This window comes from Mus caroli, unplaced genomic scaffold, assembly GCF_978045245.1.
Source record: "Mus caroli unplaced genomic scaffold, Mus_caroli_1 scaffold_5, whole genome shotgun sequence".
Lineage (NCBI taxonomy): Eukaryota > Metazoa > Chordata > Mammalia > Rodentia > Muridae > Mus > Mus caroli.
Window position 1 is genome coordinate 14,567,875 of NW_028227260.1, and position 125,244 is coordinate 14,693,118.

Here is a 125,244-nt window from a genome sequence, read left to right on the forward strand (position 1 = left end):
ACAACCACCTCTTACTCCCACTCAGAGGGGTCCAACACACTCCTCTGGTCCCTGTGGGCATCTGCACACACACACACACATACACACACACACAAATGAATCTTAAAAAAAAAATCCTTGGAAAGGATATCCTGATTTCAAAGCACTTTTTTACCAGTTTTAAGTAATGGTTAAATATAAAACTTGTTCAAATACATGGATTAATTTTCTCATCATTTAAATGATGAAAATCAAGTTGGGCAGTGGTGGCTACATGCCTTGAATCCCAGCATTCAGGGGGCAGAGGCAGGCAGATCTCGGTGAGTTTGAGGCCAACTTGGGTTACTAGTTCTACGACAGCAAGGGGTACACATTAAAAACCGTCTTGAAAACCCAAAAAGGGGGTGGAGGGTAACTCAGCACCCTTGCCTGCTGAGCCGTCTTGCCAACCTTAACTTGCCAGGTTAATTTATAGGCCTTAGGAACAGAGAAGGTAACATCTTTTCTTTCAGTTAACTGTCATGTCTGAAGCTCACTCTTAAATGATTCCCAAGCAAAGTCAATAAAGTCATTCTAACAAAACACTGAAGTTTGAACTTCAGTTGGAAGGTTGAGGTCATGCCTTTATACTTTTTCTGAAATTTTTAAAATATTTTCACACAAAAATGATTTTTGGGGGCTGGCAGGATGGCTCAGCGGTTGAGAACACTGACTGCTCTTCCGAAGGTCCTGGGTTCGGATCCCGGCAACTACATGGTAGCTCACAACCACCCGTGAGGAGATCTGATGCCCTCTTCTGGTGTGTCTGAAGACAATTACAGTGTAGTTATGTATAGTAATGAATAAACTTAAAAAAAATTATTTTTGACAAAGAACCAACTGTGATGGTCACAGTAGCTCACATCTGTGACTTTAGCTTTTGAGAAGCTGAAGCAGGAGGGGCATCTAAAATTCAAGGCTACCCTGGCTACAGAGGGAGATCCTGTCTGTCTCAAAACACTAAATTAATTTATAAACAGCTTCTTAAAACTATACTAACAATTATCTGTTTGGTGTTTTTTAGTTTTTACTTCTGTTCCCAGCATCAACATTTTTTCTTTTTTTCCACGTACATGTGTTCCGTGTGTGAATTACATGGCCCATGCATAGTCGGGGTCTAGAGGCCTATATTGACTTTCCTGTTCAATCATTTTCTTCATTATTTCCTTTAAATAAGGTGTCTCCCCAAATCTGGAACTAGATTGAAGGTCAGAAAGCCCTAGCATCTTCTGGTCTCCACCCCAGTTGGCTTTGGGGTTACAGGCCATGTAGCACCTGGCTTTTTATGTGAGTGCTAGCATGTTGTGTTTGGTTGGTTGGTTTTTTGGCTTTTCAAGGTTTTTCTGTGTAGCCCTGGCTGTCCTGGAACTCACTCTGTAGACCAGGCTGGCCTCCAACTCAGAGATCAACCTGCCTCTGCCTCTGCCTCTGCGTGCTGGGATTAAAGGTGTGCCGCCACACCCAGCTCAAGTGCTAGGGTTTTAACTTGGGTTCTCATGCTTGTCAGCAAGTGCTTTGGAGAATAGTACATAATTCCTATTGAATTGGATTATAGTTCATATTGGATTGGCATACAATTTTAATTTGGAATGGTTTGTAATTCTAAATATTAAGGTATAAAAAAGAGTAAGTAAAATGACATATTTTGAGTCCAAATGTTAGCTCTGTCATCCACGAGCATTCAAAACTTGAAGACTTTCTAGTTCCAGAAATCAGTAGGAGAACATTCAGGGAACTAGCTGTACAGATAGATGGTTGTGAGCCTTCATGTGGTTGTTGGAAATTGAATTTTTAGGACCTCGACTCGCTCCAGCAACCCTGCTCGCTCTGGTTGGCCCCGGTTGGCCCCGCTTCGCTCAGTCCCTGTTCCCTCTGTCCCAAAGTTTTATTTATTATTATACATAAGTACACTGTAACTGTCTTCAAATACAGATCTCATTCCGGGTGGTTGTGAGCCACCAGGTTGTGAGCCACCATGTGGTTGCTGAGAATTGAACGCAGGACCTTCGGAAGATCAGTCAGTGCTCTTACCCACTGAGCCATCTCTCCAGCCCGAACTTCTAGCACTCTTGTAATATTAGATTGGAGTTTTTGTTTGGTTGTGTTTTAGTTTGGTTTGGTTCTGTTTTACTTGGAGACTATCTCTTACATAGCCCAGCTTGTCTAGACTTAAGGTAGTCCTTCTGCCTCAGCCTCCCAGCTGCTGGGATTACAGGTATGTGCCATCAACAACCATTCCCATTTACAGTTACTTTTTAAGCTGTGAAACAGTCTTGCAAAATATGAATCAGCACACGGAAAAACCAGTCTTTCCCCCTCTTTTCTACAGTATATGCTTTCTGTGGCAAAAATGTAAAATCACAACTAGTCTATCTCTTTCCCTGCAATCCTGCAGGTAGGACTAGCCACGTAACCCATCTTGGCAAATGAGCTTCCGGGCAGCATTCTCCGTAGAGACTTCTAAAAGACATTTCTGTCTTGATTAAGTAAAACCTATTCCAGGCAGGGCTGGGGAGATGGCTCAGCAGGTAAAGTGCTTGCAGTGCAAGCATGAAAACCAGAGCTTGCATCTCCAGCATACAAGAATAGCTGGGAGTATGCAGTACAATTCACCACTAATCCCTGTACCCTACGGATGATAGAAAGAAGATACAGGGCAATCCCTGGAATCTTTGACCAGATAGTCTGGTGTCTGTAGTAACTAACAACTGTTTCTAACAATACAGTGTTGTCATCTAACCTCTACATTTGTACTGTGTCACATGTGTGTCTCTGCTCACACACATGAATGGATGTGTGCATGCATACACAGGAAGGAGGGGGGAGGGAGAGGTGAGAGAGAGAGAGGTGTCCAGGGAGTTGTGCAAAAGCAAACACTGTATCAATTGAGCCATGCCCAGCTCCTTTTCCTGGGAGGCATATTGCATCATTCAGGCAATCGACAAAAGCAATTGTTTAAGATGGCAACATGCAGAAATACAAAGAACCTGGGTGGCTGGTAACACTCTTTAGACTAAGACTATGGACTCCTAGTCTTTTCAGGTCGGACAACCAAACCTCATGTTGAATGTGCTGCTATTTCTGTCCTAATTGAACTAGAATGAAAGAGGAAGAGGTTTCATACTACCTTCTTACTGCTTTCCCTCAGATGTTTTTAAGCATAAGCATATAAGAAAATCCTGTAGTGAAAGGAATATGCTAAGTTAGATGTCACTCACCTTGCAGGGTTTCTCAAGTGTGGCAGAGTCAAAGAATTGTTGTCATGGTAGGAGGAAAGACATGGTCCAAGAGTGAAACTATAGAGTCTACAGAAATGGTTCAGTGGGGTTTATCACTTGTACTTGCAGAGGACCCACATCCAACTCCCATCACCCACATGGAGTCTCAAAACCATCCCTAACTCCAGTTCCAGAGAATCTGACACACTCTCCTGTCCTCCATGGGCACCAATCATGCACATGGTAAGCATATACACATGTAAGCAAAACAGTCATACACATGAATCATTCAAAAGGTGAAAATAGACAGATTAAGAATTATGTTGGGAGCAGGGTGTGATAGCACATGCCTTCAATCCTATCCCTCAGGAGGCAGAGGCAAGTGGATCTCTGTTTGAGCTAACCTGGTCTATACTGAGTTCTAGGCCAGCCAGAGTTACATAATGAGATCCTGTCTTAAAGAAAAGAACAGTAAAATTTTTTTTTGTCAAAACTTATTGCTAAAATTATTAGAAATAGTTTCCCCAAAATATATGGTGAAAAACAGAACCCATTACCCTTCCCCCAAACAAACCATAAATAGCTAAAGTTTTGCTCTAATTCTCACTGTTTTCCTGTGTTAAGAGTCATAAAGAAATGATCTGGAACTGGTTGGTGGTGGTGCACGCCTTTAATCCCAGCACTTGGGAGTCAGAGGCAGGCGGATTTCTGAATTTGAGGCCAGCCTGGTCTACAGAGTGAGTTCCAGGACAGCCAGGGCTACACAGAGAAACCCTGTCTCAAAAAAAAAAAAAAAAATGATCTAGGACTGGTGAGATGGCTCAGAGGGTAAGAGCACTGACTGCTCTTCTGAAGGTCCAAATCCCAGCAACCACATGGTGGCTCACAACCACCACCACAACCATGAGATCTGATACCGTCTTCTGGTGTGTCTGAAGACAGCTACAGTGTACTTACATATAACAATAAGTAAATCTTTGGTCTGAAGCGAGCAGGGCTGGAGTGAGTGAGCAGAGGTTCTAAGTTCAATTCCCAGCAACCACATGATGGTTCACAACCATCTGTACAGCTACACCGTACTCGTATACATAAAATAAATAAATCTTTAAAAGCAAAAGAAAAGAAAGAAATGATCTGCCCTATCTTGTTCGGTTGTACAGCAAACACTTCTGAGCCATTTCTATAACATCCCCTGCCCCTTTTGAGATGTTCTAAACACAAGGCCAGTGGGATGGCTCAGTGGATGAAAGTCCTTGACAGCACTTACAAACTCAATTCTGAAGAATGGATGGGTCACCCAATATCTTTGGATCTTCAATCAGAAAATTCTTGTGTCACATTTTGAAACTAGCTTAATTAATGTGTTGATGATTTCCTCTTAATATCCCATTTTGTTATGAGAGCATCATCCTTAATTTTTATGCTAGGCATGAAAGGGATTGTATAAGTCAGGATTCTCTAGTGTCACAAAACTTATTGATAGTCTCTATATAGTCAGGGAATTTGGCATGATGACTTACCATCTGTAGTCCAACTCTCCAACAATGGGCAGCTGTGAATGAGAAGTCCAAGAATCTAGTAGTTGCTCAGTCCCATGAGGCTAGTTGTTTCAGCTGGTCTTCTGTAGAAGTCAGTTCCAACAGATGTGTTGTCAAGTAAATGCAAGCCGTCAAAGAGCGAATCTTCCTTCTTCCAATGCCCCTATGTAGGCCTCCAGCAGAAGGTGTGGCCCAGATTGAAGGTGTGTATCACCATGCCTGGATCTTGGATTTGTTTTGTCCCAGGTTGACCTTGAACTCAGAGATTTTACCTTAGTCTCCTGGGATTAAAGGCATGTACTACCTTGCCTGAGCCTAAACTTTTCATAACCACTATGCCTCAAGATCTCCATGCAAAGATCCAGTATCCCCCAGCCTCAAGATCTGGGTTGCAGATGAGCCCTCCAATTCTGGATTGTAGTTCATTCCAGATAGAGTCAAGTTGACAACCAGGAATAGCTATTACAGTCCCCACTTGGAGGAACTGTTTTGGAAGGGTTAGAAGATGTGGCTTTTTTGGAGGAGTGTGTCACTGAGGGTGGGTTTGAGATTTCAAATGCCCATGACATTCCCAGTTAGCTCTCTCTGCCTCCAACTTGCAGATCAGATGTAAACTCTCAGCTAGTGCTTCCAGAATCATGTCTGCCTGCTTGCGTCCTTACTTCCTGCCATTATGGTCATGGACTCACCCTCTAAAACTGTAAGCAAGACCCCATTTAAGTGCTTTTGTTTATATGTCACCTTGGTGTCTCTTCACAGAAGTAGAAAAGTAAGTAAAACAAAACATGTTGTCAGCCATTTGTTACACACTGTGCTGGGATGTGAACACCAGTCCTCAGGATTTTGCAGCAAGAACCTCTGAGCCATTCCTCTAACATCCCCAGCCCCTTGTGCAGTAGCCAGGGAGGTGGCTCAGTGGATAAAGGTGTGTGTGGTTAACCCTGACAACCTGTCAGATCCCTTGGACTTGGAGTTCCTGGTGGCTATAAGGTGCCAGACAGTGGTGCCGGGGACCAAACTCTAGTCCTCTGCAAGAGCAAGTACTCTTAACTGCTGAGCCATTTCTATGACCCAAGCCTGATATACTATTTGTTCTATATAAGAAATCCCTTCTTTTGATGTTATTATTTATATTATTTTTAATGCAGAGATGGAACTTAGATAAAGCTTCCTTTTCTGCTGCCCCTTCTCAGAAATTATGTTGTATCTACTGTTTTAAGGTGAACTTTAACTTTACGAAAATTGGCAAAAGTCCTTCTCCAAAACCCAAGCTGTAGATGGGAATTCAGTATAAATTATATAACTAAAGGAAAGTCTCTTTTTTTTTAAAGATTTATTTATTTATTATATGTAAGTACACTGTAGCTGTCTTCAGACACTCCAGAAGAGGACGCCAGATCTTGTTACAGATGGTTGTGAGCCACCATGTGGTTGCTGGGATTTGAACTCTGGACCTTCGAAAGAGCAGTCGGGTGCTCTTACCCACTGAGCCATCTCACCAGCCCGGAAGGTCTCTTTATAAACTTGGATTTCAACAGCTAAAGAGATGGCTCTGTGGGTAAAGTGCTTGCTGCACTCTAGGGAATGAATGAATGAATTCCTGAGTAAGTGTGTGTGTTGACAGAGCCCCCAGAGCTTCAGATCTATGAAAGAATGATAGTTTTCCTCTGGTCTAAGTACGAATGTTGATAGTGTGAACCGAAAATGTACATCATAGCATTCTCTCCATGAATATTTACAACCTGAATACTGCTCCCCTACAGAGACTGCTCCTGCCTAGATTACCTTGTTTATCTCTATGTAATAACTCAGGCCTTCTTGTCCAAGTGTATATAATAACCCTCCTTTCTGTCGAGCTGAATATACTGAATATGCTGAAGTTCTGGGGTGCTTCAGTTCCTTAAGGCAAGAGCTCAGACTACCTGATCTTACTTTTATGACTGAATGTCTGTGTAGCTCTCCCATTTTCTTAAGTCCCTGGCTCCCATCCTAGTCAGATCCAAGTCCCTGAACATAACAGTGTATAAACTCTAGGACCTGAGTATGGATCCTCACCACCCACACAAAAACAAGGCATGATGGTAGCAAGTGTCTGTAACCCTAAAACTGCAGTTGTAGAAGAGATAGAGACAAGCAGATCCCCAGAGTTCACTGGCCAGCCAGGGCAATGGATCAGGATGCTCCAAGCTCAGTGAGAGACCCTGTCTTGAAAAATAAGGTGGTGAGCCACCAAACACCTGATGTCAATGTTTGGCCACTCCAAACATTTGGTCCTAAGTACATGGACCCACACGTACACACACTCATACATACACTACACACACACACACACACACACACACACAACTTATACCTCAGTGTTTTCCTATTCATAGAGTAGACATATCACTTATTTGTAAAAATAATATGAAAGCACTTCATGGAAAAAAATAAAGTCACCAACTAGACATAAGAATGTTGGCAAACGAGCCGGGCATGTTGGCGCATGCCTTTAATCTCAGCACTTGGGAGGCAGAGGCAGGGGGATTTCTGAGTTCGAGGCCAGCCTGGTCTACATAGTGAGTTTCAGGATAGCCAGGGCTACACAGAGAAACCCTGTCTCGAAAAACCAAAAAAAAAAAAAAAAAAGAATGTTGACAAAGAACACCAAGATAGCCCAGAGTGGTGGCACACACACACCTTTAGTCCCAGAGCTCAGGAGGCAAAGTCAGGTGAATCTCTTGAGTTCAAGGCCAGCCTGATCTACAGAGTAGTTCTAGGATGGCCAGGGCTACACAGAGAAACCCATCTCAAAAAAAAAAAAAAAGAAAGAAAGAAAGAAAAAGAAAGAAAGAAAGAAAGAAAAGAAAGAGAAAAGAAAAAAGAAAAAAAGAAAAAAGGGAGCAAACAAAAGAACACCAAGTTCCTGTTACCCTGCCTGAAATTTAAATTTTTTGTTTGTTTGTTTGTTTTTCTTTCTTTTTTTTTGTTTTTTTTTTGTTTGTTTGTTTTTTTGGTTTTTCGACACAGGGTTTCTCTCTGTAGACCTGGCTGTCCTGGAACTCACTTTGTAGACCAGGCTGGCCTCGAACTCAGAAATCTGCCTGCTTCTACCTCCCAAGTGCTTGGATTAAAGGCTTGCATGACCACCGCCCAGCTTTAAATGTTTTTTGAGTTGATAATCATTTATGCCTTTGACAATCTGATCTGGATCACAGAGAAGACATTCTGAGGAAATGTTTCCATTATCTTAGCCTGTAATTTGTCAAGGTAAACTATGACACATGGAACTGGAAAGGTAACTTCTTCACAGTTTTGAGAGCACTTCCTGATCTTTGGGAGGACTCAAGTTTGGTTCCCAGCAACCATATCATGTGCCTCACAGTGACAGATCCAGTGGCCACTTTTGACGTCCAAGAGCAACCATACAGAGACACAGAGAACATACATGTAAATAAAAGCAAAATAATTTAAATGACACATTACAATGTGGACTGACATTACTAACTGACGTGTAATTGGAAAACAATTTATCAATAGTTGTCAACCTAAAAAAAATCCCCATGCTTATTGAATGTAATTCTTTTGTGATAATGTATGCTAAAATAATTATGCTAAATTTAAGTAAAATTTTTATGAAGTGAGTAACTGGAAACCATCTGTCCAACTACCAAAATAGTAAGTAGTATGAAAGACTAAGTTGGTTAATTTAAACTAGCATTATGCTGGGCGTGGTGGCGCACGCCTTTAATCCCAGCACTTGGGAGGCAGAGGCAGGAGGATTTCTGAGTTCCAGGACAGCCTGGTCTACAGAGTGAGTTCCAGGACAGCCAGGGCTATACAGAGAAACCCTGTCTTGAGAAAAGAAAGAAAGAAAGAAAGAAAGAAAGAAAGAAAGAAAGAAAGAAAGAAAGAAAGAAAGAGAGAGAGAGAGAGAGAAAGAGAGAGAAAGAGAGAGAAAGAGAGAGAGAAAAGAAAAGAAAAGAAAAAAGAGAAGAGAAGAAAATAAAAGAAAAAAAGAACCCCCCCAAACCCAAAAACAAATAAACTACCATTATATTTACATAAAGACACTCTTATTAGATAACATATGCAGAAGTACTTTGAGTAAAAAGTACAAAAAAAGAGGGAGGTGGCTCAGTGATTCGAGTGCTTTGCTTGAGGCACGAGCATAAGGACCTGAGTTTAGATCCTCAGTACCCGTGTAAAACTACCATGCATGTTAATACAATTCTGTGAACCCAGCACTAGGCAGATTTTGGAGGCTCACTGGCCAGCCAAGCTAGGGATAGAAGTGAGTTCTGGCTGCACTCAGACATCCTGTATCAAAAAGATAGGTGGATACACCTTGGATGTAGGACACAGGGAAATCAAGGTAAAAGATTCCTGCCTAAAGGCTAACATTCACAGCACCGGAAGATGCTATGCAGTCTTCTGGAGAAAAAGTCATTAGCAGCCTTTCCCAGCTGTATACCCTGAGTATAGTATGACCTGGCAGGCAGGAGATGCCCACTAGTGTAATATAGCATGAATATTCGATGGCAAGAATATTTATGGTTCTCTAGAGTAACAAAACATATAGTATTAATCTCTAGGCATCAGCATTAGTGTCTGGGTTTGGTGTCTGCAGATGGGATGTATCCCTATGTAGGGGCAGTCTCTGAATGGCCTTTCCTTCAGTCTCTGCTCCACTCTTTGTCCCTGCATCTCCTTGCTGACAAGAGCCTGGTATACCTGTTCCCTAAGAGGCCTGCCAGTGCCTGACCAATACAGATGCAGATGCTCACAGCCATCCATTGGACTGAGCACAGGAACCCCAGTGGAAGAGTTAGGAGAAGGACCGAAGGAACTGAAGGGGATTGCAACCTATAGGAAGAAGAACAGTATCAACCAACCAGACCCCTCAGAGCTCCCAGGGACTAAACCACCAAAGAGTACACATGGAGGGACCCATGGCTCCAGCTGCATATGTAGCAAAAAAAGTTGCCTTATTTGGCATCAATGGGAGGGGAGGCCCTTGGTCCTGTGGAGGCTTGGTGCTCCAGTGTAGGGGGATGCTAGGGCAGTGAGGTGGGAGTGGGTGGGTACACGGGGGAACACTCTCATAGAGGCAGGGGGAGTGGGGATGGGATGGGGGTTGAAATGTAAATAAAATAACCAATAAAAAGGACTAATCTCTCTCTATAGAAAGGGATTTTAGTATAATGAGAAGTACTACATCACTTGGGATGAGCTTTGAGAACTCATTCATATCCTGGTCCTGTTTCCTGTTCATTCTCACTCTCTGCTTCCTTCTTGTGATCTTAGATGTGACACTGTTTCCTGCTCCTATCACTATGTCTGTTTTGTTTCCCTGTCATGATGGATTTTATCCCATTGGAATCATAAACTGAAATAAACTTTCTTTCTTAAATTGCCTTTGGTTATGGTGTTCTTATCCCAGCAATGCAAAAGTAATTAATATAATATGTAAATATCAATTTGAAAGGGTTTTCTCCTTCAAAGGGGTTGACTATCTCTGCATAATGGAATCATAGGAAGATTTTAGATTCATTTTGACTTTGCTTATTTATATTTTTAAATATTTTAAGAAAGTGAGTTACTTGTGACTTGAAACAAAAAATATGGGAGCTGGAGAAATGGCTCAGCTGTTAAGAGCACTGACTGCTCATCCAGAGGTTCTGAGTTCAGTTCCCAGCAAGCACATGATGGCTCACATCCATCTGTAATGGGATCCAATGCCCTCTTCTGGTGTGTGTCTGAAGACAGCTACAGTGTACTCAGATAAATGAATTTAAAAAAAAATTTAAAAAAAAACACAAAATACTTCAAGATGTGGGGGCTGGAGAGATAGCTCAGTGGTTAAGAGCACTGGCTGCTCTTCCAGAGGTCCTGAGTTCAATTCCCAGCAACCACATGGTGGCTCACAACCATCTGTAATGGGATCCGATGCCCTCTTCTGGTGTGTCTGAAGACAACTACAGTGTACTCAGATAAATAAAATGAATAAATCTTTAAAAAAAATACTTCAAAATGTTTCCAGTGCCCCAATGGATCCAATTTTCTTTTCTCTTTTTTTTTTAAAGATTTATTTATTTTTATTATATGTAAGTACACTGCAGCTGTCAGACACTCCAGAAGACACGCCAGATCTCGTTATGGATGGTTGTGAGCCACCATGTGGTTGCTGGGATTTGAACCTCGGACCTTCCGAAGACCAGTCCGGTGCTCTTACCCACTGAGCCATCTCACCAGCCCCGGATCCAATTTTCTTATGTTTTACTTCCTTCATGTTCCTAGTTGTGTTTCCTTCTTTTTTTTTTTTTTTTTTTTTTTTGGTTTTTCGAGACAGGGTTTCTCTGTGTAGCCCGGGCTGTCCTGGAACTCACTTTGTAGACCAGGCTGGCCTCGAACTCAGAAATCCGCCTGCCTCTGCCTCCCGAGTGCTGGGATTAAAGGCGTGCGCCACCATGCCGGGCTGTGTTTCCTTCTTTTACTTTAAAAGGAGAATGAGATTCCACCTCACACCAGTCAGAATGGCTACGATCAAAAATTCAGGTGACACCAGATGCTGGTGAGGATGTGGAGAAAGAGGAACACTCCTCCATTGTTGGTGGGGTTGCAAGCTTGTACAACCACTCTGGAAATCAGTCTGGCGGTTCCTCAGAAAATTGGACATAGTACTACCGGAGGATCCAGCAATACCTCTCCTGGGCATATATCCAGAAGATGTCCCAACCGGTAAGAAGGACACATGCTCCACTATGTTCATAGCATCCTTATTTATAATAGCCAGAAGCTGGAAAGAACCCAGATGCCCCTCAACAGAGGAATGGATACAGAAATTATGGTACATTTACACAATGGAGTACTATGCAGCTATTAAAAACAATGAATTTATGAAATTCCTAGGCAAATGGATGGAACTAGAAAATATCACCCTGAGTGAGGTAACCCAGTCATAAAAAAAAAAAAAACACACATTGTATGTACTCATTTATTAGTGGAAAAAGAAGCTCAGAATACCCATGATACAACTCACAGACCATATGAAACCCAAGAAAAAGGAAGACCGCACCCAAGTGTGGATGCTACAGTCCTACTCAGAAGGATGAAGAGAATAATCTAGGGAGGTAGAGGGAGAGAGGGATCTGGGAGAGAGAGGAGGGGGAGGGGAAAGGTGGTCTGGTTCAGATACAAGAGGAGATAGAAGTACAGAGGGTCAGGAATTTGAAAGGAGAGTAGCAGTGGGGGATGGGGAACTGGGGGTAGCCGCTAGAAAGTCCCAGATGCTGGGACCAAGAGGTTCCCAGGACCCAACAGGGATGACATCAGCTGAAATACCCCCACAAAGGAGAGGAAGAACCTGTAGAGACCATATCCAGAGGTTAGGCATGGCCCCCTGTTTGAGGGATGGGACCACCCATCCATCTCAAAGATAATAATCCAGAATTGCTCCTGTCTAAAGGAAATGCAGAGACAAAGAGTGGAGCAGAGACTGAAGGAAAGGCCATCCAGAGACTGCCCCACCTGGGGATCCACCCATATACAGTCACCAAACCCAGACACTATTGTTGAGGCCAAGAAGTGCTTGCTGACAGGAGCCTGATACAGCTGTCTCCTGAGAGGCTCTGCCAGAGCCTGACAATTACAGAGGCGGATGCCTGCAGCCAACCATCAGACTACAACCAATGGAGGAGTTACAGAAAGTACCCAAGGAGCTGAATGGGTTTGCAGCCCTATAGGAAGAACAACAATATTAACTAACCAGACCCCCCCCCCCCGCCCCAAAGCTCCCAGGGACTAAACCACCAACCAAAGAGTACACATGGAGGGACCCATGGCTCCAACTGGATATGTAGCAGAGGGTGGCCTTATCTGGCATCAATGGGAGGGGAGCCCATTGGTCCTATGGAGGCTCATTACCTCAGTGTAGGGGAATGCTAGGGCGCTGAGGCGGGGGGGGGGGTGCAGTGGGGGTGGGCAGGGGGGAGTACCCTCATAGTGGGAGGGAGAGGGGATAGGGGGTTTGTGGAGGGGAAACTGGGAAGGTATAACATTTGTTTTTGTTTTTTGTTTTGGGTTGGTTTTTTTGGTTGTTTTTGAGACAGGGTTTCTCTGTGTAGCCCTCGCTGTCCTGGAACTCACTCTGTAGACCAAGCTGGCCTGGAACTCTGAAATCTGCCTGCCTTTGCCTCCCAAGTGCTGGGATTAAAGGTGTGTGCCACCACTGCCTTGCAGGGGACAATATTTGAAATATAAATAAAATAACCAATAAAAAAAAAAAACAGAGCAAGAATGAGCTATTAAGAGAAAGCACCATCCAGCTGGTTTTCTCCCAGCACTGGAGAGGCAGAGGCAGAGGCAGGTCAGGCTGTGTTCTTTGAGTTCCAGGCCAGCCAAAGCTACATAGCAAGACCCTGTTTTAAGAGAGGGTGGAGGGAGGAAAGAGACGTGGGGAGGGGAGAGAGGGAGAGGCGGACAGACAGAGACAAAGAGAGAGACAGAAATAAACACAGTGACAGAGAGACACAAAGACAGACAGAAACAGAGAGTACCTCCTCATTTCAGTCACTTTATTCCTTTCAAACACCTGTCCTATATAGGCTAGACCAGACTGTGCTGCCACAATAGACAAGCCCAAACAACAAAGATGGATTTCTCTCTTGTATCCTTTGTCTGTCATAGAGTTCAGCTTTGAGCCCTGCCCGCCATAGTGATCTAGAAACTGAGTCTGTAGCTCAGCCACGATGCCAGACTTTGCCATCTGCCACACTAAACCCAGGAAAGCTGATAGCATCAATTAAATGCTCCCACCCAAAAATATACACTTATACTATGGCCACAATTAGTTACAGCATCAATATCAGGGAGCCAGAATGTGAGCAGAACACATTATATTTGTTGAATGACAACAAATGACATTCAGAATGCAGTAAGCGGCCGGGCGTGGTGGCGCACGCCTTTAATCCCAGCACTTGGGAGGCAGAGGCAGGCGGATTTCTGAGTTCGAGGCCAGCCTGGTCTACAAAGTGAGTTCCAGGACAGCCAGGGCTATACAGAGAAACCCTGTCTCGAAAAACCAAAAAAAAAAAAAAAAAAAAAAAAAAAAACAGAATGCAGTAAGCAAATATTGGAAGAACTATAAGTACCAAACCTAAAATCACAGTGCCCATATTCCTGGCACTTACTAGTCCAGTGTGTGGCCAGTTTTAATTGTGTAGATGCAAAGATTGTAGAAAACATATGGATGTGTCCAATGGAGATCAGGAGTCACAAACACACAAGAACTTGGATTTTTGTGGAATCAGAATCTAGCAATGCCTTTGCTGAGGCAGAAAGAGAATGGAGACACTTACACACACAGTGGACTGCACTTCTAATTTCCTCTGGCTGCACTCAGCTGCCTGAAGAAAATATAGCTTGCTTTCCCCTTTCCTTCTGTTCTGATTTTCTTATCGGCTTCTGCCCTCTATAGAGAAGAAGGAAGGAAATCCTTAATAACATAGAGTCCAATTTATTAACCTCAGTTGGATTCATGATTTAAAACCTCTTCATAGGTATATAGTGTAATTGGATGGCTTAGTTAAGTGCTCAACTCTAGGAGGAGTTCCATCAGGTAGGCCATAAAGGGGATTGGCTTCTATGACCTGGTAGCAAACTACACATGCTATTCTCCCTTCTTTCACACAAAAGAGCAGGATCCAGACATCCCCTCCTCCAGTCTTATGCTTCCTCAGCAATGCATTGCCCAAACTTGGAGCAAACCTTTGCAACTTTGTGTGTTTTTCTTTTTCCCACCCCTTATCTCCCCCACTTCACTCCCTATCACTAGATAGGAGAGAAACATGGAGGGAGGGAGGGAGTGAGGGAGGGAGGGAGGGAGGGAGGGAGGGAGGGAGGGAGGAAGGGAGGGAGGGGTGAGAGAGAAAGAGAGGGAGATCCCTGAATCTAATTTCTTTCCTTTTGTTTCTTCTTTGAGCATGACTACAAAAAAAAAAAATACAAAAAACAAAAAACAACAACAACAAAAAAATAACTACCACCACCCCAAAACCAACAACAACTCCTATTGGGGCCCTAGCATTTATGTACCCTCTGAAAAGTTCCCAGAATTTCTAATGCCACACACTCACAGAAACTATCTGTAGTTGGCAAAAACATGCCTCTGCAAGAGCACGAGACAAATCATAGTCAGCTGCTGCAGACAGTCCAAAGCAGGCCCATAGTTCCACACCTGGGATTAAAATGTAAATATTCTTCAGATGTTTCTGTATTTAAAAAAAAAAAAAACAAAAACAAAATCCCAAAATTTGTCACTACACATACTTCTTGCCATAGGATTTCAATGTGGAGCAGGGAGAATTGGGGCATTTGGAGTTTGGGACCTGTCTCCCAGACTGCAGTCTCTTTCTCTACAACTTTATGTCCCACAGCCCCCATTTCACCCCCTATTACTAGACTGGAGAGAAAGGGGGTAAGGAGTGTTTTTATCTACTTTACAATGGGGGGGCACCTCCTTTCTAACCTACCCACAAGACCTGCATACTACAAAGAAAACATTTAATCTAGAAATGCTTTAATTGAAAAAGGCTGGGGTTTATGTACAGCATCATGCTGAAAAGACATCAAGAAAATCAGCTTTGAATTTCAAAACCAGTGATTAAACTGTGTTTGAGGCAGCAGCTGTCTGTTCTTTATTTCCTGGGACAGTAAATTTGATGAAACTATCAGAATACTTCCAGAAAATGGGTCGGGAAATCTCATCTTATGCATTGGTTAAATTTTATTTGTTTATTTATTGGCCACCACCGTTCAGCCCTATTTTCATTTTTTATGTTTATAAGGTTTTTTTATTTTTTGCCTGAATATATGTCTTGTACTATGTGTGTGCCCGGTGTCCATGGATGCCAAAAGAGGCATCAGATTCCTTGGAACTGTAGTTACATATGGTTGTAGCAGCTATGTGGGTGCTGGTGACTGAACTTTTCTGGAAGAGCAACTCCTAGCTGCTGAGCCATCTCGTCAGCTCACATTGATTAAATTCGTACAGATGAGTTCCATAAAGAAGTGAAATGAGATTAACTCAAATCAAATTGCTTAGGAGATTTTGGTATATCTTGTATAATCAGTTTCCTTCATGCAGATACGTATAATTTTTATTTATTTATTTAATTTATTTGTATACTCCATATTCCATTCCCCACTCCCCATCCACCCTCCACTGCTCCACATCCCACACCTCCTCCTGACCCCCACCCCTGTCTCCACATGGATGCCCCTACCCCTCACCCCACCTGACCTCTAAACTCTCTGGGGCCTCCAGTCTCTAGAGGGTTAGGTACATCATCTCTGAATGAACACAGACCTGGATGTCCTCTACTGTATGTATGTTAGGGGCCTCATATCAGCTGATGTATGCTATCTGTTTGGTGGTCCAGTGTTTGAGAGATCTTGGGGGTCTAGATTAATTGAGACTGCTGGTCCTCCTACAGGATCATTCTTTTCCTCAGCTTTTCTCAGCAATCACAAGTCGGGAGGGAGGGAGGGAGGGACCTGGGAGGGAAAGTGGAGGGGGGACAGGGGAGTGGGGAGAAGAGGAGAACCTGATTTGGTATTGGGTGAGGGAAAAGGACTGAAGCCCTGAGGGCCAGCAGAAAGAACAGGCAACCTCAGGAAATAGGAAGTTGGGGGGGCAGAATGCACCAGAGACCTGGGGGGTAAGAGATTCTCAGGAATCAAAGGGAAGGACCTTAGATGAAATGCCTTACAGTAGGGAGAGGGAACTTATAGAGCCTATCTCCAGCAGGAAGACAGGACATCAAGTGAGGGATGAGGTTGCCATCCCACAGTCACATCTCAGATGATTCTGAACATTGGGAAATGGAAACAGAAAAATCAGGAGATCAATGCCATCCTTGACTACACAGCAAACTGAAATCTAGCCAGTGCTAAATGAGATCCCATCTCAAAAAACAAAACAACCGACCTATAGCTACATCTGTGTCTAGTGACATATGACTCAATATAGAATTACTACATGTTATAAGTATTGTGCCTTAATAAGGAAAACAACAATACAGTAAAAAATCTAGTTCAAAAGAATTCAAAAGGAACAGAATGCTGAAATAAGTTTGCTAAATGAAAGGCAAAAACTGTATAATAAAGTTGTTCCCTTTGGGGCTATCACTTCTGCTGCACAGATATCATTTCCATCTCTACTGAGCCAACTCCTCCAAGTGAATGTATCTTATAGCCTTAGGCAAGCAATAGCTCATTTCTGCAGAGACCTGAATAACCCTTGTACAGGCTTTGGAGAAAAGAACCATCAAATGGACCTTCCGTTTCAGAACTTTACTCTGAACTTATAGATGTTAAGGATATTTATGATAACTTTTCTTTAGACTTATTCAATAAAATAAACCAACTTAAGCTAACAGTCCCACGGCCAGAGCAGGTTCATCTGGTTAAACCACAAAGCACATGGTTGTTATTTTTCGATTGTGATTGAGGTTACCACAGCCCATGAAATGAATGCTAGCCTATTAGATTACCGAAACAGCAAACAAAACTGCACTGACAGCACATATTCAGTTGGCTTGTCTCCCAATAGTAGTTTTCAAAATAGATGTGAGCTTTAAAAACAAACACACACACACACAAACAAACAAACAAACAAAAAAAAACCCAAATCTCTTAACAGCTCCTTTGTAATGTCATCTTCTGTACTCAGAGTCTCCTCTTGGGCAGAAAGAAACAAAAGAAAACAAATATTATAATAGAACAAAGCATGCTCTGAATAGCAAGGTGCTCATTGTATTTTCTCAGTAGAAAGCAGGATCATCTGATTAAAAAGCTCAAATTCTCAGAAATTTTCTGTTAAAGGCCCTAGTGTGTAACTTGAGCATATTTCCATGTCAAGGTTATTCAGCTAAGGAAAACAAGGAGCACACTTCCATATCAAGGTTAAAGTTGTGTTCTTTTACTTTGTTTCTACAAGAAGGCATAGACAAACATTTGGGGAAGCAATGACAACTCAAAAGCATGGCCAAAGCTCAGAAATATAAGTAACCTGTGGCATAGCTACACGGGAACATATTCCGCTGCCTAATCCAAATAGATCATGCTCCTGACAGTGTGAAAGGCAGATTTGCCTGCTTTAATTTGGGGGGTGGGGTGGGGCTTGAGATGGGGGTGGGACTGGGACTTGAGACAGGGTTTTGTTGTGTAGCCCTGACTGTCCAGGAACTTCCTCTGTAGACTAAGCCGGCCTCAAACTCACAGAGATCTGCCTGCCTCTACCTCCTGAGTGCTAGGATTAAAGACCTGTGTGACCACTGCCCAGTTAGGTACCTTCTTTCTTAAGCCTTTCATTGAAGTCTATTGGAAGTGCCTGCCATTGGCTTCTCAAAACATACATTGTAAGACAGGCGTGGTGGCACATGCCTTTAATCCCAGCACTCGGGAGGCAGAGTCAGGCAGATTTCTGAGTTCAAGGCCAGCCTGGTCTACAAAGTGAGTTCCAGGGCACCCAGGGCTATACAGAGAAACCCTGTCTCGAAAAACCAAAAAAAAAAAAAAAAAAAAACAAAAACAAAAACAAAAACAAAAACAAAAACCCCATACATTGTGATATAGTATAGCCTCTGGCAAATTGCCTGTGCTCCAATACATGACCTCTCGCATGCTCATTTAAGCAACCCCTGTTGGACTCACTGGATCACCAAAAAAGGATCAATAAATAAATCCATAAGAGTAGAAGGAGGGCTATTGGAAAGAGACAGAAGATCAGTGTGAAGGGGATGGGGACCCAAGAGAGTGGGAGTGAGTATGATCAAAGTACATGATATGAATGTAGGAAAAAAAATTTTAATTGGATATTTTTATTTGTTTAAATTTCAAATGTTATCCCCTTTTCCGATTTTCCCTTTGCAAACCCCCTACCCTGTTCCCCCTTACCCTGCTTCTAGGAGGGTGCTCCCCCACCCACCTACCCACTCCTGTCTCACTGCCCTAGCATTCCTCTACACTGGGGCACCAAACCTTCACAGAACCGAGGGCCTCCCCTCCCATTGATGCCAGATAAGGCCCCTTCAGCTCCTTCAGTCCTTCCCCTAACTCCTCCTCCATTGGGGTCCCTGTGTTCAGTCTGATGGTTGGCTGCAAGCCTCCACATCTGTATTGCTCAAGATCTGGCAGAGCCTCTCAGGAGACAGCTGTATCAGGCTCCTGTCAGCAAGCACTTCTTGGCATCAGCAATAGTGTCTGGATTTGGTGTTTGCATGTGGGATTGATCCCCAGGTGGGGCAGTCTCTGGATGGCCTTTCCTTCAGTCTCTGTTCCAATCTTTGTCCCTGTATTTCCTTTAGAAAGGAGCAATTCTAGGTTAAAATTTTGGAGATGGGTGGGTGGCCCCATCCCTCAACTGAGGGGCCTTGTCTAACCTCTGGATATGGTCTCAACAGGTTCTCCCTCCCCTTTGTTGGGCATTTCAGCTAATCTCATCCCTGGTGGGTCCTGGGAGCCTCTTGCTTTCCTGGCATCTGAGACTTTCTGGTGGCTATCCCCAGTTCCCCATCCCCCATTGCTACACACATCTGTTCAATTTCCTGATCTTCTGTACATCTCCTCCATCTCCTCCCATACCTAATTCTGACCCTCTTTTTCCCCTCCCCCTCCTCTCTTGCTCCCAAGTCCCTCCTACCCTCTACTTTTCTTAATTATATTGGACCCCCTTCTAAGCAGGAATGAACCATCCACTCTTTGGTCTTCCTTCCTGTTCTGTGAGTTATATTGTGGGTATTCCACACTCTTTGCCTAATATCCACTTCCCAGTGAATACATATCATGTGTGTTCTTTTGTGACTGAGTTACCTCACTCAGGATGATATTTTCTAGATCCATCCATTTGCCTGTGAATTTCATGAAGTCATTGTTTTTAATAGCTGAGTAGTACTCCATTGTGTAAATGTACCACATTTTCTATATCCACTTCTCTGTTGAGGGACATCTGGGTTCTTTCCAGCTTCTGGATTTTAAAAATATGGCTGCTATGAACATAGTGAGCATATGTCCTTATTACATGTTGGAGCATCTTCTGGGTATATGCCCAGGAGTGGTATATCTGGGTCCTCAGGTAGTACTATGTCCAATTTTCTGAGGAACGGCCAGACTGATTTCCAGAGTGGTTGTACCAGTTTGCAAACCCACCAGCAGTGGAGGAGTATTCCTCCTTCTCTACATCCTCGCCAGCATCTGCAGTCACCTGAACTTTTGATCTTAGCCATTCTGACTGGTGTGAGGTGGAATCTTAGGATCGTTTTGATTTGTATTTCCCTGATGACTAAGGATGTTGAACATTTCTTTAGGTGCTTCTCAGCCACTCAAGTTTCCTCAGTTGAGAATTCTCTGTTTAGCTCTGTTCCCCATTTTTTGATAGGGTTATTTGGTTCTCTGGAGTCTATCTTCTTGAGTTCTTTGTATATATTGGATATTAGCCTTCTATTGAATGTAGGATTGGTAAAGATCTTTTCCCAATCTGTTGATTGCTGTTTTATCCTATTTCAGTATCCTTTGCTTTATAGAAGCTTTGCAATTTTAAGAGGTCCCATTTGTCGATCTTAGAGCATAAGCCATTGGTGTTCTGTTCAGGAAAATTTCCCCTGTGCTCATGTGTTGGAGGCTTTTCCCCACTATCTTTTCTATTAGATTCACTGTATCTGGTTTTATGTTGAAGTCTTTGATCCACTTGGACTTGAGGTTTATACAGGAAGATAAGAATGGATCAATTTTCATTCTTCTATATGCTGATCAGTTGAACCAGCACCATTTGTTGAAAATGCTCTTTTTTCCCCCCACTAAATGGTTTTAACTTCTTTGTCAAAGATCAAGTGACTATAGGTGTGTGATTTCATTTCTGGGTCTTCAATTCTATTCCATTGATCTACCTGTCTATCTCTGTACTAATACCATACAGTTTTTGGTTTGGTTTTTTTTTTTTTTTTTTTTTGTATCACTATTTCTCTGTAATGCTGTTTGAGGTCAGGGATGGTGATTCCCCCAGATGTTCTTTTATTGTTGAGAATAGTTTTCACTATCCTGGGTTTTTTATTATTCCAAATGAATTTGAGAATTGCTCTTTCTAACTCTATGAAGAATTGAGTTGAAATTTTGGTGGAGATTATATTGAATCTGTCGATTGCTTTCATCAGGATAGCCATTTTTACTATATTAATCCTGCCAATCCATGCGCATGGGAGATCTTTCCATCTTCTGAGATCTTCTTCAATTTCTTTCTTCAGAGACTTGAAGTTCTTATCGTACAGATCTTTCACTTGGATGATTAAAGTCACACCAAGATGTTTTATATTATTTGTGACTATTGTGAAGGGTGTTATTTCCCTAATTTCTTTCTCAGCCTGTTTATCATTTGTATAAAGGAAAGCTACTGATTTGTTTTTGATAACTTTTTAAAAAGATTTATTTGTTTATTTTATGTATATGAGTGCACTATTGCTTTCTTCAGACACATCAGAAGAAGGCATCAGATTCCATTACAGATGGCTATGAGCTACCATGTGGTTGCTGGGAATTGAACTCAGGACCTCTGGAAGAACAGTTGGTGCTCTTAACCTCTGAGCCATCTTTCCAGCTCTAGGAAACTGTTTTTTAAAGACAAAATTTTAAAACTTTTCAAGAAAAAAATAAAACAGCATATATATATATGTATATATATGTGTGTGTATATATATATATATGTGTGTGTGTGTGTGTGTGTGTGTATCCTTTTAAAACTGTATAAACTTTCTACCTGGTTATAGGAAGCTTCAGGCCATATCACTAATGATGTGGGTCTCAGCTAAGGTCACCTCCATTGATTCTTGGATGCCTCCCTTATCCTAGGTCTCCCTTATCCCAGGTCTCTCTTTTATCCTGGAGATGCCCCCACCTCCCTGTCAGTTGCAGATTTCCATTCATTCTCATGGCCATCTGGTCATCCCTTTTGTCCCTCCTCACACCTGATCCTGATTTCCCCCTCATTCCCCTTCCCATCCCCTCCCTCACAGTTCCCTCCCCCCATCTGCCTCATGACTATCTTATTCCCCTTCTAAGTGAGATTCAAGTATCCTTGCTTGGGCCTTCCTTCTTGTTTAGCTTCTTTGGGTCTGTGTGGTGTATCATGGGTATCCTGTATTTTATGGCTAATATCCACTTATAAGTGAATACATACCATGCATGTCCTTTTGGGACATGGTTACCTTACTCAGGATGATATTCTCAAGTCCCATCCATTTGCCTGCAAAATTCATGATGTCTTTGGTTTTTTTTTTTTTGTTGTTGTTGTTTTTGTTTGTTTGTTTGTTTGTTTTTTGTTTTGGTTCTTGGAGACAGGGTTTCTCTGTGTAGCCCTGGCTATTCTGGCACTCACTTTGTAGACCAGGCTGGCCTTGAACTCAGAAATTTGCCTGCCTCTGCCTCCCAAGTGCTGGGATTAAAGGCGTGTGCCACCACGCCCGGCTTTGTCTTTGTTTTAAATACCTGAATAGTATTCCATTGGGTAAATGAACTACATTTGTGTGTGTGTGTGTGTGTGTGTGTGTGTGTGTGTGTGCATTCTTCAGTTGAGGGACATCTGGGCAGTTTCCAAGTTTCTGGCTATTACAAATAAAGCTACTATGAACATAGTTGAGCAATGGAGCAATAGGGACACCAATCCACCCACAAAACCTTGCTCCTAAATTTATCTTGTCTACAAGAAATGTAGGGACAAAGATAGAACAGAGGCTTAGGGAATGACCAACCAACTTGAGACCCATTTCATGGGCAAATACAAATCCCTGACACTTTATTAATGATACTCTTGTTATTCTTGCAGACCGGAGTCGAGCATGGCTGTCCTCCAAGAGGCTCCACCCAACAGCTGACTCAGAAAGATGCAGACATCCACAGACAAACATGGGTGGAGCTTGGGGACTCTCATGGAAGAATAGGAGGAAGGATTGTGACCCCGAATGAGACAAGAACTCTACAGGAAGACCAACATAGTCAACTAACCTGGACCCTCGGGACTCTCAGAATCTGAACCACCTAAACCTCCCCACAGTGGAAGTGCAGCTTAGTCTTCATGTGGGTCCCCAACAACTGGAGCAGGAGCTATCCCAAAAGCTGTTGCCTGTACATGGGATATGTTCTTCTGCCTTATCTGGCCTCAGTGCGAGAGGATGCATCTAGCCTCAGAGAGACTTGAAGTGCCAGAGTGGGGAGATACCCAGGGAGGCCTCCACACACTCAGAAGAGAAGGGGAGGGGTGACTGGGAGGGGGCAGTGAGCAGGATGTAAAGTGAATAAGTACAATAAAATTTTTAAAATGTATAAACTTTATTCTTTTTTTAAAAAGACCTCTCGAGTAATTAAAAATATCACACAACAAAATTACCCATCTTTTTTTTTTTTTTTTAAAGATTCATTTATTGGTTCTGGGTGCAGGGCGGCCACTGGAGGAGAGCAGGCTGCTGCTCGCAAGTTTTGGAGGCAGAGCCGCTGCAATGTTCCGGATCGAGAGTCTCGCGCCTGAGTTGGACCCGGAGGAGATGAAGCAGAAGATGCACGAGGATGTGGTCTTCCTCATTCAGAAGTTCCTCATCTACGTGGCCCCGCTGCGAGTCACTCCATACATCTTAAAGAAGCTGGATAGCATATGAGGATTGGGAGTCATGTGAATGCATGGCACGAAAAACCTGGTGACCAAGGTTTCTCCTCCTGTCTGCAGCTGAATTAGCCCAGAAAGGTGTAAACAGACATATAAACTACTTGTGGAGAACAAGTAGTGCTTTGAGAACTGACCTCCATAGCTGAAATATGAAACTACTTGGGAAGTACAAAAAGCTGTCTTGTGTTCATGGTGCCCTTAGGCCCATGAAATCCACCCCTGTGAGTTTTGATGGGAGTGGTAAATAATGTCAGGCTCTAAGGGGAGTCATTTCTGTTTACCACTTCTGTTCAAAGTGTTATTTGTGAAGTATGTTTGGAAGTCAGCATACACCCACAATGACATTTAAGCACAATCTATATTTTTAATAAACATTCTGATAAAAAAAGATTTATTATTATATCTAAGTACACTGTAGCTGTCTTCAGACACACCAGAAGAGGCATCCCATTACAGGTGGTTGTGAGCCACCATGTGGTTGCTGGGATTTGAACTCAGTACCTTTGGAAGAACAGTCAGTGCTCTTAACTGCTGAGTCATCTCTACAGCCCCCACACCCAGATCTAAAATCTACACAAGTCACTGAATTTCTATATAATTAGAGTGGGCATTTAGAATGGAAGCTGTAGATTTTCACATTAGGTTTTAGACTTTCCGTATTGAATATATTTTATTGTACTCTGACTGAATGCAGGTAATGAATGTGAGTTATGAAAGAGGATGTAAAGCTAATTGGTTTGTTTGTTTGTTTGTTTGTTTGTTTTGGTTTTTGGTTTTTTGAGACAGGGTTTCTCTGCATAACCCTAGCTATCCTGGAACTAACTCTGTGGACCAGGCTGGTCTTTAACTCAGAAATCCATCTGCCTCTGCCTCCCAAGTGCTGGGATTAAAAGCATGCACCACCACTACCTGGCATACTCAACTTTCTTTTCTTTTCTTTTTAAAGAATTATTTATTATTATAAATAAGTACACTGGAGCTGACTTCAGAAGAGGGTGTCAGATCTCATTACAGGTGGTTGTGAGCCACCATTTGGTTGCTGGGAATTTAAACTCAGGACCTTCAGAAGAGCAGTCAGTGCTCTTACCTGCTAAGTCATCTCACCAGCCCACATACTCTCAAAGCTCACATTAAGTACAATTCGGTCAAATAGCTCCCCACAACCCCCTTTCTTATCTGCTTACATTCATTCTCACATCAGTATTTAATAAATAAAAGACAATGACTGGCTGATATAATACTAAGAACAGAATTCCTAAGAACATACTCAGAAGAAGGGCAGAAAATTTTAGAAGTGTAGAATTTTACTGCTGGCAATGGAACTAAATGTGCCTCTAGGTGGGGATCCCACACATTAAATGACTATCTCAGTGTCAAACAGCACATGTGTAAGGTAAGTATGATACAGCATTCCTGGTGCAACATATCATACACTTTTCTGCAAGTCCATTAGAAAATATATTTTGTTTTATTTTATTTTATTTTATTTTATTTTTGAGACAGGGTTTCTCTGTGTAGCCATGGCTGTCCTAGAACTCACTCTGTATACCAGGCTGGCCTCGAACTAACAGATACATATGCCTCTGCCTCCCAAGTGTTGGGATTAAAGACTATACTACCACTGCCTGTCCAGAAAATAATTTTTAAGATAAAAAATATGTTTGTGGGTATATGTCTGTCTGTGTGTGTGTGTGTGTGTGTGTGTGTGTGTGTGTGTGTGTGATAAATGCATGTGGGTGAAGTTGCCCTCAGAGACAACATCCCTGCAGCTAGGGTTGTTGGGAGTTGTGAGGCACCTGATGTGGATGCTAGGAATCCAATTTTAGACTTCCATTAGAACAGTAAGAGCTCCAGCTGTAGGAGATGCGATCTCAGGATCCATCTACGAGAGGCAAAGGCGACCTCTGAGGGCAACTCCACACACATGTGTGTACCCCATATAGACAAACTCACGCAATCAAAAGCAAAATAAGTGTTCCTGCAAGCTTTGAAGGTACCTTTGAAGGTGATTCAGGACAGAGAGTGGCAGCCCATCCACTATAAGTAGGCGTGCCATGCCAAGGACTATGTTTGCCACTGGCATCCAGACATTGCTTTTCTAGTATTAGAACATGATCAAATGGAATCATGATTTTAGGAGCTTGCTGATCGAGGATAGGGAATCCTGAATAGCCCTTATGCCACTCTTCCAGGCCAAAAAGGACAGTGAGGACTTGCAGATGCTTGGGAAGAACCTGGAGGAGGGCTGTGTCAAAAAGGACATGCTCAACTGGAAGGTGGGTGTGTTCTGTTCCTTGCACTGGGTGCTACTACAGCTGGCCAAACTGAACTGGCTGTGCCCCGACAAGGACATGCACAAGGCCAACTTTATCGACACCTCATAGCACCTGTCTTAGTCAGGGTTTCTATTCCTGCACAAACATCATGACCAAGAAACAAGTTGGGGAGGAAAGGGTTTATTCAGCTTACACTTCCATACTGTTGTTCATCACCAAAGGAAGTCAGGACTGTAACTCAAGCAGGTCAGAAAGCAGGAGCTGATGCAGAGGCCATGGAGGGATGTTCTTTACTGGCTTGCCTCCCCTGACTTGCTCAGCCTGCTTTCTTATAGAACCAAGACTACCAGCCTAGAGATAGTCCCACCCACAAAGGGCCAAAATGCCTTACAGTTGGATCTCGTGGAGGCATTTCCCCAACTGAAGCTCCTTTCTCTGTGATAGCCCCAGCCTGTGTCAAGTTGACACATAAAACCAGCCAGTACAATTGACCCCTTGTTGACCTGACACACAAACACATCACTAGTAAGCTTCAACCTTTAGTTCTTATTCATCCCCAAGATCTTAAATAACTTTAAAAGTTCCACAGTCAGCCAGGTGTGGTGGGACACACCTTTAATCCCAGCACTTGGGAGGCAGAGGCAGGCAGATTTCTGAGTTTGAGGTCAACCTGGTCTACAAAGTGAGTTCCAGGACAGCCAGGGCTCTACAGAGAGACCCTGTCTCGAAAAACCAAAAAAAAAAAAAAGTCCCACGGTCTTTACATATTAAAAGTTCAATCCTTTAAAAATAAAATCCAAAGTCTTTTTACAATTAAAAGTCTCTTAACTGTGGGATCCATTAAAATATTTTCTTCCTTTAAGAGGGAAAAATATCAGGGCACAGTCACAATCAAAAGCAAAAATTAAACTCCAACTGTCCAGTGTCTGGTATCCAATTCACAATATTCTGGGTTCCTCTAAGGGCTTGGGTCACTTCTCCAGCCATGCCCTTTGTAGCACACGCGTTGTCTTTTAGGCTCCAGATGCCTGTACTCTACTGCTGCTGCTGTTCTTGGTGGTCATCTCATGGTACTGGCATCTCCAAAATGCTGCTGTCTTCCACTGTAACTTGGCTTTAACAATAGCCTCTCATAGGCTCTCTTCATGGTGCTAAGCCTCAAATCCTTTGCATGACTCCTTCAGTCCTGGGCCGTCAATTCCGTCAATTGCAACTGAGGCTGCACCTTCACCAATGGCCTTCCATGGCCTCTGACAGTGCCGAGCCTCAGCTGCTCTGCATGACCGCTTCATGCCTTCAAAACCAGTACCACCTGGGTAACCCTTACACATTACCAAGTCCCACTGCAGCAGGAGGTACAACCTTGGCTATCTCTGGAACACAGCCTTTTTGTGCTTTCAGAAAACACTCCCAGAAGATGTCACCTCAATGATTCAGGTCTCTTCTTAATCACTGCTAATTTCTTAGCTCCAGCTAACCAGCATCAATAGTCCCAGTAAAGCAAAGTTTTTGCTTTAGTAGTTCTGGTATTTTGTTAATCACAGCTGATTCTTCAGTCCCAGCTAGCCAGAACTACAGAATCTTCACAATCAAAATAGCAATGGCCCTGAAAAGATTAATTTTCCCTCTGAAATTTCACAAGCCAGACCACCATCTTCTGCACTGTTCTCAACATTATCTTCCAAGCTCCTACATAACATCTGACAGAGCTCTTAACAACGAATGGATCTTCAAGCCCAAAGTTCCAAAGTCCTTCCACAGTCCTCCCCAGAACATGGTCAGTTTGTCACAGGAATACCCCACTATGCTGGTACCAATTTGTCTTAGTCAGGGTTTCTATTCCTGTACAAACATCATGACCAAGAAGCAAGTTGTGGAGGAAAAGGTTTACTCAGCTTACACTTCCATACTGCTGTTCATCACCAAGGAAGTCAGGACTGGAACTTGGGCAGGTCAGGAAGCAGGAGCTGATGCAGAGGCCATGGAGGGATGTTCCTTACTGGCTTGCTCAGCCTGCTCTCTTATAGAACCAAGACTACCAGCCCAGAGATTGTCCCACCCACAAGGGGCCTTTCCCCCTTGATCACTAATTGAGAAAATGCCTTACAGTTGGATCTCGTGGAGGCATTTCCCCAACTGAAGCTCCTTTCTCTGTGATAACCCCAGCCTGTGTCAAGTTGACATAAAACCAGCCAGTACAGCACCCAAATACACACAAAGTCAAATAAAAATAATGATAATTAGAAAACAAAATATATTTTTTTTCTTTTTTTATTAGATATTTTCTTTATTTACATTTCAAATGTTACCCTGAAAGTTCCCTATACACTCCCCCCGCCCGGCTCCCCTACCCACCCACTCCCACTTCTTGGCCCTGGCATTCCCCTGTACTGGGGCATATAAAGTTTGCAAGACCAAGGGGCCTCTCTTCCCAGTGATGGCCGACTAGGCCATCTTCTGCTACATATGCAGCTAGAGACACGAGCTCTGGGGGTACTGGTTAGTTCATATTGTTGTTCAACCTATAGGGTTGCAGAGCCCTTCAGCTCCTTGGGTACTTTCTCTAGCTCCTCCATTGGGGGCCCTGTGCTCCATCCTATAGATGACTGTGAGCATCCACTTCTATATTTGCCAGGCACTGGCATAGCCTCATAAGAGACAGCTATATCAGGGTCCTTTCAGCAAAATCTTGCTGGCACATGCAATAGTGTCTGAGTTTGGTGGCTGAATTCTCAACTGAGGAATGGCAAATGGCTGAGAAGCATCTGAAAAAGTGTTCAACATCCTTAATCATCAGGGAAATGCAAATCAAAACAACCCTGAGATTCCACCTTACTCCAATCAGAATGGTTAAGATCAAAAATTCAGGTGACAGCAGATGCTGGCGAGGATGTGGAGAAAGAGGAACATTCCTCCATTGCTGGTGGAATTGCAAGCTTGTACAACCACTCTGGAAATCAGTCTGGCGGTTCCTCAGAAAATTGGACATAATACTACTGGAGGATCCAGCAACACCTCTCCTGGGCATATATCCAGAAGATGTTCCAACCAGTAAGAAGGACACATGCTTCACTATATGTTCATAGTAGCCTTATTTATAATAGCTTGAAGCTGGAAAGAATCCAGATGTCCCTCAATAGAGGAATGGATACAAAAAATGTGATACATTTACACAATGGAGTACTACTGAGCTATTAAAAACAATGAATTTATGAAATTTTTGGGCAAATGGATATATCTGGAGGATATCATCCTTAGTGAGGTAACCCAATCACAAAAGAAGTCACTTGATATGCACTCACTGATAAGTGGATATTAGCCCAGAAACTTAGAATACCCAAGATACAATTTGCAAAACACAAGAAAATCAAGAAGATTGAAGACCAAAGTGTGGATACTTCATTTCTCCTTAGAATTGGGAACAAAACACCCATGGAAGGAGTTACAGAGACAGTTTGGAGCTAAGATGAAAGGATGGACCATCCAGAGACTACCCCAAAATATATCTTTTAAAATTATTATTATTTTTTAATTTTGTGTGCATGGCATTTGGCTTGCATGTATGTCTGTGTGAGGGTGTTGGATCTTCTGGAACTGGGGTTACAGGCGGAGTAATAAGCTGCCCTGGTGGTGCTGGGAATTGAACCCAGATCTTTGGGAAGAACAGCCAGTGCCCTTAATGGCTGAGCTGTTTTTCCAGCCCCAAATAAATCTTGTCTTTTAGAAAAAAAAATTTTTTTTTGAAAGTTGAAGGTTTGGATGGTTCAGCTTGCTAAAAAGGTTGCACTTCAAAGGAGCCATCAAAAGATTAAAATGTCAGTGTGACCTTGTCACTGATGATTATCTAGATCTGCTTCATCGTCTCAATTGAAGTTGTGTGCGTGAGGTCTGGGCATGGAGTTTAGTAGTAGAGCATAGGATGTGCAGGTTCCGGGTTCCATCTCTAACACTGAAAAACAAATTAGCATATACATCCATGTGGGCTGTATTAGTCAGGATTTTCTAGAGCCACAGAACTTATGGGATGTCTTTCTTTATTGAGGGAATGTATTATGATGACTTATAGTCTGTAGTCTAACTCCCCAACAATGGTCAGCTGTAAATGAGAAGTCCATGAATAGTTGCTCAGTTCCACAAAGCTAGTTGTTTCAGCTGGTCTTCTCTAGAAGTCGATTCCAACAGATATGCTGGCAAGTAAATGCAAGCAGTCAAAACAGAGAGAATATTCCTTCTTCCAATGCCGTTAGGTAGGTCTCCAGCAGAAGGTGTGGCCCAGATTGAAGGTGTGTATCACCATACCTGGATCTAGGACTTGTTTTTGTCCCAGGCTGACCTTGAACTCAAAGACTTCCTTGCCTCAATCTCCTGGGATGAAAGGCATGTACTACCTTGCCCGGGCCTAAGCTTTTCATAACCACTGTGTCTCAAGTTCTCCATGCCAAAATCCAGATCAGAAACTTGTGTCTTTCACCCTCAAGATCTGTTGAGCCCTTCAATTCTGGATTGTAGTTCATTCCAGATATAGTCAAGTTGACAACTAGGAATAGCCATTACATGGGCATAAAAATTATACACCATTTATAGGGTGGGCATGGTGATACATGCCTTTAATTCCAATACTTGGAATGCAGAAGCAGCACCTGTAGTGGCATCACTATAAAAGGGTTTTTCCAATACAGGAAGTAACCAGATATAATCTAACCTGACACCATCTTAATTGGTAGAGAGCACATAAAATTGGACCATATTCCTCCCCCATGCAAATTTACTCTGGAAAAGAAAGAACTTTGTATTTTTCCTACCTTAAGAGAAAACCTCAACCTAGTTATGGCACAACCACAATGAAAATCTGCACTTACTGGTCTAGAAAATGAATAATAATAGATCCCCTGTTAATGCATCCTTTATCAGCTAGAAGGCTACTTCAGGTGCTAGAATCATGAGTCATAGAAGGTATAAAACTTAAAGCATTCTCCTATAATAAAAGTTCAGTATAGTTTGGATAAAATCAACTAAATTCCAAACTAAACACACATTAATGGCAAGTCTTGACCCAGTTAGAAGTATAAACAATTTAATTATTATTTTCTCTTTCAGTTATGTCTGTCTGTATGTTTGTTTGTATGTATGTATGAATATTGTACATAGGTATGCAGCACCTTGTGTGGCCAGAAGACAATGACAGATCCCACGATGCTGGAGTTACACATAATTGAGGGTCAACCCACATGAGTGCCCAAAGCAGTAAGATGGGTATGCAGTAACTGCTGAGCCATCTTCCCAGCTCCTAAAATTGTTCATTTGAAAATGTTGCACTAGGGCTGCTCTTCCAAAGGTCCTGAGTTCAAATCCCAACAACCACATTGTGGCTCACAACCATCTGTAGTGAGATCAGACTCCTTCTTCTGGTTTGCCTGAAAACAGCTACAGTGTACTTACATATAACAAATAAATACATTTAAAAGAAAAAGAAAATGTTGCACTAAAATATGATAAATCTATGCTTAATGTTTCACAACAATCGGGCTGTTTTCCTTTCATTCTTTTTATTTTGAAGCTGTAAGTTGGATTTTGCTTAAGATTTGTATCTTCACCCTTGAGGGGAAATCCTTACTCTTATCACAATGATATATGGTCAGACTTGACAACCCCAGTTGTTAAACATTTGCATCAATTCATGGTTACATTTTTTAAATTATGTGGGTGTGTGTTTCACTTATTTTTCTATTGCTACAAAAAGATAATATGGTCAAATGAACTTATAAAAGATAACATTTGCTGGGCGTGGTGGCGCACGCGTTTAATCCCAGCACTCGGGAGGCAGAGGCAGGTGGATTTCTGAGTTTCGAGGCCAGCCTGGTCTACAGAGTGAGTTCCAGGACAGCCAGGTCTATACAGAGAAACCCTGTCTCAGAAAAACAAAAAACAAAAAACAAAAAAAAAAAAAAAAACATTTAATTAGTGGCTGGCTTAAAGTTTCAGGGGGTTAGTCCAACAGTTTCAGGTTAAGTCCATGGTTATCTGAGAAGCATGACAGTGAGCAAGCATGATGCTGGAGCAGTAGCTGAGAACCTATATCTGGTCCACAAGCATGGGGAGGTTGGGGTTGCTGAGACTGAGTCTGGCATGGGCTTTTGAAACCTCAAAGCCCTGCTCCCAGTGACACACCTTCCCCAATGAGGGCACACCTCCTAATCCTCCCTAAATCAGTTCTACCACCTAGGAACCAGGCATTCAAACATAAGATTATGAGAGCCATTCTTTTTTCTTTTTTCTTAGATATTTTCTTTATTTACATTTCAAATGCTATCTATCCCCTTTTCTAGTTTCCTCTCCAAAAATCTCCTATCCCCTCCCCCTCCCCCTGCTCCCCAACCTACCCACTCCCACTTCCTGGCCCCGTATGGGAGTCATTCTTATTAAAAATCCACATTCTACTCCCTGGCCCTCATAGGCTTGTAGCCACATCATAATGCAAAACTCATTTAATACAACTTCAAAAATCTCCATAGTCTTTCATAGTCTCAAGAGGATTTAAAAGTCCAAAGTTTCTTCTGACATTCAAGGCAATCTGTTAAGTGTAAAAGCAAAAGCAAAAAGCAAATTCAATACTTCCAATATACAGTGGCACCGAATATATATTGCCACTCCAGAAGAAGGGAAAGAGAGAATGATGAGGAAATACCAGACCAAATCAAGACGGAAACCAGCAAGGAAAATTCCTAATCCTGTAGTTCCATGTCTGATGTCAAACGGCTTACATAGATCTTGAGATCTCCCACTTCCTCCAGCTTTGCTGACTGTAACACACTTCTCTTGGGCTAACTCTTAGTAAGTATCCCAAAGCTCTGGCATCACAACATCTTGAAGTCTCTAACTTAATCAATGCTTCACTTTCACAGCTTCGTAAGATGGACTTTTCAGGGACTCCCTTGCCACACGCCTTGACTCGGTGGCTTTCTTGGAAGAAGAATTCACAACCCTTTTACTCCATATCCGTCTTTTCTCTAAAAACCATGTGGTTAATGCTGCCACGTTTGTCTGCTTGCTGGGGATGGAACTTGTCCCCCTTTTGATTTGTTGATATTTTATCTGGTTGTATATATGCGAGGGGCACATGCATGTCATGGTTTGCATGTGGATGTCAGAGGGGAGCTAGGAGGAGTCAGTTCTCTCCTTTCACTGTAGATTTCAGGAATTGAACTCTGGTCCTCAGGGGCCTTTACCTGCTAAGCCATCTTGTTTGTTCATATATATATATATATATATATATATATATATATATATCACTTCAAAAGAAGGGAAAGAGAATATATATATATATATGTATATATATATATATATATATATATATATATATATATATATCCCTGTAAACATTTACTTATCAATTCTAATAGGTACCCAACAAGTCATTACCCTACAAAAATGTGCATCACAAGAATCAAGAAATACCCTCATCTGTCAGCATATCAGCAACTCCTTAGGCACTATGCCATCACTGAGTTACATGTGTGTTTGAGTACACTGTCGCTGTCTTCAAACACACCAGAAGAGAACATTGGATCCCATTACAGATGGTTGTGAGCCACCATGTGGTTGAAGGAATTGAACTCAGGACCTCTGGAAGAGAAGTCAGTGCTCTTAACTGCTGAGCCATCTATCTCTTCAGCCCATCACTGAGTTTCATGAACAGTCACTTTTTTGCCTTCAACCTGAATGAAAGATGGAGTGATGTAAATATAATGTAGCATATTTTAAATGACTTCTTACAACAGGGCACAAATTAGATCAATATACTCTACAGACTGCCACAAAAATATCCGTCACTTAATTAGCTCTTTGTGTATCTTGCAAGCCTTTGGGTAAGATATGACTCTCTTGTATCTTGCAAGCCTTTGGGTAAGATATGACTCTCTTGTATCTTGCAAGCCTTTGGGTAAGATATGACTCTCTTGTATCTTGCAAGCCTTTGGGTAAGATATGACTCTCTTGTATCTTGCAAGACTTTGGGTAAGATATGACTCTCTTGGAACAAAGTTTTTTTTTTTTTTTTTTAAGATTTCTTTATTTTTATGTACATGAGTATACTGGCCAGGCGGTGGTGGCGCACACCTTTAATCCCAGCACTTCGGAGGCAGAGGCAGGCGGATTTCTGAGTTCGAGGCCAGCCTGATCTACAGAGTGAGTTCCAGGACAGCCAGGGCTACACAGAGAAACCCTGTCTTGAAAAACCAAACCAAAACAAAACAAAAACGAGTACACTGTAGCTGTACAGATGGTTGTGAGCCATCATGTGGTTTCTGGGAATTGAACTCAGTACCATTAGAAGAGCAGTCAGTGCTCTTAACCGCTGAGCCATCTCTCCAGCCCAGTACAAAGATTTCTGTCTTCAAACAAAACCACCAGGACCACTAAACAAGCCTCCTGAAGTGCACCAAGGGTTGTGCTTTGAAAGCTCAAGTTGATTTTTAAATCCTGTGTGGTTATCTTTCTCTCTCAAGAGAAGGTCTGATTTCTGGTGACTACGAATTTCTCCAAGTGCCTTGGAGCGATGAAATTTCTTTATTTCATCAGTAGAGGGTGGCCAGGTGTTGGCAGCGAGCTTTCACACCATTGAATTTAGAAGAAGTAGCTTTGGTTTGATTTAAGGTGCTGTCTACTAGATTTTTTCACACCAAACTAAAGTCTTGGGGCATTTCTCTGATGTACAGCAACTGCTACCTGGTAAAGAGTTACAGTCATCAAACAAGGGAAATATTTCTTTTCCCAGGAACCACCAACCCTTCATGCAGTGATATGAAAACCTTTTTCAATAACTATTGTGTATGTATTGATCAGATGATAACTTGTGTGAGGTGCTCTTCTTCTTCTACCATGTGGGAGTCTTTATGGGAATTAGTTTTCTCCTTCCACCTTCTGGGCATCTTTACTCTCCGAGCCATTTCCCTGGTCTGGTTTTTTTTTTTTTTTTTTTTATTGGTGACAAATTATAAACCATACTATGATGTAATGCTTGAAGTTTTTCTTTTGTGAAGGTATTCGTTCTATTAATAAATATAAATTTTTATATTTTACATTTTATTAATAAAAATACAATTGTACTTGGGATTTGAGGCCAGGAGGAAGAAGATTGGTGTCATGCTCTATCACTCCCCATCTTATTCCCTTGAGACAGGGTCTCTCGCCGGCTCTGAACTAGCTGGTGGCCAGCGACCAGAATAGGATATTGAATTTCCTAGAGGTGGAGTTGTGTGGATACTGGGAAGGGAATGTGGGTCTTCGGGAAGAGTCACATGTACTCTTACCCACCGAGTCAACTCTCCAATACACACCACGGATTTTTTTTTTTTATTCATTTGCTCTGGTTTTGATGCATAGCACTATATAAACTAGGAGAGGTAGTGCATACCTATAATCTCAGCACTCAGAAACTGGAGGCAGGAAAAGTAGGAGTTCACAGCCATTCTCACCTATACAGCGACTCTGAAGCTTGCCTAGACTACAGGAGACACTGTCTTAGAAAAAAGAAGAGTAGGGCTGGAGAGGTAGCTCTGCCAGCATGAGGACCTGAATTTAATCTGAGCAAGCTATACAACCAGTTAGACTTAGTGCTGCACACTCATAATTCCAATGCAGGGCCGTAGAGACAGAAGGATCCTAGAGATGTGCTGGCTGGTTTAGGCTAACCTAATCAGTGAATGCCAGGTCCCAGTGAAAGATCATGACTAGAGAAAAAAGACAGCACCTGAGGAAGCAAAGTCATGGGAACCACATGGGGGCACTACCATAAAATGGTTGTGCCATCTTAGATGTGCAATCCAGTCGACTCTTCAACTCTCTCCAGTCTAAGCTGCCATCATTATGGCACATGCCATGACAGGACCTGACCCTAAGCATAAGTGTTCAGTTGATCCCAGTCAACCCACAGAGCAGCAAGAGATAATAACAACTCAAAAACAATTCATTGACACAACGCCAGACCTAGGGAGAGGTTGTAAGAATAGAGAATACAATATCACAGCTATCTTCACTTCCCTGTTCATAATTTTAACTACTTTCTCTAAACTTGGGTCCTCTAATCAGCAATATATTTACTTATTTGCTCAAAACCAAGAGTGCATTAAAGTAGTTTAGAATTTGTCTTTGCAAAAAAAAAAAAAAAAACAAACAAAAAAAACCAAACAAAAACAAACAAAACAAAAAAAAAAAGTAAGTCCTGACCAGAGATCAATACTTATTTAGTATTCCTTTTCTCCTTGGATTAAGAGCATTGTAACTTTGATTTTTTTCAACACCTATTTTTAATGTTTTTTATTAAATACTTTAACCTCCCTTCTAGCCCAACACCCACCAGAGGTAGTGGAAATAAAGGATGTGGGGAGGGGGGAGGCGCAGGGAGGGGAGTGGACCTGTTTAGAAAGTTCTTTGGAGCAACTCCCATCTGTGTTGTCTGGAAATGGGCAGTTCAGTTCACAGGAGTCAGCAGTGGCAGCTTGATCTACTCATAAACACTTTATAACTGAGCAGTCCAGTTCAGTAGAGTTGGGACAACAAACACGAAACAGCCTTGGTGGCACTACCTAGCAGAGATAGCCAGGCCTCAGCCTCAGCACAAGTCAGCAGCAGGAGGGATCAGGGCCAAACAGGGACTTCAAGGAAGTTCTCCTCTGTGCCTCTCTCAACTGAGTGAAGGTCAGTGAAGGTGCAAGACCCACGAGCATTGCACAGCTAGCTCTATAAACAAACCTACCTCCACCTCCATCACTGTCTGGGGAGTTCTATTTATAACTCTCTCCAAATATCACATGTTCTTCACAGGTCTTGCCTTTTATCTGTGTCCACGTCAGGAAAACACTCTTTCAAGTGTTTGCTCCAGCAAAACACCATCCAACACAACTGACTTTCCAAGATTCCTTAAAATTTCCACTTTACATTGTGTCCAAAATCTTTGATGCCATCCCTCCAACGTAATTGGGCTATTTATTTGGAAAATATTTCAGCTCACTTGCTTCTTTCTGTGATCTGTTTTATGGTCTCCCCAATTACTATTTTAAGTTAGCAATTGATGGTACACACAGTACCGGACATCCTAGATGCCATCCTATCACACACAGGAACATATGAGGTCAGTTATTAGTCATGAATATTAGAGCAAGGTAAGACCTTGCACAGCAGAACTGTGCATTAAAATTCATTCATAAGCAATCTTATTTTGCTGTTTTGAGTTTTTGACACACAATCTCACTCAGGCCTGTCTGAAATTTCTTAGCTCCAGTGATCCTCCTGCCTCAGACTCCTGAGTAGCTAGGACTTATAGGTATATGTTACAGTGCCTAGCTCATCTTATTTAATTATTATTTTTGGATTTATACATTTTCATTTTATGTGCAGATGTTTTGCCTGCATGAATATATATGCACTGCTTACATACCCAGTGTCTCTGGAGGCCAGAAGGGGACACCAGATCTCCTAGAACTAGATTACTGTGAGTCACCATGTGGATGCTGAGAACCAAACCCAGGCAGGTCCTCTGCAAGAGCAGCAAGTACTCTTTACCTCTGAGCCTTCTCTCTAGATCGCTATTTCTTTTTTTTACTCCCCCCGCCCCCATATCAGTACAAACCCATCAGGACCATCACAGCTGAGGAACTCTATTTCAAGTTTATCTCTTCTCTGTGGAAATGCCTACCTGGATTTGATAGGAATGAAGAGAATCTATTTACTGATCATTCAGTGAGTGAACTTCACAGCTGGCAGAGAAGGTGGGAATCCAGCTGTGATGACATTACTTGATTCTAAGGAGTCTATGCTTAAAACGGAATGAAACAAATTGTATACATGTTTGTCAACTTGAGACTCTGATCTCAAGTTGCAAGATTTGGAGAAAGAAAAAAAAAGAGTGTAGTCTTACTTTCAGTTTTTCATGCTGCATTAGAATAGAATGGCTGCTGAGAATGTTTGCTTGACAAGGACACTGCTTCTAATTTTGTCAGTAATGTCATTCTTTAGACATCTTACCATGTAATATTTTTACAAGATAAAAGATGTGTAATTGAACCTTAAAATAATTTCCTAGAGAATATAAGACTAGAGAGTACCCTAGATAAACGAATTTAACATTTTAAAAATTTCCCATACAGGGACTGGAGAAATGGACCAGTATTTAAGAGCATTGACTGTTCTTCTAGAGGACTGTGTGCGGTTCAATTGCCAGCACCCACAAGGTGGCTCACAACTGTCTGTAACTCCAGTATCAGGGGGACCTGATGATTCTTCTGGCATGTGGGCACTGCATGCTACATGGCACAAATACACACAGACACAACACGTGTACAGCTAAAATAATAAATAAATGATATATTTTAAAAATTTGAATGCTTTTCTTCATCTATAGATGATTCATGTGATGTATGAGACCACTGAATTAATAATCTGGATATGTTTTGGCTCAAAAGAACTTCCCTATTCACAAAGAATGCCTACTCATAGCATTAAAATCCTAAAGCACAGACATTTTAAGGTCTTTTATGTCTGCCAAAGGCGACCTTCCATTAGATATAATGGAGGATGGGTGGAGTTTCAGATTAAGTTTTATTGTGGGTGGTATTTTTCTGGTGACTTCATATCAGTGAAAAATACATACTGAAAATATTTGGCTTCAGTTCCCCGAAGTTCTCTCTATGAAAAGCATCATGGACATCATTGTTAAAATTGTTCAGCATATGTGCAAATGATGTAACTCCTCATCAGTTTATGGAACTGTTGAAAGGAATAAACAATGAATTTAATCCTGTGCTCATTGCCAATGCTTGTTTGTTGAGCCATAAAGAGTTTTACAATGTTTTACTGGGCTATTAACTCCAATCCAAGATTTCCTTGAGACAAAAAGAATGTACACTATATAAATATTCAATAATCAAAGCAAATATAGCAACAGGATATGTGAGCAAGATAATTTGAAGCTCTAATGAAACTAAAAGTTTATTCCTGACCTAACTAGACAAGTCTAAGGATTTATGTGAATTTAAATATTTTTGACAATACAAATCAATACTGATAGGCTTGGGCATTTTTCTAGCAATAATAAAATATTCTGAAAGTTTTAAATATAATCACCATTCTCAAATTGTCTGCTAGAAGTAGGAAGAGAAAGTTGATAAATTTAGAATTGCTCTCCAATCATGACATATACCTTTGAATACCATGTGAAAATAGTGAACCAAAACAGATTAGTGAGTTGCTGAAGTTTTGAACAGATATGGATATAGACAGGTTCATGCTCAGAAACCACACCCCAAAGTGAAACCTCAGAACTAGCCTCACAGGCAAACTTATTTCTGATCTCCTTCCTCCTGCCTGTCTTATCCTTTATTTCCCCCTGGAGCAAGCCATAGAAACTATATTTTCTTTAGCCCAAGATATCTCACAGAAGCTAGAATGTTTTTTCCTCAAAGCCAGTCATAAAACAGTTTTTGTCTTACCTGCTCATACTTTTTATTTGAAGAGCTGGTCATAAAGAAATTCTCTGACTTTCTTTTTTTCTTTTTTCTTTTTGGCGATAGCCAATCATGATACCCAAATCTAAATGAGCTCTTGTCATATACCAAGGAGAAATATATGCTTTAACTAATAGGCCAGGAAGAATCTGAAGAAACAGGCTTTGGGGGGTTCTTCTGCCTCAGTCTATTTTCAGTTATATCTTTTATGTCAAAGCATATTCCTGCTATCCATAAAAATAAGTCAAGGTTGAAGTGAAAACTTAAGGGTTCTTTGGAAAGTCAGTTATGTTGGATGGTGTTTTGCTGGGGCAAACATGAGAAAGAATGTTTAGCTGAAGCAGACACAGGAGAAGGGATGTTCTGCTAAAGCAAGCCCATGAAAGGACACATGATGAAGGATTCTTTGCTAACAACACACATGTATTGGTCTGCCTTACATTGCATAGCTGAGCTCCATTTGTTGTTACTCCACACAGAGAAACATATCAAAAAATTTCTGGTGGTGTGCTGCAATTTCTTGCTGCTTCCTTGGACTTGGGCTGGTTGGCAGAGTGATGTCAGCTGAGACAGACACACGTTGCTGAGGCAAGGCATGTGCTCAGACAAGACTCGTGGAGGATTTGTGATGCTTGGAGGGAGTATAAATAGGACTCAGCAGTGACAGGAGCTGAGCTAGGCTTGTAGAGCTAGCTGAGAGAGGCACAGCTGAGAAGATCTGGTGTTCCTGTTGGCTCTGGTCTCTCCTGTTGACTCATGCTGAGGCAGAGACCTGGCTGAGGCCTGGCTGTTTCTGTTAGGTTGTGCCACCTCTGCTGCTATCCCAACACTACTGAACTGGACTGCTGGTGTATCCATGAAGTGTTTTCCAGTGGACTGAGCTGCTGCTGCTGCTGCTGCTGCTTCTGGCCTGTAACATGAACTGCTGATTTCCTGACAATGCAGATAGGATTGACTCCAAAGAACAATTTCTGAACAGGTCCACCTGTATCCTTTCTTCTACTACTTCTGGCGGATCATGGGCTAGAAGGGAGGTTAAAACATTCAAGAACCATCATTAAAAATAGGCTTTGAAAAGATTAAAGTTACAAAAGGCTGTCCTCAAGGTCATCAGACTGGGTGAGCGGGTCCTACCCCTCACCTACTGCAGCACTCAGGAGAGCAGGCCCTGGATCTCACCTGCTTAGCAGGGTAGAACTGGTCCTTGCAAGGGGATGGGGGTGGGCACGGAGTTGTTGGTGAGTTGGCTCCAAGGGTATGAGAACAGGAAAGCTGACCAGTTTAAATACCTCTCAGGCCCAGATGCAGGTCTTTCAATTGGCCCACCCCAACATCTACCCCATCAATGGACTGCTGGGGTGCATGGAGGAGCCAGTCCTACAGATCCAAAACTACAGGATCTCTATGACACAGGGCAACAATTGCATATCCCAGAAGAATCCCAGTGAGGTTTCAGTATGGATAAAGTAGTTTCTTAGTTTCCTATTACTTCTTTTGAACTCTTGACCTTAGTTGAGAAACTAAGAAGCAATTTTGCTTCTTTTCTTAAAGATTTTGTTTATTCTTCTCTCACATATTACATTCCAACAGAAGTTTCCTTTCCCTCCTTCCACTCCTTCTAGTTCCCCTCCCACCTCCCCTTTCAGGCAGATACACTCCTCCTCCATTTCCCTTCAAATAAAGAGCAGGATGGAGCCAGAGGCTGGACAGCGTAGAGAACCAGGAAAGGACCAAATATGACTGTCAAACAAAGTCAATGAAATGATCCCAATAATGCTATAGTCATAGATCAGTGCCTAGCCCAACTGTCATCAGAGAGGTGTCATCCAGCAGCTGATGGGAGGAGATGCAGAAACCCACAGCCAAACAGTAGGCTGGGCTTGGGGAATTCTTGGGAAGAAGAGGAAGAAGGATAACAGCAGCCAGAGAGGTCAAGGGTACCCACGAGAACATGACCCACAAAATCAACTAAGCAGGACTCATAGAGGCTCATAGAAACTGAAGTGAAAAATCACAGACCCTGCATGGGTCTGAGCTAGGTCCTCTGTGCATACATTATGATTGTGTAGTTGGTGTTCTTGTGGGACTCTGGTGTTGTGGAAACCTAGTGCAATGGAAACTTCCTGAGATCTATAAGGATGAACCTAGTGAAGACTCCTAGTAAAGGTGGATAAGGAGTGTAAACTGCCCGTCTTTGCTTAGTCAGCAACCCAGCTACAAAACCTTCAACCTACAATTTATCCTGCCTACAAGATGTGCTGAGGTAATGGTGGCACAGAAATTGTGGGAGTCCCAGACAATGACTGGTTCAAGAACTTGTGGGAGGATCCAAGCAATGATTGGTCCAAATTGAGGACCACAACATGAGAGGGATCCTACACCTGACACTTCCTGGGTGGTCAAGATATTTTAAAAATATTATGTGTATGAGTGTTTTGCCTGTATGTATGTGTATATGTATGCATGTGTAACATGTGTGTGCAGAGTCTGTAGAGGTCAGAAGAGGGCATCAGTTACCCTGTGACTTAGAGTTTCTATTGCTGTGATGAACCGCCATGGCCAAAAGCAACTTGGAAAGAAAAGGCGTTGTTTTGCTTATATTTCTTACATTGTCAAAGGCAGTCAGGATAGGAACTCAAGCAGGGCAGTTGGGCGGGGGCAGGAGGCAGGAGCTGATGCAGGGGCCACGGGGAAGCGCTGCTTACTGGTGTGTTTCTCATGGCTTGCTCAGCCTGCTTTCTTATAGAACCCAGGACTACCAGCCCAGGGATGGCACCACCCACAATGTCCTGCCCCCCCCCCCCATCAGTCACTAATTAAGAAAATGCCCTTATAGGCTTGCCTATAGCCCCATCAGTTGAAAGCATTTTCTTAGTAGTTTTCCTCCTCCTCGATGGCTCCAGCATGTGTGAAGCCAACAGAAAACTAATCAGCATACCCTGGCACTGGAGTTACAGATGGATGTGAATCACCATGTGAGTGCTGTGAATGGAATCCCAGTCCTTTGCAAAGGGAACAAGCGCTCCTACGTGCTGAGCCATCTCTCCAGCTCCTTTACTTATTTTGAATGTCTCCACTAGGAAAACTTAAATTGCATATATGGCTCTACTGGACCACACGGCTTTGCCTCAGACAATGCCATTTTACTTACATAACATTCCAAGGAGACAGGGAGAGGACATGGAATTACCTTTTTACTACTTACCAAGCAATCTTATTTCTAAATGTTGGGTGGTTTTTCTTTACATGATTAGCTCATAAAAGACCACACTGTGTCTGAGACTTGTCGTAACTAAGCAGCTTCAGAACCCTCTGTCTTCAGAGGAATAATATTAATTGAGTGAGGAAAGGCAGTCGAAAGCCAGACCACAAAAAGTCATTAAGCCATATATAGCAGTCAGTCTTTGTTCTGAAGGCAGTTGGCAGCCTTTGGGTTTTAGCAAGGGGGTTATTGCATCATTAGATGTGTATTCTGGAACTATTGAAACAGGTAGGTGGGCCCTGAATTACAGGGAGGCGATTATTACTGTACAGGCTAGAAATCATAAAGAAAATCCTGGATTCAGATTAATGAAAAGAAGTGATGGGGGGGGGGATAAAGTGGGTTTAAGGAAGATTTAATGACTGATAGAATGTGGGAAGTGAGAGGAAGGAGCTGAAAAGGAGTCCAAAGTATCTGGTTGTGGTTAGCAACAGAGGCAGTGGGGCAGATTCTGTTTTCATCCCCTATTTACAAACATGGAAATGTTCCAACTTTGAGATGACTGGATCTGGCCCTGTAGCTCATTGGTAGAACTTTTGCCTAGCATGTGCAAGTCCCCAACAACAACAACAACAACAACACACACACACACACACACACACACACACACACGATGAATAGGGGACTGAAGGGCCAAAGAGGGCCATGGCTCTCATATTCTTAGAGGCCCTTTCTGAGCTACCTTCTTCTCTTACTCCCCGTGTCTCTGTTCTATCACTGTATCGAGAATGACTGGAGTGAAGAAGACCAAGGAGCAGAGTTGGGCTGACGTGCACACTTCTTAAAGCTGCCCAGATTCTAGAGACAAGTATTGAGGCCATGCTTGTGTAAGCGACGTGAGTAAGCTGAAGGCATGAACTGCCCGAGGAAGGAAGTGCTGAGTTCTTCAATAAAATCAATGAACAATGCAGAGAGAATCCAAAGTTTCCTGGATTTGTTTGGTGGTTTTTGTTTTACATTCTCTAACAAGCAGAATGTTCTTCCTAAGTCTAGTTCCCTTAGAGATTTCATCTTAGGAACTGCTTTGTGGTATACACTTTAGGAGCATTACTTTTTTGTGATATTACTTAAAAAAAAAAAAAAAAAAAAAACCCAAGGTCTCACTGTGTAGCTCTGATTGTCCTAGAACTAGAGCATCTGGCTCTAGTTCTCTCACAGAGATCAGCCTACCTCTGCCTCCTTAGTGCTGGAATTAAAAGCACATGTCACCATACCCAGCTATGCTATCTTACATTACGTACAGACTTTATTATTTTATTTTTTATTTAGGTGTATCAGTCTGTGTCTCTGTGTATATGTCACATGTCTTCAGGTACCCATGGAGGGCAAAAAGCTTTGGATCTCCTGGACTGGGGTTGTGAACCACCACTGCCTGGAACTCAGCTTGTAGCCAAGGTTGACTTTGAACTCCGGATTCTGTCTGACCTCCCAAGTGCTGGGATTACAAGGTATGCCACCACTCCTGGCTATATAGCCTTTGATTTTCACCCACATAATTTTAAATACACGCACAAAAGAGATGTTAATATCTTATATACCCTCTACCTAGTTTCAACAAGTATGGACATTTTGCTTTATTCACCTTATTAATATTTCTCTAGATCAGTGGTCCTCAACCTTCCTAATGCTGTGACCCTTTAATACATGATCCTCATGTTTTGGTGACTCCAACCACAAAACTATTTCATTGCTACTTCACAACTGTAATTTTGCTACTGCTATGAATAGTGATGTAAATACCTGTGTTTTTTCATGGTTTTAGGGCAACTCCTGTGAAAGGGTCCTTCGACCTCCCAGGTTGAGAAGCACTGCTGCGCATTGTTATTTGTACATGCTCATATGGTTTCCACCCGCTGTGAGAGTGAATTAGTGACGTTATGTCCCTTTACCAAAACGGTTCGGTGTATAATTTCTAAACAAGAACATTTTCTTCTTTATATTTTTGGTTGTGAGCCTAGCCTTTAACGGCTGAGCCATCTCTCCAGCCCACATTTTCTTCTTTAATCAAAGTACAGAGATTAAAGCCCGGGAACCTCGCAGTGACACAAGCTGTTGTCTAATCCACATTCCTTGCCCCACTTTGCTCAGATGTCCTGATAAAAACTTTTATGGTTCTTTTGTTTGCTGGATCTAAGATGCAATTCTGAATCCCGTGCTGCAATTCATCTGTGATCTCTTTTTAATTTCTTCATCTGGAATGGTTTGTTGGCCTGTCTTTGTGCTTAATCATCATCATCATCTTCTTCTTCTTCTTCTTCTTTTTTTTTTTTTTTTGGTTTTTCGAGACAGGGTTTCTCTGTATAGCCCTGGCTGTCCTGGAACTCACTTTGGCCATGAACTCAGAAATCCGCCTGCCTCTGCCTCCCACGTGCTGGGATTAAAGGCGTGCGCCACCATGCCGGGCTGTCTTTGTGCTTCTTTTTTTTTTTTTTTTTTTTTTTTTTTTTTTGGTTTTTCGAGACAGGGTTTCTCTGTATAGCCCTGGCTGTCCTGGAACTCACTTTGTAGACCAGGCTGGCCTCGAACTCAGAAATCCGCCTGCCTCTGCCTCCCGAGTGCTGGGATTAAAGGCGTGTGCCACCACGCCCGGCTTTGTCTTTGTGCTTCTTGACCTTGACTTTTTTTTTTTGCAAGCGTATAGGCCATTCAATTTAGAGTTAAGTTGTACATTTAAAAATTATTTTACATTTACTTCTTTTTTTGCATGCAAGTACCACAGTGTGTGTCGGGAGATGGACGTACAGCTTACAGTCAGGTCTCTCTCTCGACCTTTTAGGGCTTCTGATCTGCTGGATCATCTCCATGGCCCAGGTTGTACCTTTTTTTGCCAAGAAGAGCACAGAAAGGAGGCTCGGTCCTTCTTAGTACATCACAGCAGAAAGTGTACAATGTCTATTGGTTAGACTGATGCTTTACTATAGCAGAGGGCTTTTCTGGATTGTTTTCTCCATTCAGCAGGTATTTTGCATTGCAGGGACATTTTTTTCCTAGCATAAGCACGACAACCTGAAGTTTCTAAATTATTATTGTAATTATTAAAGTTATTATTTTTTTTGAGACTGGATCTCTCTGTGCTGCCCAGATTGGCCTCAATCCCAGACTCAGGGAATTTAACTGCCTTGGCCTCCCAAGTAGCTGGTACTAAAAGGCCTGTGCCATCACATTTATATTCATTTTAATTTGTTACAAATAACTAAAGTGCATCATTTAGATTTTGAAAAATATGTATTGTATGTTATATGTGTGAGTTCCTGCATGCATGTATGTGGACCATGTATGTATTTGTTACTCAAAAGAGACAGAAGAGGTTCCTAGAACAGGACCTACACGTCAGTGTAAGCTGCCATCTAGGTGCTGAGAACTGAACCATGGTTCTCTACGATAGCAGCAAATGTGCTTAACCACTGGGCCATTTCTCCAACCCCACTTAGATTTTTTTAAGGAAGCAAATTTAATTAATTTGTTTATTTATTAGAAACAAGATCTGACTGGCCTGGAATTTGCTATGTAGACCAGGCTGCACTGGAATTCGTCCTGCCTCAGCCTACCCTACTGGAATTAAAGGATTTTGCCTAACTGAGAAGCAAGTTTAAAATAATACATATTTTTATTTGTAGAGGGCTAATGTCAACAGTTATCCTTTGAAATAAATGCTATTTTCAGATGAAAGTGAGGAAAGTATATATTTGTTTAAAAGTTTGAAAACTTGAGATTTTTAAAAACATATTAATGTTAACATAAAGCATGGCACTTGTATGATTAACACATTAAGATCTCAGGCAACACACCATATATTTCGAAGAAACTTGGGGCTCAGAGGAGAGTGGATTGTCCTTTGTGGAGTGAATCCTAGCAGTTCTGGCTGCATCAGGGTTTTAGACAGACCCTCAAGGGACTGACAGAGGCTGCTCATGCAACTGGTTGTGCCAAAAGGAAGAAGTTGAAAATGGAGCCAAGAAAGATTTTAAAATGAGGTTTGTGTCAACATGCATAAATTCCCTTGCTTTGAAGGAGCTGCAATGAGATCCAAGAACAGGAAGAGGAATATTTATTGTAATATTAAACGAAGCATTCAAAGCTTGGTTGTTTTTTTTTTTTTTTTTTCCCCTGCCTTCATTTCTAAGTCTGAGCAGCAGCAACAGGGCAGACTAGAAATTCTACTAACTTTGTAGTGCACTAAGCTCAGGTTTATTCATTCCACTGCTGCTGCTGTTCTTGGTGATCATTCCATGGTACTGGCATCTCCAATACACTGGGGTTTTCCGCTGCAACTAGGCTTCTCCAAAACCCATTCAGTCTCTCTTCATGGTGCCAAGCCTCAAATCCTTTTCATGACCCCTTCAGTCTTGGGCTGTCAACTGAAATTGAGGCTATTCCTTCACCAATGGTCTTCCATAGACTGTCACAGTGCCAAGCCTAAGCAGCAGTTCATGACTCCTTCATGCCTTCAAAACCAGTACCACCTGGGTGACTCTTACACATTACTAAGCACAGCTGAAGCACGAGGTACAACCTTGGCTATTTCTAGAACACAGCTTCTTTGTGCTCTCAGAAAACACTTCCCAGAAGATTTCATTTCAGTGATGCTGGTCTCTTCTTCTTCTTTTTTTTTTTTTTTTTTTTTTTTTTTTGGTTTTTCGAGACAGGGTTTCTCTGATAGCCCTGGCTGTCCTGGAACTCACTTTGTAGACCAGGCTGGCCTCGAACTCAGAAATCCACCTGCCTCTGCCTCCCCAGTGCTGGGATTAAAGGTGTGTGCCACCACGCCCAGCTTGATGCTGGTCTCTTCTTAATCACTGCTAATTTCATAGCTCCAGCTAACCAGCATCAATTGTCGCAGTAGTCCCTTCTATTCTGGACTCTAAAGCCAGAGTCATGTGGCCAAAGCAGACCAGTTCTGCTGCTTGCTGAGTCTGAAACATGCCCTCACCCTGTTCTATTGCATTATCACCAGTTTTCTGTTTTCCAACTCCTTCACTGCTCAAACTTGGTTCTCCTGGAACTTGCTCAGTAGATTGACCTTGAACTCAGAGATTGGCATGCCTGTTTCCTGGGATTAAAGGTGTGTACCACCATGCCTGGATTTTCTTCACCTAGAAATTGCTCTGTCCCAGGCTGGCCTTACAAATCTGATTGTCTTTGCCTCCTGAGATTAAAGGCTTATGTTTACCATGCCTGGATTTAAATTTAGCATATCATTAGTGAAGAATAGCCAGGAGGAGCAAAGCAAACCAGTGCTCAGTGCTTGTCTTCTACTGTCTGTGGGGTCATATTTATCCTCCTTCATCTCTAGTCCTTTCTCATGTTTGCTATGTCAAAACATCCTTTCAACTGTGACTGCTTCAGGAAAACATTCTTTCCTGTGTCTGCTCCAGCAAAACATCCTTTCACCTGTGTGTGCCCCAGAAACCATCATTTGACATAAATAACTTTCCAAAGAAAGTAGATGTTTCCATTTCACAGGACACCTCCCACACTTTTTTTTTTTTTTTTTTACAATCAAATAGTAAATGTCTCATTGCATGAATATACCACGTGTTTATGTATCTATGGGTGGACATTTTAATTGTTTCCACGTTGGGGGCATTGTGAATAATCCTTCCATAAACATTCATTCTCATGAACACCTGGTTTCAACTGTTTGGTGTATTTATACTCAGATTGGAGTATTTGAATCATATGATGATATTATCTCATCATCCTACCCCTCCTTTTTAAAGTGCTGGGGATGGAGCCCAGGATCTCAAGCATGCTAAGCAAGCAATCTACCATTGAGCAACAGTACTACAGCAACCTTTTTTTTTTTTTTTTTTTTTTTTTAAGGAGGATGGATACATCATGTTATATCCTCACCAGTAAAGCAGAAGAGTTTCAGTTTCCCTGAACTCCCACACTCCTTACTTTCCATCTTTTCACATTTGTTTATTCTGGCTATCTGTGTGGATGTGAACTGGAGTGACACCTATTGTGACATAACCTGCTTTAGGATTTGGCAGTGGGACTTTTGGCTTTCCATGGGACTCTTTGGGGTTTTGTCTATTTACTTTTAAATAATTCGAATGCAATGCCTAGGCCTCAGACCAATTCCAGCAACTGCTAGGCCTGGGGCCCAGGCAACAGCATGTGTTTCAAGTCCCAAGGTGATCCCAGTGTGCAGCTGAAATTGTGAATCAGCACATCAATGATCCAAACCCCTCTTCCAGTTACACAGTTTTTAATCAGTGTTTTAAATACTGTTGTGTTTCAATAGCTGGACGAGTCCCACGTTCATCTGGGAAAAGTAAGGGAGTGATCCAGATTTTTAACAGCCATTCTAAGCGTAATAGTGAATGCCAGATTGGAAGAAAGGAAGTGATTTCACCTCAGCTGCACATTGGAGGCAGGGATGTGTGTGTGTACAATGTCTCCAAGGGTCCTTTGCAAAATGGTAACAGAAATCCCAACAGTAAAATGGAAAGTTACTGCCCTTGGTATTTGGGGCAGTTTCTATTCTAAGGGCTGTCCCTTGCTCCCACTCCTTACCTACCACCCTTCATTAAGAAGGTTTAGGACAAGGACGGGATGGGTGAGTTTCCAGTGGCTCTTACTATAGCATTTGGATGTTTTCAGCTAATCACCTTAGTTCTTCTCTACTGTGACTATCACTACTATCAACATCACCACCATTACCACCACATTCTGCTTTTGAAAGGGGGGTACTTTTCTGCTTTTGACTTCCTTCTTCCTAGTAGTTGCTAAGTGTGCAGACTACAGCTCTTCCTCTGACTTTACAAAAACTCTGTTACTGAAATCCAACACGGCCGGGCATGGTGGCGCACGCCTTTAATCCCAGCACTTGGGAGGTAGAGGCAGGCGGATTTCTGAGTTCGAGGCCAGCCTGGTCTACAGAGCGAGTTCCAGGACAGCCAGGGCTACACAGAAAAAACCCTGTCTCGAAAAACCAAAAAAAAAAAAAAAAAAAAAAAAGAAATCCAACACAGCCCATTTTGAAAGTGACTTTTGGGTAGAACTAAGTCTAATGTTAAATAGCATTTTCCTAAACTGGTATCCTATGGCTTTATTTTTTACTCTTAAGCTATGATGTCATTCTTTTACCTACCTTCTTACTACTCTCCAGCAATACACTCTCAGGAATACCTCTGCAGTTCAACAAGCTGGTTTCATCTTGTTTCTGGGAGAACATACACCTTGGGGACACTAAGGGACACTTGGGGACATCTAAGCTAGAGAGTGAGAGAGATGCTGACTTAGGGGATTTGCATCAGGTGGCTTGGAAAACATTTCAGGCAATCAAGGTTGGATGCTACCAGGGCTATGTCTATGACTATCTTAGCAAATGTTTCTAGAGAGCCAGGATAAATCAGGGTTGGTAGAAAAGCAGCAGGCATCACTATTAGCAAGACTGGGGAATGTCTGGTCCTATTTGTGGTTTGGACAATGTCCACATTTTGCCCATGTGGAGACATGATTATGGAGTAGCTTTGTTTGTGCCTTGTCCTGTCTAGTTGCTCACTGGTTTACTGAATTTCAGTGTCTAGGGAATTGTTTCTTATAGTATACCTTTGTTCATGAGTGTATGACTAGTTCCTGGAAGGTAAGTCCTAGTTTCCTTTTTCATTCCTCCATTTTGGTCGAGGGCAGCAGAGGGTAGCCTGGTGTACATGAATAATCCATACTACCCACATTTTTGCCATTGGAAACATTTGTTAACCGGGAAGTTGTCTCAAAATGTAGGCTCTGGTTAATGGGTTAGCTTGTCATTGCTGTGACGCAGTACTTGACATAAACAACTCAAGAAAAGGGCGACAAGTTTCTTTTGGCTCATGCTTTCCATCATGGGTAGCTGGCTCCATTGCTTTTTGGGCCATGGGGTGGGTGAACATGATGGCATAAGGGTTTTAGGATCCACCATGAAACAGAGAAAAACAGCAAGAGGAACAAGATTCTGACACACCCACAGTGACCCACTTCCTTCAGCTAGGTAGGCTTTCTAAAGTTTCTATTACCTTTGGTGACAAAGAGTGTCACCAACTGAGGACCAGGCCTTTAATTTATGTGTGTGTGTGAGGGGGCATGCCATATTTGTCTTAGTTACGTTTCTATTGCTGTGCTAAGACACCAGGACTAAGGCAACACACAGTAGAAAGCATATTCTGGGCTTACAATTTCAGAGGGTGGGTCTATGACCATCATAGCAGGGAGGATGACAATAGGTAGACAGGCATGGACTGGAGAAGTAGCTGAGAGCTCACACCTTGATACACAAGCATGAGGTTGAGAGATCAAGGTGGGCATTGCTTGGCCATTTGAAACTTTAAAGTCTACTCCCCGTAAGACATCTCTAACAAGACCACAGCTCCTAATCCTTCTGAAACCGTTCTGCCAACTGGGGACCAAATATTCAAACATATGAGCCTTTGGGGGCCATTCTCATTCAAACCACCTCAAAGGTCAAAACATAACATAGGGATTTTTTTTTTTGCATCTTTTGTTGCAAGATGAGAGGTAGGGATCGTTGTTGTTCTAATAACTAGACAATTACACTTAATGGATCAACTATAATATAATTGCTAGGCACAACCTAAATGATTAATTTTGAAACAATCCTTGCAGATTGGGGCCTAGATTGCAAAAACTCAGGCAATGACAATATTTTCCAGAATCCAAATAGGTAGTCATAGCCCAGTTGGAGATGTTTATAGAAGCCTTTGCTTTCTTTCACTGAAGAGAGACCATGACCACAGCAAGTCTTATAAAGGAAAACATTTACTTGGGGCTGGCTTACAGTTTAGAGGTTTAGTCTCTAATCATCATGGCAGGAAACATGCTGGAGGAACCAAGAGTTCTACATCTTGATTCGCAGGCACCAGAAGGAGACTGTGTGCCACACTGGGCATAGCTTGAGCAAAGGAGACCTCAAAGCTTATCCCCCACGTTGACACACTTCCTCCAACAAGGCCACACCTCATAATAGTGTTGCTCCCTATGGCCATGTCTGCCTGCCTCTACCTCACAAGTGCTGAGATTAAAGATGTGTGCCACTAACATCAGGCTCCTGTTTCTTTCTTTCTTTTTTTTTTTTTAAAGATTTATTTATTTATTTATTTATTTATTTATTTATTTAATGTAAGTACACTGTAGCTGTCTTCAGACACTCCAGAAGAGGGAGTCAGATCTCGTTACGGATGGTTGTGAGCCACCATGTGGTTGCTGGGATTTGAACTCCAGACCTTAGGAAGAGCAGTCAGGTGCTCTTACCCACTGAGCCATCTCACCAGCCCCCAGGCTCCTGTTTCTTATCTTTAATAGTCTTGCCAGGATTATGCAGATTAGTGAGAAGTCCCTTGCAGTAAACTGCTAACATCATCCTGACAATACTGATCCTATATTGAGCATCCTCTTCTCTTCAGGGCTCTCTTTTGACATCACTTCATTAAAGTATCTCAAGGTTTTTCATTTTGCCCTTTGCAAGGTGAAGTACAAATTCTAGGGCGGATATGTTTCAGCTGGGAGCCCATGGTGGTCTGCAATGCTCTCCACAATCTACGGAGCAAGCCCAGCTGCATACTTATCAGCCAAACCTCAGATACCTTCTGCTCTGAAATTTTCAAGGAATTCAAGGGGGTGACAGCAGATAGTGAAGCTAAGGGAAGGCAGGTGGCTTACCCCAATGCTGGCAGGGCATGAAGCACATGTCCTGCACGGGAAGCTTCACTACCCTTAAACACACAGGAGGACAGCTATGTTCCAGTGACTTGACTCCAGAAGAAAGGAAGAAAGAGGAGCTTGGGGCTGATACATTGGGGCTGATGGAGCGGAGCACAAATTAGCTTACAAAACTGAGGACCTGGTCTCCAGAGAAGGAAATAAAAACAGATGGCTATGGATAGGAACAAAGTAGGAGCCCAATGAAAAGAGATGCAGTTGTTGAAGGACAAATATGACGTCAGTGTCAGGTTCTTGCAGGACAGGCAAGGACTAGGCAAAACTAACCAACCAACCAACCAACAAACCAACCAACCAAAACCAAACCAAACGACCATTAAAAATGGCCTAAGGGAAAGCTAAACTTAATGTTTTTGTGTTGTTGGGGAGACACAGAGTTCACTAACCTCAAGTTTAACAACCATTACAGAAATTCCTGGTGTCAGGAGAGGCACAGCAACCCATACAATGATGGAGTCAATTTGCCCTGGGATTTTGCTCCTGCAATAAAGGATCGCTTTATTCCACAGGCACTTCAGTTCTCTTTTGTCCCATCTTGTTGAATGCTACTAACGGTCAAAAAAGAGGCCAAGGCTGTAGGTCCATTGACAAAAAATAGAGGTACCGAGGAGGGGCAAGTCCTGTGGAAGAGGCTCTCACATCTGCAACTTCTCAGTTCGGCTTTAGTCCTCGATTCTTTTCCAAATTTGCATGAAAATGTATGCTACTTGAATGCCCAGGAGCCTTCTATTCTGTTCTCAAATACTACCCCTTACCAATAGAAACGTTGTTAATAATCCCAGTGGGGTTCACGTGCATTTAAAGAAAAAGTCAGGCTTGTACTTTAAGACCACAGGGGTGGTAGCATTTTATATTCTTCAAATGGTCAGGAAGTAACTGGGGCTTTTGCTTGGGGAGGAGGGGTAGGCATATGGGGAAGTGTATAGGGAGGCCCCCCGGAAGTCACGCTGAGCCGTTTAAAGCTGGGTGACCTCCTAACGGATGGCGAATGGCGGGAGAGCATGGCCAGAGCTTTAGCGCAGGGCGCGGCCATTGGTGACGCATGCCAGGGAGCCCAGCGCCCGCGATTCCACCATTAGCGAGGCCTCACACCCTGCGCTTCAAGTTCGGGGCTGGAGGCGTCCCTGCTTCCTCCTCTAAGAGGCGGGTCGGCCCCGCCCCCGCGCCCCGGGTCGCTTGCCCGCGGCCCCTCCCACCTCCTAACTCCTGGCCTCCCCCGGCGCAGCGCACTCCCCGCCGGCCCGCAGCCTGACACGCCGCGCGGTCCCTCAGTCTCCTGCGGTCGCCTCCCCAGGCATGGCACAGGGCCTCGCCACACTATGGCAGCAGCAAGACACAGCACGCTCGACTTCACGCTCGGCGCCAAAGGTGAGGGCGCCGCTCGCCACCTGCACGGGCGCCGCAGCGGCGGCGGCGGCGGCGGCGGCAGTGGCAGCGGCAGCGACAGCGGCGGCGGGGCGACCGTTCCCTCCGCGCCTGCGGGGCTCGAGGCCACAGGACCAGGCTCCTCCGGGGCGCGCGCGGCAGGCTGAACAATGCGGACGGCCGCGCGGCGCCTGCGTCTGCCGGGCTGCTTCGCGGAGCACGCTGCGGGCCCTCGTGCACCGGCGGAGGCCGCGCCGCGCCCCCGCGGTTCCCCGCCGCGTTTGGTCCTCGGCTGAGCTGGAGCCTGGCGCACTGCGGGGCCTGGGAGAACCGCGTCCGTGTGTGCCAGCCGCACCGCCCGCCCGCCCTTCCGGGCCTGGAGCGTCGGTCCACGCGGGCTCGCCGCCCTCCACGCCCCGTTGTTGGGGGGGAATCCCTTTAAGCCCGTGGGGCGCGGCGGATCCCCGGTGGAGGCGGGTACCGGAGCGCCTTAGCTCGTTCGAGGCACGGCGGGCGAGGCAGGCCTGAGCGAGGGGTGTGTGCGGCGCGGGACCGCTGCCCACGCCACCTTTTCCTGTTCTGGCAGGCTGCTGAATTTCCCTCATGGGTGTGTGTGTCGGGGGGTTCCCCTTAAGGGCAGCGAGGGTTGAAGGAAGACCAGGGCCACTCAGCGCTTGCAAGGTTTTTTTTTAGTCCATCTAAGAAGATGAAGGATCCTCTGAAAAGGGACCCGGCGGGCAGAGAAAGGAAACGATTATTATTATTATTGGGGGTGGGGAGGGATGAGATTTGGGCGCGGGAACTAGAGCCACCACCATCACCATCACCCCTAATCCGGGAGGCTCAGATATTTGAGCCTGGTCTGGGCAGAAATGGTTGGGAGAATCTTTTTTGCGTGATGGAATTTTGAAGGGTAGGGATGGATGTACTGCTGGCTTCTTTTCTTTGAGGGAATCAAGCATGGGCGCAGTGGGCGGGAATGATTGGGCCTTTAAACGTGCGACTGCGGCAGACTTTCACTTACCAGATCATCCGCACATAGTGTGGTGCCCCAGTCTTCCCTTTTCTCTGGTTTCTCTATTAATGGAACACGTGGACTCCACTCTGCTTTTTCTGTTGGGATTTTTTTTTTAACACCGATTTAATTGCTTTTGAACTTCTGAGCTCACACTTTGTACTTTTTCTTCCAATCCTAAAGGATCGCGGAGCTCACAAGATCAATAAATGTAAACACAAAAAATAAAATCGGGGGGATTTGGAGCAAAACCTGGATTTCAGTCTGCCTCTTCTAATTGATTCTCTTCTGTGGGTGGCCTTTTGGGTTTATCTCGTAACGTTTTGGAACCTCATCTTTTTTTTTTTTTTGTCCGGGGAGGGAAAAAAAAAGAAAAGAAAGCAAGAAGCAAGGGACAGCGCACACTCAGGGCATTTACTGTGTACGGGTGAACTAGAGGGTTGTTAGGTAAGCCAGTGTGCTTGGGTGGTCGGAATAGAGTTTAAAAAAAACGTAGCACCGTTCACTTCCCACTTTTCTTAGGTGAGGATGGAAGCAAGGGAGACAGTTGGGAGAGAATAAGGTGGTACTTGGGTGGTGGAGCTGGAGGAGTGTGTTAGGATCACAAAGGTTCTACTGTTATCTTGGCAGCTTACAGGGCTGATTGGTTAATGGGACTTCTAGCACCTTGAGTTTAGTGGGGAGGAATGTGAAGCAACTGTTTTGTAGAGCAAGGCCTCCCAGCTGGGAAGGTGTGAATTTTATCTCCAGCATCCCATTTCCAGTAGGCTGGAGGGAAGGTGAGCTCAGCATGGGGTCAGAGAAATTCTAGCCCTTCCACTGAAGAGTAAACCTTCAGCTTAGTTTAAACACTGAGAATAAAGGGTGAGCGCACACTTAAAGCTCAAAGGAAGGCTCTTGAGAGGGCCAAGACTCAAGGTGTGCAAATCGAGTTCCTGGGCAGCCAGGGCTGCATAAAGAAACTCTGTTTAGACCCGCCCCTCCTCCAAAAGAGACAAACATTAGCTGTTAATGTTTTAACTCACACTTTGCTCCTAATTAAAAATAAGAAAATTAAAGCCAGTCATATTGGTAGACCTTTAATCTCAGCACCCAGAGTCAGAGACTGAATTGGATTTTATATCTAAATCTAGTACAACCTGGTTGGATCCTTAATACAACAAAGAAACAAGAAAGCTTTGAGTTGGACCCAAGGTGGCACATTCTTGTAATCCCAATACCCTGGAGGCAGAGGGTGGAGAGTTCAAGGCAAACCTGGACTATAGACTGAGATCCTATCTCAAGGATTGCACCTAATGATACAAAGGAAAACTTTGTGCCTTAGCTGGGCAGTGGTGGTGCACGCTTTTAATCCCAGCACATGGGAGGCAGAGGCAGGTGGATTTCTGAGTTCGAGGCCAGCCTGGTCTAAAGAGTGAGTTCCAGGACAGCCAGGACTACACAGAGAAACCCTGTCTCGATTACCACCCCCCAATCCCCTCCCTTCCCCTCAAAGAAAACTTTGCTGATACAGTGGGAAAATTTTTTTAGGGAAAAAAAAAGCCACTGTGTTCAGGTGTTGTGTATAAATCAATGTATGTAAGATCTGGAGTTCTTTTTTTTTTTTTTTTTTTTTGTTTTTTTTTTTTTTTTGGTTTTTTCGAGACAGGGTTTCTCTGTGTAGCCTTGGCTGTCCTGGAACTCACTCTGAAGACCAGGCTGGCCTCAAACTCAGAAATCTGCCTGCCTCTGTCTCCCAAGTGCTGGGAATCTGGAGTTCTTAAAGTGTTCTGTCATTAAATGAAGACTAAGGCATGTCCTTATTAGCCACATCCACATTTTAGAAATGGGGTGATTTGACTACATCACAAGGATTTTTAAATTCCCTTCCTTTCCAATAAAGGGGTGCTTGGTAAAAAAACCCAAAAAACAAAAACAAAACAAAACAAAAAACCCTCCATGTGTGAGGTCTCTAAAAACATTTAATTGTTGATAGTGAGTCAAAAGGCATTCCTCTTGGCATGGAAGTATTGGATGTGACTCAAGGGTGAGTCAAATGGCTGCGGAGCTTGAATGCATGTTCTCCCCCTCCCGTTTGTCGGTAATCCTTCCTAATGGAGCAGTTCCATGCTGTGATTTTAGTGGAATTAAACTGGAACTCCTTAGCCATGTTATTGTTTCAGTTCCGTCTAACCTAGTTACCAAGGTAAACTACCTGCAACCTAACCACTTAGAGAGTATTTATCCGTCTGACTGATGAAGGAACTCAGAAAATTGTTTTTGCTAAAACAAATCTCATCTTTGGTCATCTTGTAAGTGAAGTGTTGAATTCTGAGGAGTGTTAATCTCAGGGTTTGAAAGATGAGATTCCCCCCTCTTTTCCCCCCAGCTCCAACCCAACAAGAATAAATTAGTCCTGAGTATCTGGGGGACTGGTGGAGGACATACTCTTGTTCTGGTCCCAGCCCCTAATCAAGGCTCTGGGTATGTAGAGTATAGGATGTGATATTTTCTCCTGGCTTGTTGGAGTCTTGCTAGCCAGTCAGCTTTAAAAACTTCTGATTACTTATGATTCTTTTTGTTACTTATGATTTTTTTTTTTACCAAGCACCCCTTTATTGGAAAGGAAGGGAATTTAAAAATCCTTGTGATGTAGTCAAATCACCCCATTTCTAAAATGTAGCTGTGGATAATGAGGACATGCCTTAGTCTTGGATTGAGTATATCTGGGAGGTGGAGTGATCTGTGTCTTAGACATAGGTGCATAAATGCTAATAATTGTGTGATAAATGCTTATATGTGAGCCAGGCACAGCTTTCCTTTATAGAGTTATGAGGCTGGATTGTGATTTTGGAAATACACTTGATGCCATCCATTTTGCCTTTGGGACCAGTTTTTTTGTAGGGAAGTAGAATGATGTGCGTCATTCAGACTACACTTTACTTTTGAAACAGAAATCTTGGTTAATATGAATAGACTACTTAGCTGAAAAGACTTGGTGTAGGTTTTGCATCTCTTCTTAGTGTGGTGCTAGGGATAGAACCTAGGGGCTTATGCAACCTAGACAGGGCTTTATGCATGTGAAGCAACACTGTGTCACTGAGCCATATCCCCAGCCTATAACAAACATTTTAAGTCAATGAATTAATGCATTTGAATGGGGAAAAATACAGATCTATAATTTTTCACTAACTGAAAATCAGCACTTTCTCCCACTTATGTCAACTACTCCTAACTGTTATAAGCAATGAAATCATTTTTAGGTCAGAGATCTGTTTCTGCCTCCTCAGTGCTGGGATTAAAGGTGTGGTCACCAACCAGGCCTAACACGAGGAACCAAATTGGTAAGCATAAAAGTTCAGACTACTGCAGAACAAAATCCCTATTTTCAGCTGGAAGTATAAAAGATTTGATTTCATTGGTTATAACAGGTAGGAGTGAGTAGTTGACATAAGTGGGAGAACATGCTGATTTTCAGTTAGTGAAAAAAAATATAGGTGTATTTTTACCCATTCCAATTGAAAGGCCCTTTGGTTTGAATTTACTGGCCCCCGAGTGAATTCCTAGATGCTAATAGAGTGTGGCTTCGCCCACACCTTTATTTTACTTGGAGTGCCCCTACCAGGTCCAGGTTCTGCTTTAAAGTACACATTTGAAGCATGCTTATTACTTGCTTGTGTGCCTTTGGCAGGCCTAGTCCACATTTTAAGTATCAATAAATTAGGTCCATTGAGATTTCCAGGTTTTGGGAGGGAAGAGGGGCTTGTGCAGTGGAGGATGGCCTTGAACCCAAGATCTTCTTGCAAACTGATGGGACGACTCATGCCTCACCTATCCTCTTTGAGATTGACAGCCTTTATGTGAGATTAACTATTTGATTGCAAGGCCTTTGCTGCTGTCCTAATTGCCAAATCCCTTAATTTTTTTTTTTTTTTTTTTTTTTTTTGGTTTTTTTCGAGACAGGGTTTCTCTGATAGCCCTGGCTGTCCTGGAACTCATTTTGTAGACCAGGCTGGCCTCGAACTCAGAAATCCACCTGCCTCTGCCTCCCGAGTGCTGGGATCAAAGGTGTGCGCCACCACGCCCGGCTCAAATCCCTTAATTTTTAAGGTAGTGATTGCCAATTGGTATTTTTTCCATGCCCCACAGTGTGAGGGAAATATTTGGTGGTTTCTGGAGAAATGGGCTTGGAGACTTCAGTTTACCTAGCATACACGAAGTCTTGTGTTGATTACTCCCACTGTGCCTGTAATCCCAGCACTTACTAGGTGGAGCAAGAAGATTAGCCTTTAATAGCCATCTTCTATTACATGGTGAGTTCAGCCTTGGATTCCTGAGACCCTGTCTCAAAATCAAACAAGACTGTAGCTATGCTATAGCTACTCTAATAAATATGTTAAAGATACCTAAAAAGGCCTACTAGAGCCCACAAATTTCAGTAGTGCCCACACCGGTAATTGTCCTAAATTCTGGCTTAAAGGCATTTCAATTATTAGTGTGATAAGCAAAACTCCTTCCTGGAAGCATCTATTTTGCATGCAAATTGTTACGGAACGCTCCACCTTCCCCCTAGGTGCTACTTGTCTAGTGCTTGGGGATTACTTCCTGTTGAGCCTATGTAAATCTGTGGCTCTCCTAATTTGCTTTGGTGAACAACTTTATGGTGGAGCCATGCCTTCTTTGTGTGACTCCAGTAGCTAAAATAAATTGTAAAGCTCTAGCCACTCTTGATTATATTTAGCCATTTTCTGATTCACCAGCACCTTATCCTTTACATTTCTCCTCCACAAAGGATTTGTGCCTTTTTGACTTTAACCTTAGAGCCTTGGGGGACTGATGACTGGGCAAGAAAGCTTTGGTTCTACCCTACAATGAACTTCTTAAATGGTGTTTCTTAAATTTGCATCATAAACATCTTCCTTTGGGTTAATTCAGATGCTTGATTCCAGCACGCTGATACCGAATCTCTGGGGTTCAAGGCCAGCCTGGTCTACAGAGCTAGGTTTAGAATAGCCAGAAATGTTACTCAGAGACTGAGAAACACTGTCTTTGAAAAACAAAACAAAACAAAACAAAACAACAACAACAACAAAATAATAATAAGAGTTTTTACTGCTTTCTCAGCCAGGCAGCTTACAATTGTCTATAAGTCCAACTCTAGGGATTCCGACTCCCTCTTCTGGCCAGTGTTTGTAAAGGCACAGGATGATGATGTTGATGGCCACAGCAATAATATAAAAGAAGCCAACCCTAAACAGAAGACAGTCCCACCAACTGTATCACAATACTTTGACACACTTTATCCCAAGAACCTCCTCTGCCCTGTCCTTGGGTCTTTCTGTGAGAGCACCTGCTCAGGGCACTCAAAATTCACGCTCATCTGTTTCCAGGCTTCTATTTCTTGGCCACAGTCTCACCATTTGTCTCCATTGGCAGAAAGGCTGGATCGTTTGATTCCTTTTCTCGTTTACAAAACATTCTTGGGTCCTCAGTACCTTGTGGATGAATAGAAACTCAGTTATCAGCCTAGAAGATCAATTCCTATCCAGTTCTTGATTTTACTGAAATCCCTGCACCCAGCCTTTCACTTTGCTTTGGTGCTCCGGGTGTCTCAGAATTAAACAGCTTTGGAGGAAGACATTGATTCTACTTTGCTAGGTTTTCTACCATAAGGGAATTGTGTTTGAAATGATTTATAGACTGCTTGGAAGAGGGCCATGATTAGAATCTGCCTTTCTTTGACTTGTCTGATTTGCTTTGTTGCAACTTTTTTGTTATTTAAATCAACTTCTCTTTCCTCTGAATTTGTAGAAGATTCTTTCATAGCGCAGGCCTTTGATCCCAGCACTCGGGAGGCAGAGGCAGGCAGATCCCGAGTTTGAGGACAGCCAGGGCTATACAGAGACCCTGTCTCGAAAACCAAAACAACAACAAAAAATGACTTCAGCCAAAATAATCCTGTTGCTGGGAATTTATTTTGTGGGCCTACAATTAAAATTTTGATCAAAGTGTATTGTATGAAACATTTTTTTAAAAAGCCATAATGCTTCTACATGATCTACATTTCTTTCTTTTTTTAAAAAAGATTTTATTTATTTTATATATGTGAGTACACTGCAGCTGTCTTCAGACACACTAGAAGAGGGCATCAGATCCCATTACAGATGGTTGAGAGCCGCCATGTGGTTTCTGGGAATTGAACTCAGGACCTCAGGAAGAGCAGTCAGTGAGTGCTCTTAACCGCTGAGCCATTTCTCTAGCCCTGATCTCCATTTAAGCTGATGGAGGTAGCACATGGTAAAGTCAATTTGTACTTTATATCAAGACACCTCTATTAGCTTTCATTGGATGCTTTTCTCTTGTTTTAAATGCTTTGGGAGGGACACTTGCTGCTGAAAACAGAACCAAGGCACTGACAACCTCCTCCTCCCCTCTCAATAGAGGAAAGGTACTTTTTCAAGTCAACTAAAGCCCCATATGAGCCATTGAGAGGAGTTTCCAGTCAAATAACTGGTAGGCAATTTGTCTTGTTTGTTTTGAGAAAATAGAGTCAGTTTGGATTTTGCTTGGAGGAATTACCAGTTTGGAATCTTCTCATCTCCTCTGCATACAATTAAAATCTGTATTTGAATTGGCAGCTCCTTAGGAGTTGAGGCTACGGCCCTGAGGCCTTTAGTAACTTTGATCTTGGTACTTTTGTTTTTGGATTTGCTATCTTAAAGAATAGTGATGCCCATCTTTAATTTAATTGCAACTCCCTAACCAATCTACACTAAACTAATTCTTGTAGCTAAGGATTCATTTATTAAACTACTGGACATTTGCAAGAGTGTGGTACCTGTGATCTGCAGACAGTGGAGATACTGAGGTAGGGGGATCCCAAGTTCATGTCAAGCCTGGGTTGCATAGTAAGGCATCATTAAAAGATATTGTCTTGTGGTTGTATGTTTAAAAAATTGTCCAGTATGGCTATGAGTGACTTGACTTTTTGGAGTCAGTAATTATTCTGGGTGTTTAATATGCCATTTCACTACAATTGTAACCCAAAACTGCTGGTGAGCCCTGCAGCTCTACCCACCATTTCATGGTAGTTCAATTACAAGCTTGCTTCTTTTGAGAAGTGAAGAAAAGTCAACTGAGTCTGCAAACCAAGGATGTAAATCATGTACAAATGCTCTTTTAAACCCTTAACAACTAGGCATTTCCATATCTCACTCAGGAAGAAATTCTGCTACCCTATGGTGTGATGCCCCTGAATTTCATTAAAACAATAGTGTCATCTGTCTTCTTGGAGAAGTCATTGAGGACAAGGCTATACTAGTAATCAAGCCCCAAACCCAAATGAGGCAATAGCTTTTTTAGATTCACTGAGAATCTTAGCTGTGTAGTTTACAAATGCATCTCAATGCTTTCCTCTCTATAAAGGCATTAATGATAGCAAAATCACACAACATTGCGCTGTTGGGTGGGATAATCAATAAAATGCTTGGAAGATCATCAAGTGATACTACTTAACACTAATTACAATATTTAGGACTAAATACTTTGGAACTGTGCTAGCTATTAAAGGTGCTTAGGTAGATATAAAAACATACAAATTTAGCTTATTCAAGAGATTTGGAAAGTTCTGGCCAAAGAAGATGTGTAATAAGTTGGTTTGTGAGTTGAACCCAGGAATTTAACTAGAGTGGAAATTCCCTAGTGAGAAGCCTGGGCAATCAGTGTCCATGGTGTTGCTTTACTTACACTAAATTCTCTCTTCCAGGAGTTCAGACAGGTCTTAGTGTTCAAACAAGGCTAAGTGATGTGCCTGCCCACAGGCCTTCCTTCCAGAGTTTTCTACTGGCCTTAGAAAATAGAGTTGAATATAAAGGTTTCTTTTTTTTTTTTTCACTGTTTTTTTTTTATTACATATTTTCCTCAATTACATTTCCAATGCTATCCCAAAAGTCCCCCATACCGCCCCCCACTTCCCTACCCTCCCATTCCCATTCTTTTGGCCCTGGCATTCCCCTATATTGGGGCATATAAAGTTTGCAAGTCCAATGGGCCTCTCTTTCCAGTGATGGCCGACTAGGCCATCTTTCGATACATATGCAGCTAGAGACAAGAGCTCCGGGGTACTGGTTAGCTCATCATGTTGTTCCAACTATAGGGTTGCAGATCCCTTTAGCTCCTTGGGTACTTTCTCTAGCTTCTCCATTGGGAGCCCTGTGATACATCCAATAGCTGACTGTGAGCATCCACTCCTGTGTTTGCTAGGCCCCTGCATAGTCAATATAAAGGTTTCTTAAATGTAGTTTAATAAATTAAAAAGAAACTTTAAAAATATTTTCAGGACTGATGCCTTGGATCAGCCTTTGGGAAGCTATGTTTTATAAAGTGGCATGTTTTATAATGGCACTTAATGTTGAAGCTTTGAAAATCTCATACTGAAGCTTAAGTGCCTTAGCCTTGGTTTTGAGGTGTTAGCAATGAAGATCATAGGCCTTCCTGTAAAAATGGCTGCCGTTTCTAGGTCTGCTTTGTCTAGTCTGAAGCTTTGGTGGTCTTGGTGTTAGAAGAAAGAGCTTGCCATTAACTCCTTTTGGTATGAGGTATAAAAGTATGGTAAGGTGAGACTTTTAACAAAATAACTGAGTTGGTGAGATGGCTCAGCTGGTACAATCCTTGGAACCCACATAATAGGAGAGAATTAGCTCCCTCAAATTGTCCTCTGATGTCTAGAAGGCATCCTACTCACAAACAAATGTAAAAAAAAAAAGCTAACATGTTTTGTGATTTGTTTTTCTTTGAATAAACATTTTGGCTTGAAGAGGCTACAGAAAAAGAAACTGCATAAGTAGTTTTCTGTAAATTTATCTTTTTTTCCCTTTGTTTTTTGAGACAGTGCCTCACTGTATAGTCCTGGCTCTTCTAGAATTCACTACTAGACCAGGCTGGCCTAGGCCACCTAGAGGTTCACAGTGTTCTTAATGTGGTGGTGACCCTTTAATATAATTTCTCATATTGGGGTGACCGCTGACCTAAAGTTTTTCACTGTTACTTCATAACTGTAATTTTGTTACTGTTATAAATCATGTTATTACATGTGATATCACAATATCTGTGTTTTCAGATGGTCTTAGGTGACTGACCCCATGTGAAAGGGTCATTTGATCCTCAAAGGGGATCTGATCCACAGACTGAGAACTACTGTATTTGACACTGAGAAAACAATACGACATATCTAGGAAGGACTCAAAGATCATAAGTCATCCTGTGATACATCAGTTTCAGCAGCATGCATTCAGAAAAAGAGTAAACTATGGTGACAGCTATGAAAAGAATGAAAGCAGAAAAGAACATAAAAAGATCTAGCCCAAGTCAACTGTTTATGACAACATTGGTATCTTCTTTGGGAGGTATAAAGGTCCTCAGTCACCACTTCCCCTCATGCCCACATGACAAATAATTAGGTCACATCTCAGGCTGGCTCAAGGGATAGGAGAGTGGTAATCATTCTCTTTAGCTTCATCGAAAAGGGGGCACAAGAGAAAAGTGTAGGGTTGGCCTGGCTTGGTGGTGCGCGCCTGTAATCCCAGGATTTTAGGAAGCTAAGGTATGAGGATTAACTTGTGTTAGAAAAGCATCCCTCCTCCCCCAAAAAACCCAGTTGGGGACAGCAAGTGACATAGCACTTATACAGCATGCGCAAGGACCGGACCATGGATGGCATGGTTCAGTACCACAAGAGAAGAAATACAAGACTGCCACTTTTTCATCATGACTATCTAGCTTCTATTCATTAACAGTATTAATACTACTACTATTATTACTTTTACTATTAGGAGGAGGGAGAGGAGAAGGAGTATTGACAAGATCTCACTATGCTGCTTTGGCTGGCCTGGAGCTCTATGTAGACCAAACTAGCCTTGAACTCAAAGAAATCAGCCTGCCTCTGCCTCCCACATGCTGGGCTGACACCCTGGCCTCTGGACTGACTTAACTTTTAAGTGGACAGAATCCCTTACAAGGTCAGGTCCTTAATATTGCTATTTGTATTTCCATGAACAATTCAAAGATTTCTGTCTAAGTATATGTGCCAGCCTGTGAATCAAGAGTGAAATAGCATTCAAAGAGATCTAACAGTTCGAACATATACTTTGTGATGGCAAAAAATATTATTTTTTGGAACTGTCCCTCAGGAAGCCTCCCCCACAGCACAATTAGCAAAATTCACATTTGGGTGCGGTCCTTCACAGTGGACCTCCAAGTGTTTAGAAGGCGAGAGAAATACAAATGCCATGGGAGAATAATAGAGAGAAGACAAAGGACACAAGTCAAAACAATCTAAACAAAACCAGAGCCATATGCTGTGACAAATTCCAGATGGGAAAGGGCCATGTGAGGGGCCTGAGAACCTGTACTTCAGAATGTTTCCAGATGACTCAGAAACAGTCAACCTTACTGGCTCTCTGTGACCTCAAGGCAGAGGAATATGGAAACATTTTCTGTAAAGATCCACAAAGTAAAATGTTCAGGTGGTGCAGGCAAATCAGGCCCAAGTCTCTGTACTTACCCACAATTTACAACTCTTTAAAAATGCTTAGCTGGAGGGTCAGATTAGAGCAGAGTAGCTAAGCAGGATATGGCCCAAGGACTTTAATTTGCTGACCCCTGGGTCTAAGATCTTTTCTAGCTCCAAAGTCTTGATCAACAAGGACATTTAGCTCTAATTTGACAATCTGAATTTCTAGAAGTGACTGTTTAGAACTTAAGGCTCAAATAACACAACCATAATTTACTGTATTTAAGTCAGCAACTTATTAATTAAATGCTGTAGAAAACAGTCACCTAAGATGCCTGCATTTTATGGAGTATATGGAAGTAACACTTGCCACTAGTGAAAACCATCTCATGATAGAGAATATTTAAGGGAACAGTCTCCATTTTAAAGTCTTAAATCACCAGCCTTTGTTCCCAATTTAAGAAAAAAAACAAACAATAGCCTCAGAGGAAATAAATAAAAGCTGTTTCATCAAAAAATAAAAAGTAGCCGGGCGTGGTGGCGCACGCCTTTAATCCCAGCACTTGGGAGGCTGAGGCAGGCGGATTTCTGAGTTCGAGGCCAGCCTGGTCTACATAGTGAGTTCCAGGACAGCCAGGAAACAGAGAAACCCTGTCTCGAAAAACCAAAAAAGAAAAAAAAAGTAGGGAAATGACAAACCAACAAGGCTGACAAAGAAAAAAAGTCGGAACACCTATAGTGGGAAAGTACTAGGTAAAAGCAAGCAAACAAACCAACCAACAAAAACATTACAGACCTCACAGGCACTAGAAGGATAGGGAAATACTATGAACAACCTGATCCAGACACACATTTGACAGCTTACAGAAGAAATGAGCATATTTCAGCAACACTGTCAGAGTTTGCTCAGTATGAGAAGGGCAATATCTTAGCAACTGTACAACTAAAGAAAACTTAATTTGTAGTGTGAAAGCTCCAAGGGTAGATGAGCTAGCTCAGCTGGTAAAGTCACTTGCCACCACGCCGGAATATTCATATTCCATTTCTGAGGACCCACAGAGTAGAAAACAGTTCCCAGATAACATAAATAAAAATAAAAACATAGATAAATGTAATTTAAAACTATTTTTTTTTTAAGAATGCCAAAGAAATCTTGAAGCTACAAGGTTTCACTAAAGAGTTCTAACAGACATTCAAAGAAAACTAACAGTTGCCATATTCTCTTCTTGAAGATAGCAGAGAAGAGAAGGTCTCCCAAATTTATGAAGCCAGCAGTATTCTAATACCAAAAGCAAAGATATTCTAAAACTGGTAGACAAATCCTTAACAAATAATATTCAGCAATTTAGAAAACAATTACTTAAAGACCAAGTAATAATAACTTCATCTAGGTATATAAGAATGTTTCAATAATTAAAAACTATCATAAAAAAAGAAATCTGATCCACTATATTGATAGGCCAAAGAAAACTTCACACTGTCATAATGAATGAGGACAGAAAAAGTAATTCCATAAAATTTTACACCTATTCAAGATAAAAGGATAGAGAATTTTTTTTTTTTTTTTTTTTTTTTTTGGTTTTTCGAGACAGGGTTTCTCTGTGTAGCCCTGGCTGTCCTGGAACTCACTTTGTAGACCAGGCTGGCCTCGAACTCAGAAATCCGCCTGCCTCTGCCTCCCGAGTGCTGGGATTAAAGGCGTGCGCCACCACGCCCGGCAAGGATAGAGAATTTAAGCTAACTTCCTCAACTCATTAAAGGGCATCTACAAAGACTATACAACAGCAAAGAGTGAATCACTTCCTTTAAGGGGAGCAAGGCATATCTCTTTTTACCACTGCCAGCAAATCCAGCAATGAAGTAGAGGCTGATCAGCAAGGCACGCAGAGGTTAATAGCTTTCATGAGGTAAAACAGGTAGTGGTAGATCCAGGATTCAGTCATAAGCAGGTGGGCTCTAAAGCACACTGCATTTATTTTTATGTATTGGGGGCAGCACATGCCATGTGTAGCTTGGCATGTGTAGCATGTATATCAAGGTCAGATGAGCTCTCCAGGGCATCTATTGTCTTCTTTTACCTTGTGGATTCTGAGAACAACTCAAATTATCAAGCTTGGCAGCAAGCCACCTTTTACCCCTAAGCCAGTGGTTCTAGCATGTGGGTCATGACCCCTCCTTGGGGGGGGGAGGGGATCCAACAAACCTTCACAGGGGTTGCATATTAGATATCCTGCATATCAGGTATTAACATGATTTATGACATTAGCAAAATTATAGTTATAAAGTTGCAGCAAAATTTTATAGTTGGGAGGAGGGTCACCACAGCATGAGGAACTGCATTAAAGGGTTACATCATCAAGAAGGTTAAAAATCACTGCTCTAAAAATTCATACCAACTAATGGTATTTATCTTACCACAAAATGAGTGGCAGGTTTTACCAAAATCTCCATTCGTATGTTTTTTTTTTTAAAGTTCACTTATTTTTTATGCATATGGTTGTTTTGCATGCATTTTATATCTGTGCAATGCATGTCTGAGTGCTCTCAGATTCTCAGAGGCTAGGTGAGGGCATTTGATCATCTGCTGACAGTCAGTCAGTCAACAGGTTCTCCAGGGAGGGAGTGAGAATTAAAAAGAAAAAAAGATGATTAGACAACACTGTAGCATGACCCAAGCCAGTTCTGAAGCAGAAGCAAGTTTATTTTTTTCCCAGTTTGCTTTTATACCATTATTCTAAGTACATGCAAAGAATAAGGTCAGTTTTAGGTCATGGAACAAACAATGCAATAAACAAAGTCCCGTGGTATTCAAGGATCAAGATGATCAAGATCTTGAGTCTACTTCCTTGTACTAGTTTAAAGTCAGATTCTTACCTGAGCCTATTTCCCTGTCCTAGCCCAACGTCAAATTCCTGCTAAATTTCTAGAAGTGGCCCCAAGAGCTCTCCACACTCTGGAACTGAAGTTATAGCTTGCTGGGAACTAAAGCCTCTTATCTCTCCACCACTTCCATGCTTTTTAAAAATTAAAACACTTTGAAAAATGACACCATAGATGTGCTAATATGGATGGGAAATAAAAGCTCAGAGGCTTTAACGCTAGTCAAGGAACTATGCACAACTAAGGAATCCCGAGAGCAGGGAAATAGTTTACTCCAGGGAAGAGCACCCCAATTGGTTATCCAGTACCAAATGGTCAGACCTGAAAGCATACATACAAATAACATCTTACAGATTGAGCAGGTTGTATTTATTTAGGAGTGTGTGTTTGTGTCTGTATGACATAACAATAAATAAGGAAAGATGCCACAAATTTACAAGAGAGCCATGGACAAGATGGGGGAGTTCATGGGTGGGGGCTTAGGGAAAGGAAGGGGAAGAGGGAAATGGCATAATTATAATCTCAATTTTATTTAAAATAAAAAATAATTTTTACATTGTTAAACATGTGTGTGTGGTATGATGTTCATGCATACTGGTGCTGTGGCTCCAGTTTCATGGGACTGGCACACAGTGTCTGAGCCATAGTGTGCTAATGCAGAGGTCAGAGGACAACCTGCAGGAGTTAGTTCTCCTCCAACATGTGGGGCCTGGCTATCAAACCCAGGCCCATCTGCCTTGGCAGTAAGCACCTTTACTCACTAAGCCATCTTAACCAGGCTGCCGTGCTTTATTTCTCTTTCTTGGGTAAATTCTCCCATAGGTTAGATTAGAAGGAAGAGTGAGGTTTGCTCTCCAGATGAGCATAGGGTGTGAGAGTGAATTGAGACCTGGGCTTGTCTCCTTTTTTAGACTCCCAGTTTTAAGAAGAAAATGGCGTTACCAGGAGAGTGGTGGTATAAATTTTGATTAGCATTTTGTTTCCAACCCAAAGAGGCCTTAGAATTGTATGCCAAATCATATTTCTTACCTTCTAGGGTAGGTATATTATGGGAAGGTAACAGGAGCTGGCCTCATGTGTCCTGGGAAATGTCCCTTAAACTGTTTTCTGTTGAAATGGGAATGAGACAGCAGGGCAGGGAAATTAGCAGTAGCACATTTCTGTTAAGTAATAACTGATATGCTGTGGATTTTAAGAAATGGTCTTTGTGACTGGTACTTAAACATTTCCATCTGGCCTTCCTTAATGTGTGCTTGCTTGAAAGAAGTCTGGGTGTTATTTCTGTGTTGGTGTTGTATGGCTATTAATCTAACTTCAGTTGGTCTTTTTTTTTTTTCTTCCTTTTTTCTTTCTGAAGTTTATTTTTCTTGGTTGTGTTCTTCTTTATGAACATAAGAAAACATGATCTGAAGTAAGCCTGACCTAAAATTGCTGATCTCATTGTCCTGGTTTGCATGTTATAGTCCTACATCTCCTCTGATTAAACAGTAGCCTAAGACTGTGGCTGCAGGAGTGTTGACAGTTGCAGAGGAACAGCCCTGTGGTCCCCTCACACTGTCCCTAGAACTTGGCAGACTGCCATTTATTGTTGGATGAAGAGAAGGGCTAGGACAGAACATTACCTACCCTGTAGGCAGGTTCTTTACCTGGTGTCTGTCTTGTAGCTGTGCCTGAGCCTAATAGGGATTTGTGTTATAGGGACTTTGTAGGTCTTGCCTTGGTTACCTCTGAATAAACAGAAATAGGAAGGCTGAGCTCATTTCTTTGGGTTTATTATGACAGACAGACCTCTTAAGTTATGAATCAGATTGTAACAGATAACCACGAAGTGTATTTTTAAAAGGTTTTAATTTTTAAAATTCCTGCATATGTATGTATGGCTGCGTGTTTGGGTGTCCAAGGAGGCCAGAAGGAGACACAGGAATCCCTTGGAGCTAGAATTATATAGGTAAGCTGCTTGATGTGTGTGCTGGGAACTAAATCCAGGTCTCCAGGAAGAGAATCAGCAAATGACTTTAACCACTTAGCTATCTTTCCAGTATAGAAACTGTGTATTCTTAATGGTATTTAGTCTTCACATGGGCCCACAACATAACTAAAAACAAGATGAAAGCCTAGCACCACTGTTTTTTATTTCGTGTCCTGTCTTTTTTCCTTTAGGTAAGATTCTTGCTTGATTCTGCTAAGGCATGGTAATCACTAAGGAGTATCTGTCTACCTAACCTATCCATGCCCCTTTAAGGCTAGGAAGAGCCATTGACGTAAGCCTGCAGTTACCCTAGATTATTTGAACAATAAGGCCTTGTAGGCCAAGCTTAGCCTGTTGGAATTGCTGGGGTCAGGTTTCTTTGCTCCCATTAAATCTCCAGTTGTAACTTGATATATGGCTCTCTGGCTATATGATAGTTTTTAATATAATATTCACAGAGTTCTATGACCATCACCATGATCAGTTTTAGAACATTTCCATTGCCTCAGAGAGAAACCAGTTACTCCTTAGTCATCACCTCAGTTCCTCCTTTACTTACCATTCATTCCTCCCAGGCTCTGGTAGTTGCTAATATACTTTTCTGGTTTTTTGAGTGAACTTATATGACCACACTGTATAAATAGAATTGTTTTAGTATATTTTTGAGATCCATCCGTGATGAATGTAGTATGTATCTGTACTTGGTTTCACTTATGGCTGAGTAACAGCCCACAGTATGGACATAGCAGACTTGCTTATTATCTACTTATAACTTGGAGTCATTTTTGCTTTTTGACTAATATGAGTCACGTTGCATCATATCTGCTCCTGTTTGGGGTGATTAATTGTCATGCAGCTGAGACACACACACACACACACACACACACAGACCGAGAGCATGTGCAAGCAAGACCCTTGCTGGTTTCCCAGAGAACTCTAGGTCAGTTCCATCTCATGGAGCTTAAATGGTTTGAGCCCTCCTTTTGGAGAGCAGTTTTGGTGGGGTATTCATTAGTGATGTCGTGTGGAATCCCCAGGCTTCATAATTAAAAAATATGCTTGACCAGAATAGAAAGTCACCACCTCACTCCCCCCACCCCCATTTCAGAAGCCAGATGCTGTGGGAAAACCATGGCTCAATTCCTTCCTCTTACAGAGGAGACTTTTAAGACTGCCTCATAGGATGGTTGGCTGAGTTGCCTGTGGAGTCTGCATGAAAAATGGGATTTGTTCACAAGACACAGTTGGGGTTTTACACCTTTAGAAATTTCTCATGTCATTCAGTGTGTCCATGGTCATAGTTTTCCTAGAAGAGTACTCTTTGAATTTGAAAAGTTTAAAGCCATACATCAAGTCCCAAGTGGGGAATAAGTTCCTCTCCACCGAGTGTTAGAAGTGTCAAATTCTAATATACTCAAGTTTTAGATAAGAAGCATTTTAGCCCTAAAAGGTAAAAAAGAACTAGGAGTGTAATGTTTCCTGTCATCATCTTAAGCTTTTCGTCTGCATGTCGCTTTAGGCTTCAAAGGTCTCCAGCTAACCTGTTGCTTACCCCACGGCAGCACAAGCAGCTGACTTTTCTTATGGTTGAGGAAGTTAGGTCTTTAAATGAGAGCTTTCCCAGCCTGGGAGTTTGCCTGGGGCAGAGGCTCTGTAGTTTGTAGGAAAAGGTTAGGATTAGGAAGTGTTTCAGATTATACAGGAAATATTCTTTATTTTAATTTACATATTTGCTAATGGATTACAACTTTAAATACAGCATTTATATATGATCCTATAGCTATTTACTTATTTGTGTTTAACATATAGTTTGTATACAGCCTGAATTTAGTAGTATAATTTTACAAAATATTTTGAGTACACTTAATGTTTGTCCTGTCACCTAAGGTCAAATGCTGAAACATTTGCTTGTCAGTGCCATCTTGTCAGTGCTCAAAAACTGTCCCATTTTGGAGGAATTTGAATTCTAAGAGCCTCATCCTATGTAAGAGAAGAGACGTCATGAGCCTGATTGTGATTTCAGATTGGAACTGTGTGAAGAGTTGCCCAGGAGGAGGAGTTCAGTAGCGTAGATAGGTTTGGCCTTCAGCCATCTGGAGCGAGGGTCAGAGGAGGAGGTTCTCAAAGAGAGTCCTGTAAATGGATCCCTGGTAGGCACGGAGAGATGACAGCCCCTCCTCACCTCCGAAGAGTGTATACTTGTGTACATACATGTGTGTGTGAGAGCCAGTGGTTACCCTTTTATGTCATTCCTCAGTTCTGTCTCCCCTTCTTTTTGAAGCAGAATCTCTCACTGATTCGTGTTAGGCTAGTTGGCTAGTGAGCCCCAGGTATCTGGCTAGTTCAGCCTTTAGCTTTCCAGAACTGGGATTATAAGTGTGTCCCTCTGTGCCCAAATTTTATTTTTAAATATGGGTTCTGGGGATTGTACCCATTCTTATATAGCAGGCAACTATATAACTGAGCTCGTTCCCCAGCCTGACATATAGGCATTTAGGCCTCTCGATTCCTTTTCTTTCCTCCATTTCTATTGTGCCCTTCTCCTTCCTTCCTTCCTCTGCCTCCCTCCTTCCCTCCCTCCCTCCCTCCCTCCCTCCATTCCTCCTCCTCCTCCTCCTCCTCTTCCTCCTCCTCCTTCTTCTTCTGCTTCTTCTTCTTCTTCTTTTGGTAGTGGTATTATATGTGGACCATGTGATTCATTGTAAGTTATTGTCAAGTAAGGAAAGCAGGTAGCAGCTTGGAAATGGGGCATTGCATTGTTCATTAGACAAAGGACCCTGAAAATGGTCACTGTTTTGGAGCCTTTGAAAGCTTCTTAGTCATGATTCGGGGGTTATATATATATGTATAATATCCCAACTTTCTTGCCCAGCCATTGTAATGAGTTTTCTTTTCTTTTTCTTTTTTGTTAACATTTTATTTTATTTATTTATTTATTTTGTTTTTCTCGAGACATGGTTTCTCTGTGTAGCCCTGGCTGTCCAGGAACTCACTTTGTAGACCAGGCTGGCCTTAAACTCAGAAATCCGCCTGCCTCTGCCTCCCGAGTGCTGGGATTAAAAGGCGTGTGCCACCACGCCCGGCTGACATTTTATTTTTAAGTTGCTTTTATGTGTATAACTGTTTGCCTGCACATGTACATTCAGGGTACATATAGGCTAGAAGAGGCTATCAGATCCCCTGGAATTGGGGTTACATACAAATGGTTATGTCAGAGCTGGGAGTTGAACCTGGGTCTTCTGTAAGAGCAGCACCTCTTAATCCAGTCCCAGTAATGCGTTTTCTATGAACTGCCAAGTAGCAGTTTACTGGTCTATGTTGGATTACTTTGTCTACTTCAAAGTACATTTATCAGTCAGGTGGTGATGGTGTATGCTTTTAATCCTAGCACTCTGCAGACCTATAACATATTTAGTGGAATTTCTCATAAAATGCTAGAATCTCTATGCCACATTGTAACATGGAGGCAGACAAGTGGATCTTCATCTTTGTGAGTTCGAGGCCAGCTTGGTTCTACAGAGCTGTATCCAGAATTGCTAGGGCCACACAGAGAAACCCTGTCTTGAAAAACAAAAACAAACAAACAAAAAAAGAGAAAGTTTTAAGCTTGTTGGTAGCATATACTCTTAATCCCAGCATTTGGGAGGCAGAGGCAGAAAGATGAGTTCAGTCACCAGCTGGTGGTCTATAGCATAAGTTCCAGGACAGTCAGGACTGTCAGAAACCCTGATTCAAAACAAACAAAAAGTACATTTATCTCTTAGCTCTTAGATCTTCTTAATATTTTTTCCTTTTTGTTTTGTTAAATTTGGGTACACTTCCATTTCACTTTTATTTAACCATGTATATAGAGTACCTAGTAGTTCTCAAAAGGGTTGCTCCTCTTTCTTGTGCTTTTATTGTGAACTTTATTTGCTTTTTCGAGACAGGGTTTCTTTGTGTAGCCCTGGCTGTCCTGGAATTCACTTTGTAGACCAGGCTGGCATTGAACTCAGAAATCTGCCTGCTTCTGCCTCCAGAGTGCTGGGATTAAAGGTGTGAGTCATCATGCCCGGCTTTTATTTTATTTTTTTATTACATTTCAAATGTTATCCCCTTTCCTCGTTTCCCCTCTGAAGATTCCCCTATTCCACCCTCTTCCCCCTGCTCACTAACTCACATACTCCTGCTTCCCTGTCCTGGCATTCCCCTATACTGGAGCATCAAGCCTTCACAGGATCCCAAGGGCCTCTCCTTTCATTGATACCCCACAAGGTCATCCTCTGCTACATATGCAGCTGGAGCCATGGGTCCCTCCATGTGTACTCTTTGGTTGGTGGTTTAGTCCCTGGGAACTCTGGGGGTACTGGTTAGTTCATATTGTTGTTCATTTTAATCAAATCCACATCCTGAGTATATTCTATAACTTTTTGAACTTGAGTGTATCTAGTATGTAAAATGCAGGGTGGAGGTTCGTTATTTCTTAGTACTAGGGTTAGAACTCAGGGCCACAAACAGATGGCATTGGAAATTTTAATAACTCTCCAGGTGATTATAATGTACATTTAGGATTGAACACTACTTATCTAGATGGCTTAGAAACTATGCAAAGATAGAGTAATGAGAATTGTGAATTTAGCCAAATTCTATCTAAACATATCTGCACAGCATCTATTAAGCGCCTGAAATGACGACAAGTAAGCCACACAACTTTAAGTTCACACAACTTTAAGTGAACTGGAGCTTAGAGCTCTGGCTTTTAGTTTTCCCCTTAAATCCTGTTTGTTTTTTATAAAGAAATACCAGAGGGCTCATTTAGCCACCCTCCACCCACTGGAGTCTTTCGGGCCATGGATAACATGAGAGGCCCCAGATCAGGAAGAAACTGAGTGTGAAGTGGGCAGTAAAGCAAATGGAATTATCCCAATAGCCCCCTACAGACAGGCACACTCACAGGAATCAGGAGCCACAGAAACACTGGACCCGTGAACAAGTAAAGAATTGGCCTGTCAGAAATTGATTCTGATCTGTCTGGTTTTACTGAATTAGAAGGGTATGCCCATAGTGTAGACACTAGTAACATTTCAAATTGGATTCCTTTTTTACCCTTTGGCATTTATCTTGAAACTGGCCAGAGGGCTGCTTTTAGTCCATATGGTGCCTTTCTGCTAATTATGCCATTGAGAAAAAGGGATGGCCACCATGCTGGGCTTGGCCGGCAATCTAGAATATTGTGTTAGATCTAAGGCATCCCATTTCCTTGGCCTAGGTAACTGAGTTTATACGTGCTCCCCAGGCCAGGTTCCTGGCCCATCACATTCAAGATAATGCTGGATTTCCGCCCTTCATTTGTGTTCTTTTATAGCATGCCAGCAAGAACACAACTTTAAGGCCGTTTACCAGGAATGATTATTTCTTTTATAAACCTTCAAAACACAAAACATCTCGTCTAGCCAAGGAAGACTGCATAATGACATAGTGGCTTCCATACTTGAGGTAGCTTCTGCTATTCTGGGTGGTTTTTTCCTTCCTGCTCTGTCACCTGCACAGTGGACTTCCTTCCATGAGGCTACAGTGCCAAATACAAACCGAATTTGACAGCTTTAGTTCATGTGACCAAGTTTACAAATAAAATACTTCTTTTTCCTTTTTATTTACTTTTACTGTATGTGGGTGCTTTGCCTGCATAACTGCATCATGGTGCATGCAGTGCCTGCAGAGGCCAGAAGAGGGTATCAGTTCCCACCTGGAGCTGGAGTTACAGATGGTTGTGAGCCACCATGTGGGTACTGGGAATTGAACTCCGGTCCTAGAAGAGCAGGCAGTGCTTTTAACCACTGATCCATTTCTGTAGCCCCCAGAAGTACTTTTTAGGTAGGTTGGTTGTCTTAAATGCCGTAGTTCTGGAGATGCAATTCAGGCCTTCTGTTGTAGTCTCGGAAAACCAGAAGAGCAAAGCAAGCTGGATTATTTCTTGTCAAATGGGATTGCCAATGGGCATGGTTTTGCTGGGAAGAGAATTCATTGATTTGGTGAGCTGCTGCTTATATTCCAAGCTGCTTTGTTGGGATGGGTGGATGGGGTGGAACCTGTGCCTTTCCTTTCTCTCTGTTGTGAAGCTTTATCTTTGAGGTGACATCAGTTTTTACAGTTTGGCTTTCAGGCTACTTAGCCCTTCTTTCTCCCAGTGTCATAAGGCCCAGTTAGTCTAGATGCTCTTCCCTGGTGATATGTAATTGAATTATATCTGCAAAGACTTTTCCAGGAAAGGCCTATTTCCTTTCTTTTTTTCTTTTGTTCCTTCCTGAGGAGCCAGTCTGCAGTATTGGTTCTTCTTTTTTTTTTTAAGATTTATTTATTTATTATATGTAAGTACACTGTAGCTGTGTTCAGACACTCCAGAAGAGGGCGCCAGATCTCGTTGCGGATGGTTGTGAGCCACCATGTGGTTGCTGGGATTTGAACTCTGGACCAACTCAGGACCTTAGGAAGAGCAGTCGGCATTCTTAACCGCTGAGCCATCTTACCAGCCCCAGGTGACAGAGCAGGAAGGAAAAAACAACCCAGAATAGCAGAAGCTACCTTAAGTATGGAAGCCACTATGTCATTATGCAGTATTCCTTGGCTAGACCAGATGTTTTTTGTTTTGAAGGTTTATAAAAGAAAATGGCTTATTGCAGAAGGATAAACTGAATTTTGCTCTTTAAGTAATTGCCATGTTCTTGAAGATTCTTACTTTGCCTGAGCCTGTTGGAGGATAATGAATGCTGATTTGTTCCATTGAGACAGGGCTTTGCTCTGTAGCCAAGGCTGGCCTGGAACTTACAGTGTAGCCCAGGCTGGCATGATCTTTTGGCAGAGCATCCTGTATTAGCCTCCAGAGCCACCATACGTGACCAGCTAACTATGACTTTAAGCTTTACTTTGAGGGCCAAGTTGTGAGTTGGGGCAGGATGGAGAGGAGAGGAGGAAATACAACCCAGTAGTTCTTCCTGTGGTTCAGTTTTTGCTGTTTTCAAGTATGTCACTCAGTGTAATTTTTAATTTTTATTTTTCATTTACATATCAGTTTCCTTTTGTAAATATTTAAACAATAAAATGAAAATTCCCAAGTTATTACTGAGACTCATCAATAATCTGTATACATCCCCTTGCTAGGACTCTGTTCTCTAATTTGTTTAAACTAAAATGGAATCTTAACCGTTTGACATTTCTGGTTTTGTTGAATGGTTATTGTTCTGTATCTTTGCCATACCTATTTGTGGTCAGTTCTTGTGTTCTTATTGGGTAGTCAGGTATTCTTTTAGCTTTTCCATACAGGATGGAGGATATTTAGATGTTTTTATACATTTCAGTCATCAAATTGTGCCACATTAGCTTTTTTATTTTTTAACTTTAATGCTTTATGGTTACTAGGGGTAGAACCCAGGGTCCAAACCATTTAGAGGCAAGTGTTGTACTATTAAGCTCTACACCTCAGGCCTTAGCTTTGCTTTTGCATGTCTGTTTCCTAATCACCTTCCCTTATTTCCTGTCTTCCAGCTGATGGTGAGGCCATTCTGAAAGGCCTTCAGTCCATTTTTCAGGAGCAGGGGATGACAGAGTCAGTGCACACCTGGCAGGACCATGGATATTTAGCAACTTACACGAACAAGAATGGCAGGTAAGATGATCTCACAGGCTTTAGATGGGAACACAGCTGGGACTAGGAATGATATCTAAGATTTTTTTCCTTTGAGACATTATTTCTGTTGTGTAGCCTTGGGTATTCTATAGACCATGCTCGACTCGAACTCAGAAATCCGCCTGCTTCTGCCTCCCAAGTGCTGGGATAAAAGGGGTGCGCCACCACCGCTTGGCTATAGTATTCCTTTTTTCTTTTTTCTTTTTTCTTTTTTTTTTTTTTTTGACAAGGTACATGTAGCCTAGCCTAGCTTACTCACTAGATCCAGGTTGACCTTGATCTCCTGAGTGCTGAGATGACAGGAATGGTGGAACATGACTGACTGATTTATGTGCTGTCAGGGATTGAACCCAGGACTTTGTACATGTCTGCCTTTTTGTTATTGGTGGTGTCCTCTGACATCTTTTAGAAGAGGCTACAATTCAGTGCTTTCACAAAATTCTCTTGCCCAGTCATTTCTCCCGGAGTAAAAGGCAACTGGACATCGGTATTTCTTTAAAGCTCCAATGATTCTTCTATCTGGCTAGGACCAAACAAGACCCCTGGCAACAGAGACGGTGTGACACTGACAGGCAATGATCTGGAGTTGGTTAAAATAGATTTTTGGAGCCCCACTCCCCCTGGTACATACGTCTGTACACACGTACACACACATACACACACACACACACAAATGAGTTTCTGCTGTAATGGGTCTGGGTCAGAGTCCTCTCTTCTATTGCATTTCCAACAAGCCCCTGGTTCCATTGCTGCTGGTAGAGCATTGTTAGGAGTGATTATCTTTTACTAGAAAAAGTAAAACACACGATGAAAACAAGTCAGGCTCAGAAGGACGGATACTGTGTGTTTTCCTTTATGTGGAAACTATTTAAAATTACACACGTGTGTATTTATTTTTGTCAGTCATGAAACTAGAAAGGGGATCACAAGAAAGGAAGAGATCCTAAAGGAGGTGGGGAACGGGTAATAGAACCATGACACAAGAAAGGAGAAGAGAGAACTAACTAGGGGGTGGCGATGGGGGTGTCTCTCAAGATAGGACAAACTCAGACTTGTATTCTGTCTATGTGGCCAACTTCATGTGTGTGTGTTTAGAGGTTGCCTTAGATGTATCTAAAGTGATAACTTCTTCCTTAAGGGTGGCCTAAATTCAACAGGATTACTACTAGTCTTCTTCACGTCTCTCCTATGCCCTGCTTCAGTTTCTTAAGAGGCTTCCAGAAGCAGAGGACCCTCAGCTGTCCCTAAATCTGTGTCATGTAGACCTCCACTCATTCTCTCTCTGTACTGCTCTGTTCCTGTCACATCACTCTGTTTTTGCTATGGTCAATTTTTTTGTCATCCAACAACATCCAACATGGCTCCTTCACTCAGAGCTTCTGCAACCAGACTTTAGCTGCCTCCGTTTTTATTTGAAAAAGTTCTTTATTTCTATTGGTTTGGCACATCACATACATGTGTATCTTTACCCCATTTGAGGTAGTATCTGCCTGTAGTGGAGGATAGATGATTGTAAGCTGCCATGTCTGTGTCAAGAATTGAACCCAGGGCTTCTGGAGGAGCAAATAGTGCTCTTTCCCCCTGCTATGTCTTTCCAGCCACAATTCTACTTGTAGACATAGCACTTAGAATTCTTTTTTTTCTTTTTTTTTTTTTTATTGAGAAAGGAGCTTTTGAGTGACAAGAATTGTTCAGAGGTTGCTTCTGAAAAGCCACATGTGTAAAAATGAAAGCATGTGTGGGAGGGTGGGAGAACTGTGTTTCAGGAATCAATAATAGCTTCAGGGGACTTCCTGAGCCAATGGAAAAAAGAGACCCCTGTGCAAAGGAGGTTTGGAGATTAAACATACACACATGGCTGCTGTCACATTTTCTTCCCCCCTTACTTAAACAGCTCTTTCAAACTGTACATCATTCTTAACCTTCCAGTCAGGATGGCTAGGCTCTCTTCAGAACTTTGAAGGTTAGGTGGGACAGCCTAGTTTGCCCTTCCGCTCCTCCTGGTTAACTAAACTTGACAGAACCACCTGGTGATCCTTTGTAAAAAGTGCCAGAAGTTCAAGGCAGACAAAATTCTAGCACTGGAAACCCGTAAGTGGGTTCAAAGTCTCACCCCTAGCTAGCCAAGAAGCTATTTGTAATTCATTCCTTCTGGGAGAAGGAAAATTAGTGTTGTGGTGTTTTGTTTTTGTTTTTTTTTTGTTTTTTGTTTTTTTTTTTTGGTGGAGTGATCCTGGGCATATCAACCACATTCCATGGCAGACCTCAGGAAAACTAAAAACCCAAACTAAAACTCACATGCTCAAGGGGGTGAGGAGATAGCCCATGTAGTACAGTTTGTGAGGATCTGTGTCCACCCTCAGCACCCATATAGCAAAGCAGGGGTCATGTGCTTTTCATTTCCATCCTTGGGAGGCGATCTGAGTCTTGTCCTACACTTGCCGCCTCCCCACACATACACATGCACAAGGTCAAAGCAGTTTATAGACCTAGATAATATGAATCAGCCATAGATTTAGATCAAGTTCAGGGCCTAAGAAGTACGTATTACTTAGTGCTTGGTACTCCCCTCTAAGTCTCCCTTCTACAAGTGACCATGTCCAACCTCCTACCTCCTACCTGGAATTGAAAAGAAAGCTAGAGAATTAACTGTCAGTGAAGAAGAGAAAGAACTGTGTGTTTTAGTCTTGATAGGGCTGCCTCTTTTTACTTTGAAGTGTCCTGATAACAATTTCTAACAATAGAACTCTACTTTGTTTTGTAGCTTTGCCAATTTGCGAATTTATCCACATGGATTGGTGTTGCTGGACCTTCAGAGTTACGACAGTGATGTGCAAGGCAAACAAGAAACTGACAGCGTTGGTTTTTTTTTTTTTTTACTTTCCCCTTTCAAAATGTTGTATATTTTATTTCCCCAGATTTAAGGTTCTTAAAGCCTCATTAGTTTAATAATGAATGCTCACTTTTAAGTTAACTAACATTCAGACTTGCCTCTCTATATGTAAGTAGTTTGACAGAAGAATTAATCCTTAGTCAGTTTGGAAATGTGACTGTCAGCTTTCCTTTTAATTTCCTGAATGAAAGAAATAGTTTCACTTCCTACTAGAGGGAATGTTGACACTTTATGTACAGTTTTGCATCTGCAGTATCCTTTTGCTTTCTTTCCAGTTATTTATTCTCTTGCCGATATTCAGACTGTGGTTTGGGCAACACTATGAGGGAGAGGTAGTGGGTGGAGTGTGGAATTTGGCTAAGGCAGGAAGGCCCAGTAGGGATGATGATGGGGCATGTGTATAGGCTAATATCACACTGTGGTCAGCATAGCCTTACGCCTCTGCTCTGTGATTTGGTTGTACTGTGCAGTTTATACTCTAAGCCCACTGTTTTCTTTTAATTGTAGCTTTTGAACAAAATAGAAGAAAAAATGAAAGAATTGAGTCAAGACAGTACTGGGCGGGTGAAGCGGTAAGTCCACCTACTCACGAATGTCTCTTAATATTTGTTAAATTGGCAGTGTTGGTCTTAATTTCTGTAGAAGATATGGCAAAGATCAAAGTCAGTGCTTGCTACTGTGTACATGGTGAGCTAAACCATCTTCTCACCCCCTCCAAACAGGACAAACCCTATAAAAACAAACCTGATGCAGCAGGCTGTCTATAATGAGGCAGTAAGTTGATACTAATTCCAAAAAACTGGAGCTATGTAAAGCAGAAAATCAGGCACAGACAGACCTGGAGGGTATTTCCCCAGATCACTGATGACTTGATCAGAATAGAATACTGTTTTCTCTGTCTCACAGCAGATTTCAGAATAGGGAAATCCTTATTGGCAACAGTAGGGTGTTTAAGCACTTAATGACTCACACTGCTTTGTTTGATCAGCCTATAGGAAAGCTCCAGGGCAGATGTAGGATAACTGGGTAATTATTTAGCCTCCTGTAGGTGGTCGGTAGGGAAGAGAAATGGGAAGACTGAGAGTACTGGAAAGAACCCACATTTGAAAGTTGGCCACATTTGAGGTCTGAGGACACAGGGTGTTTAAAAATCCATGCAGCTTCAGTTTAGTAGTCCTTGGCTATGCCCACACTTACACTGCTTTCTGAACACTTCTTTTTCCTGCTTGCAATTTTCCTTACCTGCATCCATCTGAATTGAATAAGTTCCCACTCTGGGAAAATGAATTGGTCCCCACTAAAATGCACTGATTTTTATCAACGCTGCTTCTTTCTGTGAGTAAATTGAATGTATTTCTGGGGCTGAGGAACTTGTCCAGTGAGTAAGAACATTTGCTGTCAAGTTTGAGTTGAATACCCAGGGCCCTTGTGGTAGAAGTAGAAAACAAAGTCGTGCAAAAACCAACTCATGTATACAACACACAAATGTTTAGAAAAAAATATGTATTTCTGGGCTTCATTAAGTAAGACCTCTTTGGTTGCTAGAAGAGTTTGCTAGGGGAGACTGGTCAAAAAGCTTTAGTTTTTTATATCAAAACATGGACTTTGATATATGTCTATATATCTTTTTATAAGATAAGGATGGAAAGAATGGGAAGCTGGGGTTACCTTGTTGTACACACTTTGTCATTGTCCTGCTCCCTTTTTAAAAATATGTAAGTACACTGTAGCTGTCTTCAGACACACCAGAAGAGGGCATCAGATCTCATTAGGTAGGGATGGTTGTGAGCCACCATGTGGTTGCTGGGATTTGAACTCAGGACCTTCTGTAGAGCAAGCAGTCAGTGCTCTTAACCACTGAGCCATCTTTCCAGCCCCGATTGTCCTGCTCCTTGTCAGAGGATAAGGATTATCAGAGGATAAGGATTGTTATAATTTTTGTCTGGGAAATGACATTGTCAGAGGTTAATTTGAAAGCAGATAACTTGGGGATATTATCTGAAATGACTGTTTTCTTTTGAGTAATGGGTATTTTAATATGAAGTTTGACTAAGAAACCATGAGATTTATAGGAAGACTCATTTTATGTTTTCAAGTGAGAAGGAAAAAGGAGATAAACTTATGTAAAGTTTCAGTTTGGGGAAAATTGTCCTCACAATACAGTGTATTTGAGGCCAAGAACAAATGGACCTACCTGATTTCCTTACAAGCCAGGGTTGATTTTGAGCAACGGTAGGTTGGTTTTGTGGGATTGCAGGGGGTCTCTTGGTAGCCCTCTGCAGCAAGGACTCACACTTCCTGCTGCCTTGAACTCTTTTATCAAGCTAATGGCTTCCACATCTTGTTAGCGATCTTCTGTTTCTTTGCCAGGCTTTACAAATCTAGAGAAGAGAGCTCTTTAAAATGAGCCAGGCAGTGTTGAAATAGTTGAGAGTAGGCATTGTTTATACCTGGTTAGGACTGTCAGCCTGGATGGCTTTCCTCTCCTGATGTCCTTGACATCATCAGCAGTTGTGGGAACTCTCTTTTAAGTGTGTGTGTGTGTATATGCATGTATGTGTAGGTGGCTATGAAGGTCAGAGGGACAACTTTGCAGAGTTAGTCTCTGCTTCCAGATTTACATTGCTTCCAGGGATCAAACTTTAAGGTATCAGGCATGGCTGAAAGTACCTTTAACTGCAGAGTAATCTTTTTAAAATAATATTATTAACGTGAAGTAGCATTCTAAGTGAGATTGGTCAAAGTCACCAAGCTCCCTTTACTCTCTTCAGCCCACCTAGGGGTGGAAGAGGCATCCCCCAGTCTTGTTCATCAGCTGTCTGGGTCTTTCCTAACCAGGCTGTTATTTAAGAAATATCTCTGGTCTGCCTAACATTCTGAAAGATGAATTTACTCACTGCAAAGTATAAAATGGGTAAACCTGGAGTTGTTAGGATTAAAGTTTGTGAGAAATTTGTTGGCTCTGGAGCAGTTTACAGACTGTGTGTGTGCCTGTAGTGTGTGGTATGTTGTGGCTGTGTTTCTGAGAAAGTTTTCTTCACTTGTTAGCAGACTGTGGCTATACTATTGGAAGAAGGTGAGAGGAGATTGGGAAGTGAGCAGAGGTTGTGTGTTCCAGCATTATTGACGCTTATGCATACATAGTACCTCTTCATTGTTGGGTGTGCAGTATGTTCTCATTGTCTTGGGTGAGATTTACCAAGCCTCTTTTTTGGAGGATTTTTTTTTTCCCCTTGTCATTTAGTGCCCTCTGCTGGTAGGTTCTGTTATGTGTATCCTATCAGAAATACTAGATTATTTACAAAAGCATGGGATGAGAAGTGTATCATTTTGTCGCTTTTTCAGTAATTAGTGCTTTATACAAGAAGCTCCTACATCCCATTGCCACTAGTAATTGTTGATGTAGTACTCCGTCGCTGAGGACCACAGAACAGTCCTCTTACTTATGTCAAAGGGTGAAAGGGACATTTTGGAGATAGTTCCAGCAGTTACTACTGTAGGTCAGTAACAGCCACTTTAATCATCAGCCAGGGTACAAGTGTCCTTGTATTCCCACCAGGATATCTACCTGGATGCTGTTTGCCAACCTGACCCAAATCAGGAGGATCTCAGCTAAATCCACAGGAAATATGACTGCCAGATGCCTGATCTGAACTTTTAAGAGCGAAATGAAACAGAGAGAAAAGAATAACAAGAATATCTTAAATGAAATGGGGTTTTTAAAAGGGCAGGGAAAAGAAAATGCAGTGCTTACAGCTTTATTCAAAAGCATAACTGCTATGGAGGACATAATTAGGACTCTTTAGGACCCTTCAAGATGGAATCTGCACTAGATCATGGAACTTCTAACTGCAGTAATGACTGTGTGGTTTTGTATAGCTTTAGAGATCGATATGTACAGTGTGATATCTGTCGGGCCCATTTTCTCCTTCAAGTTTTCATTAGGAAAATAATTTTAAAACATTTCAGAAAGTTCTTTCTTGTTTTCCTTTTAAGAGAAATGGTTTTGTACAAGCATTGCAAGTTTGTAGACTGATTGTAAATGTCCAAGGTTTGGATTGTTTTGTGAGTTTAAAGAGTGTCTGGAACAAACACATGGGTACCTTTTTTCCCTTCTTTTTAGTTGTGGGTATGTGCATGTGAGTGTAGGCACTGGACGATGAGATCCAGATATTTCCTTGGAACTGGAGTTACTAGCAGTGGCAACCAAAGCCAGAAACCAAACTTGAGTCTTCTGTGGGAGCATCTCTCTTGTCCCTCATGGCCTTCTGTATATTCTCCATCTAAGGTCCTTCTTGTAAAGCAGTGCTCTCCCTAAAGACTCATTTCTGTCTCTTCCTCTCCAGATTACCACCCATAGTTCGAGGAGGGGCCATTGACAGATATTGGCCTACTGCTGATGGGCGCCTGGTTGAGTATGACATAGATGAAGTGGTGTATGATGAAGATTCACCCTATCAGAACATTAAAATCCTACACTCAAAGCAGTTTGGGAATATCCTCATCCTCAGCGGGGATGTTAGTAAGTATCCCATTCCTACCCTGATTCCCTAACAAGGGTGTGTGTGTTGGTAGCCACTGCTTACTGACAAGTGCCATTGTCAGGGATTTGTCTGAGCTTAACTCGGACACTTCTAGCTTAAGATTCACTAAATTGTATGAACCTGTGGCTTGTCTGGATTTTTTGTTTAAACATTGTTTTTTTTTTTTTTGAAAGGTTCTATATTTTATTACTGGACAAACATCCTAATTTAAGACACGAAAAGTCTCCAGGTTTAAATGTTGAAATCCATCTGGTAGGACTGATTGATGACAATTCAGTATAAATCCTCAGTCTTGCCATTGTGTGAATCCTTACAGACCCAGCTTCTTCTCTTAGAGTTGTACCTGATTTTGTTACCAGTTTTCATCCGGATCCACTGTGGAATAGGGAGATTTTGCTTTTGTTTCTTGGCCAAGAATCGCTTGTGAGAAGACATGGTGAGAAGCCGAATCAAGAACAGCGCGCACGATGGCGGAGGAATGGAGAAGAGCTAAACATTGTTTTGAAATAGATTTTTATTTATTTGATGGATAGTTGGATTGATTTTCAGTAGAAAGTACAGGTGCTTGTTTAAAAAAGGCATTTTAGTATGGAAAAATTCCAACCGAAGTACACAGACTAGTTCAGCGAGCCCACTATAGAACACTGATAACACCAGTGAGTGTTCATCTAACTTTACTGCATTTTGTTCGAAGTGTTATCTTGAAAACAGCACCCAGCTTAATTATTTAGAATATCTGTACATTCTCGAGATATGTATCAGATTCATTAAATTCGTGAAAACTATTCAATCCAAAAACAACAACAAAAAGTTGCACTGTTTTAAAACATTGGGAAATTTTCATTGCAAGCTAGATTTCAGCAGGTCAAGTCATTTATATATTTGGGTAGAGTCATCATTTGGGTTTCTTTTTCTCCTCCCTAGATTTGGCAGAGAGTGACTTGGCATATACCCGTGCCATCATGGGCAGTGGTAAAGAAGACTACACTGGCAAAGATGTACTGATTCTGGGAGGCGGCGATGGAGGCATATTGTGTGAAATTGTCAAACTGAAACCAAAGATGGTCACTATGGTAGAGATATCCTTTACTGTATAAGAAAACAGCTTCAGTGACTAGAGGGATGGCTCAGAGCACTTGCTGCTTTCATAGACGACCTGGTTTGGTTTCAAGTATTTACTTGGTGACCAACAACTGTCTGAAACTCTAGTTTCAGTGTACCTGGTGCCACATTTTTTAGCAGCAGCAAGCATGCATGTGGTGCACATTCATAACAGCATGCACACGCTCATACATAGGCATTTTTAAACAAATGAGAAAAAAACACATGATAGATAGGTGATAGATGCTAGATTAGATAGATAGGTAGGTAATAGAGATAACAAGGTAACTGAATTTCTTCGGTCCTTCCTTTGGCATTTTCAGACTCCCATGAGTATTTCCACAGACTCAAGGCAGATGTGTTATGTTGACTTCCTCGAACAAACATTTGAATTTACAACTAGCAGCCTTGTATGTGTCTGCCAGTAGAGAAGAAGAGATAATAATTGTGGATTAGAGAGTATCCATGTTGGGGGTCCCATCTGCTGCTTAGTGTTTGTCAAACTGGCTTGCCTAAGCCATTTCATGGGGAAAAAAAATCTAGTTTAATTTGAACATCCTTAGTGTGAAAGAAAATTAAGTCACTGTAACGTCCAGTTTTTGACTTTATGATCCTCAGATGGCTACAGTAAAACCTTTGTTTGTTTGAACTTTTATGTTTTAGAGAAGGCTTACTCTTTCAGAATTCTTTGGCACACTCAAAAATTTTCCTTAAACTGTTTCGGACATTGACCAAATGGTAATTGATGGATGTAAGAAATACATGCGGAGAACATGTGGAGATGTCTTAGACAATCTTAAAGGAGACTGCTATCAGGTAATCATGTTTCCTTGGTAGCATACTTTTAAATTGACTGAAAATAGACCATAAGTGATCAATTGGACCTGTACCTTTTGCTATAATTGGTTAAGAAGACAGTCTCTGTGAATTTAGTATCTGTTCATATTTAGAGTGGACAGTATACACAAACTGAAAGAAGCCCCTAGTATAGATTTTATTGTGTTACTTTTTTTTTTGTTATTGAGGATTAAACTTGGCCATTCTGTATGCTAGGCACCCACTACCACTGAGTGATCTACATTAATCTTGGTATAAAAGATTGTCATGTACTTTTTAAATGATGTGGAATCTACCACCTTCTGCTGTTATCCTGAATAATGTCTTGAAGTCTTGGTCTTTCAGACAGAATTTAGATTTTTAATTGGTAGATGTAGTTGATTAAAATATTGCAAATAAGCAATTTGTTTCTGTCCTAAATTGTATTGTGCTTGAAAGTTGAACAACCACCCTGATGTGTGCAGATGCATATATTTTATTGTCATAGACATGAGAGTTTGTTAGAGCAAGATGCCCAAGCATCTTAATTGAACAGAATCTGAAATGTGCATCTCCAGATTTCTAAGCAATTTGGATGAGTGTTGTACTTTGGGATGTCAATTACCCAGCACTTCTTTCTTCCCTAATGTATGCACATTTAAATTTGAGTTTGTTACATGCATGTTAATTTGGAGCAGGAATTCTGTTTGCCTTAAAGTGCAGTTGTGATTGTTTCATGGGCCAAAGGGCAAGAAAAATTAAAATTAGTGTATCCTGTTGCATAGCTTTAAAGGGGAGGGTGTATTGAGCTTTGCTGAACTTTTTTTTTTTTTTTTCCCTCTGAGACAGTTTCTCTGTGTGTAGCCTTGGCTGCCCTGGAACTCACTCTGTAGACCAGGCTGGCCTCGAACTCAGAGATCCACCTGCCTCTGCCCCCCAAGTGCTGGGACTAAAGGTGTGCGCCACCACACCCTAAAAGACTTTTCTTTTCTTTTCTTTTCTTTTCTTTTCTTTTCTTTTCTTTTCTTTTCTTTTCTTTTCTTTTCTTTTCTTTCTTTTCTTTTCTTTCTTTTTTTAAATTTTTATTTTTTATTTATTTATTTATTTTTTTGGTTTTTTGAGACAGGGTTTCTCTGCATAGCCTTGGCTGTCCTGGAACTCACTTTGTAGACCAGGCTGGCCTCGAACTCAGAAATCCGCCTGCTTCTGCCTCCCGAGTGCTGGGATTAAAGGCGTGCGCCACCATGCCCGGCTCTTTGCTGAACTTTGATTGAACTGTTTGGCACTGAATTCAAAGTTACCATGGCTGACAAAGAACGGGCCAGACCCCCTCCCTACCTGCTACACTTAATCCCCACCCCATGCCCTTATATTGAGAAGAACTGAACTATTAAAGGGAATGTATTCAAGGTTGTGGGGTAGAAGGAGTGCAGAATCCTGTCCCCCTGGTTTTGTTGTGTGTACAGATTAATGAGTGACCAGAAGAATAAACCTGGAGCAGCAGGACAATCTAGATGTTAATAGGGGCGTGGTGGAAATGGGAGATTGACCAGTAGTTGTCTCTTAAGTGAGTTCTGTGACTTTTAGGGCACACATAGGTGGTGTGATGAACCATCTGTGAGCCAGGTGTTCAGCTATGGGCAGCGAGGGTAAAAGACTGTATTTCATGGGGCTTTTGGTGTACAGTTGGCAATGGACTGGAAGGATATGTGACTAAATAGTGTTAAGGCCACCCGGTCTGGGAACTTTGAATAGTAAATCACATTGTTTCTTCTCAATGGCTGTTGAGGATGGCACTGTCTAGTATTTTAGAGCAACCACCAGGGGGAGCCTGGAATTTTTCCTTTCCTTTCCTTTCCTTTCCTTTCCTTTCCTTTCCTTTCCTTTCCTTTCCTTTCCTTTCCTTTCCTTTCCTTTCCTTTCCTTTCCTCCCCCCCCATTTTTATTTTTTTATTTATTTATTTATTTATTTATTTATTTATTTATTTATTTATTTATTTATGTTTACTGAGGGTTCTGAAGCTTTCAGTCAGGGTGGGAGCCTTGTCTGGGAGAAGACAGATCCACCTGAGCACACATTTTGTTTATGTACACACATATAAAATTATCAAGTAAAATATGCTGAATTTAGCAACTTATTTTTTTAATCTATTATACTCAAATTGGATTTAGCTTAAAAAAATTAAAGGGGAGAATTTTAAGAAATTTGTTATTACACTATTGAGATGATGTAGTGGGTAAAGGCAGTTGCCTCCAAACCTGATGACCTCAGTTTAATTACTAAAACACACATGCACACATGCATGCACGCACGTAATAAAGTAATGATAAAACAAGTTAGATATATTTCATAAATATTTCTTTTTGCTTTTTTGAGACAGGGTTTCTCTGTGTAGCCCTGACTGTCCTGGAACTCACTCTGTAGACAAGGCTGGTCTTTAACTCAGAGATGTACCTGCCGCTGCCTCCCAAGTGCTGGGATTAAAGGTGTGCACCACCACTGCCCGGCTCATAAATAATGCAAAGGAGAAACATAACTAATGTTAGTAAATGACAAAGAGTGTCAGAATGTTTATCACTCATTCTGAATAATAATTTCTATAGGAGCTAGGGAGACAGCTTAGTTGGTAACAGCTTGCTGTGTAAACATGAAAACCTGAGTTCAATACCAACGCTTACATAAAAATGCTGGGTGTGGGGGTTATATAGTGGCATGTGATTATAATCTCCCTAGGCTACTCCATCCAGTCTTAATAGGAATGCTTCAGGCTACTGAGAGACCCTATCAAACCTCAGTTTGACCTCTGGTTGACACCTGCATGCACATATACACTTGAGTATCCATAGCAAAAGACATTCTAATAGAGGTAACCCACCAAAATATAATAGAAAGTATCAGAGACTTAATTTTAACAGTAAATGATAAAGTAAAAATTAGAGTAAGTCGAAAAAAGTCATTTTCATTAGAAGTAGGAACCAAATTATGAGTGTTGTGTATCTGAGATTATCATTAATTTTGAAGTCACTAATATAGTAAGATAGGAAGATGCAAGTCATAAAAATAGTGAAATAATTATAGGGGATAAAAATGGTTAGAAAAATCCAAGAAATTTACCATGCCAATCTCTGTGACTTCTGAGAAATTGGCTCAGTGATTAAAGATTTAAGTAAGTGACTTAGGAAAGATTATTTTTTTCTCTCTGCTAAATGCAGAACAGTTTGAAAGGAAATTGGGAGAAGTGTGACAGGAAATCCTACTCAAAGTAATCTGCTAAATACTTAGAAATAAACTTAGCAAGAGGTAAAATGAGGCTGATGTGCACTATGGGAAGATTTTCCTGAGACAAGAAATGACGTAAGTAGGTGGAGAGGCATGGTATATCTTGTACATGGTGATAGCAGAACAGTTTCAGTGGCTTTTCATTTATCCTTCTAAATCTCATCGGAACCCCAAGGGAGTGAGACCAACTAATGTTTTAAAAGTTGCTTTTATTAAAATGAATGTCTAAAAGTAGCCAAGAGAACTCAGACAATAGTCACTGTGGAGAGAGACTTTTCCTTCTGATTGGTAATTTGCTACAGGCCCTGTAATCAAATAGGAAGTCAGACACAGACTGTAGACAGATAAGATTTGTGTTTGGGAGCTTGAATTTGTAGTATTGTATTCCAACACACTCTTAACATATCCAATATGCATTTTATTTCACTTAGGTAAAAATCTAGTAAGCCAAAGTGGCTTAACTGGGCCATCCTCTTGCTTGAAAACTAAGTCAACTAACCCTACAAACCAATGAAAGGGAAAGTTCAGTAAACTTAAGCCCTAGGTATAAAAATGATGATATAAAAGAAAAATTGCCTTTTAAATTGGGAACTGAGGGGAGTTAATATGATTATGCTTATAAAGTAATATTAAAGTCAAGGAGTAGAACATAGAGTAATTTACTGTCCATGATCAGAATGATGTACATGGTTCAAATTTTAGTAAAGGAAACAGAGTTGTGTCTGCTATGAGAATGTCAGGTGAACTTTTCTATGGTGTTGGTATCAAGTCCTGACCCTAGGTTTCCTTTCCTTTCCTTTTCTTTTCTTTTCTTTTCTTTTCTTTTCTTTTCTTTTCTTTTCTTTTCTTTTCTTTTCTTTTCTTTTCTTTTCTTTCTTTTGTTTTTGTTTTTTCGAGACAGGGTTTCTCTGTATAGCCCTGGCTGTCCTGGAACTCACTCTGTAGACCAGGCTGGCCTCAAATTCAGAAATCCACCTGCCTCTGCCTCCCGAGTGCTGGGATTAAAGGCGTGCGCCACCACGCCCGGCCTGACCTTAGTTTTTGAAACAGTTTTTGGTATTAATAGAGATGAAGATCTCTTTGTTCATGGGCTGGTTCAATGGATTTAAAGCCCAGCTTGCATTTTCCCTTTATAAGTGCTTAATGACACCCATTTCTGTTGACTCATGTGTCTGATCTTGTTCTTTCTGAAAGGTTCTTATAGAAGACTGTATCCCAGTACTGAAGAGGTACGCCAAAGAAGGGAGAGAGTTTGATTATGTGATTAATGATTTGACAGCTGTCCCTATTTCTACATCTCCAGAAGAAGGTAGATTGTGTTCTATGTTTTTAGTGCTCTTATGTGTGTATGTTCGAATGTGGGCACATGTGTGTATGCACATTCATGTGCATATGTGAGGCCAGTGGTCAACATTGAATGTCATTAAATTATATTCCCTCTTATTTTTTTGAGAAAGGGATTCCTACTGAGCCTAGAACTTGAATCAAGTAGGCACTACTGTCTCTACTTCCCCGTACATAGTTGGGAATGCAGAGGGGCCTTACCATGCCCAGCTTATATGTAGGTGCCTCAAAGCCTGCATCTCCAACAAGGCCACACCTTCTAATAGTGCCACTCCCTCCAGGCCAAAACACAGCTTATCCTACAAAAGGTGTAAGCGTTTGTTCTGGAATGAACTATGAGCAGCCGTGGCCAGGGAATGTGGTTAGAAAGTCACAAATCAAAGATTTTTCACATGCATTGGTGGCCACATTAGGTGGGATTAGGTGGGTTACGGTAATTCTGTTATAGAATTTGAAAGCTGTCTGAAGACATTCTTAGTTTTGGCATTGGTTGAAGCTAGATTGTTCCTCACTCAGGCTTTTTTATTTTTATTTTTTAAGAATTTGAGCTCCTTTGTGAGCAGTCTTTGTTCTTTACCTGAGAGTGCTGCTGGGGATGGAGCCCAGGATCTCCTGCAGATGAACAAGCTCTTCACCACTGAGCTACCCTCCCACACTCCTATGTTAAGTCTTTATTGCTGGTGTGATAACTTTTAAATAGATGTGCACTTGATTTTGACCTTGGTGTTTGCATTGGTGTGTATACAAACCAGCTATATGATTGGGCATTATTATTCATGGACAACCTTTCAAGCTCAAGCTTCTTTAGATTTTTTTTTTTTTGTATTTTATTATTTTTTTCCGTTAAAGTCTCATGTAGTACAGGGTGACCTCAAACCTACTATGTTACCAAAGATGGTCTTCAACTCCTGATCCTCTTACCTCCCCCTCCAAAGTGCCAGGATGTTGGACATGTACCAACACAGTGTGATCTCTTCTTTTTTTATCACTGAGTGGATATTTGATACATGAAAATCATATTTATAAAACAATCTTTTCCACATCCAGATTCCACATGGGAGTTCCTCAGACTGATTCTCGACCTGTCGATGAAGGTTCTGAAACAGGATGGAAAATACTTCACACAGGTACACCATTCAGTCTCCACCCTCTCTCCCTGGATTACCAATAAAAATCAATATTGGCGTGTTTGACTGCATGTTCTTGAATTTCACATATGGCAAGAACAACATCTTTGAATTGTAGTTGGTCAAGCAGTAAGTTTCTGCTCTGTCATCTTTTGAGAGTGCTTTGACCACAGAAGACAAGATTATCCTGATTTTGATGGCCCTGGCTGTAGTATGAGATTGCACCAGCAGGTGGAGACACAGACTGTGGTTTGTTGTTGGGTTTTGTTTTGATTTTGTTGTTGTTGTTGTTGTTGTTGTTGTTTTCCTTTCCTTCCCCTCACTCATTAGGCTCATCTCTAGGGAAAAGCCCATTTAGCAGCATACTCTTGAAGCAGCCTTGCCACATCAGATTAATGTGAGCTGCAGATACCACATAGAAGCACATTTTTGCTTCATAGTTCTTTTCATTTTTTTAGGGTATAAGTTTGTCTTTGGTAGCTCTATATAATAGCTAGATACAAAGCATATTGTAGCCAGGTGTGGTGGCGCACGCCTTTAATCCTAGTCTTTGGGAGGCAGAGGCAGGTGGATTTCTGAGTTCGAGGCCAGCCTGGTCTACAAAGTGAGTTCCAGGACAGCCAGGGCTATACAGAGAAACCCTGTCTCGAAAAACAAAACAAAAAAATTATTCCTAAAAAGTGACCCACTAATTGTTAATCCAGTCTCATTACTTGGTACAAAAAATAATTAATGGCCATGTTCAGCTCTTACTCTCTGGTCTCTGAATTCTGAGTTTTCTTCAGAATAGTCCCCAGGAACACACAAACTCTAGCCCTCCCCTCATTTTTAATCTGAAATAAGTTTATTATTTTGATTACAGACCATCATAAGCAGAATTCTGTTCTCTGTCCTGTGTCCACAATCCCCATAACCTAAAAGGACTTTCTTTATCTTACAACCAATTTTATATATTGATTTCTCAGTAATTCATTCTATTAAAGTGTATGTTTTAATTTTACTAAATAGTCCATGCTCCTTTTCTTTCTTTCTTTCTTTCTTTCTTTCTTTCTTTCTTTCTTTCTTTCTTTCTTTCTTCTTTCTTTCTTTCTTTCTATGTGGATGTTTCTGTGGGTATGTACATGTGAGTGCCATTGCCTGCAGAGACCAGAGGTTTCAGATCTCCTGGAGCCACAGGTCCAGGGGCTGTGAGACTCCTGTACTGGGTGCTGGGAACTGAGCTCCATTCTCCTGCAAGAGCAGCAAGTGATTTGAACTGCTCAGATATCTCTATAGCCCTGGTACAATTTAATGGAAATATTTTTTAGTAAATCATAATTACTCATTTCCTCCTTTCCTCCAATGTCTCTCATGTAGCGCCCCCCCCCCCACTTGCTTTCCCTCAAGTTCATGGTCTCTTTGTTGTTAGATACATACTTCCTTATCTAACATACATAGAGATAACACACTTACATACATACACATAAATAAACGTGCTCAGTCTATATGCTAGTTGCCTATATATGTTTTCAGGGTTGAGTGTTTGTTATTGCATAACCAATTGGTGTGCTCTTTCCTATGTAAGACTGTTTTCCACTTTCATTATTTCTTAGTTCTTTGTTTAGAATTTGGGGCCCCATGAGATTGCCCTTTTCCCACTATCATGTCTATTAGTGCCATCCTCATTCAGGTGTTGTTTCAACAGCCATATTACTAAGGTATCATGGGTGACACAGTTGTGTCACAGTACAGTTTTGTCTGTCTCTTACAATCTTTCTACACCTTTCATTTTGTAATATTCCCTGATCCTTAGGTTCAGGAGCTGTATTGTAGATGTATCAATTAGGCTAGTATACATTTTTAACTTGCATTTAATTTTTTACTTCTCTATTAAAACATAAAAAATGATCAAAGAGTTACCATGTGATGTTTACCTACATGTATATATTATCTAATGTTTAATCAAGTTAAGTACCTGTGTCCTCTTCTGTGTATATCAATGTGTTTGTGGAGAAAACATGCAACTGTAAAATATACACTGTACAATCATTAGCCACAGTCAACCCTATACTGTGTAATTTCATGGCAGAAATTTCCTATCGAACTGTTACTTAGAACCCATTGATGAACTTCTATTGATTATTGGTCTATTTAAATATCTAGACAAGGTAGAGGTCTTTTTTTTCCGGAGGAAGTGTTTTTCTGCACACTCTAGTTTATTCTGGCTATTTCATGGGATCTGAGAATAATGCTGGAGAGAAGTTAGAATATCGAGACACCCAAAGGTCTAGCTTGTCCTGTTTTCCTCCTCTTCCCACTGGGGACAAAGCCTGGGCATACTTGGTAGCTTAAGACAGGGTATACACACAATTCCAAGTGTGCGTGCCTGTTCTGTTTGTCATTTCTTAATAAACAGCCTGTTTGTTTTGTGCTCCAGCAGCAGTGAGGATTGCTGAGGAGGCCTCACCGTCTGTGCTGTCTAAAATGTGATCTGTCTGGACCGTTACAGAGGAGGTTTACAGGCCTCTGTTTTATATAGGATATTGATGGTGAAACCTGCTCAAACAAGGCAGTGCAGATTCAATGACTTGGGCTTTGGGGAGCATATTTACTGTAGAACTTCCCCTCAATTTCCACAACTAAAAGAAAGTCTCATGCAGTTTAATTGAGGAAGCATATGAAGCTCTACAACCAAATAGAGACTTGCCAGGACTGGCTGAGGGCATTCTGGCAAAGTTTACTTAAAGCAATCTGGAACCTCACCGTGCTTTATTATGTGCAGCAGAGGGGAGAGAACTTAGCTAGACTTCATAGGAGGTTTCTGCTTGGTAGGTTGCAGACATCTGGGAGGAAGAAGTTGTTGCTAATTTTGTATACATGGATCAGTCACTAGCACTCAGACCCCTGAGGGAGATGTTTCTGTCTCTGTGAATCTCGCCTGGGGAAGGCTTTTCCATTCCCATGGGAGCAAGGCATGCCCATGTCAACAATACTCATTCACCCAGGACTTCACTCAACACAGAGCTTCCTCTGCTTCAGTACAGAGATGGAAAAAAACCTGGGCATGATGACATCTGCCTATAATCCCAACTATGTGGGAGGTTGAGGCAAGGGGATTTAAATATGGATCCTCTGTAAACCAGTCAGTTTAGAGTAGATGAGAGATGGCATTAGAAAGAAAGGATAGTAGTTTTGTTCTTTGCCTGCTATGGAGAACTTGTGTGTTAGTGTGGGCAACTAATAGAAGTGTTCCACAAGAGCATAGCATGTGCAAATACTAATGACTCTAACTTTGTGCTTTTATGAACTGTCTCTTTCTTAACCCTGTAGATCACAAGTTGAAGGCTGTGTTCTTTGCTAACAATTATTCAGAAGACATCACTGTTGAGAATGACATACATTCTGTTTTCTTATTCGCTTTCATTGTAGATAGAAAGGGATTTGTCTTTTGTGTTTGGCTATATGTGTCACACACTGAAATTCATATGGACTAAGGAGCATAAGCCTTGCAGGAAACAAGTCACCACTTCATTCATTCATCCACTCATCCACTCATTCTTTTTTTTTTTTTTTTTAAAGTATAGAGTTTATTCAGGGCATCGGGAGGGAAGTTAAGAGAAAGGCAAAAGAGAGGGAGAGAGTGGAGAAGTAGAGGCAGGCCATGACCACATGGGGAAAAGGGCGGAGGGAATGAGGAGAAAGAGCACAAGAGGGAGAGGCAAGAGAGCAATAGGCGCGAGAGTGAGGCAAGAGTTAGAGCTCATTCATTCCTTATGACTTCCTGCCCTCTAGACGAGAATTCTACCTCTGACCTTTTATAGTTTATACCCCTATGGCTATGGTTTTATCACTGCCTAGAGACATGCTCAGGTGATAACTCTTGATTCTTGCCTCCTTCTGCCCTTGGCTGGAATGTGTAACAGAAAAATAGAGAAGGTTAATAATGGGATGAGGATGTTATGTGGTGATTTGCAAAAACTGAATGTTCCCACCACACATTGCTGTGCCACAGTGGCAGATTTGTGACATCATTGGTATCACCCTGGGGGCTTGAAGGCCTTGTTATATCACAGAACTTCGCAGTATGCATTTTTGAGAGTAGAAGTAAGGTTCTGGGACTTAACCACCTACTTTCTGTCTCTAATCCCCTACTTAACCCCCCCTACTGTCTGTTACATACAAAAATGGGCATGTAACACTACGGTGAAAAATGAAGCAAACTCTTGACCATTCCCATAATAATGAACTGTTCATTATCAGTACCTTTTAGACATCTATAATCCACACTGAAAGTTACTGCTTTCTGGAAGTAATCCATTAGTATCATTTGAAAATTTTCTCTTTTTTTTAAATTTAATTTAATTTTATTTTTTTAAAAACATTTCTTTTTTTTTCTTTATTTTTAAATTTATTTATTTGCTTATGTATTTATTATATGTAAGTACACTGTAGCTGTCTTCAGACACACCAGAAGAAGGCATCAGATCTCATTACGGGTGGTTGTGAGCCACCATGTGGTTGCTGGGATTTGAACTTCGGACCTTCGGAAGAGCAGTCGGGTGCTCTTACCCACTGAGCCATCTCACCAGCCCCCTAATTTTATTTTTTAAATTATGTGTTTGTGAGTATAGGTGCCTGTGGAGTGCAAAAGGGGATATTGAATTCCCTGGAGCTGGAGTTAAGCATTTGTGAGCTGCCTGATATGAATGTGGAAAACTGATCTCTCAGGTCTCTGTACTCCCTGTGTGTGTTCTTTTTTATTTTTTAATTTTATTTATTTTATGTATATGAGAACACTGTAGCTGTCTTCAGACACACTAGAAGAGGGCATCAGATCCCATTACAGATGGTTATGAGCCACCATGTGCTTGCTGGGAATTGAGTCAGGACCTAGGGAAGAGCAGCTAGTGCTCTTAACCGCTAAGCCATCTCTCCAGCCCCTGGTGTGTGTTCTTAACCACTGGGTTGTCTCTCCTGTCCCTTTGCTGTCATTTTTCGTTTTTTGTTAATTTTTTAAAGCTGGGTATACTAACATAGGCTTTTAATCCCAGTGCTTGGGAGGCAGAAAGCAGGCGAATGTCTGAGTTTGAGACTGGTCTGGCTTATGAAGAGAGTTTCTGGACAGCTAGGGCTATACAGAAAGATCCTCTTATAAAACAAAACACAAACTGTAAAACAAAATTGAATGTGTGTATGCATGTGGGTGCAAGTATATCCTCCCGAGGATCCCCTGGAGGTGGATTTACTTACGCAACATGGGTTCTAGAATCTGCAAGAGCAGTAAGTGCTCTTAACCACTGAGCCATCTTTCCTGCCCTTTAGTGTCAAGTCTCAAAAAATTTTTGTACATTCTATAGTTCACATGACTGGGATTTATTTTTACTCTTCAGTTTTTTTTTTAAATTTTAAGAAATATTTGTTAGTTTTAATTATGTGTATATATGTGTGTTAGTGTTGGAGTATGTACGTGTGAACGCAGGTAACCTGGGAGACTAGCAGTATTGGGTTAGGTTACCCTGTAGCTGGTGGTAACAGGCAGTTTTCAGTTTCCAGCATGGGTGCTGATAACTAAACGTGGGTCCTCTAAAGAGCAGTGAGTATTCTTAATCACTGAGTCATCTCTACTAGCCCTGTTCTTTTGAAGACAGTCTCACTGTGCAGCATTGGCTGACCTGAAACTGGCTGTGTGGAACAAGTTAACCTTTAACTTACAGAGATCCACCTGCCTCTGTTCTTCAGTGCTTGAATTTTTAAGGTGTGTGTGCCACTACACCCACCTAGGTTTGCATACTTTTGAACCTAATAAAGGCTCAGACAAGGAGCTTTTGTTACTAAAATAATACAAATTGATATGAAGTTAAAAATGTTGACAATAGAAAAGTCTATGAACTAAAAAAGCAAGTGTTATTTAAGTTTAATATGAAACAGGAGAATTTTCTAGGACCAAAGCTGCTGAATTAATGTGTGATTATTTTTTGCTGTTAGGTTTTGTTTTGGAACTCCCATGTGTCTTTCTAAAAAGAAAAAAAAGTGTTCTATTTATGTAGACAGGAAAGTGAAATTTATCATGTTCCTTTTTTAGGTAGGTCTCTATTTGTAGAGTTTCTTCTTTCTGTTTTTCTTTTGAAAAACTGCTTCTTGACAATGTTGGGAAAGAGCAAATTGAAACCTTCCAGTTTGTACCACATTCTCAGTAAGGAGGTCTGGCTCTCCCTATGTCCTCTATAAACACATAGCAGGGTGTCAGTTTTAAGATGGCAGAAAACCATTCAGCTGTATACCTTGGCGGCCTTTCCATCCTCTATAGCTTCCCCAGTGGTGATGTGTTCTAAAAACAACTGTGCAGTGTTTTCTATTTACGAATTGTAAATTACATGTGTGGTGTTTATATGCTCTCATGGTGAACTTGATGTTGAAACCAAATTATATGCTGGTGAAGGGCACGTTGGCTAAATCCCACTGTAGGACCCTAGATGATGGGTTATTTAACAGGCTGGCACTAAAGGATGACGTTGTGCTAAGTGAATGTGCTACGTTAAAACCACCAAGGCTATCTCTTGGAATAGTTCTAACCCCCTTCTCTTGGCTGGTTGGCTGGCTGGCTTTAAAAGGCTATTCTCAGAAGTTCTGACATCATAGGTGCCTTTATGAAGAGTTTTCATCTCACATTGTTCCTTGCTGTTTGGAAGCAAATGAATGATTGTATCAACATGTGCATGCCATAGTCTCAGAAGTATCCACAATAGAGGCTTTTCCTTAGCACATACATCCTGAACAAACTTCTGTAAAAATTAGTTACAGAGGCTAATGTGATGGATGGCTCAATGGATAAAGCCTGGCAACCTGAGTTTGACTCCCAAAAGCCACATAAAAAGCTGGAAGGAGAAAACCGATTCCACAAAGTTGTCCCCAGACTGCCACACTCATACCATAGCACCTGCATATATCATGCCTACAAACAATAATATACTCTAAAAAATTAGAATTTGAGAAAAGGATGAGGTGTGGATACAGTTCTATGTCAGGATGTGGCCTTTTAGAATGTAGTTTAAATCATCATGGAGCGCAAGAACATTATCATTTTGTGATCGTTACTGACCAAAAGTTTGCTTTGAGTGGGTTATGTGGATGAATCTGGTAAGTTGCATGGTGTGGATACAATGAACTGTGTCACTAATGAGAAATTGGCCTCGCTGCTTCCTATTGCTTCATACTTCAATAATTTGAAATCGCTCCGCAAATGAGGTAGAAAGAGAATGAACTAATGAGTTCATAAATAGAATTCATTGCAATTCATGGAAGTAAAGAGGCCTCATCTCATTTTTAAAGAAGAACTTTTATCTCAAGGTCCAATTGTTCTATCTTTATTAGAGACCTTCAAATGAGTATGACTTAGAAATCCCATTGTTTGCTTTTCTTTCTGATTTAGGGGAACTGTGTCAACTTGACTGAAGCCCTGTCACTCTATGAAGAACAGCTGGGGCGTCTGTATTGTCCTGTGGAATTCTCAAAAGAGATTGTCTGTGTCCCTTCATACTTGGAATTGTATCCTTTGACCATGACATTATGTGCTACATTTTCAGAGCATCTAAGTACATCATATGCTGCCGTTATTAATCCTAACAACAAACAGAATTAGCTCATTAGTGTGTAAACCCTGAGTCTCAAACTTAACTAAGACCCCTCCTGAGAAATTGAAGATAAAGGGGGCTCTTTATTTCTGGATCTTAGAGACTATGGTGTCCCTTGTCATTGCTTCCCATGAACCTTGAAGAATGAAGTCTCACTGATCTAAAATAGAAACAATGATTGTCAAAGACAGGCCAGGAGGTCACCTAGGAACTAGTTGTGCAAGTCAATTCTTTGATTGCTACCCTTCCGAATAGGAAATGCAGCCCGTTACTTACCTGCTTCCTCAGGGGGCTGTTCTGTGCCTCAAACTTGAGAGAAGTTTGAATTCCCACAAGTCCATATGATGCTTAATTGCCCACTTGTAATCTCAGCATATGAAAGGGGAAATGGGGCATTCCCTTGTAAGAAGCTGTTCAATTCTAGCTTTACCTAATTTTTAGTCAGCAGTTTCTATAGCTGCAAGCTGAGGCCAGGTTTCCACAATGGCAGTTTCTTTTATCAGGGAGATCTCACAGTGTTGCTGGCCCTGGGACTGGATCCTCCTAGCTTGGGTAGGTAGGCTGCAGAAGCCAGATGCCTGGTTAGAGACAAGAACTGCCTAGGTCTTTGGCCCAAAGGGGGCTGGCTATTCTGCTGGCTGGGCAGCCATGCCCTTTAATGACTTGTGGAGATTTAACATCACCACTGCTTCCATGTCTCTTAATGTTCTTTTTTGTGCTTACAGGTTTGAGAAATAGGGCTCGTGTGGGAGAAAGCTTCTGAGTCTTTCCTTCTTCTGTTCTCACTTTTTACCATCCCTGCCCCTCCCCGTTTGCCCATTTCCTTTCCTCCTATCCTGTCTTATCCTTTTCCTATCTTCCTTCATACTGACTCTTCAAACCTTGGAAAACCTTCAGAGCAGAAGGTGTTACCTGAGAGAACTGAGTGCAGTCCTTTAATCTTCGTTCACTCAATCCCCCTTTCAGATGTTCCCCGTGGTGTGTAGCACGGGTGTCCCATGCTACAGAGCGGTCTTGTTCAAAAGCTTTTGTGCTGTCTCCACAGTGTTCTGCCTAAACCCATAAATCTGAGTCCACCTTCTAATTTGTAGGCTTACATGTTAAGTGGTACCTGTTCTTCCTTATTGACCTTCCTTATTCCTTGACTTCCTGTCCAGGTGGGTATTTTACACTGTTTGGAAGAAAGCTAAGCCTTAAAGATGAGCATCCCCTGAATGACATGTGCTGCAAGCCACCTTCCTGACCTCCATATGCCATGCCATCAAATGTGTCAGGCAACTGTTCATGAATTCCTTCAAGTGGTTTTCACTTTTAATTATTATTTTTAATTTAAAAAAGCCAATGGGAAAAATGTATATTTTGATGAGTTAGGGTGTTAATTTTTAAAAGTCAGCCGAAGGACAATTAGACAGCCCAGCAAAGACTGCAGAATGCACTGACCCCCTAGAATGTGATTTTAGTATTTTTTTTTTCTCTGTGTGGGGTTTGGGTTTTCATTTTGGTTTCAGTAGACCTTTAATTTGGACATGTGGAGGAATGAACATCATTGTTTTGTTTTGGAGAGAAGTTCCTGATAGTGTTTCTCCCCTCTCACCCTCAAATTGACTTAGATATTAAAATTTGGTGCTTTTAAAGGTTTTAAGAGTGATTAGCAGTGCTTCAATTAAAATGACAAAGGAGACCTCTTATGTGTTTGTCCCTTTATTTCAGTCTCTCTTCCTCTTTCTTACCTCTGGCCTAGGGCAAAGGTGTATTCTATCTTGATTGTTAACTGCACTCAGCATAATGTCAAGGCCTTGAGGAATGATCCACAACCTATTCTATTTGACCCCCCCCACCCCATTATAAAGTTGTTCCAAGGATAGCGGAAGATTTTGCCTGACTGAAAAGGGTGAAAGTCAAAGATGATTTCTGTTACTGCTCTCCCTGATTAGAGATCCAAAGGCCTTTGAGAAGACTGTAGGATGTGCAAGTGCACACTAGAGTTCATGTAGTCCTGTGGCAAAACAACTTAACTCTTAAGAAAGTGCATGTGAATAGCAACTTGGCATTGTATTGTGGATAATTTGAATTGTCTATCCTATTGTTTGTGTAAAATATTTACACTGTATCAGTAGAATGTTTTTTTTTTTCACATTAAGTAAAACACTGAAAATTTACTAATGGAAATCAGACTCAACACTGAAAAAGTTTCCTTGTTCTTCCCAAGATAGGCAAGAACAAATAAGACAGGACAAGACAAATGATCTTTAAAAGTGAGCGCAAACGTATGCCATTTGGTTTAGATTGACATGGAAGAAGAAACAATAGAGAATAAAAGGAGTTGATAGTTATGTTCAAATTAGATGCATTTAACAATATTTTTGGTGCATGCATAGGTTAAAAACAGCCCAATAGACACTTCTCCATCCAAATTCTTCCCCAGTGCTTTGAAAGCTTTGTATATTGTGGAGAATTGAAAACAAATGTATTGCTACAGTTAGAATATTAGTTAAGGCCAATTGCCCCCTTACCCACTGTACGATTACTTTTGAAACAGTGACTGTATGTATATAGCCCAGTCCAACCTGGAGCTTATTATGTAGCCTAGGCTTTCCTGGAAGCTCATAAGAATTGAGTTTGTACCATCACACAGCTTAATTCTTGTTACCATTTAAGTAAAGAAAACAAGTATATCAGCTGTTGGGGTAATACTGAGAGGACTTTGCTACTTGAAGAGTAACTTGAGGCCATAACCACAGATCCACTCCTAATTCTGGTGACTCAGTTCCTGCTAAGCACTAGGTGGTAGAAATGAAGAGGATAAGGTTATGCGAGGCTGATTGGAAGATGCTTTTGGGAGAAAATGAAGGAAGTGGTGTCGAGGAAAGGAGGAAGAAAGAACTTTTTATCTTGAGTGATAAAAGTGAACTTAGATGTGACTAATTTGCTGAAGGAGGGTCTCAGTTTTGAGCCCTTGTTATTTTAACACCGAAGCATGCAAACTGAACCAACACCCTCCCTACCCTGTGCTGTACTAAGACCCATCTTCACTTTGGCTGCCTCTTAAGAAATGCTAATTGATCCAGCATTGTTATTTTTCTTAATGACTATAGTGTTATGTAGTGTGACAGATTCTTTTAACAGTGGAATATATTATAGTGTCCTGCTTTTTTTTTAATGAAAGACAAAACAAATATGGATAGAGTTTAAATTCTGTTCAACACAGCAGATACTAAGAATTGATTTATTAAGACATGAAATGCTGCTTTCTCGTGGAAATGTGATTGAATATTTATAAAAGAGCTCCACCTGGGCCGGGGAAGGCTGGGTTGGTGGTGGTTTTAGTGGGCTAGAACATTACTATCTGAATAAACAAAGAAATGTGCTGCTCCTTCCTGTAGACTTGGAATAGTCATGTCCTTGCTTTCCCTAACGATTGCTGAGTTTGTATTTCTGCCTGTCATCTGTCTCTCAATAAATGGATCAATTTCATCCCGTCTCCATTATGCCTGGGAGAGGGAAGGAAAATATGTGTTATGTTCTGGCTTGGCCTCTTTCTGAGCTGCTCACACTGTGGTTCATCTGATAACTCTGTTTTCTTTCTCCTTTCTTTTTTCTTTTTGGTTTGTTTTCAGACAGGGGCTCTCTGTGTAGCCCCAGTTGTCCTGTAACTCTGTAGACTAGGCTGGCCTCAAACTCACAGGAATCCACCTGCCTCTGCCTCCTGAGTACTAGGATGACAGGCGTGTACCACCACCACCACCACTCTGGCAACAGCTCCCATTTCAAAGCACTTTATTGCCACTGAAGGGTTCTCTCTGGCAAGACTTGCTCAGAAAAGACAACAGTACTTGTTTTCATTGTGGAACTAGCTACTTAACATCCCTTTGACAGCATATTTCTTTTGGAGGGGGGTGGTGCATAATATTCTAGAGGCCAATTGGTCAGCAGTGTTATCTTGTTATTACACAGGAGCTGCTATGTGACCATGAAGAAACACCTGACCTGATCACCTGGTTGCCTACTGTCTTTTCTTAAAGCCTTGCTTTTTTTTTTTTTAAATATGTATGTATGTCTGCATATATGTATATATCACAGGTGCCAGAAGAGGATGGCAGATCCCATGGGACTGGAGTTATATGCAGCCATGTGCTGCTTTGTGAGTGCTAGGTACCAAACCCATTCTCTTAAGGTTTTACTTCTGTGAAGAGACACCATGATCAAGGCAACTCTTATAAGGATGGTATTTAAATGGGACTGGCTTACAGGTTCAGAGGCTCGGTCCATTATCATTGAGGAGGGAGCATGGCAACATCCAGGCAGGCTTGGGGCTGGAGGAGCTGAGAGTTCCAGGTCTTGTTCTGAAGGCAGGTAGCAGAAGACTAGCTTCCAGGCAGCTAGGAGGAACATTTTAAAGCCCACACCCATGGTGGCACACCTATTCTTAACAAGGCTACACCTAATAGTGCCTGTCACTCCCTGCGCCAAGCATATACAGACCCTCACACCCAGAGTCTCTACAAGAGCAGCAAATGCTCTTAACTGATCAGCCATCATCACTTCAGCTCCCTACCTAGTATCTTTTTACCAAATAATTACTAACATTAAATAATTTTAGCTAATAAACCATATTCAGTTCTGTTGTTTTGCTAAGTCTAAACTGTTCTAAACGAGATGTTGATATCATTGAGTAGGCTAGCCAGCAGTCAAAGGGTAAATATGCCTGAGGCTTCCATAGCTGGATACTTTTTTTTTTTTTTTTTTTTGGTCTTATATATCCCAGAGCAGCCTTAAATTTACTCTATAGCCGGAGGATGACCTCAAACTCGATTCTACCTCGTGGGGGCTAGGATTATGGACATGTATCTCCGACTTGTTTTTAGGACTGCAGTTTAAATTTAGGTTTCAGTAGGTAGAAGATTCCTCAGGGTGCCTGGCCTGCCCCCCTCCGCCCAAACTCCGGGACTGGGACTGGTGATTGAACCTAGGTCCTCATGTATGATAGTACTCTATCACTGAGCTATATCCTTAATTTTTTTTTTATTTTGATTCAGGGTGTCACTAAGTTTGTCCAAGCTAAATCTTAAATTCTGATAGCCCAAGGAGGCCCTGAACTTGTGATTCTTCAGCTCCAATTTCCTGAGTATTTATACCACTATTGGCTTCCCTGAGGGGTTTTTTTTTTTTTTAATGCTTACTGTTCTAATTTTTTAATGTGTATGGGTGTTTTCCATGCATATATGTTTAAACTTGTGTGGCTGACATCCTTGAAGGTTAGAAGGGGGGTATTCGGGTCTCTAAAACTGGAGGTACTAGATAGTTGTGAACTGGCATAGGTTCTAGGAATTGAACTCCAGTCCTCTGGAGGAGCAGCTAGTACTCTTAACCACTGAGCAATCTGTAACCCCCATCAGGATTTCTTAACACTTCTTATACCTTGGATTGCTTTGAGAACTGTTGACTGAAAAGTGATTTCCTTCTTGGAAACATTTTTAAAATAAATCCAGTAGATAAGATTAGTTGGAAAGCTGTTATTAGTTTTCAAAAATTTATGGTTTAATATTTGTGTTGTTTTTTTAACTTATTGCATAGCTGGATAGAGTGCTGCATTGAGTAATATAATTTTGATGTAGTAATAAGGGTAAGCATTTATAAGATCAGTACTGAAATGTGATAAGGCGTTGATTTCTCTAGTTGACAAAGTCATAGAATCTGCCAGTAATAACATGATTTTTCACCTACATTCATACTTGAGGGAAATGCTTAATTTTAGTGAGAAACCAGTGAAGAGGGAGATACAGATGTTTTTTCCGTGAAGGTTTCTGACTGAACAGGATTCATTGTAGACCCTGGGTAAGGACCACTGTCCTTCATGCTCTCTTCATTCCTCTCTCTCAACTGCAAATCAATTCTGGCAGGCTAGTTTTCCTTAGCCAAAACCATTTAAAATCTCAATTACCTGATGCAGCCATTCCACTGATTTCTGTTTTACTCATTTCAAAAATGAGAAATAGAACACCAGCGAGAAATAGCCCAGTGCTTTTGGAAAGCTTTTCGAATCCTCTCGGTTGTGATTTCCCTGGAAATAAGATGATTAATGTGACTGGGCAGGTATACTTATCTCATGCATCTGTAGGTCCCCGGGATGCTTAGACTGGCTCACTAATGCAGGCAGTTTTTCTGTGAAATGACCAACGATGTGATCATTTCAGAGAGCAATTCCTTCATGATGAAGCATTAGGGAGTAGGCTCTCTCTCTGCAGCTTGGCTCAGGAATGTAAAAGAACAAGCAAATTGAGAACTCTCCTGTGTAAGGAGGCAGGCCACCTCGCCTGTTGACTGAAGGTCTCCAGTCCTCCAGAAAGAAAATAGCATGAGAAACTTGCTCCACCTCTTTCCCCAGAGATAGAAAGCCCCAGATAGTAAAACACTTGGCTTTGACTCTAGAGTTAATTTTTTTTAAAGATTTTTTTTTTCCTTTGTTCTATAATACTTTTACATCTCAGTTAAGGTTTATGGTTGCTTAGGTTCACACTGGGTGATTCTAGCTACATGTGTAGCCCTAGCACATTTCATATCCTCCATTTTACAAAAGGTTATTATTATATAGGTAGGTTTGTGTGTGCGTGAATGTGCATGCTAGTTAGTGCACTCCATGAAGCTCGAGTTAGAGGCAATTGTTAGCTTGTTGATCGATACTAGAAACCAAATTTGGGTCCTGGAAGAGCAGTAAGTTCTCTTAACCCTATTCCCTGTCTCCTTTCTTCTCCCCCCCCCCCCCAATCTCAACTTCTGATCCCTTTCTGAGCTCCATGATCCTCTCTTTTCTACATACCACCTTGGTCTCCTTTGGGCGTGTCTGAGTTTAAATAGCTATTCGACTCTACCCATTTGTATCCTTCCAATGTTAAGGGAAGCTGTCCAATTACCTCATGCTTTGCCTGGCCCCCATCACATTCAATATTTATTTCCAATTGTCTCTACAACTGCAATCTATGTATCTTGCATCTTTTGTTCATTAGCTGCTTGAGGGTTTCAAGTCTGCAGTGATAGTGTCTTGGTGAAAAGGAATAGGCACATCAGAATCTGGGTTCTGATTCTGCCAGTCATCAGTGGACATTATTCTTAGAAAGTGTGATGAGGCCGATGAAGAAAGTTCATCACATAGGAAATAGTTTTGACTTTAGAATGCACTATAATGGGTAAGTTATTTAGAATAGCTTTTTCTAGTTAGACCATGGAAAAAGAAGGGTGGCTTGATGGACTTAAATTTAGGCTTGTTCAAAATTCCAAGCAATCTGGTGTGAAGAGGGTAGTGTGGCCTGTTCCGTGCAAGAGTGCAGTCCCAACATGTGAAAGTAAACTTCAAAGCCCAGTCCTTCCTTGCTGGGTTCATTCTTCATGTAACTAAGGAGACTAGAAACTTGGGACAGCATGTAAAAATAGGCTAGAAAACTGGAATTTTATGGCAGCTCTGCAGATGGCCACTCCTGTGACCACATCCTTTTGTTCTCCATTCGCTCTTCATTGGCCTGATCCCTAGGTATCTCCATTGTACTAATACTAAGTGGATTCTCTGTACCTAGTGTTCCCTTTTCCCTTGATCAGAATGGGGAGGACTGCCTTGGTTTTAATGCCAGCTAGACCACAGATTAGAGTGTAGCGCTCATACCTTATCCTGGTTCCTTGTTTACAGTTTGAGCTGTCTCTGGACTCTTGATTATTGTTCTTGCAGAGGGCCCTAGTTCACCTTCTAGCATCCATACTCACCTTAATTTTTAGCTTCAAGGGATCTGATAACGTCGTTTGGCCTCCACAGGTACCCACATACACCTATACCCATACACATACCCTATAAAAAAAAATCTTTAGAATCCGGAAATCTAGAGCATTTATGGACTGTATAAAAAGAAGAGAAGGACTTAACTGCACAGATAAGCTCTTAATTTGGAGTGCTGAATGTGCGTTAAAGTAATAGAATCAGTGAAGTCAAGCAGTAGTGGTAATCACTGAAGACAGAGGCAGAGTCCATCTGTTAGTGGTATAGCAAGGACATTTGGACAGGACCCTATTTATGGGGCTTTAGAAAGCTAATTTCCTATTATTCCTTTAACAAATTCCTCCTAATGTAGTTTCTTGACATAGTTTTGGGGTTCAAAAAAATCTGAACTGAGTCTTCTACATCTAAAATGCCCAGTTATTGACTAAGCTGGTTTCTTTGGGAAGAATATATTTGCTACCCCTTAAGTTCTTTGAGGTGGTCTGCATTTCTCGGCTCTTAGTTCTTTCTACTTTCAAAGCCTTCAGTGTAGCAGTTGTCATGTTGCTCTTTCTTTTGTGTTTCTCTGGCAGGGCTTCTTGGGATTGCATTAAGCATCACTGGATGATCCAGACTACTAGCACCACGAACACATTTACAGTCTACTTTGCCATAGGAAGCAGCATTTGTGTAAAGTTCTGAGGATTAGCATATACACATTATTATCAAGGGTAGGCTATTTACCCTGGTACACATTGTGAGAGAAAAGTGGAGACATTGGACACAACTTTGACCAGGTGCCTAAAATCAACTTGCCAAAGGGACAAGTGGACATCATGTGCCTCCAGATATTGTCTTAGGTTGTCACCTATACAGTATTTGGCTAAGAATGACAATGGATTACCTGAACCTAACCACAAACCCTTTGGACCCTAAAGCCTATGTACTCTTCAAATGTAGGGTGTGTGTAGGCAGGGAGTTCACAGTGCTAGGCAACTGCTATTCCTGGCCTAGTCTAATCTTGGCCACATTAGTAAAAGTATTGATGTGGGCCTGGAGAGATGGTTTGCTGGATAAAAGTACTTGCTGTTTCCAAGGACTCAGGTTCAGTTACCAGTACCCATTCCATAGCAGGTGGCTTGAAACTATGTGTAACTTCAGAAGAGTCCCTCTTCTGGCCTCTGACTGCACTAGGCATGCACATAGCATACATACATACATACATGTAGACATACATACATAAAAAATAAGGATCTTAAAAGTAGTAATGTTAAGAGAATGAGTCTGTGAAAGGCTACAGATTTAAAGAGGTTCTGTCGATCGGATGACTTAATGCCGTTTCTGGTCTAAACTAGATCCTATATTGGAGGAGAAATGCTGTCAAGTTGTCAAGCGATACATTAGAATACAGGCAGTAGTTTCAATATAGGTGTTTCTGTCCATGCTGAGTTGACCGAAGTACTTAAGGCTGCTTGAGTTTGAAATAACTTTCAAATAAGTTATTAAGTAAAGCCAGGAGGGCTGGAGACATGGCTCAGTGGTGATGAGCTTGTACTACTTTTGCAGAGGGCCCTTGTCAGGTTGCTCATAATAACCGCCTGTAACTCCAGCTCTAGGGCATCCCATATCCTCTTCTGGCTTTCCTGGGCAATTTGAGTGTGTGTGTCACATTGTACAAAAAAAAGTAAATGTGGCAGCCTGAACTGCTACTAAATTTAAGTTTAATTTAAAATTTAAATATCAATGATACATTATTATATGCAGACTTACAAAATAGTAGTAGGTGTAGCTATAGTAATTTCTAACCCAAGTTCCTAACTCATTTCTAATGATTAGGAATGTTGTGGATCTTATTTGAATGTAGAAGTGTGGCTGTTTGGTCCTGTGCTTTGCCAGCATGTTCGAGGGTTTGGTTTCAATCTCTGTACTAAAAACTGAAAAGTAGTCTGACAAACCACTAATCGGATGTTCCTGTCTAAGCTCCCAAGGTGTCTCTGAAGAGTACTGTGCCCTTCTGCCCACCAGTTGAAAGTCACCAGACAATTTAGAATTCCAGAGATGGAGACTGAGCAGTGCAGGCGTTTCGAATCCGTTTGATTTGGAAAGGACTGCGAACTCTGTTCTGTGTTCAGACATTGTGCACTGAGAGTTCGAAACATAGGATAAGGGATTGTATTCTTGACCCAACTAAACATGCAATTTACAGAACCCTGGATAGTGCTTTGAATTTAAGGATTTAGGTGAGTATGCTTATTTCTGTCAAGAGTAAACACTGGAACAAATTTCAATTTGTGCTCAGGTCCTTTGCAGGTTTATTGAAAATACAAAGAGTAATAAAGGAAAAGGCTAGAGGTCACACAATTCCATTCTGACATACTAGAATAGCTCTCCGCAGCACTTATTAAAGCACTTTTGCTGCAGCAGCTGGGTAGGGGGCCAGAGGAGGCAAGCGTTGAGTATAGTCAGGGGAACATGGAAAGGAAAGAATGTGTAGGCAGCCTCTTTAGAAGCAAAGAAGATTAAGTGTAATACCCCAGCCTACGGTAACAGGGCATTAGGAGAACTGCTGGAAGTAGAAGTCTGAAGGGAAGTGTAGGCTTAATACAGTGAAGGCTATAAAGAAAGCATACCAGTTTAATGGATGTGCAGGGACAAAGAACATTTGCTACGTGTGTGTACTAAAATGTTTAACACTGGGGCTGGTGAGGTGGCTCAACGTGTGAAGCTTCTTTCTGCCAAGCCTGACCTCAGGTTGAATCCCAGGACTCACATGGTGGAACTCAGTGGTGAGAGCGGACTCCCACAACTTGTCCTCTGACCTCTACACGAGGATTGTGACATGTTTCCCCTATTTTCATATATACACAATGCAGACATACTCAATGAAAATGCCATAGATTTTAAAGGCTTAATATTTAGAAGCTATAGCAAACCTAACATGTTTTATAGTCCATTGGAGCTCTATAGAAAGGTGAATTCATCAGTTTTCTACTGCCAAAAGCTATCATACCCTTTCAGTGTTATATTCATACACCTTCCCCCAAAAGATCTGGGATGGTGTTCTGGGTTGAATTGTGTTCTCACAAAGGTGCTGAAGTCCTACTCCGGCCACCCTGCCTACAACTACAACATTGTTTAGAATTAGTGGCCTTGTAGATGTTAAGATGGAGATGTTCGGTGGACCTTTTACTTGATATGGCTGATGGATGGTCTTATTAAAAAAGGAATTTTGAGGCCTGTGAGGATATGAGGAGAATGCTATTTTGCAAGCTGAGGAATGTGCAAAGGAACACATCACTCGGGAGTCAGAGGCAGGCGGATTTCTGAGTTCGAGGCCAGCCTGGTCTACAAAGTGAGTTCCAGGACAGCCAGGGCTATACAGAGAAACCCTGTCTCAAAAAACCAAAAAAAAAAAAAAAAAAAAAAAAAAAAAAAAAAAAAAGGAACACATCAAACTGATTTTTCCTCACAGTTTCTAGAAGGAAGCTTTTCCACCACTTTGATTTTAGACTTCTCCCAAACTATGAGAAAATAATTTTTCTGTTACTGAAGTGACCCAGTTTATGGTCTATTCTTAGACCATTTCTAAGGAATCAATACAAATGCCCTTTAGAATTCTTGCTGCGGTTTTGAGGAGCGTGTCCTGAGGTTTTCTGTGTTAGAGGTGTATTCCTCCGGGGATCATTGCTGGGAAAGTGCTGGGGACCTATGAAAGAAAGGGTCTACTGGGAGGTCCTTTGTGTGATGGGGCCATGCCCTTTAAAGAGGTTGTGGGACTCATTATCTTGCTTTCTGCTTTTTGGCTCATGATCTCAGTGAGTTGCTTGCTTACACACTCCTGCAATGATGGGGCATCCTTTCTAGAAGCCCAGAGTGACTGCCTGATTATGGATTAGAACCTTCAGGACTATGTGCCCAAAGAAACCTTTTTTTAGAATAATATGAAGATAACTTACACATAGCCAGTGGGGACATTTTTATTCATCAAGTGTTTACTATTTTATAACAAGCAAACTTGCAGTTTCAGCTGCTTGTTGCAACAGCTGTTGGTTTCTCTCTCAAGCAGCTGTGGACTGGGATGGGGTTAAGATAGGGTGGGCCTGACTGAGTTCTGCTCTAAACTGTAGGTCTGAGCTAGGTCTGTTCCATGTGTCTCCCACCTCCTTAGAGCAATGGATACCTGAGACATCTGCTGACAGGCAGATGCGCAAGAAGACAAGCACATAAAGAATGTCATGGCCCATCCTTGATTTATGCCATGCATGCTAATGTCTTACTGCTCTATGTCTGAACATACCCAAGGTTAAGTGACAGAATTCTCTGCCAATCATGAAGTCATAGCACGAATATGCTTGTTAGGGGATGGAAAAGTTGGGAAAACAAACTCACCACATTTTACATGAGATTTTTATCTAGAAATCTAAGGACTAATCAGTGTTTTCAGTGAAAAAACTATGACGTTGAAGGGAAAGGAAAAAAAATCTCTTTCGGGAGAATATACCAGTAAGCTAGCTTGATGTTAACAAATGGGGTGAAGACAGTATCTTGTATCCCTTTATCTGTTCATAGGCACCTAGGCTAGTTTCATAGCCTGGCTGTTAGGAATATTATCTCAGTAAGCATGGATGTGCAGGTGTCTTACGGTATGCTGACTTAATAGTCTTTTGGGGATATTGTCAAGTGGGAGAACTGAAGCATATAATACTTCCATTTTTAGGTTTTAGGGTTTTTTTTTTTTTTTTGAGGACCCTTCATACAAATTTCCATAGTGGCTGCCTCAGTTTACATTCCTCCTCTTTTTTCAGTTTACTTCCACCAACAGTGTGGAAGGGCCATCCCACATCTCCCGTCCCCACACTCATCAGTGGAAAGGGAAGGGAAGATGAGAGAGTAATGAGGGGTGACGGTATTGAAATTACATTTTACATACGTATATGAAAATGTGACAAGAAACCCCAAACCAAAAACACTCCAGGTACACACTGCAGTTATGCCATGCAACAGCAGCTCCTGCAAAGAGTTTTCCTGGGATGTAGGGGTGTGAAAGTAGTTTTAAGCAGAAGCTCTTGACCCAAAGTGTTGGCCTGATTCCTGACTCTGGTCAGACTTGGCCCTTTGTGTGCGCATCCATGGGGGAGGAGTGACAGCAGAACTTCTGTCCAGATTTGTTCACTCCAGTGACACAATCTATGTGTCAGTTGGTGCTTGGCACAAAGTAATTGCTCAGGGATTATCTTTTGTTATCATTAGCAAGTATCAGATCTTAAAATATACCATAAATCAAGCATTAGACTCCAAAGAATAACATTCACAAAGTTCTAAGACTTCACAATCACTAACCTGTTACTTTCATTCCTCCCAAATGCCCAGTCTTTTTCCTTTAGTTTCTCCACAACACCAAGTTAAAAGATAACTAAATGAAGGCAGTAAGATGGTAGATGCTCTTGACTGTCTAGGAAGGGCTCCTTTAAGGGAGAGCAGGGCAGTCTACCATTTGTATGATAAAATTGGTTAAGGTTAGATATTTGTATTAAAAAGCTGTGTGAGCTCTTAGAAACTCGAGATCATGCCCTGCTGACTTGCACATTATCAGGGTTATGTCCCCAGGCAGCAGCTCAGACCAAGGAGTGTACCTGGCCTTTGATGGTAACTGATCCCTGCTGCTGTAGGGCATCGGACTTAGATGTGGCCTCTGGGGGCAGGCCAGGCCAGGACCTCACCATGGTCCTAAGTGGTATCACCAGGTACCCACATCAGGCTGTTCCTTACTTACTACCCCTGAGTAGTAAGTTTCCCAGTTCTGCCTCTCTTCATGGTGCCCACATCCTTCTGTTTCCCTTTCTCTTGCATTTCTCCACCACTTAGTCCTCTTAGTGGAGCCTGGGGTCTCTGAGTATTTGAGGTCATCTCAGAAGTGCTACACCCCACTCGTGCATTGTATGGTCTGCTCCCCCTCCCCTCTCCCCTCCCCCAAGTCCGCACAGCACCAAATTGGTGGTCATCTCATTAGCTCCCTGTCAGGGCCCCATGGTGCTAGACTGGTGCTTACCTTGGGCTTGCTCCTCACCTGGGCCTGCCTGGTTGACCCCATATGGCGCTCATCTGTTTCAGGCTCACTCCTGCCAGGGGCATCTCCATCTCACTACCTGCCTTAGGAGCCTGTCTGGGCCTGCTAGGTACTAGACTGGTGGCTGTCTCAGGCTCACTTTTTCAGGGAATGTTAGGCTGGCTACTAATCATTTTAGATGTTCATGGATCAGAACACTGAGCACAGACATAATCCCTTTTTTCTCTGCCACCTACTGATGCACATGTGACACAGAGGCCACACCTGTAACACCTCTAGGGGCAGGTCATTATTATGTGAGTTCTGGGGATCCAGACTCAGATCTTCACACTTGTTCAGCAGGCACTTTGTTGACTGAGCCATCTCCTCCCCAAATACTCTTTTTTTTTTTTTTTTTTTGTCTATACTTTGGCTTGTCTTCTTTTAGTTTGTAGCTGTCTTTTCATTTTTTGTTTTTTGTTTTTTGGTTTTTTTTTTGTTTTGTTTTTCGAGACAGGGTTTCTCTGTATAGCCCTGGCTGTCCTGGAACTCACTTTGTAGACCAGGCTGGCCTCGAACTCAGAAATCCGCCTGCCTCTGCCTCCCGAGTGCTGGGATTAAAGGCGTGCGCCACCACGCCCGGCCCATTTTTTTTTTAAATATGTGAGCATGCCACTTGAATTCAGATTTTTTTAAAAAGATTTATTATATGTAAGTACATTGTAGCAGTTCTCAGACACTCCATATTTTTGGATGCAAAGTTGTTTTTTTTTTTTTAAATCTGGTTTTGTGTTTTTATTGGGGTTTTATCATGGGCAGGAGCTGCTACCACAAGGTATGCCCCTCCCACCAAGTAAGTCCATTCTAATCCTCCTGTGCTTTCTGGGACTTTCTTTTTCTTTGTGCTGCTCTTTGTGAAGTTAGCAGCAACTTCAGGCTCCTCAGAAAATTTCCTTTTCTTCTTAGGGATGGGGGGCTTACTGCCTCCTCTTCTGGTTCACTGGCCACTTCCTCCTTAGGTGAGGACTTCTTTCTCTTAGGAGCACTTACACTGCTGGTGGCCATCTCTTCAAGGTCACTGGCCAACTCCTCCTTGGGAGCTTTCTTTTTCTTGGTTTTAGGTAGAGAGACAGGTGGGTCTTCCATTCCATTTTCCTGTAGGGTCTCCTGTGGTTTTAACTTTTTCTTAGGTTTGTCATGTACCTCCTCCAGACACAGAACAGGGAGAGCAGGAATTCACACTACCCAGGTTGAGGACTCCTGGGAGGCAGCTGAGGACAGAGCACACTTGCCCATGGAATGGGCCATGTGCTACAACCAGCATTCTGGGCTCTTGTCAAGTTCTCTCAGCACCTATCTCTTCCCTCGCACTCTTCTGGGGTACTGCTGTTTTCTGATGAGGACAGGGGTAGTGCAGCCAGTCGCTTTTTTTCCTTCTTTAAGCGCTTCTTCTCCTGTTTTTCCAGCTTTCTGGTGATTTCAGCAGTCGCTTCCTTAGCCTGAACCACGGCTTCCTTCATGACATCAGGTTCTTCCGTGGGATCTCTCCAGTCTCATAGAAAGACAGCCGTTCCTCAACTTGTTCTTGGAGTTTTCCCCCAAATACACTTGTGGGGAACCTCAGAGAAGCAATCAATTCTCGAGGCAATATTGCATTTGTTTGCTAGGTATCCGGAGATACGGCCCTTGTTCTTTGCAGCTGCTCGGCCAATGAAGGTGGAATGAAAAATGAGTCCATATTTTGGTGTGTAACTCCTTGTCTTCAGAGCTCATGTGTCAACCTAGCTCCCAGAGGCAGAGAGGGAAGGCATCCAATTTGCTGACCTGGAAATTCATTCCCTTTTTGCTGGGCCCTAGGAATCACTCAGACACCAGAACTGGCCATCACCTTGCCAACCTAGCTCCCAGAGGACAAAGTTTTAAATATATATTCAGTGTCTTAAATGCTTGCATTTTGTAATTGGGCCTTTCACTTCTCCATGCTTCTTCTCTTAAAATTGTTGTAAGCTGTGAGCAACGATAGTGTTGCTTTGAGTTGTTAAAACGTTCCTTTTCTATTGTGCGTACCACTAATCCCAAAACATTTGGCTAAATTATCCATTTCATGATTGAGATTCATTTGTTTTCATTTGTGGCTGGGGATATAGGCCCATGCTTGCAGTGTGCCCAACACTCTGGTTTTCATTTCTAGCACTGCAAGCAAAAGGAAAAAAAATGTCCAAAACAAAACTACAACTTTTTTTCATGGACATGTATTTGGGTTCAACAGTTGCTTTAGACTTTGAGAAAGTAACAATTGATGGGTCTATACCCCCCTTCCCCCCAAAATAGACGTGGCTACAGATTGTCAATGGATGTTTTATCTTTAAAATGTTTTATCTCCAAAAGGGAAAAAGTTAATCACAACATAGCTGGATTCTTTTTCTTCCTTTCCTCCTCCCTCCCTCCCTCAAGAAAAGATCTCATGTAGCCTAGGCTATGTTTGGAGGTATGTAGCCAAGGCTAGCCTTGAATTCCTGATCCTTCTCTGAGTGCTGGGATTACAAGGGGGAGCCACTCTGTCCCACTTGGAAATATCTAATGAGCTTACACTATGTAATTTATCTTTAATCATTAACTTTAAATAGTAAATTAGTATTATGTTGGAATCAGGCTAAGCAGTCACATCATAGTACAATAGTAAAGATACTTTGAATGACACATTTTTATCAAATATTATAGTTATAGCTGAGGTTATGAGATTTGTAGACTGAATATTTCAGCATATGAAATCCACCCCCACACCCAAAGTGTTTCCTAGGAACAGTTAAATATAAAAAAAATGTATGCTGTGGTTTGGATGGTGTTTTTTTTTTTTTTTTTTTTTTTTTTTTTTTACCCCTAGAGCTTGTGTGTGGAAATATAGAGTTGGAGGATCCTTTTAGAGGTAGGTGCTTACTGGGATGTAATTAGGTGATTGTGTTGGCCTTGGAAGTCACTGTTTGTCTTCTGGAATGAATTTGTTCTTGAGAGAGTTGGTTGTTATAAATGAGTGAGCTAGCTGGGCGGTAGAAGAGCACACCTTTAATCCCAGCATTTGGGAGGCAGAGGCAGGCAGATCTCTATGAGATCAAGGCTAGTCCAGTGTATAGCGCACATCCAAGACATCCAGGGTTTTACAGAGAAAACCTGTTTTGAAAAATGAAAATATAAATAGATAGATAGATAGATAGGTAGATAGATAGATAAGCGAGCGAGCTTTCATGTCTTGTCGTCCTGTTTTGCCACCTAATCTCTCTCATTGCATATACTTCTGCCATTAAGCCATTTGCCAAGAAGTTGAGTGCCAGAAGGCACTCAACAGGGCTGAGCAAAAGTCAGTACCATGGTCATGAACCTGTTTTCTTTGTAAAGTGTTCAATCTAAAGCTAGATTGTCATAACAGTTAAAAACAGACTAATACAATATTTAATACATCAGCCCAGGTCCCACGAGCCACAAGTCATGCTTCATATACATAGCTTAAAGGTATCTTTGTATAAGATCTTTTAGTCTATCTGCATTCTAACTGTGCCCTACCAAGGCTGGAATTTTCCCTCTGGCGTTATGTCACTCAAACTTTTAAATTTTGCAGCATTCTGGATTTCAAATTCTTGGTTCAGAATGTTTAATTTGTATTACATAGTTTACCGAGACCTTGAGGTGATCATTTATTTAATAGCATCTTGGATATTTTTATATGTTTATTAAAGGAACCAAGAAGACTGAAAAATTTTAACAAGATCCCATCATCTGCCCATTTACCAGGGTGACTGACTTTTTGGCTGGTGTATACATAAACATTAGAACAGTGTGCTTGAAAACAAAAGAATGTTTAAGACAGAATAAAGGATATAGAGAGAGCAGTGAATGTTTTTAAGTGCTCAAACGGAAACACTGGTTGTTAGGCGGAAGATATGGTCAAAGTATGTAGCTGCATATTTCCCAGGTTTCTATTTTTTTTTCCTTTTCTATCATTTCAGATAGAAATGTTTAAGGGAAACAGCAGGGAAGGGCTGCTAGAAACATAGCAATTTGGCTTACCAAGATCATTATATTTAGTACTTTAATGTCTAGCTTTTGAGGTGGGGGTGCAGGGTATTGTATTTAAGAAAAAGTAAACAGTTGTTCTTAATTATAGTATACCACGGGACTTGGTGTGTTGGCTTCAAACAAAAATACTGCAGCTTTTTCACTATTAAAGGAACATGGGTGATTAGATGGAATTGATCATCTGAGTGGTTATGATTGGGAATAATTGCCATTAAATAATGCTAAGTTTTGGAAACTTAACAGTAAAGTTCAAATGAATTCATGGCTTAGAATTCAAGCAAAGCAGCTTATTGTGTAATATAGTGTTTTTCACTTCCTTAGAGAGACAAATGATTTTTTTCTGTTTGCATAATGTATTACACTTTCAAGATTCATACATCACCTGGTGTACTTTATATAATAATAATGTAATAAAACATTCCTAGGATTTGACATATTGAAAAACATTGTCTGCTTAAAGAAATGAGCTTGCATAAATTACTTGAAGAACCCATAACCGAGGTCTTTTCCTCTCTCATTCAGCTGTCAGGGCTCTTGATAGTTCATTTCTGGCACCTAGGATCTTGATTTCTCTGCTTGACAATAATATTGTAATTTTAATCTACATTGGTGTGTTGGATGGGAGCTGTGGTCTAGCACTGAGCCCTGGGCAAGAGGTCTTTGTGTTGGGTCCTGGCTTCATGCTCCATGCTGGCTATCCTTGAGCTATGCCCCTTGCCATGGAACGAAGGATCTTCATTGCTAATGGGACACACCTGTGTACCCCCGAAAACACAAAAACAGCATGTACAAATGAATCTACAAACCTCAAACTATCATATCAAAATTTGCTTAAAACCATCTTGTACTTTTAGTGGCCATTAGATTTTCTTTGTCAGGTTTTCATTCCAGTACCCATTATCTAGGATGCTGGGTGTGTGTAGAGAAGGGGTGGGGTGATGTCCAGCACCAGCTCACCACCATCTTTCTACCTAGAACTCCATGGAATCTGAGAATTCTGAATTGTGCTCTGGCCTGCCAGGTGGGCATGAGATATATTTGTAATGAAGGAGGATAGATTGTATTGGATTTTATAAATAGTATGGGGCTGGACTGCTGGACTACTACTTGGTATGTGTTTTTTTTTTTTTTTTTTTAAATCAGACCTATAATGTAAGGATTGGATTAAGAAGTTATATTATAATTTTTTTGTAAATAAAAACAGTATTGAATTTGATTTCATATATTGCCAAACTGCATGACTAGTGAACACTTGTTGAGCTATACTTAGAAGAATAATGACAGCCATTACATAGTATTACGTCAGCTCTTTTAGAGTTGAATACTTTCATATATATATATTACAAAATGGAAACTTAACAATTAGAATGTAGAAATATTAGTTTCTGTGGTGATTTGAATAGCTATGGCCCACCATAGACTCCTGTGTTTGACTGCTTGGAACATAGGGAGTGGAACTATTAGGAGGTGTGAACTTGTTGGGGTAGGTATGACCTTGTTGGAGGAAGTGTGTCACTGTGGAGGCCGGCTTTGAGGTCTCATGTCTGCTCAAGCTACACCCAGGGTGACACAGTCTCCTTCCGCTGCCTGCGGATCCAGATGTAGAACTCTGCCCCTTTTCCAGCACCATGTCTGCCTGCAAGCTGCCATGCTTTCCATCATAATAATAAAGGATTAAACCTCTGAAACTGTAAGCTAGCCCTAAGTAAATGTTTCCCTTTATAGTAGCTGCTGTGGTCATGGTGTCTCTTCACGGCATTAGAAACCCTAACTAAAACAGTTTCATTTACCTATTTTATGGACATTCACTGTTTCTCCCCCCCCCCAAGTCCCCCAGCTGAATATTCTATTAGAAGAAACTTCCAGAGAAAAGAGATATATATCTTGATTTAAACAAAACAAGACTTGGTATATCAGAGAGCATTTGCCATTTGCCATTAAGCATTTTAAAGGTAAGTTATTATGATAACTCATGAAGCATATGGACAACACAATGACTACTACCTTGAAAGAAACACATTCCTTCTTGTCCTTGATTATGGCAACTGTTCTGGGTTTTTAAAGAAATCGTCTTAGCATTGCTTTCTTTCTCTTGGCTACAAAATTCACAGTGTGAACTTTGCCTTTTCAGGCTAACCGTGTATGTCCACATTTGGTTGTCTTCATTACTACCAGGGAGTGGAGGGTGGAGGGTGACTAGTGTTTACGATGAAGAGCAAAAGATGTGATAAGAGATGAGGTGACATTAAGAAATCATTGTGGCCTGGCATGGTGGGGGCACATATAATCCTGTCACTCAGGAGACAGGAGGATTCCAAGAAATTTGAGACCAGCTTGGTCAATATGTTTGAGGTTGATATGGAGTGAGGCTCTAAAAACAAGCAAAAAGGCAGACAATCAAAACAAGAATCAACCAAATATTCTGCACCAAATTTGTGGTTATAAACATCCCTTTCTGTCCATTCCTCTCTACTGTCATCACTTCCTCTTCCTTCTTCACTTTTTCCTTCCCTTATCTAGGTCTGCACTGAATATTCATTTAGTTTTTTTTTTAAAATATGTTGCTTTTTCTCTCTGTGCACATACACATGAATGAATGCCTCTCTATGTATGTGTATAAAGACAACCTGCTGGAGTTGCTCCTTCTACCATTGGGATCCCAGGGATTGAACTCAGGTCATCAGGCTTGGTTATTTTACCTGCTGAGTCACCTTGCTATCCCTGTACTGAATACTTGTCATATGCATAGATTGTTCTGAATAAAAATAAGCAAAAAAATGGGAAACATTTACAAGTATATCTGTTAATGACAAGATATAAAAGCAATTATAATACCAGTCACACTCTCAACTACTATGTTTATTCCTTCATCTTATAGTAACCCTATTGGGTAGAAACTATTACTGTCTACCTTTGTCATATTGGGACTGTGAGTGACTAGGTGATTTCACTAAGGTCACACAGCAGTAAGTAACAGTGCTAGAAACCAACCAGTTTGCCCTCAGGTACCATGTCCTTCACTAATGCCATCATTGTGCTGTTCTGCCTGGCAGCATAGCCATATACACCACCATGAATGAAGCAGCTAGGAATTTCAAGAAAAGAAAAGGGAAGGGTACTCAGGAGTATTTGGCCACCAGTGTAGAAACCACTCTTGGTATTTCAGACAGTAGATTTAATGTGAGGAATTGGTTACAGGGGTAATGGGAAAGCCAAAGAGATGAACTTACCTAGAACATAAAGACTGCTAATGGTAAGGCTGAGGTACCAAAATCAGGAAGGGAATATGACACAGACTCTAGGGCCCTCATGTCTAATGCTGCTGCTGCAGATCTGGGCTCCAGATACCATTGTCTCTGTGGCTGCTGGAGCCAGACTCCTAGGCTGTGTCTCATTTGCAGCAGCAGCTGCTGCCTTTGTAGGTCTTCCTACTTACTTTCTAGATCCCTGGATAAAGTCAGGAACAGGAAAGAAAAAGAAAACCTGGTTTCTGTATTCTTCCTGGTTTCTAGTCTCCCATCAGACTCCTACTGAGACTCTATCAGAGATTTAGCTGCTAGGGGTACCTGGAAAATGTAGTTTTTCGGGCTTTTTTTTCTGGGAAACACTCACTGAATATATTACAAAGTTAGAGTGGGTTACAAGCCAAAGGATAACCTTCACAGAGCCTCTTTATTAGTTCCTATTGCTGTGATGAGACACCTAGACCAAGGAACTTACAGAACAAAGAATTTATTTGAGCATTCCAGTTTTAGAGGGTGAGAGTCCATGACCATCATGAGCTGGAGCTTACATCTTGATCTATCTCTTGAGCTATCTCTCCAGCCTTGTAATCGGGGATACTTTCTACCAAGAGAGTATTACATTACTTTCTTTGTTTTTATTAGGTATTTTCTTTATTTACATTTCAAATGCTATCCCAAAAGTCCCCCAGATCCCCCCCCCACTCCCCTATCCACCCACTCCCACTTCTTGGCCCTGGCATTCCCCTGTACTGAGGCATATAAAGTTTGCAAGACCAAGGGGCCTCTCTTCCCAATGATGGCCGACTAGGCCATCTTTCTTAAATATGACAATGGGAAGAAAAAATGCTCTGGAAAGATCTTTCTAAGTAAATCCGTGTTGATTCTTTAAAGATGAGTCTGAGTTTCCTGAGAAAGTAGTGTTCCAGGCAAAAGACGATTTTTTTTTCTCTCTCTCAAAGGGTAAAAGCCTTAGCTGGTCTGCTACTATTTGAGATGGAGAGGAGCTTAGAATTGCTGATGTGTAGGATGTAAATTGAGCTACAAACATGAGCTCAGAGTATATTGCATGTGCAAGGATTTTGATACTGTCCCTAAGTACTGACAGCAGCCAACCACTGAAGGGTTTCACTCAGCATGAAAAGCCTGTTTGAAGCTGGGAGGTGGTGACACAAGCCTTTAGTCCTAGCACTCAGGAGGCAGAGAGCGGTGGATTGCTGATTTTGATGCCAGCCTGGTCTACAGAGTGAGTTTCAAGACAACTGGCTACACAGAGAAATGTTGTCTCGGGAACCAACCAACCAACCAACCAACCAACCAAAAACAAACACACAAACAAAAAAGGTCTATTTGAATTTTGACTCAGGACTGCAGCTCATTTGGTTGTTACCAGTTTGGCTATAGCTGTTGTTAAACATTGAGATGCCTCCTTCCAAGCTCTGGTTACTACAGCCTTATGCATGTCAATTATTCTGTGACCCCCCCCCCCCAGATCCAGCAACTGGGAAGTGGTGCCAAGTACAGTGGGACCACTGAAATTGGATCCCGTCCTTTGGAATGTTTATCAGCTTTCCAAAATGTAACAAAAATTCCTCAAGCAATACATTTAAGAAGAGAAAATGATTTGTTTTTGTTCACAGTTTCATGACTTTTTGCCCATGATCAATTGACTCTGCCCCTTTAAGCCTGTGGTGAGGCAGTAGTGGATGGTGAAACTATCTCATGGCCAGGATGCCAAAAAGAACGGGAGAAAAGGGTCAGAATCCCAAATCCTGTTCCAGGGATCACACCAAGGGTTGGGGGAAAACATACTAGGCCGTACCTCTTAAAGGTCCCGCCTCCTCCCCAAAGTGCCATAGGCTGGGAGCCAAGCCATGGTACATGGTACTTTGGGGGACACTTACCCTAAAACATAGCACCTGGTCAGCACCATGCACACTGACCGTTAAAAATTCTGAGTGTCAATGTCAGTTTTACAATGCCAGATTAATGTTTAGCTTTGTTGGTTCTTCAGCTCACTTTACTGCACTGTAAAGAGAATTATGGCTGTTCTAAGTCAGTGGTTTCCAAAATGTGGTCTCTAGACCAGCATTAACATCATTATCTGGAAAGTGATTAGAAATGCAAATATCAGTCCATCCTCTACTGAATCAGAAACTCCAAGACTAGAGCCCAGGGGTGTCTATTTTAACCAGTCCTCTCCAACTTGAGATCTATTCCTTGGCGCTTCTTGTTTTCATAAACATCTAAATATATGCCTGTTGAACAATTAGCTCTTATTAACTAAAGTTTGAAGAAATCAGTCTTCTTTAGGTTAGTGGTGTAAGTGAGGGCATAGGGTTGACTTGCTCAGCCTGAGGATGCAGTACATACATGCTAATTTTAAATTAGCTAAATTTAGCTAAAATTTTAAAAAGCATTATGTAATGGGATGCCGCAGAAATGGTATATGTTGAGATCTGTAACTGACATATATATATATACACATACACACACAGAGAAATATATATTAATATATGCATATTAAAGTTTCTGTATTTTATTATGCTTAACATCTTGGGATGGTCCAGAGCACTAGAAGTTCTATCTCTTTCACAGAAAGCCGATTTCCAGAGATAATAAAAGATTTGCCTGGGCCTTTGATAGACAAACCTAAACTCCTATCTATATCTCCTATTTTGAAGATAGCACAGTTGGACAGTTGGGTACGCTGCTTTGCTGTCCTCGGTCACCCAGTACACTGGGCACTAGTGCACTATACATTGTTCCTTTGACCAGAACCTGCTGGAATTATTCACACCACTCTCTCTGAAGCCTGTTTGTCTCTTTCCCTTACTTCCCATGCTCATGGTTTCCCCTCCCCTCTTCTGCGTACTAGCTATCCTGGTCCAGTTCCATTCGTCTCTGTGGCATGATACAAATCCTCTTGGAAACTAATAAACTTCTTTCAAAGACTGCCTGTGTGTTTGTTGTCTAACCATACTCTAAGAAGAGAAACTCCAAGTGCATATTAGACAGAGTTGAGTCTCCATTAGGCTCTGTCATTTACCCATCATATTACTTTAATTTTCCCCAGACAGCTTTAGCAACTTTAGAGATTACAGCAGAACAGACAGCATAATATGCATCGAGTGAATGAGACCTGAAATATACAGTTGTATGTCCAAGGTGCTAAGAAAATCAAGTAATCAAGTAGAATATATGAGATCTGCATGAGGAAGAGCTAACACAGGGGTGGGAAGGTTTAACCAGGGTAATTAATGTTAAGGAGATGAGGAGAATAGGGCATATGAGAGAGAGACACCATCAACTAAAATGAAATATGTAGGAAGATTCATAGGATACCTGATAATTTGTAAGCTATTTAAAACGTAAAAGAAAAAATCCTGGAGTGAAAAAATACCCCCTTGGCTCAAACATGACCAAGTATAGCACATGAATTAAATAGCTGCTCAGGATTGATATGTCCTTCCTAATGTTCAATTAGCAACAGCAACACAGCAGGGGCTATTTTCTGCACTGCTCTTTATATTCTCCAACTGAAAACATCCCCTTCCCCCCTTCACATTAAATGATGGCTGCTGTCCCTGTTAAGGGACTGAAGTCTGATAATTAGTCTTGTAAACAAGAGAATTAAGGGGAGCATAGTTTATCCCTTTGCCTCAGCTCAAGTGTCACTTTGACACGCTATGCCTACCTTGGCTAATTACCTGATAAGCAAACTTATCAGGCAATAGGGAAGAGAGCAAGAATTTGGAATTTGAAACCATGTTGGCCTTCAGACAAATGTGGTTCTGTGACCTTCAGCAAATCACTTAATAGT

The 125,244-nt window shown here is 41.6% G+C and overlaps 1 protein-coding gene, 1 non-coding gene and 1 pseudogene across 3 annotated transcripts; 2 read left to right on the forward strand and 1 right to left on the reverse strand.

Moving 5' to 3' along the window:
* Positions 1–23,298: 23,298 nt before the first annotated feature.
* Positions 23,299–23,454, forward strand: LOC110286169 (mitochondrial import receptor subunit TOM5 homolog pseudogene; annotated as a pseudogene).
* Positions 23,455–53,340: 29,886 nt separating this feature from the next.
* Sms (spermine synthase) lies at positions 53,341–103,795 on the forward strand. 2 transcript variants are annotated; one of them, XM_085837940.1, is made up of 11 exons: positions 53,341–53,593; positions 77,465–77,585; positions 80,371–80,464; positions 81,007–81,071; positions 84,846–85,021; positions 85,968–86,122; positions 86,871–86,960; positions 91,435–91,549; positions 92,632–92,711; positions 100,120–100,235; positions 101,479–103,795. In XM_085837940.1, exons 1-11 carry the CDS (start codon positions 53,545–53,547, stop codon positions 101,516–101,518), a joined length of 1,101 nt encoding a protein of 366 aa, XP_085694066.1. In that variant the 5' UTR covers positions 53,341–53,544; the 3' UTR covers positions 101,519–103,795. The 2 variants fall into 2 exon arrangements, with proteins under 2 accessions (XP_085694066.1, XP_085694067.1); XM_085837941.1 differs by lacking the exon at positions 53,341–53,593 and adding an exon at positions 54,063–54,197.
* A 10,487-nt stretch (positions 103,796–114,282) lies between these two features.
* Positions 114,283–114,415, reverse strand: LOC115030185 (small nucleolar RNA SNORA17). Its single transcript, XR_003835806.1, has one exon. It is a non-coding gene; the product is annotated as a small nucleolar RNA SNORA17 (small nucleolar RNA).
* Between the last annotated feature and the right edge of the window lie 10,829 nt (positions 114,416–125,244).

What these genes read in the sequence shown, in the direction of transcription:
- Sms (XM_085837940.1), top strand. Translation starts at nt 53,545, where the DNA reads ATGGCAGCAGCAAGACACAGCACGCTCGACTTCACGCTCGGCGCCAAA. An exon ending in TTAAAGGAGACTGCTATCAG is followed by an intron (nt 86,961 to 91,434) that starts GTAATCATGTTT and finishes TCTTTCTGAAAG; the next exon opens with GTTCTTATAGAAGACTGTAT. An exon ending in GTCCCTTCATACTTGGAATT is followed by an intron (nt 100,236 to 101,478) that starts GTATCCTTTGAC and finishes CTTCCTGTCCAG; the next exon opens with GTGGGTATTTTACACTGTTT.